This window comes from Pelophylax lessonae (assembly GCF_965119305.1).
Source record: "Pelophylax lessonae genome assembly, chromosome: 1".
NCBI classification, from domain to species: domain Eukaryota; kingdom Metazoa; phylum Chordata; class Amphibia; order Anura; family Ranidae; genus Pelophylax; species Pelophylax lessonae.
Genome location: NC_138768.1, coordinates 847983967 through 848128145, shown reverse-complemented (window position 1 = coordinate 848128145; position 144179 = coordinate 847983967). Strand labels below are relative to the sequence as shown.

At 43.9% G+C, this 144179-nt stretch overlaps 1 protein-coding gene across 1 annotated transcript; it reads left to right on the top strand.

Annotated features, from left to right (window-relative positions):
- Positions 1 to 22286: 22286 nt before the first annotated feature.
- On the top strand, positions 22287 to 25672 carry LOC309549744 (vomeronasal type-2 receptor 26-like; the record flags this gene model as incomplete). Its single annotated transcript, XM_082250244.1, has 3 exons — positions 22287 to 22353; positions 22551 to 23420; positions 25161 to 25672. The coding sequence occupies 3 exons, from the start codon at positions 22287 to 22289 to the stop codon at positions 25670 to 25672; spliced, it is 1449 nt and encodes a 482-aa protein (XP_082106370.1).
- Between the last annotated feature and the right edge of the window lie 118507 nt (positions 25673 to 144179).

Below are 144179 nucleotides of genomic sequence, written 5' to 3'. Positions count from 1 at the left end.
AGCTGGCTGAGTGGAGAGACACACTGACAAGCAGTGGCAGAGAATGAGTGAGGCAGAGAACGAGTGAGGGGGATCGCATAGAGGAGAAAATGACATTCCTAAGGCAGCAAAGATAAGAAAAGCGGTGAGGAATTTACAATCTGAAACAGAACATGTGCTTGTTGGAACTGACATTTGCTTGCTATTAACATAACTGGGAATGCCTGTATGTACACACACTGGTCGGCATGGATGATCAGTCAGCTGCTATGTTCTGTGATGAGCAAGTTGAATTTTCATTGCTTTAGCTGCTAAAGTCACTTATCTTTGCCTCTCTGCTTGCTATGCTCATTGACAGTACCGTTTTGAACATAATCCTGGTTGACTTCATTAACCTCATCATTTTTGCCACATGTTAAATTCTGCTGCAGTGCAAGACAACACTTCTAGTCTGGCAAAGGGACTGCTGTGTGAGTTTGTAGCATAATCCTTCTAGCAATGAATCAGTTAACAGTAATGATGTGCGGTAATCTCCAGCAACCAATCAGAGATCACTAATGATGTGCAGTAACCTCTAGCAACCAGTGAGTGGTAATTATGTGTAGTAACCTCTGGCAACCAATCCGTGAATGGTAATAATGAGCAGTAAGCTCTAGCAACCAGTGAACAGTATTATGTTCTGTAACCTCTGGGAACCAATCAGTGAGCAGTAATGTCTAGCAACAAATATGTGAGCAGTAATTATGTGCAGTAACCTGTAGCATCCAATCAGTGAGTGGTATTCATGTGCAGTAACCTCTAGCAACCAAACAGTGAGCAGGAGCAGTGAGGTTTTGCTATAACCTCTAGCAACCAATGGGTGATCAATAATGATGTGCTGTACCCACTGGCAACCAATCAGGGAGAGGAAATGATGTGCAGTAACCTCTAGCAACCAATAGGTTAGCAGTAATGATGTGAATTAACCTCTAGGAACCAATCAGTGAGCGTTAATTGTGTGCAGTAAGGTTTTGCAGTAAACTCTAGCAAACAATAGCTGAGCAATAATGATGTAACCTCTAGCAACCAATCAGCATGTGGTAAGGATGGGCAGTGACCTCTAGCAACCAATCTGTGAGAGGGAGCGATAAAGATGTGCAGTAACCTCTAGCAACCAATGGGTGTGCAGTAATGATGTGCAGTAGCCTCTAGCAACCAATCAGTAAGCAGTATGGATGTTCATAACTTCTAGCAACCAATGGGTGAGCGTTAATGATGTGCAGTAACCTCTAGCAATCAATAAGTGAGTGGTAAGGATGTGCAGTAACCTTTAGCAACCAGCCAGTGTTGTGCTGTAATCTCTAGCAACTAATCAATGAGCCATGTGTGTGCTGTAACCTCTGAAACCAATCGCAACTGCCGCCTGATCTGAAAACTGATTTTGAGACTAGCTGACATTTACTGTATGCCTCAGACCAGACGGAGAACGAAATTGCATTCTGGGGACTCGGGGGGGGGAGGGGGGTGGTCTCGGGGTGTCGGTTGTCGCTGGGGTGGGGCCCATGAAAATGTTTGCCCAGGTTTCAATCAATATTAAAGACGGCCCTGCTTCCAACACAAGTATTTCTAACGTATTCCATGTTTCCCTCTTAGAATCTTTGGTGTGGAACTGCTATACCACTTTGGCACCATACCCTCACCCAGTTCAGGATGACAACCATGAGTAATATGAGATACAATCTATCATTGAATACATCATTGACTCCTGTAGGTTTCGTGGACGCATACTATACCTTGTTCATTGGAGGGGTTATGGTCCAGAGGAGCGCTCTTGGTTCTCATCCTCAGACATACATGCTCCTGCCCTCCTCTCTGCTTTCCATAGGCATTTTCCCCTCAAGGGGAAGAGTTAATTGAGAAGGGGGTACTGTCAGGGCTGGGCTCCTGCTATTTACTTCTAGCTCTTTCTTTCAGTGCACAGAGGTTGTTCTACTTTTGGTTAATTACCAGCCACTCATTGTTTCCAGCTGCCTCATTAGTCCAGCCTACAGCCAGCCCCTTTTAGCTATTTAAACAGCTTTTCTTATTCCCTCTGAGCCCTTGCATTGTCAACATCTACAGTGTGTTCCTGTGTATGACTTGGGCTGGCTGACTTTCTTCTGATTCCTGCTCCTGTTTTTTGGCTCCTGATAACGCTGACTTCTGGATCCCTGCTCCTGGCTCATCTGATTACCCGCTCTGGCTTCCAATTTCTGGCTTCTGTTTTTGACTACGTTCCTGAACTCTGTTATTTTGCTATCACATCTCAGTCACAGAGAGATTGTTACAATAGTTTCTTTTTTTTTTTTTTTTTTAACATGATTGTCTTCTAGGTTCCAGTGTCTAGGTGCTCTGAAGACTGTCCTCTGGGTTTCAGAAGAGTGATGAACAGGGGGATTCATCGTTGTTGCTTTGAGTGTATTCAGTGTCCAGAAGGGGAAATATCCAATATGACAGGTAAAAAAAAATACTTTTTTCATAGTTATAAAGTGCTCACACCCTAAAAGGCATGGTGATTTGGTTCCAAGGTTCTTTCCCTAATAGGTACAGTAGCAGCCAGGCACACAGATTCAGTCACTCTTCTGGCTCAAAGATTTGTCTAGGATATTCTTTTTGATGCTTTATTGAAATGTTTTACTTGCATAGGTGCAAGGAAACAATAAAAAACGGGACTGAGCTACACAGGGACACCATAAGCAATATCCACTTTTAAAAACAGGTTGACTCTGATGTAAGAGGAATAGCAGAAGCACACAGGCACTGGGATCTCACAAACTGGTCCTTACTCACCAATGTCCTTAAATAGTTGGATGCCTCCTTCCAATAACAATCTAACATTTCCACAGAGCAGATAGTAAAAGAAAATCTTCCAATCAGCTCCAGCAAAGTTCAATAGAATAGGCCCCCTAGCTAGCACAGCTGGGAACTCCATGAGCAAATGATAAAAAGCACAGCTAGTTTGCCCAGAAGGGCAGCAGCCCTTCAGGCTGCAATCTTCTCCTCCTGGACAGGAATTCCCCTGCTTCAGGCCTCAAGCTATTTATGCTTCCACCCAGCCACCTACTGGGCACAGTACCCCAGGAAACTGCATAAATATTTTTTTATAATTATGTATTTATTAAAGATTTTCAAAAGGAGAACATTGATAACAATATCACAGGAAAAGTTTTTAAACGATTCATAGAAACAAATGAAACAAAAGTTCAGTATCAGCATTAAATATTGACAAATCAAGTCAAGCCAAAACATATAGTAATATAAACACTTAATATTGAATCATACCCTGTGAAATAAGAGAGCAGGGACATCAAGGAGTCAGAAGGGAAGGGGTAGGCCCCCTAATCTGCATGCAGGGGTGCCGGACGCATGGAGTACAATGGGATTTTATTTTTTTTTCATCACTTGATTAGAGGCAGAGGCTCTAATAGTGCGATGCAAAGGGTGGACCCGGGGCGCAGAGCAGTGCGTCCCAAGCCCACCCATTGTGTGACAATAGCGAATGAAAACACCGATCCTCCTCCTGGCCAATCAGGAAGCGCGTCCAATACGCGCTTCCTGATTGGCCACAATTGGGAGACCCCATCTAGCCTGCAGGCGTCCCTCCCCCAGCTCTCCTTAGACCCATAGTGTTAGTATCACTGATGTGCAATCCTCCTCCTGCTGCTGCCGCTTTGCCTGTACTGTTCTTTCATTGAGTGGGCAGTCCGGAACTTCACCCCCCAGCCGCCCCCAGGATCCGCAACTCTCACAGCCATGAGGGAGCTGCTAAAAGGGTAAGTGTGAGCGGTGGAGGATGCTGCCTCTCCGGTGCGCACTGTGCAGCCTTCCCGGAAAAGTTAGTGTGTGTGTGTGTGAGGAAAGAGAGAGACAGGTAACATCTTCCCCAGGAGGAGGAGAGCGGAGCCCGGCTTAGCCTTCCCTCCTCCACATCAACAGATGAGAGCCGGGAGATGAGTGGAGGAAGGAAGGCTTGTCACTGATTGTACAGTGCTCTGTGTATGCTGTGTGTATGCTGTGTGTATGCTGTGTGCTGGAGGAGCACTTCCTGCTCTATACACTGAATGTAGGACATTCCCAGCAATCTCCTCCCTCACATCTATGTGTGTTCTCCCATCCCATTCCCTCTTATCACTGTACACCTCTGTCTGCTCTCTACACCTTCATTCACACTTCACTCACAGGTCAACTTTCTACATCACACTGCTATCACTACCTTCTATCTACTGCCATCCATCCATTACTACCTGATTCTTCCAGGGGGTACATCAGTAACGTGGGGCTCAATATACAATACAAAGAGACACTCACATCATACAATGTTCAATCAAATGCTTTCATCATTGCACTTATTATGATTGCACAGATTACACCCCCCGCCATATACATCCCCCTTATGGTATCTATATGACTGTTGTACACAACTGGACTGGAAAGTACCCCTATGGGCAGCAGATATGCCTCCCTTTTACATGCAGGGGGCATGTACGCTGGTATCTGCATTGAAGGGGGCATGTACGCTGGTCACTGCATTGAAGGGGGCATGTACGCTGGTCACTGCTTTGAAGGGGGCATATACGCTGGTCACTGCATTGAAAGGGGGCATGCTGGTCACTGTGCATTGAAGGGGGCATGTACGCTGGTCACTGTGCATTGAAGGGGGCATGTACGCTGGTCACTGCATTGAAAGGGGGCATATACGCTGGTCACTGTGCATTGAAAGGGGGCACGCTGGTCACTGTGCATTGAAAGGGGGCACGCTGGTCACTGTGCATTGAAAGGGGGCACTCTGGTCACTCTGCATTGAAAGGGGGCACTCTGGTCACTCTGCATTGAAAGGGGGCACACTATACCTTAATTACTGAAGGCCCCTTTGACACTTTTGCGACCTCAAAGTCACACAATTTTTTACAGTGTTTTTTTCCGCAAAGCAATGCCTATTACATTTTTCTGTTTGCGCCCCCCCAAAAAAAAAATTTTTGAGCACCAGCTGCCACTGCTGCCAATAGTGCGACAGGACAAATCTAGAGGGTAGGGGAATCACTGGTTGAAGAAGTCCCATGTTCAGATTGGTCCCACAATTCCCAGATTTTGTTAAACTGAGGCAAAGTGTTATTGACAGAGGCAGTGAGGTGCTTCATTCTGCGTATATTTCAGCTACAGTATTCAGGAATAGAGAAGGGGGTGGTGGGTCCACGGACAAGAAAACACCACTGATCCGGCATTATGTTGGGCTTTGTTATGCCATATAAAGGCAAAAAAAAACAATGTTGAAGAGTTTTGAGCTAAAACAGGGGTATAGGGACAGGCAAGGTCTCGAAAAGATAAAGTCATTTTGGTAGAATAGACATTTTTAAGACATTCATCCATCTCCATAATGAAAAAGGGCATGTGTCCCATTGTTTCAACATATACTGGATGTCTTTAAAATGAGGGGGGTAGTTGGCCGTGAATAAGGAAGAGTAAGTTGATGTCAAGTTGAAGTTCACACCTGATTATATTTAAGAGATTGGGAAAACCATTTATAAGGTTATGTTTGTTTCAGGGTAGAAAGAAGATCTGGTGGAAAAAGGATCAGAGAAGGATGGGAAGGGCATCAGTGTTGGATGTATTGACTTTATATCCTGATAGGGAACCAAAAAAGGGACAATAAGTTGTGTAGTGAAGGGAGGAATATGTGAGGATTAGTTATGGTCAGGAGGATATCATCCACAAAAAGTGAGTGTTTGTATTCCCTCTGTCACATCCAAACACCACCAATGTCTGGATGGAAATGGGTGGCTGCAGCCATGGGTTCCAAGCACAAAATAAACAGAAGAGATGATAGAGGGCATTTCTGCTTGGTGTCGTTAAACATTTTGAAGGGGTGAAACAGGAAAGTGGGTAATTGTACTTGGGAGGTAGGGCGGGAATACAAAGCCTTCAGAGCTTCTAGAAAAGACCCCTAAATCCATAATGGCATAGGGCAAACACATAAGGCAAGGACAACCTGAAAAAAACGTTCTGAGCATCAAGGCTTAATATGAGCGCTGGGCGATGGAATTTATTCATCAAGTCAATAAGGTCTATGGTGTGTTTGGTGTTGTCTCCAGCATGTCTGGCAGGGACAAAACCGACCTGATCCTTATCGACCAGCTTAGGAAATAGAGGAGTTAGCCAGTTGGCTAGAATTTTAGTAAAGATTTTATGGTCAAAGTTTAAAAGTGCAAAAGGTCTGTAGTTGTCAGGGATCCTTATATGGTTTGAGTATAACCGTGATAAAGGAGTGCATAAATTGGGAGTTAGGGGTTTGACCCTCAAGAATAAAGGTATATAAGGCTACCATATGCGGGGCTAGGATATGGGAGAAGTGTTTAAAATAGGAAAAGGGTAGTTTATCTGGGCCTGGGGATTTGTGGGATGGTACATGCTTAAGAACCTGTGCTAGTTCTTCTGGGGAGACAGTCATGTTCAGAAGCTGTATAATGGAGGGAGACAGTTTAGGAAGTTTGAGTGTGGTAAAAAAAAGGTTTCAAAGGTTTCCTGATTGAAGGTAAAGTTGTTTGCAGGAGTTAGACAGTGGTAAAGCTTTAAATAGAAGTCTCCAAAGACTTTTGCCATATTTCAGGGGCAGTAAGTAGGGGTACCATTTGATTGGGTGAGAAAGTCAGCAAAAGAGTGGAAGGGACAAGGTTTAGGTTTATTCACTAACATTCTGTGGGGCTTATTAGAATACTCGTAAAATTTTTGTTTGGACCATAAAAAGGATTTAGCTAGGTGGTGCATACTTAAGGCTTTAAGCTAGTTACAGAGAGAGGTTACCTCTCAGAAATTGCACCAGTTGCCTTTCCGAAAGACGTAGTTTGCCCAACAAGGTGACTTTCAAAGCATTATCTTTTTTTTTAGTTGAGAACCTATAGATATACATTGTCCCCTAAAAAAGACCTTATGAGCCTCCCACAAAGTGGTCTCCTCTGAAACGGAACCTTGGTTCAGATGGAAAATTAGGTTAGAGCTTGGGAAAGCTGTTCTCTGGTACTATCTGAGCTAAGGAAAGAGTTATTTAAATGCCAGTGACATTTTTTGGAAGGCGCAGCTGACAGGGCCAAATCCAATAAAAGTAGGTGAGTGATGAGACCATGTGAGCGGGCCAATGTCTGAGGATACAACGTTGGTTAGTAGTGGGGCAGAGATAAAGAAGTAATCCAACCTTCAGAACATTTTGTGGGATGGGGAATAGAATGTGTATTGTTTGCCAGTGGGATGTTTAATGTGCCAGGAATCCAAAAGGCGGTAGGTGTGGAGGAACCTATGAAAAGAAGTAGACAGGGCCTGCACCCAGTGAGATGGATCGGAGTGAAACAGGGTCTGTCTATCTCTCGTAGAATAGCAGGAAACGTTAAAATCTCCACCGACAATCGTAAAGGGTTGAGCAAACTTTTTTTTTTCAAATTCTTTATTTAGATAAGAAGAACAACGTGAACATGTTTCACACTCAATAACAGCAAAGATATGGTACAACATAAACAAATTGCGCAATAGATATGCGAGAAAAGCAAGTTAGAGTACAAGGTGCATACATTCCTGGAAGAGAAACAGGTGCGTGAGGGCAGTCCATACAAAGTCCAAGGTGGGAGGAAGGAAATCGCACATCAGTCATTTAAACTCAATCTTATATCACAGCATTACTATGTGTCGAGAGATAAAAACAGCAGTCATCGTCGTGCAATACGTGCAAGAGGTAAATCGAAAAAATATTTTCTCACCAAAAAATAGAAAAACAGAAAAAAATAGATGACAAAGGCAGTTGTACTATACGTAAGTGTAGTGTAAATATGACATTTTGAGTACTGAGCAAACTTTTTAGTTTCAATAGATTTTTATTGAGTTTTGACAAGTAAACAAGGGTAAACAGCCAATTGAACAAGATAAAGCATTACATATGGGTCACAATGTAACTGGCATGGCAGAAAGATAAGTCACTACACATAACATCATAACATAGCAGATTAGTACAGGTGAGTGAACACGTCCACAAGAATTCCGCCATCGCTCCCCGGGCACCCCAAGGGGAACAAACTGTGCCCCGGGAGGATGACCTAAGACAGATCAATACAGGTTCACAAACCTCAGATGCGTACAATCTCACAACCAATGGATTAACCAACATGCTTAAAATGCACAACCAGGATCATAAAGGTAACCCAAATGCTTAAGTAGAACCCTTGGGTAGAACGAGGCTGGAAAGGCAAACTGGTGGGAAGGATATAAAAAGGGGAACAGGAATGAGGGTGAGGGAGAACAGGGTGGGAGGGAAGGGGAAGGTACAGGACAGGGAAAGGTCCAGCTAAATCCTGATAATAGATGCATAGTATCACATCAGTCCAAAACCGTACACTTGGGGTGAGATAGCCAAACTTCCCACCTCCTTCGGAACGAGGAAGTGGCAAGGTTGACAACCGCAAGTGTTCTTTCCATCAGACACTGGTGGTTAAGTGCCAGGATGACTTCACTACAGGAAGGGGGTACAGGAGATTTCCAGTGTGTGGCTACAGCTGTTTTTGCTGCAAGGAGCAAGTGTATAATAACCGCTCTGTGGCAAGGCTTAAACTCATGAATATTGAGATGCAGGATGGCTAACGCTGGAGATGGGGAGACTCTATTTTGTGTTATATCCGAAATTAATACAAATAGTTTATTCCAGAAGGACCGAAGTGAGACACAAGACCACATGGTGTGGTACAGAGTACCTATTTCTCCGCACTGTCGCCAGCACAGAGAAGAGTGGGATGGGTAAAACTTTGATAGCTTGAATGGAGTAAGGTACCAGGAGTGGAGCACTTTTTGGTACTGTTCCCAATGGGTAACACATTTCGTGGCCGCATAGGTGTAGGCAAAAGCTTTCAGCCACGTGTTGTCTGGTAATGAGGATACCAGGGTGCTTTCCCATTTGGAGACTGACGGGGGTTTAGTGAAAAAATTGTGGTTATTATAGATGGCGTAGAACAGCGTGATACCTTTCCCATGAGGAGCTGTGTTCTGAAGGAAAATGTGTACCAAGGTAGGGATTGCTACGCTAGTAGGAAGTGGGTGTTTGTGGAGGAAGGATTTAATCTGGAGGTAAGAGAAGACTGCTCCCTGCGGTAAATCGAAACGGGTTTGTAAACTATCAAACGAACTCAGGTGGGGTCCGTGGCATAGGTCGCTAAGGAGCAATATTCCCTTGCGCATCCACAATTTTATATCTAGGTGTGGGAGAAAGTAGCACAACACCTCCAATGGGACCTGTATTTTGTACATGGACGATGCAGGTGTTTGTAAATGAGAAAAGTCCCTCCACACAGAGAGGGAGGCTTGAACAAACGGGTTCTCGGAAGTTCCGTGTTGGTCTCCTAGTAAAGCAGCTATAAGGTTCAACTTTAAATCATGTCCAGGTACCTCAAGGGACTCAATGGAAGCCCACGTCTTGTGCGGAGACGGCGTCCACCAAAACTTAAGTTGGTCTAGAATACACGCCTTGTAGTAGGCGGTCAAATTAGGGACACCCATACCTCCATGTCTTCTGTGTAAGACCATGGTTTTAAGGGGGCACCTCGGAGGCCTGGCATTCCATACAAAACGGGTCAACTGTTTTTGGAGAGCAGAAAAGAAAGACACCGGCAAGGGTATGGCTAGAGTTCGAAATAGATAAAGTAGCTTCGGGAGGATAAGCATTTTAAAGGAAGCTATCCGACCCATAGTGGACAATTCTTGCGTACGTAATTGTTGTAAGAGTGAGGGCAGGGAGTCCAAAAAGGGTTTAAAATTGTGGGCATACAGTTGTGACGTATGGGGGGTGAGGTGAGTTCCAAGAAAGGGGATAGAATGTGAGTTCCAGATAAAAGGAAACGTCCCGGCTAGAGAACGCTGTAATGTAAGCGGTGTATTAAGGCTCAGTATTTGTGATTTATTGGCGTTCAGTTTATAGTAAGACACCCCACTGAACTCAGTCAGGAGGGCATACGATTCTGGCAGAGAGGTGGCAGGGTCAGTTAGTATAAGCATAACGTCATCGGCAAAAAGACTTATCTTGTGTTCCAATCCGGCAACTGACACACCTTTGATGCGGGGGTGAGAACGAAACCTTTCAGCCAGGGGCTCCATGAGGAGGGCAAATATGATGGGGGACAAGGGGCAGCCCTGCCTAGTGCCATTTGTGATCTGGATAGGCTTCGATTTCATCCCTGAAGTGAGGACAGTCGCGGACGGGTTGGAGTACAGAGACAGGACCGCAGGACCATCCACCAATCCCGAAGGCATCGAGGACTGCCTGTAGATAGCCCCAGTGGACCCGGTCGAACGCCTTCTCCGCATCCAGAGAGAGAAGCAGAGAAGGCGTCCGAGCGGCCCCCACTCTGGAGATCAAGCCGACAAGCCGTCTCGTCCTGTCCGGAGCCTGGCGGCCCGGGACAAAGCCGACCTGATCCGGGTGAACCAGAATAGGTAGAATTTTTTGGATCCTAAGGGCTAGCAGTTTAGCAAATACTTTCACATCAGTATTTAAAAGCGATATTGGCCTATAGTTGGCCGTAATCACAGGGTCCTTGCCTGGTTTGGGAAGGGTCACTATCACAGCCCTTAACATTTCCGGGGGGAACGTAGATGAGGAGGAAGCAAGTTCAAAAACCGGTTGCAAGTGTGGGGTAATATTATCAACCAAAGCCTTATAATACTCATTGGGGAGACCGTCTTCCCCCGGGGATTTATGGTTGGGGAGTCTGCGGATGGCCGAGCTTATTTCAAGGGAGGTAAAGGGTTGAGAAATAGACTGGAGTTGTTCGGTCGTGAGAGCGGGGAGCTTAACCTTGTTAAGAAAATCCGCAATCAGTTCATGACAGGGCTGAGGAATAGCAGGGTCCGATCGCAGATCATAAAGTGATTGATAATAATCCGCAAATGCGTCGGCTATGTCTTTTGGGTTAGTCATAGAGACTTTAGTAATAGGGTGCATTACGGAAGCAATTTTTCGTCTAGCTTGTAGCGTTTTGATCCGCCTGGCTAGCCACGCCCCGGCTCTGTCCCGGAGACCATAGAATTTGGCCTTGGTGTATTTCAGGTGATTCTCATATTTATAAAGAAGTAGGGATCTCAGTTTTTGCCTTTCGGCTAACAATTCCTGGGTAAGAGTTGGACTTGATTTATTGGTCGCCTCCTTGTTTTCTATAGTAGCCAGAAGTTCTTCAACTTGCTTTCTCCTACGGTTTTTAAGACCTGAAGCCATTTGGATCAAAATACCCCTCATATACACCTTATACGTGAGCCACAGGGTGAATCGTGAAACACCCGCCTTATCATTAAACTCAAAAAAGTCATTGTGAGCCTGCACGATCTTTTGGTATGAAATCTTATCCTCCAACAAGGAGGTATTCATCCTCCAAATAGGGGGGGGGAGATTTGCTAAGCTTATCGTCAAATTCCAATGTGATCGGAGCGTGGTCGGACCAAGATATCGTACCAATTTCAGCGCGCATTACATTTTGCAGAGACCTTTTATCAGTCAGAAAATAGTCTATACGGGAGTAGGATGAGTGAGCAGCTGATAAAAAGGTGAAGTCTCTCTCGTTCCCATGGAAGCACCTCCATACATCGTATAGATCGTGTTTCTGCAGTAGGGAGGAGAGAGAGCAGGACGGCCTCCTAGCCTGGGCAGTAGAGTCCATAGACGGTTGTGCGACAGTGTTAAAGTCCCCTCCAATAATAAGCGTGCCTTGCACATTACCTTCCAATAATTTAAAGAGGTGGGTAAGAAATTTCCTCTGCCTGGTATTGGGGGCATATAGATTCACCAGGGTGAAAAGTGAGCCATTGAGTTCACACACAAGAATAATATACCTTCCCATTGGATCTGCAATGGTGCGTTTATGCAGGAAGGAGACAGAGTCGTTAACCGCGATAAAGACCCCACAGGACTTTTTGGGTGAGTTAGCCATATACAGATGAGGGAATTTAGTGAAGGAAAACTTCGGGCATTTATCCTTGGCATAATAAACAGGCAAAAAATTTGGGGGAGCATACCCATGTATTTCCAAAGCTGCTGCAGCTATGAACCAAAAGACATGTATATTAAAAAAGAATAGCGCGCAAATGCAAAAGAAATTACTACCAAATCTGAAGAGAGTCCATAAATAAAAATGGGGGTTTGGTCCCACCATATGGCCATATCGTGCTCAAGCCCACTACTGCGTCAAAGTACCCCATTATCAGTGGGTCCTACACTATCCATGAAAAAGAGATGAATCCAGCCCTTCAAACCCTTGGAGATAACACTCCTTGCTGGGAAAAATGTGCAAATGCACTACAGGGGACTCCTCCCATATCCACTTGATGGTGGACACTGATTGAGTACAGGTGTATGTGGGGGGTGGGGAGGGCTGCTCAACCTCGATAGTCTGGTCAGACCTAATACATAATAAACAGGCAAAAAATTTGGGGGAGCATACCCATGTATTTCCAAAGCTGCTGCAGCTATGAACCAAAAGACATGTATATTAAAAAAGAATAGCGCGCAAATGCAAAAGAAATTACTACCAAATCTGAAGAGAGTCCATAAATAAAAATGGGGGTTTGGTCCCACCATATGGCCATATCGTGCTCAAGCCCACTACTGCGTCAAAGTACCCCATTATCAGTGGGTCCTACACTATCCATGAAAAAGAGATGAATCCAGCCCTTCTAACCCTTGGAGATAACACTCCTTGCTGGGAAAAATGTGCAAATGCACTACAGGGGACTCCTCCCATATCCACTTGATGGTGGACACTGATTGAGTACAGGTGTATGTGGGGGGTGGGGAGGGCTGCTCAACCTCGATAGTCTGGTCAGACCTAATACATAATAAACAGGCAAAAAATTTGGGGGAGCATACCCATGTATTTCCAAAGCTGCTGCAGCTATGAACCAAAAGACATGTATATTAAAAAAGAATAGCGCGCAAATGCAAAAGAAATTACTACCAAATCTGAAGAGAGTCCATAAATAAAAATGGGGGTTTGGTCCCACCATATGGCCATATCGTGCTCAAGCCCACTACTGCGTCAAAGTACCCCATTATCAGTGGGTCCTACACTATCCATGAAAAAGAGATGAATCCAGCCCTTCTAACCCTTGGAGATAACACTCCTTGCTGGGAAAAATGTGCAAATGCACTACAGGGGACTCCTCCCATATCCACTTGATGGTGGACACTGATTGAGTACAGGTGTATGTGGGGGGTGGGGAGGGCTGCTCAACCTCGATAGTCTGGTCAGACCTAATACATAATAAACAGGCAAAAAATTTGGGGGAGCATACCCATGTATTTCCAAAGCTGCTGCAGCTATGAACCAAAAGACATGTATATTAAAAAAGAATAGCGCGCAAATGCAAAAGAAATTACTACCAAATCTGAAGAGAGTCCATAAATAAAAATGGGGGTTTGGTCCCACCATATGGCAATATCGTGCTCAAGCCCACTACTGCGTCAAAGTACCCCATTATCAGTGGGTCCTACACTATCCATGAAAAAGAGATGAATCCAGCCCTTCTAACCCTTGAGCACGATATGGCCATATGGTGGGACCAAACCCCCATTTTTATTTATGGACTCTCTTCAGATTTGGTAGTAATTTCTTTTGCATTTGCGCGCTATTCTTTTTTAATATACATGTCTTTTGGTTCATAGCTGCAGCAGCTTTGGAAATACATGGGTATGCTCCCCCAAATTTTTTGCCTGTTTATTATGTATTAGGTCTGACCAGACTATCGAGGTTGAGCAGCCCTCCCCACCCCCCACATACACCTGTACTCAATCAGTGTCCACCATCAAGTGGATATGGGAGGAGTCCCCTGTAGTGCATTTGCACATTTTTCCCAGCAAGGAGTGTTATCTCCAAGGGTTAGAAGGGCTAGATTCATCTCTTTTTCATGGATAGTGTAGGACCCACTGATAATGGGGTACTTTGACGCAGTAGTGGGCTTGAGCACGATATGGCCATATGGTGGGACCAAACCCCCATTTTTATTTATGGACTCTCTTCAGATTTGGTAGTAATTTCTTTTGCATTTGCGCGCTATTCTTTTTTAATATATTTATCCTTGGCAAAATGGGACTCCTGCACATATAGAACATCAGCGCGTAGAGACTTTGCTTCCTTTAGTAACGAGGCACGCTTAGCAGGACAATTCAGGCCCTTAGTGTTCAGTGACACGAACTTCAGTGGCATGGCAGCATGAGGGGATTACTGGGCTGAGTGGCAATGAAACAGATCAATAGAAGATGCAAGGCAACAACCGGCCGGTAGAAGAGCCTGTACCAAAACGGATTACATGTCATGGAGTCTAAACATCCAGGAGAACAGCCGTCACGATGGATGCGGAGCAGCAGTGCACGTTGGTAGCAGAGCAGGAAGGTGATGACAATCATAACAAACCACTGTGGGCGCTGGACCAAAAGGAAGATAGCACAGGAGGGGTTAAGCAGGGAAAAAGAAAATAGACCAAAATAAAACAGCAGTACACATAAAAAAAGCCTGAACATGCAGGCACAATGGGCGGCCGTGGCCGCTAAGGCACATCGGGGGAGATGGTAGTGAAGCATCACTAAGATCCAAGCGCCCAGTCAAAACACATGACCGGTGGGCATCCAAAGGTAGAAAAAAAAGGAGCAGAAGAAAAAAAAAAAAAAAAAAGAATGCAGCAGAGGGTTCCCTGACTCATCCATCCTATAATAGCTTTAGTAAACGAAGGAGCGGAGTCTTTCAGGTGTCCATTCCAGGGCCGGCTTGGCTCGGGCGCTCGGGGGTGGACCTCCCGGGAGGCACAGGATCATCTGGCAGCAGGCGCCATTGTTTAAACAGTTGAATGCCCTTGTCCACACTATGAACAGGATACATTTTACCATTCCACGTGACAAGCAATTTGGTGGGGAATCCCCATTTGTAGACCACGCTGTTGTTACGAAGAAAGCGGGGACAACTTCTTTCTGTTGAGAGCCGTTTGTTGGGATATATCGGTATAGAGGGATATACCCGTAAATTCATCCGGCACCACCGGGTCGTGCTTGGCCGCCGCCATAACCCTCTCCTTCACGTGATAGTAGTGAATACGGGCCAAGGTATCCCTAGGTGTGGTATCAGGCAGAAAGTTGGGCTTGGGGATGCGGTGAGCCCTATCCACACATAGCTCTATGTCATTGAGAGCTGGTATAAGGGATTTCATAAGGCGCTGGACAAAGTTAGTCAAGTCCTTGTGTGGTACCGACTCAGGGATGCCCCGAAACTTGATGTTATTGCGCCTAGAGCGGTCCTCCAAGTCCGCAAGCTTGTACTGGAGGCGCTGCATCTCGCTTTCTTGGTCAGCATAGGCGTCAACAAGATCATTATGAGCAGTGTACAGATCCGCCATTTTAGTCTCCAGGTGCTGTATCCTGTCATCATGTATTTGCACGGTATCATGAAGTGGAGAAAACATGGTGGCAAGCTCATTAAACAACGTGCTTTTCATAGATAAGAGCATTTTTTTCATACTGGCCTCTGAAAGAGCCTGGTCAGTGACTGGGTAAGCCTCTATTGACACTCCTGGCTTAGTCTGGAGTAAGGCTTGGTAGGCTGCATTACAAGCTCCAGAAGGGGCCTCCCCCTCATGTCTGCGGTACTTGGTCTTGGTGGGGCTACTAGTAGTAGGTGACAGAGGGGGAGAAGTCTCGTCCAGGGCTCTCCGGGGGGGTCCTAGGTCACTGGTATTCAGGGCATAGTCCGAGGTGATACCTGCAGAGGAGCGTGGTGAGCCGATCCCGGGGCCGGCGCCATCTTGTCTTCCCCTGTGAGGAGCCGCCAGGAAGAAGTCCGTGAGCCGCTGCGGCGGCTTGTTACTCTTCCGCCGCTTGGACATGGTCGGGTGTGATCGGCGGGAGTCCCTGGAGACAGCGGGTAAGTAGTGGAGGTAAGAGCACACTCCGGTCCGTCGCTGAGAGCCGCTATGGGGATGGATGGCAGGGATCTCTCACACTAAGCGGCCATCAGCATCGCCGGCCGGACACGCCCCCTGAGCAAACTTTTTAATACTTCAGAAACTGAGGTGAGCAAAGTAACCTGACTAGAGTTTGGAGCATAAACATTCACGAAGGTAAACAAAGTAGTCATGTAATTAAAGGACCACAAAGCGCCAATGGGGATCCAGTTGAGAGGATTTTACCCGTATAGGACAAGATCATCTAATTAGGATCACTACCCCAGCCTTACCAGTTGAATCAAAGGCAACATAGGAGGTGGGAAAATAGTTTGAGGCAAATTTAAATGACCCCCCTGAACGAAAGTGCGTCTCCTGGACCAGGGTCACATCAGCTCCAGAGTTTCTAAACTCTTACAAAGCCAACCAGCATTTTTTAATGGAGGCATAAATATTCAAACTGTAGATTTCACTCTCTCTGACCACTACTTTCAAAAACGGTCTAGAAGACAGGGGAACCAGTGAAACCGACAGTCAGCATAAATCAGAGCAGACCACAGTAAACATAAGCAGGCCCTTTGTAATCAGTGGCTAAATTTTCTAAGAGCTAAATTTACCAAACCTAGCACCTATCTATGAGGGTGCTACATCTATAATATTACTTTCTTAAATTACTTAAAGCTAATCTCCAGGTTTCATTTAACTTTAAATTGTTTGATTGGACTAAGCTGGTCCAAATGAACTCTTTACTTTACTGACAGTTGCAGTGGTTTTGAGTACTTTATAAATTGTATGGGGCCTTGGCTACATACAGTATACAGCAACAGCACTGTGCTTTGGCATTGAGATGGAACACAATTGAGACAGACTGAGCTCTGCTCAGCCATTCACATGAAGCTTCTTTAATCTAAGAATAAATACAAAGCTTTCTGCGATGGCTGAGCAGCTATCAGCCAGACTCTATTTTGTCAATGGAGCAGGATGGGAAGTGCTCATCCCATTGTGCAAGCATATTAAAAAGAAACTTAACTCTGGAAGCAGTGCCCAAAAAAGGCAGAAAGAGGGTAAATACTGTAACTAGTACCAGTGTTGCCTGTTGTCTCCCTGCAGCTAATATTTACCTATTGCGGAGTTATGGGGGATGATTTGCTAAAGGCAAATAGAACCAAATGAGGAGCAGTTCTGCTGATTTCTGTCATTCATTTATTTTTTTTTTTTTTCAGAAATAAATTTTTATTTAAAATTTTCAGACATACAGAAATAGTCACATATCAACAAACAGCGTTGTGACATGAAAAAAAGCACAGAGCAAATAATACAAACAAACAAGATATTCTCCATAGCAGAAATATCAACGTGAAAATGAAGTAAGCCACAATTGCGGTTGCAACTATGGTGATGGGAGGAGATATGGTGATCCCTCTCCCCCCCAGGCACCCCATCTGGGAACAAACTGTGCCAGGGAGGGCGACGGGCCCCACTATGGGGATTTTTACATTCAAATAACTTTTAGTAAGTTTGGAAAAAAAAAAAATAACATAACTATGAAGGGTACACAGTAAATTAACGACCAGTGAGGTAAATATTTCTCTAACAAGCTCAAGCGGTTTTGTATTGAGGACCCTTCCTATCTTTGTATGCCAATACCTTTTCATACTCGGCAATCACGTTTACAAGTGCAACTACTTCCCTCACCTTGGGGGGATCGACAGATTTCCATTTCACCATAATTAGCGGTCCTTGCAGCAAATAGTACATGCATTGCCACTGTTCTAACTCCTTTAGGGATATCCGTGACCCCAAGACCCAACACCGCCTGTTCTATTTTAGGAGGCAGAGTGCACCCCACAATTTTAAAGATCAGAAGATATATTTCTTTCCAAAATTTCCGAAGTTTAACACATGTCCAGACCATATGTTATATGGTGCCTACTTGACCACACCCGCGCCAACAGGAATTTGACTGATTGGATGAGAATTTTGCCACTAAATAGGGAGTGTAGTGCCACCTAGTTAGTAGTTACATCAATTTGCTGAGATCCACTGTTGGTCGGAAAATTGTTTGTTCAGTTCCAATTCCCATTTATGGCAAGCGGGAAATTTAGAAAAGGAGACTTTAGAGCCGACCAAACCATATATCAGAGAAATTCCCCTCACCTTGGCATCTGAAGAATGCCATAGTTTCCCAGATCCGTGCGTCGATCTGTTTATAATTTGGTGGAATTGAACGGCTAAAGGAGGCCACTTGTAGATAAGTGAATCTATCATTGTCAGTAAGTTTATACTTGCATGCTAGGTCCAAAAAAGGGATCAACTTATTATTGGTAAAAAGGGCTGCAAGGGGCTCAAAACCTTTATGTACCCAACCAGTAAGGGAGATATCAGGAATGACCCAATGAAGGGAGATCAAAGGTATACTAGCTCGGATTGATGGAACATCAGACTGTTGACAGGATAGAAAATAGGACCATGCCTGCACAGTCGCTCGGATAGTGGGATGTGGGATTGACTTTCCCAGAGAGAGCAAATTTGGTTCTAAAAGAAGGGAAAGTGGGGTGTTGAGATAAAGCCATGTTAGTTCCAGTTTACACCAAGGTTTGGTTATATCCGGTGTGAGCCAATCTCTAACCTGAGTTAAGACCACCGCTGTATAATAATCCTTCAATATAGGTAGACCTATGCCGCCTACTAGTTTATGTTTTTGCTGGAGTTGTGCAGAACAATGAGATCATTTACCTGCCCAAATGAATTTGGAGAGCTGTGATTGCATAGTGGCAAAGAAGGACGGGGGAATTGGAATTGGAAGAGTCCGAAATAAGTAAAGGAGTTTTGGTAAAAGTACCATTTTATATGCTGCAAGACGGCCAGACCAAGACAAATAGAACTTTTGGAGTTTGGACATCTCCTGCTTAAAAGGAGGCTAAGTGCAAAGAACACAGTGTAGTGGCGATTTGATAAGAACCTGTGCGATATATTTATTGCTAACACTATATGGGTGGTAGAAAATGGAACCATCTGATGCTCTCCAGGGCCAGAGAGAAAGAATTGAAAAGTTGGTAGCGGGAGTACCGGGATCACACGTCACCCACTTCAGAAGAATCCCTTGAGGGTGTGGAGGAGTGTTGAGGGCCTCCATTTCTTTGTGCATGGGAGTCCAGTATACCCCACATTTTTAGTAAACGGATCCCTTCCATAACAGACGTAACAGCATGGGAATCACCATGTTTGGAGATTAGAAGCTTAGCCGGATACAGCCAGCGATATGCAATTTTATGATTATGCAAGGATTAGTAATGGTAGCCAATTGTCGTTGCTGTTGCATTGTGAATGCAGATAAATCAGCAAATAAGGAGAGATTCTGCAGGGTAGTGGGCGGATCTTCGCATCTCCTAGTAACCGACATGAACTGCTCCTTTACATGGTAAAAATGTATACGGACAATGGTGTCCCTGGGCAGGTGGGAAGGTATATGCTTAGGTCTCGGGAGCCTATGAATACGATCAAGGATTAGATCCTCCAAAGGAGCTTAAGTCAGGGCTTCCTTAAGAATATCTGTAAAAAACCCTTTCAAGTCCTGAGGTTTAACAGACTCAGGAATTCCACCGATCTTCATGTTGTTCCGTCGTGAACGATCCTCTAGATCTGCTAGTCTCCGTTGAATCTGCAAAAGTTCAGTGTCCCTGTCGTTATGCGCATCCACCATATCGTTGAAAGTGGTGGCAAACTCCCCCATTGTATCTTCTATATGGGTGACCCTGGCAGCGACAGCTGACACCTCTGTTTTAAACTGCTGGGCTAGGGACATTATGTCTGCATGGATCGTTGATCTCAGGAAGACAAGCATGTCCTTTAAGACTGTGTCCATGACAGGCTGGTTTGCAGTAGGGAAAGCGGAGATAGAATCATGTAGTTCCCTAGTGTCCTCCAAGGAAGAGTCAAAGAGGCTTACCTCCTGAGGTGTGTCTGAGGAGTCTGCTCGTCTTGCTTTTAGCCGGGCGAGAGGAGGTTGAGGGCGGTGTTGATCCTCCGTGCAGTGCGCGGGCAGCCTGAGAGTCGGGACAGAGAGTAGACAGAGAGCCGACCTGTTTGTCTGTGGAACCGCCGGCGCCATCTTGGACTGCTCGGCGGCGGTGCTGGGAGAAGAAATCCGGCATCTTTTGTGGATTAATCGGGCCTTTTCTCTTTATGGCCGACATCCTGGCGTGTGCAGGTAGATGTGGGGAAGGGATAAGGTGCAATTCCGGTGCTCCTAGTCGGTGGAATCTGCTAAAACGGCCCGTGGAGAGAGAGAGCTGTCTCACAAAGCGGCCATGTGATGCGCCAGCTAGCCACGCCCCTCTCTGTCATTTATTTTTATTTTTATTATTATAATTATTATTTTTATTGCAAAGGGAAATTCACTAAGCTCTGGGGGAAATATCCATGTTAAGTGCAGCTTCACTTGCAAAGTGAGCAATCTATTTGCCTTTAATAAATCCTGCAATATCCTATTGTGTTTCTGTGTCTGTAGCCCAAAGAAGAAAAATAAAAGTTTGGCTGGACTTTAGAGACAAGATAGGATGCATAGTTTATTATTTTTTTATTTATACACAGAAACATAGAAAAAAAGCATGCACAAGCATGCATCAGTAAAAGCATGTGTATTTTACATATAACCACAGCAGCCATAATAAGCCATCAAATTGCCTACAGTGATGTATACACAGTATTAAAACAATGAACCCCTGGGTGTCAATGTGTTTCTCTGTGGACTGTGTCTGTAGCCATCTTGGTAAAGCCAGAACTTTTGCTCCCTCATGTCAGAGCCAGGGATGAGTTGATAGTTCAGTCTAAACCTAGGTTCACTTGGCACTTGAATGAAATGGCACTCGGGCACTTGAGTGAATGCCTGAACTTTTGCCATCTGGCAATATTTCTACCATTTCTATATATAACAACTTTCTGCTATCACTGGTTCCTAAGGAAGCAGTGGGTGCTATTTTGGCATTGTTGAAAGGATTTTCTCTTACTTCTTGCTCTGCTAGCAAATATCACCCAGGACAGGAGTACAGGAGAGATCTCTCCAACCTAGAAAAAAATAAGTGATAACATAATTTTTGGTTTTAAAATATAGATTTCTTCAGCTTCCCTTTTCAGAGTCAATTATGACTGGGAAATAAAAAATGGGAAAATCTTGTAAAAAATATTTACAGTTAGCAATTGCCATCAACAACAGAGGTTCAAAAATGTTCTATTCTATCCAAAATAAAATATAAAAATCCTGGAGACAAATACATTAATAGAGCCTGATACCATAAAAAAGCTGCTTTTTCTTTCATTGTTAGATTGTTATTTCAAATGTTTCCCAGAAAAAGCATATGAACTTCTGCTAGAGTATCATATCTAAATATAGCGTGACTCTATATATATTTTTATTTTCAAAATGCATGTGACTAGATAAACATTAGGTGTTATTAGAACTATTAACTTTATGAAAAAAAAAAATATTCCGTAGATAAAAAAACACGTTGTTGCATTCTGATTACCGTATTTATCGGCGTATAACACGCACCTCAATATTTGGAGAGAAATTTCAGTAAAAAAGCTTAAATTTAAAATAAACAGCTTTGAAATCAGAATTTTTTTATTTTTAAATCAAATGACATCTCACCAATGCCCATGAATGCAGCCTCATCAGCAGTGTCCAGCAATGCATCCTCATCAGCAGTGTCCATATATGCAGCCTCATCAGCAGTGTCCATATAAGCAGCCTCATCAGCAGTGTCCATATATGAAGCCCATCAGCAGTGTCAATATATGCAGCCTCGCAGGCACAGTGTCCAAATATGCAACCTCGCAAGCCCCATTGGAACTGTCCGAATCTGTTTTAAAAAGGGCGGGAAGCAGCGCCGAGAGCAGAAGGGGCGGGCCGGGCCGAGCCGAGGAGAAGGAAGGACAAGCTGTCATAAGAGGAGAAGGGGGCGGGCCGGGCCGAGCCGAGGAGAAGGGAGAACGAGCGAGTGCAGTCATCAGAAGTCCCGCCTCTTCTGCTGAGACGTGTGACGTCTGTCATAGGCAAGACTTCCGATGACCGCGCTCGCTCGTTCTTCCTTCTCCTCAGCCCGGCCCGCCTCCTTCTGCTCTTATGACAGCTTGTCCTTCCTTCTCCTCGGCCCAGCACGCCCCTTCTGCTCTCGGTGATGCTTCCTGGCCTTTTTTTGTTAAGTATCGGCGTATAACACGCACTGCTGCTTTTCCCTCCATTTTAGGAGGAAAAAGTGTGTGTTATATGCCGATAAATATGGTACATCATGAGTATTCACATTCACTAAACCAAACTGACAGTCCCAGATGAAAGGTGTATGGCTACAATGAAGCCCATGTGGCTGAAATGTGCCAGTGGGAAGTCCTTAGATGAGAGAATACTCATGATGTCATGTAATATTTCCTGTGGTCCATTGAAATCAAGGACAGCTCCCTTCTTTTTAGCTAGCATCTGATCCTAGGGAAATGGTGGAAGCAAAAGTTTTGGAGCGAGGGATAGTCATATGTTCTAACTGTTAGTAAACATAATGTTTAAAATAAGGATATTGTAATAGTTTTTCACACTGTAGATATTTTTTTTTTGGATAAAGGTTCTTGTCAGAAGTGTTCAGAAGATGAGTGGCCAAATGATAACAATCAGTGTGTACCAAAACCTGTTGAATTTCTATCTTACGGGAATGACCCAGCTCCTCTCACAGTCTCAGTTATTTCTGTTTTACTGTTTGTTAAAACATCCGCTATTTTTTCTGTCTTTATTGTATTTCGAGAGACTCCAGTGGTCAGAGCTAATAATCAAAACTTGAGCTTCGTTCTCCTAGTTTCCATCATGTTGAGCTTCCTCTGTGTGTTTTTGTTTTTGGGTCGGCCTGGACCTATCAGCTGCATGTTTCGGCAGACATCCTTTGGAATCATCTTTTCAGTGGCTGTATCTTCCATTCTAGCCAAAACTATTATGGTATACATGGCCTTTAAGGCCACCAAGCCTGGAAGTTTCTGGAGAAAATATATTGGAGTAAAAATCCCAAACTGTTTGGTTTTTCTTTGTTCATTTATCCAGGTTTTAATGAGCATCATTTGGTTATTGACTGCCTGTCCATTTCCAGAAAGTAACACTGACCTATATCCTGATAGAATTATCCTCCAATGTAATGAAGGATCTACTCTGGCATTCTCCATACTTCTGGGTTACATGGGACTTCTAGCAGCTGTGAGTTTTTTTGTGGCTTTCCTCGCCAAAAATTTACCAGACAGTTACAATGAGGCCAAATACATCACCTTCAGCATGCTGGTGTTCTGCAGTGTCTGGATCTCTTTTATCCCAGCCTATATGAGTGTTACAGGGACGAACACTGTGCTTGTAGAGATATTTGCTATAATAGCTTCTAACTTAGGAATTTTGGGTTGCATATTTACTCCTAAATGTTATATTATCCTGTTGAGACCAGATTTAAATTCAAAAGGTAAATTGGTAAAACAAACCAAGATATGTGAGCTAATTAGGTAGAAATTGTTCTACAAAAAGTAGCTGTCACAAAGATTAATTGTTGTTTTTTTTATGCAATAAAATGATGTAAACCGTTACTTGGCTTTCTTCATTTCACAGATGATAGAGAAATATGCAATACTAAAAGTTACATTAAACAAACAAATAAGATATAAAAAGCAAATAAAAAAAAAAAAAAAAAGAAGAGTTTACATTTATTATGGACTAGGTTTTTATAGCACCATTTAAGTTTCATAATAAAGTTCTATCTTCTAATTCTTTTACACTGAGGTGTTCTAGCAATTTTTATTACATCACATCATTCTTTTATACATATAACTCTTTATTTATTGGATAAAATCATAATTGAATCCAGTTAAAATGGTTAAATGGTAACTCTATACGCTTCCTTTTGTTGAGACACTTTGTACTTGTCTTTCACTGTAAATTATCTTTTTTTGGGTCCCTAATCCAGCTTTTGCAATATATATACTTATATGCGTGCAGTCTCTGCTGTGCACCCGGGCCCATTTTTTATCACTTATCTGTGTGCAGTGGCAGCCATCCATTGGATATTATATATATTATATATATAAGTGGTAAAAAATGGGCCCGGGTGCACATATAAACCATAAAAGGAAAGAGCGGCACTCATGGGTCTTGAAGGTAAACGCACAATAATGGTTTTATTACAATGTTTCCATGAGGCACAAGCTCGTCTTCCTCACCTTCTTTGCCTTCCTGATTTTTCCCATACACAATACATGTTCACCATGCTCCCCTAGTCCAGCTCTGCTTTAGCATGGAAAGACATAGATAACATGATAATATGTCATGCAGTTTTTTTTTTTCTTTTTTTTTTTCTTTGTTGTTGTCTTCATTGCCTAAGCTTTGTTCTCTCTCTATATACATATATATATATATATATATATATATATATATATATATATATGGAATATACAAATATTAACCGCGCTAATGGAAATGAAAAACAGCAGCAACTTCAAGTGTGACCACACCCTAAACAGAATCTATATAATAAGTCGCGCTAGCTTGAATGATGGAAAATAAAAACCATAGAAGTCCATATGTGTTAGGATCACAGAATTCAGACAGGCTCCCTATGGACATACGCTTACCAGAAATGGTAAATCAAAAGGCAGGTTCTCTAAGATGAATCTCGTCCCCTTGATAGCAGACTGGAACCAATAATCTTGCGTTGATTCAACGGTAATTGGATAAAAAATATAAAACGCAATAGCGTAAAACCCAACACAAATGGTAAAGTGACTTGAACACCAATGTGAGTGATTAAAAACGATATAAGTGTGTAAAACTCCACCAGTGTGAAAACTCAAAGCAATCAAAAGAAAGAAAAGAAAAATTTCCTCTTAGGTGGGACACCTATAGGTACCCCTTAAACATTCAATTGTCCTCAAATTAGAATGTTTCCCAACGGTCCAGGGAGATAATATCTGAAAATATTATATCTCAAAACCCTAACAATCAAAGTTACCCAGGTTGGGGTTTTCCCAGGGCCAGACAGGGAACAAAGCGCCCCGCCGAACCTCAAGAGGAAACAGAGGAGGCAGGCGCATCAAATCTAAAAAAAGTAAAAACCTAGCAGGGGCAGGGGTGTTTAACCTAAGTAAAGTAACGTTGTCAGAATCCGAAAAACTTATCTTAGACAAAGGTCTTAAATATGCTCCCCCTAAAGGCTTGGATAAGTTCCAAACCTATATGGACATCCATAAGTTTGTGAGAAAACTTAATGTCAAGAGATATATATTAAGCAATCCCATCAAAGAGAATCGCATGGTCAGCTCAGAGATTCACCACTTTGGGCTGTCTAATGCTTCTTTATTTAACCCGCCCGGATCTCTGGCTCCATCGCTGAGGGTATTCAGGGATGTGTTACTCAGAGATCTGGATAAGATCAGGCCACACAAAACCTCCTTGTCTGCCGACCTACAAAAGGGCTTAGACTCTTTATGTGACAATAGGGATCTGGTCATTAGGCCGGCAGACAAGGGGGGTGGTATTGTGGTACTTGATCGTTGTGATTACAACAAGGAAATGCAACGCATTTTGGGTGACAATCAAACTTATGTTCCTCTTTCTAAGGACCCAAAATCTTCATATAAAAGAGCTTTGGTGGAGATTGTTGATAGGGGATTTGACCGAAATATAATCAACAAAAAGGAAAGAGCATATCTGGTTAATAAGTGACCTCGCACTCCTGTCATTTACTATCTCCCCAAATTGCATAAGAGTCTGACTTCCCCCCCATTGTCAGTGGTATTGACTCTGTGACTAGGGTTGAGCGAACACGGACTGTATTATTGGTGTTCGTACCGAATAATTGGATTTTTGTTACCCGAACACGGACCCGAAAACTTTACTGTATGTTCGGGTAAAAATCCGTGTTCGGTCATTTTATTTTCGGGTTTTGCATGCTTTGGCGCGCTTTTCATGGCGGGATTTCAACAGCCAATCAACAAGCGTTTAACTGGTGTGCCTTAAGCCATCCCAGCCATGCCTACAAATGTATTAGTAGCTGTGATTGGCCGCCTGAAGCATGTGACCAAGTCTTTATAAGTTTGAGGCAGCGCCGCTGCGGCGTCATTCTGCTGTTTAGTTCAGGAAAAGAGCACACATCAACGTGCTGGCTGCGGATTAGGGACAGACAGGAAAAAAAAACATTTGTGTCCGGATAGAATTGAGGGACAGGTCGGAGTGTGTTAGGCAGGGCAAGTTGTAGGCATTTTAGGGAGAGAGTCTGCTGATTTTTAGGGTCAGTTTCTACGAGGGGAAGGGGTTTTGCTGTTTTGCTGTGGGGAAGGGGTTTGCAGTGACCGATCTACGATCTTATCAATCCTTTTAGGGAGAGAGTCTGCTGATTTTTACGGTCAGTGTGTTCTACAAACTACAATCGATATTGCTGTGTGGGGTGGGGTTTGCAGTGACCGATCTACGATCTTATCAATCCTTTTAGGGAGAGAGTCTGCTGATTTTTAGGGTCAGTGTGTTCTACAAACTACAATCGATATTGCTGTGTGGGGTGGGGTTTGCAGTCACCCGATCTACGATCTTATCAATCCTTTTAGGGAGAGAGTCTGCTGATTTTTAGGGTCAGTGTGTTTTACAAACTACAATCGATATTGCTGTGTGGGGTGGGATAGGAGATAGGCAGGTGTCAGTGGTCCACATCCATTTTGCTGTGTGTGGGTTGCAGTGAACACAATCTTTTTGGGGTGCAGTGAACACAATATTTTTGGGGTGCAGTGAACACAATCTTTTTGGGGTGCAGTGAACACAATCTTTTTGGGGTGCAGTGAACACAATCTTTTTGGGGTTCAGTGAACACAATCTTTTTTGCCCACTGAGGAGGAGGGAGAAAAGTATTTTTCTATCAGGCACTGTGTGCAGCGTTTTTCCTTCAGCTGTGCTGTGCTGACTGATCATACACTGCTGTGTTCAGTTCACATGTGCTATTATTGAGTGGTTTCAAAAATCATACACTTTTTGTTCTATTCCACTATTCAATATACAGCCTTGGGTTAAAAAAAAAACAATTAAATTGTGGCCTGCAGCAGAGCTGAATGATATTTGGGGTTTTTGGGGTTCATCTCATACTTCTGAAGATTTGAGGGTGCTGCCTGTTCCATACTCCTCCTACTCCTCATTCAGCCTTTTAGGGGTACAAACAATAGTAATTGGGGCCTAGTGTGCTTCTGTACGTGTGAGATACATACACTTTTTTTGATCATATTTCCTATTCCGCTATTCAATAAAAACCTTTGGGGATCAATTAAATTGCGGGATAGTTTGTGTTGGTACGTGTGAGATCCACCTTTCCAAGTTTTTGGGGTTCATCTCATACTTCTGAAGATTTGAGAGTGCTGCCTGTTCCAAACTCCTCCTACTCCTCATTCAGCCTTTTAGGGGTACAAACAATAGTAATTGGGGCCTAGTGTGGTTTTGTACGTGTGAGATACATACACTTTTTTTGATCATATTTCCAATTCCGCTATTCAATAAAAACCTTTGGGTATCAATTAAATTGCGGGATAGTCTGTGTTGGTACGTGTGAGATACACCTTTCCAAGTTTTTGGGGTTCATCTCATACTTCTGAAGATTTGAGGGTGCTGCCTGTTCCAAACTCCTCCTACTCCTCATCCTGCCTCTAGGGGTACAAACAATAGTAATTGGGGCCTAGTGTGGTTCTGTACGTGTGAGATACATACACTTTTTTTGATCATATTTTCTATTCCGCTATTCAAGAAAAACCTTTGGGTATCAATTAAATTGCGGGATAGTCTGTGTTGGTACGTGTGAGATCCACCTTTCCAAGTTTTTGGGGTTCATCTCATACTTCTGAAGATTTGAGGGTGCTGCCTGTTCCATACTCCTCCTACTCCTCATTCAGCCTTTTAGGGGTACAAACAATAGTAATTGGGGCCTAGTGTGCTTCTGTACGTGTGAGATACATACACTTTTTTTGATCATATTTCCTATTCCGCTATTCAATAAAAACCTTTGGGGATCAATTAAATTGCGGGATAGCTTGTGTTGGTACGTGTGAGATCCACCTTTCCAAGTTTTTGGGGTTCATCTCATACTTCTGAAGATTTGAGGGTGCTGCCTGTTCCATACTCCTCCTACTCCTCATTCAGCCTTTTAGGGGTACAAACAATAGTAATTGGGGCCTAGTGTGGTTTTGTACGTGTGAGATACATACACTTTTTTTGATCATATTTCCTATTCCGCTATTCAATAAAAACCTTTGGGGATCAATTAAATTGCGGGATAGTTTGTGTTGGTACGTGTGAGATCCACCTTTCCAAGTTTTTGGGGTTCATCTCATACTTCTGAAGATTTGAGGGTGCTGCCTGTTCCAAACTCCTCCTACTCCTCATCCAGCCTTTTAGGGGTACAAACAATAGTAATTGAGGCCTAGTGTGCTTCTGTACGTGTGAGATACATACACTTTTTTTGATCATATTTCCTATTTAGCTATTCAATAAAAACCTTTGGGGATCAATTAAATTGCGGGATAGTTTGTGTTGGTACGTGTGAGATCCACCTTTCCAAGTTTTTGGGGTTCATCTCATACTTCTGAAGATTTGAGGGTGCTGCCTGTTCCAAACTCCTCCTACTCCTCATTCAGCCTTTTAGGGGTACAAACAATAGTAATTGGGGCCTAGTGTGGTTTTGTACGTGTGAGATACATACACTTTTTTGATCATATTTCCTATTCCGCTATTCAAAAAAAACCTTTGGGGATCAATTAAATTGCGGGATAGTTTGTGTTGGTACGTGTGAGATCCACCTTTCCAAGTTTTTGGGGTTCATCTCATACTTCTGAAGATTTGAGGGTGCTGCCTGTTCCAAACTCCTCCTACTCCTCATCCAGCCTTTTAGGGGTACAAACAATAGTAATTGGGGCCTAGTGTGGTTTTGTACGTGTGAGATACATACACTTTTTTTGATCATATTTCCTATTCCGCTATTCAATAAAAACTTTTGGGGATCAATTAAATTGCGGGATAGTTTGTGTTGGTACGTGTGAGATCCACCTTTCTAAGTTTTTGGGGTTCATCTCATACTTCTGAAGATTTGAGGGTGCTGCCTGTTCCATACTCCTCCTACTCCTCATCCAGCCTTTTAGGGGTACAAACAATAGTAATTGGGGCCTAGTGTGGTTTTGTACGTGTGAGATACATACACTTTTTTTGATCATATTTCCTATTCCGCTATTCAATAAAAACCTTTGGGGATCAATTAAATTGCGGGATAGTTTGTGTTGGTACGTGTGAGATCCACATTTCCATGTTTTTGGGGTTCATCTCATACTTCTGAAGATTTGAGGGTGCTGCCTGTTCCAAACTCCTCCTACTCCTCATCCAGCCTTTTTGGGGTACAAACAATAGTAATTGAGGCCTAGTGTGCTTCTGTACGTGTGAGATACATACACTTTTTTTGATCATATTTCCTATTTAGCTATTCAATAAAAACCTTTGGGGATCAATTAAATTGCGGGATAGTTTGTGTTGGTACGTGTGAGATCCACTTTTCCAAGTTTTTGGGGTTCATCTCATACTTCTGAAGATTTGAGGGTGCTGCCTGTTCCAAACTCCTCCTACTCCTCATCCAGCCTTTTAGGGGTACAAACAATAGTAATTGGGGCCTAGTGTGGTTTTGTACGTGTGAGATACATACACTTTTTTTGATCATATTTCCAATTCCGCTATTCAATAAAAACCTTTGGGGATCAATTAAATTGCGAGATAGTTTGTGTTGGTACGTGTGAGATCCACCTTTCCAAGTTTTTGGGGTTCATCTCATACTTCTGAAGATTTGAGGGTGCTGCCTGTTCCATACTCCTCCTACTCCTCATTCAGCCTTTTAGGGGTACAAACAATAGTAATTGGGGCCTAGTGTGGTTTTGTACGTGTGAGATACATACACTTTTTTTGATCATATTTCCAATTCCGCTATTCAATAAAAACCTTTGGGGATCAATTAAATTGCGGGATAGTTTGTGTTGGTACGTGTGAGATCCACCTTTCCAAGTTTTTGGGGTTCATCTCATACTTCTGAAGATTTGAGGGTGCTGCCTGTTCCATACTCCTCCTACTCCTCATTCAGCCTTTTAGGGGTACAAACAATAGTAATTGGGGCCTAGTGTGGTTTTGTACGTGTGAGATACATACACTTTTTTGATCATATTTCCTATTCCGCTATTCAATAAAAACCTTTGGGGATCAATTAAATTGCGGGATAGTTTGTGTTGGTACGTGTGAGATCCACCTTTCCATGTTTTTGGGGTTCATCTCATACTTCTGAAGATTTGAGGGTGCTGCCTGTTCCAAACTCCTCCTACTCCTCATCCAGCCTTTTAGGGGTACAAACAATAGTAATTGGGGCCTAGTGTGGTTTTGTATGTGTGAGATACGTACACTTTTTTTGATCATATTTCCTATTCCGCTATTCAATAAAAACTTTTGGGGATCAATTAAATTGCGGGATAGTTTGTGTTGGTACGTGTGAGATCCACCTTTCTAAGTTTTTGGGGTTCATCTCATACTTCTGAAGATTTGAGGGTGCTGCCTGTTCCATACTCCTCCTACTCCTCATTCAGCCTTTTAGGGGTACAAACAATAGTAATTGGGGCCTAGTGTGGTTTTGTACGTGTGAGATACATACACTTTTTTTGATCATATTTCCTATTCCGCTATTCAATAAAAACCTTTGGGGATCAATTAAATTGCGGGATAGTTTGTGTTGGTACGTGTGAGATCCACTTTTCCAAGTTTTTGGGGTTCATCTCATACTTCTGAAGATTTGAGGGTGCTGCCTGTTCCATACTCCTCCTACTCCTCATTCAGCCTTTTAGGGGTACAAACCATAGTAATTGGGGCCTAGTGTGGTTTTGTTGGTGTGAGATACATACACTTTTTTTGATCATATTTCCTATTCCGCTATTCAATAAAAACCTTTGGGGATCAATTAAATTGCGGGATAGTTTGTGTTGGTACGTGTGAGATCCACATTTCCAAGTTTTTGGGGTTCATCTCATACTTCTGAAGATTTGAGGGTGCTGCCTGTTCCAAACTCCTCCTACTCCTCATCCAGCCTTTTAGGGGTACAAACAATAGTAATTGGGGCCTAGTGTGCTTCTGTACGTGTGAGATACATACACTTTTTTTGATCATATTTCCTATTCCGCTATTCAATAAAAACCTTTAGGGATCAATTAAATTGCGGGATAGTTTGTGTTGGTACGTGTGAGATCCACCTTTCCAAGTTTTTGGGGTTCATCTCATACTTCTGAAGATTTGAGGGTGCTGCCTGTTCCAAACTCCTCCTACTCTTCATCCAGCCTTTTAGGGGTACAAACAATAGTAATTGGGGCCTAGTGTGCTTCTGTACGTGTGAGATACATACACTTTTTTTGATCATATTTCCTATTCCGCTATTCAATAAAAACCTTTGGGGATCAATTAAATTGCGGGATAGTTTGTGTTGGTACGTGTGAGATCCACCTTTCCAAGTTTTTGGGGTTCATCTCATACTTCTGAAGATTTGAGGGTGCTGCCTGTTCCATACTCCTCCTACTCCTCATTCAGCCTTTTAGGGGTACAAACAATAGTAATTGGGGCCTAGTGTGGTTTTGTACGTGTGAGATACATACACTTTTTTTGATCATATTTCCTATTCCGCTATTCAATAAAAACCTTTGGGGATCAATTAAATTGCGGGATAGTTTGTGTTGGTACGTGTGAGATCCACCTTTCCAAGTTTTTTGGGTTCATCTCATACTTCTGAAGATTTGAGGGTGCTGCCTGTTCCCAACTCCTCCTACTCCTCATCCTGCCTTTAGGGTACAAAAAATTGTAATCGGGGCCTAGATTGTGTTAGTACGTGTGAGATACACCGTTTTGTAAAATTTGTCCTATTCTGCTATTCAATATACACCCTGTTTGAATGTAAAAAATTAAATTGCGGGATAGTCTGTACCGGTACATGTGAGATACACCTTTTTAAATTTTTTTGGCGCATCTCCTTCTACCGCCGAGGATTGCAGGGCGCTTCAGTTTGGCTCCTGTTCCCAACTCCTCCTACTCCTCTTCCTCATCCTGCCTTTAGGGTACAAAAAAATTGTAATCGGGGCCTAGTCTGTGTTTGTACGTGTGAAATACACCGTATTATAACATTTTTCCTATTCCGCTATTCAATATACACCCTTTCCGAGTGTAAGAAAATTAAATTACGGCATAGTCTGTATCGGTACGTGTGAGATACACCTTTTAAATTTGTTTGGCGCATCTCCTTCCACCGCCGAGGATTGCAGGGCGCTTCAGTTTGCCTCCTGTTCCAAACTCCTCCTACTCCTCTTCCTCATCCTGCCTTTAGGGTACAAAAAAATTGTAATCGGGGCCTAGTCTGTGTTTGTACGTGTGAGATACACCGTATTATAACATTTTTCCTATTCCGCTATTCAATATACACCCTTATCTGAGTGTAAGAAAATTAAATTACGGCATAGTCTGTATCGGTACGTGTGAGATACACCTTTTAAATTTGTTTGGCGCATCTCCTTCCACCGCCGAGGATTGCAGGGCGCTTCAGTTTGCCTCCTGTTCCAAACTCCTCCTACTCCTCATCCTGCCTTTAGGGTACAAAAAATTGTAATCGGGGCCTAGTCTGTGTTTGTACGTGTGAGATACACTGTATTATAACATTTGTCCTATTCCGCTATTCAATATACACCCTTTTGGGGTAAAAAACATTAAATTGCGGTATAGTTTGCATATTTGACTGTCAGATACACCCGTGCGATACTGTTGTTGTTTTGTTCCGCTATTCAATAAACACCTTTCTAGGGCAAGATCATAAATTACAGAAATATGAGGAGACCGTCAAATAGGGGTTGTGGCCTGGGTCGTGGTGCTGCTGGTAGAGCTCCTGTTGCAAGGAGAGGACGTGGTCGATCTGTGCCAGCTACACGCACAAGTGAAACACCTTCCACAAGTGTGAGTAGGCGACAGAACCTGCATCAGTATTTGGTAGGGCATAATGCGCCTCTAGACGTGATGAGGCCTGAAGTACAGGCGATAGTAGATTGGGTTGCTGACAGTGCCTCCAGTTCCTTCACATTGTCTCCCACCCAGTCTAGTGCAGAAAGGTCAGAGTTGGCACCTGCAGCCAATGTCCAACCGTCTTTCACCTCACCCCCTTGGAAATCAGGCAAGTAGTCTGAGCCCCAATCCATACAGCAGTCTCTTGTTCTTTTTGAGGACTCTGTCAGCAGGGTTTCCCAGGGCCATCCACCTAGCCCTGCCCCAGAAGTTGAAGAGATTGAGTGCAGCGATGCCCAACCACTTATTTCTCAAGATGAGTACATGCAAGGACCATCGCAGCACGTCTCCGATGATGACGAAACGCAGGTGCCAACTGCTGTGGCGTTCAGCATTGTGGAGACCGACAAGGAGGGCAGGGGTGAAGACTGGGTGGAAGATGATGTGGAGGACGATGAGGTCCTCGACCCCACATGGAATGAACGTCATGCAGGTGACCTGAGTAGTTTGGAGGAAGAGGCGGTGGTCGCACAGAGCCACCAGCACAGCAGAAGAGGGAGCAGGGTGCAGAAGCAGAGCGGCCGTGCCCTAAACACTACGCCCGCTACTGCCCAACGCAGCAAGGGAACGAGCGCACCAAAGTCAGCTCAAAGGAGTTCTCTAGCGTGGAAGTTCTTTAGAAAATGTGCTGATGACAGGACACGAGTGGTTTGCACCCTGTGCAATCAGAGCCTGAAGTGAGGCATAAACCTTCTCAACCTGAGCACAACCTGCATGATCAGGCATCTAAGTGCAAAGCACGAGCTGCAGTGGAGTAGACACCTTCAAAACCAAGAAACGTCTCTGGCTCATCCTGCATCCTCTTCTGCTGCAGTCTCGGCCGCTCCAGCCACATCTGTAGTGATACCGGCACCTGCCACCCCACAAACAGAGGATCTGTCAGCAACACCACCACCTGGGTCACCAACCATCTCCACAATGTCCCATGGAAGCGTTCAGCTTTCCATCTCCCAAACACTTGAGAGGAAGAGGAAGTACCCCCCTACCAACCCACGATCCCTGGCCCTGAATGCCAGCATTTCAAAATTCTTGGCCTTTGAAATGCTGTCATTCCGTCTGGTGGAGACGCACAGTTTTAAAAACCTTATGTCGGTGGCTGTCCCACAGTACGTCGTGCCCAGCCGCCACTACTTTTCCAGGCAAGCCATCCCTTCCCTGCACAACCAAGTGGGGGAAAAAAATCAGGTGTGCACTGCGCAACGCCATCTCTGGCAAGGTCCACCTAACTAAAGATACGTGGACCAGTAAGCACGGTCAGGGGCGTTATATCTCCCTAACGGCACACTGGGTAAATGCAGTGGCGGATGGGCCTGAGGCGGATAGCAATTTGGCGCATGTCCTTCCACCACCGAGGATTGCAGGGCACTTCAGTTTGCCTCCTGTTCCTAACTCCTCCTACTCCACTTCCTCATCCTCTACCGCCTCCTCATCCGGACAGCGTAACAACTTCACCACCAACTTCAGCATGGCCAGGGGTAAACGACAGCAGGTAGTTTTAAAACTTGCCTGTTTGAGGGACAAACAACACACCGCACAGGAGTTGTGGAGGAGCATGGAACAGCAGACAAATGAGTGGTTGCTGCCAGCGAGCCTCAAGCCCAGCCTGGTGGTGTGCGATAATGGGCGAAATCTCACAGCAGCTCTGGGCCTAGCCGGTTTGACGCACATCCCTTGCCTGGCGCATGTGCTGAATTTGGTGGTGCAGAGGTTCCTTAAAAACTACCCCGATATGTCAGAGCTGCTGCAGAAAGTGCGGGCCGTCTGTGCGCACTTTCGGCGTTCTAACCCTGCTGCTGCTTGCCTGTCAGCGCTGCAGCGTAACTTCGGCCTTCCCGCTCACCGCCTCATATGTGACGTGCCCACAAGGTGGAACTCCACCTTGCACATGCTGGAAAGACTGTGCGAGCAGCAGCAGGCCATAGTGGAGTTTCAGCTGCAGCACGCACGCGTAAGTCGCTCTGCGGAACAGCACCACTTCACCACCAATAACTGGGCCTCCATGCGAGACCTGTGTGCCTTGTTGTGCTGTTTTGAGTACTCCACCAACATGGCCAGTGCCGATGACGCCATTCTCAGCTCAACTATCCCACTTCTATGCCTCCTTGAAAAAACAATTCGGGCGATGATGGAAGAGGATGTGGCACAGGATGAGGAGGAGGAGGAGGAGGAGGAAGAGGTAACATTTCCAAGGCTTTCAGGGCAGTCATTCGCAAGGGGCTCCGAGGGTGGGTTCCTGCACACACAAACGCCAGGGACACAATTGTCCAGCAGGGGCACAGTTCTGGAGGATGAGGAGGAGGAGCTGGAGGAGGAGATGGAAGCATGTTCACAGCAGGGTGGCACCCAGGCCAGCTCATGGCCATCACTGGTGCGTGGCTGGGGGGATACAGAGGACACGGACGATACACCTCCCACAGAGGACAGCCTTTCGTTGCCTCTGGGCAGCCTGGCACACATGAGCGATTACATGCTGCAGTGTCTCCACAACGTCCGCCGAGTTGCCCACATTCTAACTTGTGCTGATTACTGGGTGGCCACGCTGCTGGATCCCCGTTACAAGGACAACGTACCGTCCTTAATTCACTCACTGGAGCGCGTTAGCAAGATGCGCGAGTACAAGCGCACGCTGGTAGACGCCATGCTGCTGGCATTCCCACCTGACAGCGGGGCCACAGTGGAAGCACAAGGCAGAGGAGGAGGAGGAGGAAGAGGTCGCCAACGCAACCAGGGCACCGCCAGCACCTCAGAAGGCAGGGTTAGCATGGCCGAAATGTGGAAAAGCTTTGTCAGCACGCCACAACAAACAGCAGCACCAGCAGCTCATATGGAACGTCTTAGCAGGAGGCAGCATTTCACCAACATGGTGGAGCAGTATGTGTGCACACGCCTAGACGTACTGAATGAGGGGTCTGCCCCCTTCAACTTCTGGGTCTCCAAGTTGGGCATATGGCCTGAGCTTGCCCTTTACGCCTTGGAGGTGCTGGCGTGCCCTGCAGCCAGTGTATTATCTGAACGGGTATTTAGCACGGCTGGGGGCGTTATCACAGACAAGGGCAGCCGCCTGTCCAGAGACAATGTGGACAAGCTCACGTTCATTAAAATGAACCAGGCATGGATCCCACGGGACTTTTCCGTACCTTGTGCAGAATAGCGATGGATACCGACCTTACCCAGCCATTGTTCCATTTTTGCTCTTTCTCACTCTTTTGGGGTGTACCCTCATTTAAAATTTGTGAAAAGAAGCAGTGTTGGCTACCTCGTCCTCCTCAGGGCCAGATTAACGTAGGGGCTATTGGAGCTGCAGCTCCAGGCCCCTACCTTTATATAGGCCCCAGGTTGGCCATATTCGCTGTTACCGCTCTTCTGTCACTTGTAAACACAGAAGTCTGGCTTCTATGCTCGCTTCCCCAGGCAGCTCCCTCAGAACCTCCCCAAACAGCACGAAGGCCGGACAAGGAGGGACAGTTGCCGATGCATGGATGTGTTTATGGGCTTCAGAGACAACATCCCATGTGGAATTAGGCATGCATGGCTGCACCCTTCCTCCTCTGGGTGCATGCCAAGGCACGGCCCTTAAGGCCCTTCAAAATCCTCAGCACCAAGCCCATGATGCTCTTAATCCGGCCCTGGTCCTCCTCCACCGCCGTTTCCACCTACACCGCCCATAGGTGTGCGCAGCCTATTGCATTAGGGTGTGCACCCCAAAGTTTAAATACACATGCATGTGTTTGCCTACATGTACATGGCCCGATACATTACTCTCCCTGCTGGCAAAGTGAAATAGAGCAGAGCAGGTCTGAGGGAGATCCTTCCCATCTCTTCACTGGCAAACAGAGCGATAATGCTATGTGCCCTAGGTGATTAGGGTGTGCCCAGGCACATCCGGCACACCCTGTGTGCACGCCTATGACACCGCCACATCCACCACCACCTCAACCTCCCTCCTACTCCATATGGGCCTGGTCCTTCAGAGATGAAGAACATTGTTTTATTTTTCAGTTTTTTTTTTTTTGTTGTTTTAAGTTATTTCCCTATCCACATTTGTTTGCAGAACACTTGCCATGCTCTTAACTACGTTTTGCTGCCATTTGCAGCACTCTAGCCCTTTCCATTGGTGTTTTAGAGCCATTTTAGTGCCTGAAAGTTCGGGTCCCCATTGACTTCAATGGGGTTCGGTGTCCGGGAAAAGTTCGGCAAAAGTCCGGGACACGGACCCGGACTTTTTTTTAAAGTTCGGCCGAACCCGCCGAACACGGACATCCAGGTGTCCGCTCAACTCTACCCATGAGTGCTGCTCTCTTTTTGGTTTATATATACTGTTATTAAAAGGAAAAAATTCTATCCAAAAAAATACTGACCTTTGAACCTGACCTTGACCTTTTTTTAAATGTAATTTCAAAGAGTACAATACAAATGAAAGTATACAATCATTGCATAGTAAACAGCATATTGCAAAATACAGATGTACATACTCTGTTAAGCTATCGTATATGTAGATACAAAACAGTATATGTCTGGTCAAACAAGAATAAAAAAGAAACTGAAACCTGAGGAACCAAGATTAACATACAGGTTGAGATAACAAAAGGGAAGGAGATTCAGGGGGGTGAGCCAACCAGGCTCAAGAGATACCTATGCCAAGCAAGGATTGGTATAAAACATTTCAGAACTGATACACAAAGTGTTAATTTAAGTGCAAATCTGCTAGTCCGGAGTTGCCACTGGGAATCAAAGCATTTTCTCGGGTCTTGCCGAGTTGCTATCATACATTCAAACTTAAAACGTGTGTGGACTAACTCCACAACATCCCCAAGGTTCGGAGCTAGAGGTACCTTCAATTTACGAGCTAGCACCAGTCTAGCCACCAGGAGAATGAGGATAACAATTGTTCGACATATAAAAGGGAACTTGTCGATACCTAGGTTCAAGATAGCAAGTACTGAATCTGGAGGGGTGAGCATACCCAATATATCTGATATCAGATGCAATACACTTCTCCAAAAGCTTAGTAAACTTTTGCATGTCCAAAACATGTGTAATAGATGTATGACTTCTCCACACCCCTTCCAACAGAGAGTGGATGAGGTGGGCAGAAATTTGAATATGCAGAGGGGGGTAAGGTACCACCTGAGGGCTATCTTCTGGAACAACTTCCAGTGGTTAATACAGCGGGATGCTTTGTATATGGACCGAAAGGCCATCTGCCACTGGGAAGGGGTGAATGAGAGACCCATGTCTGTTTCCCATTTAGTGTAGGGAGGGGATTTATTGAAGTTTATTTTATCTTGGAAGAAATTGTAAAAAAAGGGAGATGCCATTAGAGGGTGGAGGGCGATATGGTAGAACCTCCAGATCTCTAGCGGGAGAGAGGCTTCGTCTACCCTAACGGATCTCAAGAGATGGGAGATGCACATGTAAGAATAGTGATCAAAATAGGAAAGGCCAAATTCCTGAACCAAGTTTTCAAATGACTCGATGTGGCCATCTATCAAGAGATCTGAGAGTAGATGAGCTTGCGCTTGTTTCCACCGGTCCAGGGGGAGGTCAGGCAGTAAGTAGTCCAGGACTTTTAACCACTTAAGCCCGGGAAGATTTTACCCCCTTCCTGACCAGGGCCTATTTTGCGATTTGGCATTACGTGACTTTAGCGGACAATTGCGCGGTCGTGCAACGCTGTACCTAAACGAATTTGACGTCCTTTTTTTCCCACAAACAGAGCTTTCTTTTGGTGGTATTTGATCACCTGTGCGATTTTTTGATCATGCGCTATAAACAAAAGAAGAGCGACAATTTTGCAAAAATAACAATATTTTTCACATTTTTTATATGAAATTCCCCAAAAAAAATGTAAAAATCAAAATTTTTTAACATTTTTGGCCAATTTGTTTTATGCTACATATGTTTGGTAAAAAAAAATATCACAAAAAGCGTATTTTGATTGGTTTGCGCAAAAGTTATCGCGTTTACGAACAAGGGGAAAGATTTTTGTCATTTTTGTTGTTTTTTATTTTAACGCGTAATGGCGGCAGGTGGGGGATACTGCGCAGTATCCCCCACCTGCTATATATCTGACACTGTTTGGTTATCAGTTCCGGTACTAGCAGCATCTGGGTTCTCCTGTACCCCTTTTAATCGCTCTTTGTAGACAGCGCAGGACTCACCACATCACTCCCTTCGCGTAATGGCGGCGATCTGCGATTTTTTTTGCGGTACTGCGACATTGCAGCGGACAGATCGGACCCTTGACTGATATTTTTGACACTTTTGGGGTTACCAGTGACATTTCTACAGTAATCAGTGCTATACATATGCACTGTTTCTGTAAAATTACACTGGTAGTGAAGGGGTTAACTTTTTTTTGAGAGGGAGGGGTGGTGTGTGTCCCTAGGGGCGTGATTCTAACTGTGATTGGCTGTGGTTACTGGTGTAGGAACAGTGATCAATGGTTTTACATAGTAGAACTGTATGATCACATTGGGTCCGCCGATCACACGCGCGGGGGGGTCCATGACCGCGCGGGAGCACGCCTCCGGCGGCGCACGCTCGCTCCCCAGAGCCTCACAGGCTAGCGACGTAGACCTACGTCGCTCTGCCTGTGAGGGGCTGACTGCCGCAGTAAATATACTGTGAGCAGTCGGCAAGCGGCTAAGGGAACGGAGATGCCCCTCAGGGCCACCGAGGGGAGGGAGTAGTATGCAATCTGCACCATGCTAGAAGTGCTGCTTGGAGGGTGGGCGAAAGTGTGTGAAGAGAGTGTGGTTTCCAAAGATCCGTGAGAAGAAAGAGGCGAAGGTCGGCAGTAGAGCTTAGGGAGGCTTCTATCTGTGTCCATAAGACCTCGGATGAGGGTGCAAACCATTGTCTGAGTTGGGTCAATATGGAAGCATAGTAATAATTAGTGATATCAATGAAACCCATACCCCCCGCTAGTCTGTGTTCTGTGTTTCACAAGTACTTTATGTGAGCATCTAGAACGTTTAGAGTTCCAAAGAAATAGTTTGAGGGAGTTTTGTAAGGTTGTAAGTGTGACGATATTAACCGTCACTATGAATGAAAGACAGATAATTAATGGTTTGGATTGCTTCAATATTTCTTAGCAATATCTTCATATAGAAATATGAACATTTAATACCACCTTACACAGTGTATTCCATGCTTGTCTGTGAGAGAGACACACAGACTGTCATTCGCAGACTTCCCTATTGTTTGTGTATTGGGAGGAAATGTGTATTGTTTTAAAGTTTATCTGTCTCATTGATAAATGTTAATGACCTCACATTGTTCTGTCCAGATGGCCAGATAATTTGTTTAGTTTCTGTATACACTTTCATCTGCATATGCTTCTGTAATCAGGCAGAGGGGAGGGATTGTGTACATTATATGGGAGTGTAAAACTCTGTTTTCATTGGATTGTGAATGTCATGTCCAGTTCTTCACAAGGTCCACCTGGGCTGTAACCTTGTCGGGGAAAACTGTATAAAAGTCTGTTTCTTGTTCAATAAAGGTTCTAGTTCACTCTCAATCTAGAGTCATGTCTCTTATCGGGGGAATATGCTACAAGGGATTGCTTTGGTCTTCCATGCTCCCTTGGATAATCACTAAGCTCTTGTAAGAGCTTGTGTAGCGCTTGTTCCTGCTGCCCTCTCTTGGGAAAGAGAGGTTCACCCACGGGAACCTGGAGCCTTGTCGTAGGTCCAGGGTGGGTAAAAGACAGCAAGACCCTAACCAAGCTGTGGTGGTGTGTGGGGTCTGAAGTGGTTATGGTGTCTTGTGGCGTGCTTGGAGCCCTTGGGAAGCCCTAGGAGCATCCATCAAAAGAGGTACCCGGCCGGGGTGCCGGTTGATCCATTACAGTAAGATAGACCTTTTTCAGGGGTATTGGGAGGGTGTGAAAAAGATACAGAATTTGGGGGAGACATATCTTCTTAAAAGAGGCTAAGCGGCCCCACCAGGAAAGTTCTACCTTAGCCAGAAAGTTGGTTTCTTGAGTAATTTTCTTAATCAGGGGCTCAAAGTTAAAAGCAAAAATATTACGCTAACCATAAAAAAGCTGCTACACCAAACAACTGACAAGAAAAGTGAATAGCAAAATGTGGAAAAAAGTGCAGCGCTAATAAATACTAGCAACATAAACCTGTATATATATATAAACCAAGAAAGGTAAATACAAATAAATTGCAAAAATGAATAAAAGTGAACATCAAATCAACAGTCCCATATGTGAAGAGAAAAAAACAGTCCACAACGGTGATAATTGAAGTGCTCACTGGATCCCAACACCAACAAGATATAGAGATATAATGTGCTCACCAGAACAATATGACTCAAAATGCCATATAGCATACGAGTCAAATCAGCTTGTTGTACAATGGATGGATAATCCGAAGGGATGACTGAGGTCACTGATGTTGAGGTGAAGAGGTAATAGCAGATATGAACCGTCACACCAGAGAGGCTCTCACTCCGTCAAATGGCCAGAAAGAAACTAAAAAACAAGGGAGCATAACATAGTGTAACACTGCTAAAAAATTGTATTAAATAAAAATACACCAAATTGCACTTACAAACATCGCGTGGTAAAGAGTGTATACAGATGCAAAGGTAGGCTGTCAGCAGCGTGGCATTGACGCGTTTCAGCATAAATGCCTTTTTCAAAAGATAGTGCCAGCCAAACACCCACAAAAGCCACTTATTTATTATCTAAGTAGTAATAAGTCACCCAATGAGAAGATGCCTACTGTGCAGACACACCAAGCCCAAAATGGCATCGGCTTGCACTCCAAGCCTCATTTTCAATGTGACTATGGATGTCTATTATGCAGACAAACCGAGCCCAAAATGGAGTCAGCATGTGTTCCAAGCCTCGTTTTCAATGTGGCTATGGAGTGTAACATCACTTCCGGGGTAAACAGGAAGTGCATCATATGCGAAAGTAACCACATTCCAAGCCTCATGTTCAGATAAACCAGAGGCACAGCATCACTTCCGGGTTAAACAGGAAGCAGCATTATATGAGGAAGTGCAGCCGTGCCATACAGAGCAAACAGGATGTGGCAACGCAGAGAAAGCACCAATTCAATCAGGGGACAGAGCCAAAAATACTGTATAAAGGGCAAATGCAAAGCAAATATAAATTAAAACAATACTATATAAAGGGCAATTGCAATGCAAATATAAATTGAACAATATACCAACATTTGAATAGACAGAAATATATTAAATAAATAATATATCATGAATTAATTAAAACGGTATATATAAAAAAGATAAAATGCAAATGGCAAGAATATATAAATGCCATAAAATATAAAACAGTAAAAATATTTTAAAAACAATATAAAAAATATAAAAATGCCAATTAATTATGAGAAAGAGGATAAAATATCTTGTAGAAAAATAGAAAAAAGGAGATGGTGTGTGTAGAACAAGCAAATAGAGGGGACAGTAATAGAATCAATTTAAGATGTATTAATAAAAGCGTAATGTCCCACTCTATGTTAAGTCCGTGAGGATGGTAAGACCGTAATGTGTAGATCTAATAGGTCTCACGTTGCGAAACCCCACGGATCTTAGAGCCACCTCTCCAAGGAGCAGTAAAACGATCAACACCTTGAAAAAGTGTCCCTTTGGGGCTTTTTTGGTGATGTAATAAATAATGTTTAGAGACATTATGTTTGTCCTTCCCTTTAATTATTTTAGTGATATGTTCATTTAATCTAACATAAAAGGGTCTAATGGTTCGGCCCACATATTGTTTATGGCAGGGGCAGGTCAGTAAGTAAACAACATGAGTGGTGGTGCATGTGGCAAAAAATTGAATTTGATATATGCAACTGGTCACTGTAGATTGAAAAGACAGGATTCTTTTGCTCTGATTGCAATTACACATGCACACCCTGCATTTACGACAAGGGTAGTAACCTACAAGGTCCAGAAAAAACTTTGGTCTTGTTGGTTCATCTACCACATTAGGGGCCAACTTATTTCTGAAGGATGGGGCACCTCTGAATGTGACAACTGGCTTATCAGGAAGTACAGGATTCAACACCCGATCATTTTTAAGGATGTCCCAGTGTTTTAGAAAAATCTTTTTAATGGCCTTATGTTGGGTGGAATATTCTGTGAATAAGGACCATTTTGTAAAACCTGGGTCATCTTTTTTAGCAGTGAAACTATTCAATAATTGGGATCTGTCTGTTCGTAATACCTCTTTAATAGTAGATTCTAAAGAGCCCTGTTCATATCCTTTGGTCAGAAATCTCTCTTTGAGGACCTCTGACTGTTGGAGGAATTCATCGTCACGAGTACAATTTCGCCTGAGCCTAATAAATTGGCTTTTGGGTACACCATTCAGCCAAGCCCTATGGTGGCAGCTATCTACCGGTAAGTATGAATTACGGTCGGTGTCTTTGAAGAATGTACTCGTGACAAATTGGTTGTTAACCAATCTAATGTTTAGGTCTAGAAAATGAATGGTATTATTACTAGACTCCTAAGACAGATGGATGCCCCTTTCATTGGTATTTAAAAGGGACATAAAGGAGTCTAAAGATACAGAATCCCCCTGCCATAGGAGGAGGATGTCGTCTATATAACGAATCCACAAAACCAACTTAGGCCTATTTTGTGGATAGACAACATCCTCCTCCCATTTGGCCATAAATAGGTTGGCCAGGCTAGGGGCAAATTTTGCCCCCATAGCAACACCTCTTTGTTGCAGGTAAAACTGTTTGTTAAACCAAAAGTAGTTATGTCCAGTAGCGAACAATAACAACTCTAAAATAAAATCACGTTGTAATGGTGATAGAGATAAATCGTTTTTTTAAGAAGTGTTCCACTGCTTCAAGCCCTAGATTGTGTGGGACACAGGTATACAATGATGTAACATCTGCCGTTACCATAAGATGTTCACCCTCCAACTTGATGTTATTTAAGATGTTAATTACATCACGAGTATCTTTTATATAAGATGAAGTTTTGTATACCAAAGGCTGTAGGTAAAAGTCAATATATTTACCTATGCGGGAAGTGTGGCTATGGGGGCAAAATTTGAAGACACCGACCGTAATTCATACTTACCGGTAGATAGCTGCCACCATAGGGCTTGGCTGAATAGTGTACCCAAAAGCCAATTGGACCACTGGGCGTACCTTGCTCTCACTCCCTCGGTGACATCAGATGCCGAGGGAGTGGAGAGGGTGTATAGATGCCGGCGCAATACGGTCAGTATTACACTAGACCACCGGGGAACGACATATGAACTCTGAGACCATTTGCGATAAATGAAATCTTCTAAACCCTGCTTCTCTCCTTACATCTTTTGTATATTAGATGCTGACTATGTCCTTCCATGCCTCTCTTTTCTTTCTCCTCCCGTGCAGTCTCTTTCATTTTGAGCGTACTATTGGAAAATTTGTTCAATTACAATGGCGGTGAACTTTTGAATACTGCATGATAATCCATGTGCCCAATTTTGCCAATTTTGGGTAAGTATGCATACCCTCAAAACTTGACAGACCCGCATTGTGTTTGTCAGTGTCATTAATAAACTCCATTTTTCTCTTTAAGGGATACCTCCCATTTGGGGATACTAAGGAAACTTTGTTTTCCCTCCCTGCTTTTTACATTGGGGTACCTAGTGAACCAACTGCACATTCATTATAATCAGGTGAATATTTTAGTAATTTTTCAACCTGATATTTAGTCCTATACAACTGGAGATATAGCAATCTTGGGTTGAAGTGTATTTCCATGCTCTGGTCTCATTATTTCTACCCATCATTCCTAGCTTGGCTGTCACCCTCTCTATGGGTCAACTTTAAGAGGTTGGATGTCTTGGTTCCCCTCCCCCTCTGTGCTCGCTTGGGTGGCGTCACCTTTATTGCCTCCACCTTCGGCATAAGAAAGGGTTCAGGTCATCTTAAGGTACTTTTATTGGTATCATTGTCTTTCTAATATGTAAATCAATTGGGCACTCAACTTTAGGACCATTGAGATAAGCCCTATGTATATACACATGCTATGTCTTTTATGTTTTTTCCTTTTGTTACCTAGAAATTTTCACTCTCGAGAAATGTCTATGAAAGCTCCTGAAGAAGCTATTATGAAGATGGCGAAACATGTAGAGTTGATATTTTTGAGTGCATTTTCTTGATTTTATCATTTTATATTGATGTACTGTCTTGTCCTCACCTCCTATGTGTAATAAAATGTACAATTTTTGAGAATTCAGATTTTTCTCCATCATTTTGCACCGTTAAAGTCCCACTTTGCCCCCCTCCATTGTAGCTACTTTAAATAAAGGGATGTGGTGCTTTCAACTTCATCTCTAGCAATATTTCTTTAAAATTTACGATTAGGGATTACATTTCCCATTACCCCCGTATTGCTGGAGAAAAATGTGTATTCATTGTGTTAATTAAGTTTAGCTTGTTCTTGCTATATACATATATATTTTTTGTTTTATTCTATGAGGTATTTTTACTTGTAGACATTCCTTAGCTACGTTTAAGTGGTATTGTGACTTAGAAACCTCTCCCCCAGTGGCCCGGTTCTTGTAACCATGGATGACTACTGTGGGAAAGATTTCGATGGATTAATGGACAAGTTCCATCAGGCTCAAAGTTCATCAGTGGGAGGAATTACCCTTGACCACTTCTTTTCGAGATTGCGCAGATTATTGGAAAAAAAATCCAAGATATTTTGGAATAAAAAATACTTTTTGAAGTATATTGATGAAAAACTGGTCCCTTGGGGACTAAGAATTCAGATTTTCCCTCTAATTAAAACAGTCAATGCTGAATTAAAAAGTGAATGGGAATCAAATCTACATTCCTGTTCTCTAAAAATGATGAATTTATTATGCTCACAATATACCAAAGATTTGGAAATTGTGAACAATGATATCAAACAACTCTATCTAGACAGTGTAGCATTATTAAATGATCCCTCCTTCTCTCAGAGAGATAACAAAATGCAAAAACAATTAGAAATTTTTGTAGGCAATTTGATCAAGACTAAAGAAAAGAAATTTGCCAGAGATAAGCAAGCATATCAACAGGATGAAGCTTATCACTGGACCAGAGAAAGAAATAACAAACGTATGACAAAAAATGCATATAAAAACCCCCATTCAAGCTCTTTTCATTCACAAATAAACACTAATGATGTGAGTGATTCGGACTTATCATCCCAATCATCTACATCATCTTCCCATACTAAGTCCCAACGTCACACAAAAATGAATGGTCCCTACAAGCGCAAAATAGAAAACAAAAAGGAATCTAACACTTCTTCTAAACGCACCCCACTTTTCCCTCCGGAACATCACCAGCAATTTCACCAATCTCCCTCCCAACTATCACAAAATCTTGGTGAGTTAGCCATTGAAAATTCAGTAGCTACCCCAAGTCTTAATGCTACACATTCTCTTAAGATGAGTCACAGCACAGTGGTGAATAATGAAATTCGCACGGCACCTATTTTTCAGCCCTCAAAAAATCAATCTAGTTAGCAACTACCTTCTGAGCTTCAGACCTCAGATTCCGATGCCTTGAAAGTTATTAATTTATCCAGTAAAAAACTTGATGAAACCCAAATATATGTTCTATCTCTTGGTCTAACCTTCTGTCCTACTCAAAAAATCGATATCTTCGAGCTAATTAAGGATGTTCACCTGTTTGCTCGTAGATTGATGTTTAAAGTAAATTATGACAAAGACAATCAATCCATAGCAGATCAACTGACCAAATCTAATTGCTTACCTGCACAAGACCAGGAACTGTCTCTGGCCGAAATGCAGGCACTCAATGATTTGATGGAACTCTGGGAAGAAGGAGACTCATCAGGTTGGCCTTTTTCTGATGAATCAATTGATCAGACGGCCACTCTAGAAAATTGTGAAGCAGAGCCCATTTTTCCTCCTCCATCCTTATATAAATCCAAATCCCAATTTTTTCCTATATTGCAATCTAACCCTAACATTTGGGCCTTTACCAAAAAGTGATTAGGGAAATTCAGAAGACTAAGTGGAAAGATGTGAATTCCTCTAACCTGAATGATAGTCAGATTAGGGCTATTCAATCACTTCAAAACGACTCCTCCCTTACAAAAAAACCCTCAGACAAGGGCGGAAACGTCGTTGTAATGGACACATTAGGGTATGAAGCTATGGTTTTGGACATTTTGAATAACAAAGATTGGTATAGAAAAATTTCTGAAAGTTTCCTAGCAAGAATAATCATCAAATATCGTCAGCTTATCTTTGAAGCCTATTCTAAAGCCTTGATAGACAAGAAAACGTGGGAATTTTTGAATATCAAGGATCCTAAATCCCCCTACTATGTATGCCTTACCTAAGGTTCACAAAAACCTCAAAAAACCCCCAGGGAGACCAATAGTCTCTGGTAATGGCTGTCTAACGGAATGAGCAAGCCAATTAGTGGATGATTACCTGCGTCCCCATGTACTGGCTTTGCCTTCCTACATTAGGGACACGAGTGATCTCATCAAAGCCATTGATGGCATCCAAGTCCCTGAGGAGGCATGGCTAGTGGGCATTCATGTAGAGGCCCTCTACAACTCCATCCCACATCATTGTGGGGTTCGAGTTGTGGAGGGCTTCTTATCAGAAAGAGGAGGTTCTTCAGTGGAATATAATGCCTTTTTCATCTCACTCCTTAGATTTATTTTGTCCAACAATGTCTTCTTGTTCAATGGCTCCCATTACCTCCAGGTGCAGGGTGTGGCTATGGGGACCAAGTGTGCCCCCTCATATGCCAACCTGCACCTGGGGGGATGGGAGCGTGACCTTTTTTCCAGGGATAACCTGGAGTCTCTTTTATCTTGTATACTCCTTTGGAGAAGATTTATTGATGACATTTTTATGATTTGGACAGGTTCTCTAAGCATGCTGTTGAGATTTTTTGAGGTGTTGAAAGTCAATGACTTCAATCACAAATTTACCTACACTTATAGCCAAAGGTCTTTGGACTTTTTGGATATTACCATTTATGTAGATGAAGATGGCATTTTGGGTTCCACCCTCTTCCGTAAAACCACTGCAGGTAACACTATACTGAGGGCAGACAGTTCCCATCCTCAACCTTTGGTATCCAGTATACCATATAGCCAGTATTTAAGATTACGGCGTAATTGTACGAAATCTGAAGATTTCGAGAGAGAAGCCAAAAACTTACAGAGGAGACTTTTATGTAGAGGCTATAGTAGGGCCTGTTTGAAAAAATCCTATCATAGAGCGAAAAAATGGAACAGGACTGACTTGATTTTTGGCAAAAAGACAAAGAATAAAACCAATACTGATGGGGTACGTCTAATTACACGATATTCAGGTCAACATGACCAGGTACGGTCAATTCTTAAAAAATTTTGGTACCTCTTAGAGGCAGATGAAAAGGTATCTAAATTTATTGATGCCCGCCCCCAGATAACTTTTAAAAGGTCTCGCTCTTTAAGGGACCAATTGGTTCATAGTCACTATACTCCTTCAAATAAATGTAAAAAAACACTCACAGGCACATATTCCTGCAGAAAATGCAATTTCTGCAGATATCTGCCTAACTTAAGTGAAATTATTCTTCCCAATGGAAAATTGTATAGACTGAATTTCTATGCAAACTGTCAAACAGTAGGAATTGTCTATATAATGTATTGCAGTTGTAAAGCCTTCTACATAGGCAAAACAAAAAGGCCTTTTTTTAATCAAATTCGTGACCATGTCAAACTTGTCAAGAACAAAAAGTTTGAAAGTCCCATTAGCCGACATATGGGTTTATACCATGGCTTTGATGATAGGATGATGACCTTCTTTGCTTTGGAACACATCCCACTTAATGAAAGAGGTGGAAGTGTAGATAGAAATTTATTGCAACGTGAAACCAAGTGGATATTTAATTTATCGGCTATTCAGTATCCTGGTATAAATGAATCCATTAGTTTCAAACCCTTTCTTGGCTAGGTAATGTCAATTGTATTTATTGCTGATTCAGTACAGGATTTCTGATGCTGGCCAGCATTTTGGATTTTGAACACCTTGTTACAAAGTCCCCTTTTTCTAGGTGCCTATATTGGCACATGACATATATTTTGGTAAAATTGCCTTACAACAATTATATGTTTATTTTTTCAGATGTAGTTTATCTACTTTTCAAAGAACAAGAACATTCTGTGATTTGCCCATTGGTTATTCTTTCCTGACCCCTGCCGTCATGTGGATGCGACTGTGGGTGGCAGACCCTAAGGTGAGCACATTGGGGGACCCATTGGATCCGAGCCTATTTCCAGCCTCTGTCCTTGTTGCCCATATGGGCACCCACGGTGCCCTACACTTATTTTCCAGGAAAATTGGTCCAACCTGGTCAGTAGCAGCACCGCTTTCAAACTCCCAGATGTCCTTCAATGGAGTTTCATAAAACCTCTTCTTTCTAATTTTCATTTCTATCACAATACTGACTGATTTACTAATTGGGTTAATCTTCTTCTTTATGACCTTTTGTGTCTTTAGATTTTCCCCATTATACAGGCATTGTGGATATATCTTTTGAAATCCGGCCTTTAATAATGCTGTCAGTTTCATTTGGATCCATTTCAGATTGTCTCTGGCGATCTGCTACCTCCTCTGCATACATTATGTCCGGACCGGATGTTGCCATCCCCGACCTTCCGGTTCCGGCGGAACAATGCGATGCGGTCACGTCTTGATGACGCACTTCCTCTTCGGTCTCCATTGGACCACTGGGCGTACCTTGCTCTCACTCCCTCGGTGACGTCAGACGCCGAGGGAGTGGAGAGGGTGTATAAATGCCGGCGCAATACGGTCAGTATTACACTAGACCACCGGGGAACGACATATGAGCTCTGAGACCATTTGCGGTAAATGAAATCTTCTAAACCCTGCTTCTCTCCTTACATCTTTTGTATATTAGATGCTGACTATGTCCTTCCATGCCTCTCTTTTCTTTCTCCTCCCGTGCAGTCTCTTTCATTTTGAGCGTACTATTGGAAAATTTGTCCAATTACAATGGCGGTGAACTTTTGAATACTGCATGATAATCCATGTGCCCAATTTTGCCAATTTTGGGTAAGTATGCATACCCTCAAAACTTGACAGACCCGCATTGCGTTTGTCATTGTCATTAATAAACTCAATTTTTCTCTTTGAGGGATACCTCCCATTTGGGGATACTAAGGAAACTTTGTTTTCCCTCCCTGCTTTTTTACATTGGGGTACCTAGTGAATCAACTGCACATTCATTATAATCAGGTGAATATTTTAGTAATTTTTCAACCTGATATTTAGTCCTATACAACTGGAGATATAGCAATCTTGGGTTGAAGTGTATTTCCATGCTCTGGTCTCATTATTTCTACCCATCATTCCTAGCTTGGCTGTCACCCTCTCTATGGGTCAACTTTAAGAGGTTGGATGTCTTGGTTCCCCTCCCCCTCTGTGCTCGCTTGGGTGGCGTCACCTTTATTGCCTCCACCTTCAGCATAAGAAAGGGTTCAGGTCATCTTAAGGTACTTTTATTGGTATCATTGTCTTTCTAATATGTAAATCAATTGGGCACTCAACTTTAGGACCATTGAGATAAGCCCTATGTATATACACATGCTATGTCTTTTATGTTTTTTCCTTTTGTTACCTAGAAATGTTCACTCTCGAGAAATGTCTATGAAAACTCCTGAAGAAGCTATTATGAAGATGGCGAAACATGTAGAGTTGATATTTTTGAGTGCATTTTCTTGATTTTATCATTTTATATTGATGTACTGTCTTGTCCTCACCTCCTATGTGTAATAAAATGTACAATTTTTGAGAATTCAGATTTTTCTCCATCATTTTGCACCGTTAAAGTCCCACTTTGCCCCCCTCCATTGTAGCTACTTTAAATAAAGGGATGTGGTGCTTTCTACTTCATCTCTAGCAATATTTCTTTAAAATTCCCAATTATTGAATAGTTCCACTGCTAAAAAAGATGACCCAGGTTTTACAAAATGGTCCTTATTCACAGAATATTCCTCCCAACATAAGGCCATTAAAAAGATTTTTCTAAAACACTGGGACATCCTTAAAAATGATCGGGTGTTGAATCCTGTACTTCCTGATAAGCCAGCCATCCTTCAGAAATAAGTTGGCCCCTAATGTGGTAGATGAACCAACAAGACCAAAGTTTTTTCTGGACCTTGTTGGTTACTACCCCTGTTGTTCATAACCTTTGGTCAGAAATCTCTCTTTGAGGACCTCTGACTGTTGGAGGAATTCATCGTCACGAGTACAATTTCGCCTGAGCCTAATAAATTGGCTTTTGGGTACACTATTCAGCCAAGCCCTATGGTGGCAGCTATCTACCGGTAAGTATGAATTACGGTCGGTGTCTTCAAATTTTGCCCCCATAGCCACACTTCCCGCATAGGTAAATATATTGACTTTTACCTACAGCCTTTGGTATACAAAACTTCATCTTATATAAAAGATACTCGTGATGTAATTAACATCTTAAATAACATCAAGTTGGAGGGTGAACATCTTATGGTAACGGCAGATGTTACATCATTGTATACCTGTGTCCCACACAATCTAGGGCTTGAAGCAGTGGAACACTTCTTAAAAAACGATTTATCTCTATCACCATTACAACGTGATTTTATTTTAGAGTTGTTATTGTTCGCTACTGGACATAACTACTTTTGGTTTAACAAACAGTTTTACCTGCAACAAAGAGGTGTTGCTATGGGGGCAAAATTTGCCCCTAGCCTGGCCAACCTATTTATGGCCAAATGGGAGGAGGATGTTGTCTATCCACAAAATAGGCCTAAGTTGGTTTTGTGGATTCGTTATATAGACGACATCCTCCTCCTATGGCAGGGGGATTCTGTATCTTTAGACTCCTTTATGTCCCTTTTAAATACCAATGAAAGGGGCATCCATCTGTCTTAGGAGTCTAGTAATAATACCATTCATTTTCTAGACCTAAACATTAGATTGGTTAACAACCAATTTGTCACGAGTACATTCTTCAAAGACACCGACCGTAATTCATACTTACCGGTAGATAGCTGCCACCATAGGGCTTGGCTGAATGGTGTACCCAAAAGCCAATTTATTAGGCTCAGGCGAAATTGTACTCGTGACGATGAATTCCTCCAACAGTCAGAGGTCCTCAAAGAGAGATTTCTGACCAAAGGATATGAACAGGGCTCTTTAGAATCTACTATTAAAGAGGTATTACGAACAGACAGATCCCAATTATTGAATAGTTCCACTGCTAAAAAAGATGACCCAGGTTTTACAAAATGGTCCTTATTCACAGAATATTCCACCCAACATAAGGCCATTAAAAAGATTTTTCTAAAACACTGGGACATCCTTAAAAATGATCGGGTGTTGAATCCTGTACTTCCTGATAAGCCAGTTGTCACATTCAGAGGTGCCCCATCCTTCAGAAATAAGTTGGCCCCTAATGTGGTAGATGAACCAACAAGACCAAAGTTTTTTCTGGACCTTGTAGGTTACTACCCTTGTCGTAAATGCAGGGTGTGCATGTGTAATTGCAATCAGAGCAAAAGAATCCTGTCTTTTCAATCTACAGTGACCAGTTGCATATATTAAATTCAATTTTTTGCCACATGCACCACCACTCATGTTGTTTACTTACTGACCTGCCCCTGCCATAAACAATATGTGGGCCGAACCATTAGACCCTTTTATGTTAGATTAAATGAACATATCACTCAAATAATTAAAGGGAAGGACAAACATAATGTCTCTAAACATTATTTATTACATCACCAAAAAAGCCCCAACGGTGGCTCTAAGATCCGTGGGGTTTCGCAACGTGAGACCTATTAGATCTACACATTACGGTCTTACCATCCTCACGGACTTAACATAGAGTGGGACATTAACGCTTTTATTAATACATCTTAAATTGATTCTATTACTGTCCCCTCTATTTGCTTGTTCTACACACACCATCTCCTTTTTTCTATTTTTCTACAAGATATTTTATCCTCTTTCTCATAATTAATTGGCATTTTTATATTTTTTATATTGCTTTTAAAATATTTTTACTGTTTTATATTTTATGGCATTTATATATTCTTGCCATTTGCATTTTATCTTTTTTATATATACCGTTTTAATTCATTCATGATATATTATTTATTTAATATATTTCTGTCTATTCAAATGTTGGTATATTGTTCAATTTATATTTGCATTGCAATTGCCCTTTATATAGTATTGTTTTAATTTATATTTGCATTGCATTTGCCCTCTATACAGTATTTTTGGCTCTGTCCTCTGATTGAATTGGTGCTTTCTCTGCGTTGTCACGTCCTGTTTGCTCTGTATGGCACGGCTGCACTTCCTCATATGATTCTGCTTCCTGTTTAACCCGGAAGTGATGCTGTGCCTCTGGTTTATCTGAACATGAGGCTTGGAATGTGGTTACTTCCGCATATGATGCACTTCCTGTTTACCCCGGAAGTGATGTTACGCTCCATAGCCACATTGAAAACGAGGCTTGGAACACATGCCGACTCCATTTTGGGCTTGGTTTGTCTGCATAATAGGCATCCATAGCCACATTGAAAACGAGGCTTGGAGTGCAAGCCGACGCCATTTTGGGCCTGGTGTGTCTGCACAGTAGGCATCTTCTCATTGGGTGATTTATTACTACTTAGATTATAAAAAAGTGGCTTTTGTGGGTTTTCGGCTGGCACTATCTTTTGAAGAAGGCATTTATGCTGAAACGCGTCAAAGCCACGCTGCTGACAGCCTACCTTTGCATCTGTATACGCTCTTTACCACGCAATGTTTGTAAGTGCAATTTGGTGTATTTTTATTTGATAAAAAATTTTAGCAGTGTTACACTATGTTGTGCTCCCTTGTTTTTTGGTTCCTTTCTGGCCATTTGACGGAGTGAGAGCCTCTCTGGTGTGACGGTTCATATCTGCTATTTCCTCTTCACCTCAACATCAGTGACCTCAGTCATCCCTTCGGATTATTCATCCATTGTACAACAAGCTGATTTGACTCATATGCTATATGGCATATTGAGTCATATCGTTCTGGTGAGCACATTATATCTCTATATCTTGTTGGTGTTGGGATCCAGAGGGGCTCAAAGTTGGCTGATGCAAGATTCGATGGGTCAGGTGTTAATTGGATCCCTAAATATGGTAGAGTGGAGTCTGTCCACAAGTACAGGAATTGAGACGGAAGGGAGAGTTTAAGAGATGGGGAAATGTTTAAGCCCATAACAATCGATTTACTAAAGTTAGGCTTGTAATAGGACACAGTGCTAAAGGTGGACAGAAGTGTATGGGCCTTGACAAGCAAGAGGGCAGGGTTAGTGAGGCACATGATGACATTATCTGCAAAGAGACTTATTTTGTGGGAGCTATCATTATTTTTTTTTTTTAATATTATATATTTTCATTACATTTTTAAAAACACATACAAAGAAATGGGGAAAGAACCCAAAACATTCTTCTTTCTTTAATTTCTAACATTTTCAATTAAAAAAACATTGCCTCTTCCTCCCCCCCCCCCCCCCCCAACCTCATATGTTCTCCATATTAGCTATCAGTGAATTTCATTAACAATCTTTGGAGAAAATATTCTCCCTCCCTCCTCCATCATATTATCGTGAATTATACCTCTAAGTGATTAATTCATATTGTGGGAGCTACCATTAAATAGGAAGCAATGAATTTGCGGGTTAGCCCGAACCTGAGCTGTAAGGGGTTCAATGAGAAGATTGAAAATAGTGGGGGACAGGGGGCAACCTTGTCTGATCTCATTCAAAATAGGCAAGGGGCGGGATAGGGTGTTGGAAATGTAAACTTGTGCAGATGGGGAGGAGTATAAGGCCAATATGGCCTAAAGGATAGGGCCTGAAAAGCCAAATTTCCTCAAAGTATGGGACATGTAACCCCAATGGACACAATCAAATGCCTTCTCCGCATCTAAGGATAAGAGCAAGGAAGGCATTTTATCCCTCCTCGCCTTGTAGATCATGTTAATGATTCTATGCATGGCATCAGATGCTTGTCTGCCGGTGGTAAATCCCGTTTGGTAGGGGTGTATGAGATGTGAAATAATTGGGAGGAGACGTAGGGCAAGAAGTTTAGAATACATTTTAACATCTGTATTGAGCAACGAAATGGGCCTAAAGTTGGCTGAAGTTGTGGGATCTTTCCCTGGTTTAGGAATAGTTACGATATGGACTTTGAGCTTTTCAGGAGGAAATGAGGCGGTAGATATAGCAGAACAGTATACATTAGCTAGGGTCGGCCAAAGGTGGGTGTGGAACACTCTGTATTAATCATTGGTCAGACAGTCAGAGCCAGGCGCTTTCCCATTTGGTAGGGACCTAAAGACCTTTGCAATCTCAGATGCTGTAATAGGGGCATTTAAAGATTCTAATTGGGAAGACGACAAGGTAGGAAGGTCAAGTGTGGACAGAAAATGTTGGATGGCGCTGTCTGTGGGCTGAATCGTGTGCAAATCTTCTGATAAGTTATACAGAGTGTGGCAATATGCGGCAAAATAATCGTCTATCTCTGAGGGGTTCATCATTTTGTGCTTAGTTAGTGGGTGGATGAGATGGCTAATTTTAGTCTTGGATTGGTAGTATCAAACCCTATGAATTAGGAACTTGCCTGCTCTATTACCGGATGTAATGATTGAGTTTAAGATATTGTAGGTGGCTTTGATATTGGTCTAACAATAAGGGTCTCAGGTCCAGTCTCAGGGCAGAGAGCCTATGCAATATTTTGGTGTCAGCATGGGCCTTATCTATACCTTCCAGTTGGCGTATTTCTAAGAGCAAGGCGTCTAGTCTCTGATTTCTTTGTTTTTTGACCCGAGAGCCAATTTGGATCAGAACACCATGTATAAAGGCCTTATGGGCACACCAAAGAGTGGAGGGTTCAGAGACAGAAACCGTGTTGGTCTTGAAAAAGTCAGCCAAGTGTTTGATTATGGTTGCAGCATGAGCCAAATCGTGGAGGAGACTAGAATTTGCCCGCCACGTATAAGATGGAGGCTCAAAGTCTTCTCGTATAACCACCGAAACCGGGGCATGATCTGACTATAGGATTGAATGTATAGAGGAGGAAGAGACCTGCTGTAAAAGAGATTTGTCAACAATTATAGTATCAGTACGGGAATATACTGTACATGGTGTCTGGCGGAGTAGAATGAGTAATCACGCTCACCAGCGTGTTGACTAGGGATGATCGAACGGTTCGGGTCGACCATCGGTTCGACCCGAACAATGACTGTTCGAAATTCGGCCGAATTTCGAACTTTTTGCTGAAAAAGTTCAGAATTCGGCAACTAGAACCGAAATGCAATGGGATAGGAACTGGGCTTTAAAAGCCCGTGATTGGACCAGAATCATCAGTAAAATGTGATTGGAGTGACTAGGGGGTCCAGAGGCCAATCAGTAGTGAATACGCCCCCCAGTATATAAGATATCCCCACCAAATCTCTAGCAATGTAATACAGGGGCTGTGGAAGAGAGTGGAAGCAGTTCTGTTACTCCTGCTTCAAAGTGTCATTTAGCAATTATTAGTGTGAGGAAAGGGATATCTAGTGTAGTTAGGGTACTATTTTCCACTATAGTTAGATTTAATAATCTAGTTTCTGTAGGGAAAGTGTTAAGTGTTAGGAGACTGTAGTGTAGTGTAGGGTTAACTGACTCTGACTGCTATGGCAGGGTGACCAAACCCTTCCATTTCAGGGTGACCGCCATAGAAAAAAAATTGTTTCTATTAGAATTGCAGTAGAGCAGCAGGATAGTGGCTTCGCTCCTGTCACACCTGGCCGTTTTGTTGCAGGCATTTTATTGGGCTTTTTTTGTGGACGTGTTTGGAGGCAGGCATGACATCTGAACTTCTGTGTAGGGGTATATATACACACACACATGTATGTATATATACACATACACATATATAGGTGTAAAAGTAGCAGAACCCTATGGCTGCGCTAATGAATTTATTAACAGCCATAGGACTTCGCTCCTTTCACACCTATATGTGTGTAATGTGTATAAATACATATAAAGTGTGTGTGTATATATACCCCTATACACAAGTTCAGATGTTATGCCTGCCTCCAAAGACGCCCAAAAAATGCCCCAAAAAAACGCCTGCAACAACACACCTGGGCGTTGTAGCAGGCGTTTTTTTGGGCATTTTTTGGGCGTCTTTGGAGGCAGGCATAACATCTGAACTTGTGTATAGGGGTATATATACACACACACTTATATGTATTTATACACATACACACATATAGGTGTGAAAGGAGCGAAGTCCTATGGCTGTTAATAAATTCATTAGCGCAGCCATAGGGTTCTGCTACTTTCACATCTATATATGTGTATGTGTATATATACATACATGTGTGTGTGTATATATACCCCTACACAGAAGTTCAGATGTTATGCCTGCCTCCAAAGACGCCCAAAAAATGCCCAAAAAAACGCCTGCTACAAAAACGCCCAGGTGTGTTTTTGCAGGAGTTTTTTTGGGCATTTTGTGGGTGATTAATAGTCCCTGGGGCATGACCCAGAACCCTAGGCCCTTTTTAGGGGCATTTTGTTGGGTTTTAGGGCTTCAAAATGGTGTTTTTTGATTACCGAAGTTCGGGTCCCATTGATTTCAATGGGGTTCTGAAATCCGGGCCGAACTTTCGGGAAGTTCGGGTGTTCTGGTCGAAACCGAACTTTTTAAAAGTTCGATCATCCCTAGTGTTGACACCTCCAGACATCATATAAATCACTACCATTCCATACAGACTGTAGGACAGGGACAGAATGTTTAGCTTTGGATGTAGTATCTAGCTCAGGGTCTGCAATGGTGTTAAAGTCCCCACACATAAGCAAAGAGCCTCTGCGGAGGGACTTTAACTTGTGCAGCAGTTTCCTAATGAAGCGTATCTGACCCGTGATAGGAGCATATAGATTAACAATAGTAAACAATTTGTTATTTAATTCACAGACAATAATCAAGTATTGTCCATCTGGATCTTCATACTTTTCCTGTAAAGTAAAGGTCACAGAATTTGATCACTACTCCCACACCTCTTTGTTTGGTAGAAGCAGAGACCAGAAACACATAGGGGAACATTTTATGAGAGAACCTAGGAGTAGTCGAGGACTGGAAGTGTGATTCTTGGAAACAGAGAACATCCGCTTCAAGCTTAAGAGTGTCTTTCCAGAAAATGCTGAACGTTTAGCTGGATGATTCAGACCGTTAACATTGTAAGAAGCAAACCTAAGCACCATGGTTTTGGAGGAAAGAAAGGAGTAAACAGTACCTCATCACGCTGGACCTCCAAAATGGCCAGGGAGAGTGGGGTATAATCAGGGGTCAAGTCCTGGGAAAAAAAGTGTGGGAACTCACCCAAGATTCAACCCACTCACCCCCCGCCCCCCCCCCCCCCCCCACAGAGAGGAGGGGGTACAGAAGAGCACAGAGTGGAGGGGGGGCAGAAGAGCACAGAGTGGAGGGGGGGCAGAAGAGCACAGAGTGGAGGGGGGCAGAAGAGCACCGAGTGGAGGGGGGCAGAAGAGCACCGAGTGGAGGGAGGGGAAGAAGAGCACTGAGTGGAGGGAGGGGCAGAAGAGCACAGAGTGGAGGGGGGGACTGAAGAGCACAGATGGAGGGGGGGGACTAAAGAGCACAGAGTGGTGGGGGGACTGAAGAGCACTGGGGGGGGCTGGAGAGGGGGGGCTGAAGAGCACAGGGGGGCTGGAGAGGGGGGGCTGAAGAGCACTGGGGGGGCTGAAGAGCACTGGGGGGGCTGAAGAGCACTGGGGGGGCTGGAGAGCACTGAGGGGGTCTGGAGAGCACTAGGGGGGCTAGAGAGCACGGGGGGGGCTGAAGAGCACTGGGGGGGCTGAAAAGCACTGGGTGGGGGGGATGGAGTGCACTGGGGGGCTGGAGAGGGGAGGCTGAAGAGCACTGGGGGGCCATCAAAAAAAAAAAGTTGGATAGGAGGGGCAGCTGCATATATAGGAATTGATCTTTCCATATTCCTCTGGCAACCACTGAATGCCTGCAGGAGGGAGAGGAGGAGAATCAGGCATTCAGCAGCTGCAGGAGGAATATGGAAAGATCAATTCCTCTATATGCAGCTGTCCCATCCCACCACCATCTAGCACACAGGGAGGCTGCTCAAATCTTGGGCACTCACCTTCTCCCCGCCCCCCGCAAGCAGCGCAGCACAGACCAAAGGAGCAAGCTGCCCTCACATGAGGAGATGAGTGGTCAGCGGCACCACTACCGGCTTTACACCCCCCGGATTTGAATGTCCCGCGCGCTCGTCCTCGGTCCTCCTCCTCCGGCAGCAGCCGCTATAACTAAGTCCCGCCTCCTCTAATACACGTCACACTGATTCAATCCGGCATTGGATCAGTGTTCCGCCTATCACTGGAGCTGGTCTAGGAGGCTGGACTTTGTTACAGCGGCCACTGGAGGAGGAGGAGAAGAACTGAGGGAGGGGAGGACAAAGGACAGTCCTGCAGGATTCGGCAGCTAATGGGAATGGCGTTCCTGCTGTGGGAATAGTACAGGAACGTAATTACCATGCGTTTCTGCAGGACTCGAGCCCTGGGTATATTCAATGATGGAGTCCCCTTACGACAACAGGACCGACAGGAGTAGTAGTTCATTCTAGTACAGTAAGCATCTGCAAAAGAGATTCTTGAGAAAAGACATCTGAGGACAAAAAAACAGTCAGCAAAAGGTATCAAGAGGAGATAAGGGGGTGAGACAGAAGAAGAAGGAATAAAAAAAATGGATCCACATGTGGATCCGTAAGCAGGTGATCTGCGCATTTGCATGGGGGATAGAGCGTGGAGGGGAGTTCCTGGGTGCCTCAGACGGAGGGTAAAGATGAGATGTAGTTGCTGGAGGTGAGCCTGCAAAGCTACATTCAAGTTTGTTTTTTCTTTTTCCAGTGGGAAACCAGCTGCAATTCCTCTGAAGCTTAAGTTGTAGGAGGGGAGGTCTTTCCTGGACCTTCCTGCGAAGGGACAATATCCCCGGTGCGTAACCAATGTAGGCCCTCTTCCAGGGAGGAGATTACCGTGGATATGCCTTTTTTTTTAATATATTTTAAGCATAACAAAGTATAAAACATGTATAAGCAGATACATCGAACCAGCAGAGATACAATAGAAATACGGTGGGAGGAAAAGGGGTAAAGGGCACACCCAGGGGTGGGCATGGGTGAGAGGGTAGGGATGGAGGAGCGGTCAGAACTCGATGACCTAGTTGTGGGCGGGGGCAGGGGTCGTAGAGGTCGCATGGATAATGGGATCTCAAACTCGAAATGCGAAATTGTCCGGGGGCCAGTCCAAGTCCTTTGACATGAAATTGAGGAAAGTGTTCCATTTGACATGGAAGGCCTGGGCTGCCGACGGGGCAGTAAAATCCGTGTTGAGGCTGTCAATAGATAGGAGTGTGGTTAGCTCTGATTTTATCCTACAAAGAAGGGGTGGTGTGGAAGAGATCCAATGTTTCAAAATCACTCGTCTGGCAACCAGTAGGGTGGTGACGATCCAAAGACGATGAGGGTCGGCCGGGGTGCTCAACCATTTTTGAAGACGCTTGTCCCAGTAGCTGAACAAGAGTAGAAGGGGGTCTTTTGGAACAGATAAATTGGTGACATCTTTGATGAAGGCTAGGGCTTGATCCCAAAAGAGATGGGGTCGCAGTCCCAAAACTTGTGATAGAGGGAGGGCCTTTCGGCAGAGCATAGAGGACAGTTATGGGCGTCTGGGATTGTCTTGTCCGAGAGGAAAGGGATGTGAGCTCTGTGGAAAATCTTGAGCTGGGTTTCCTTCCAGGTGGAATTAGGGGTTAGTCTGAGAGTGGTCCGGAGACCGCTGATCATATTAGGCAAAGTGTCTTCTCCAGGGAAATCTTTCAGCCAGTTTGAAGCAGAAGATGTGGAGGAAGCGGGTGGACACGACTTCAATAGGGCTTTATAAATGTCCGAGATGGTGAATTTGCCAGAGTCCAGAAGATTGTCGATGAGAGAGAGACGGAATCTGTTCTCAGATTTGCCCAAGATAGTGGAATTAAAAAGTAGACATTGGTTCAGGTAAAAAGAGTCTGACACCCTCAGGTTGTATTTGGCCACAAGTTCAGATTTAGGAAGCAGTGCCCCAGATTGGGGGTTGCATAGTTAAGTGAAGGTCTGCAATCCTTTCATGTCCCATACCTTGTATACTGCACGATCTATACCCAGGGGGAAGGCAGGGTTGCTCCTGATCGGGAGATATTTGGAAAAATAGAGAGGCAATTTCAAAAGTTTACATACTTCCCTCCATGCTATAACCGTGTCCCAAAGGAGCGGAGGTTATGGTGGAGATCGGATTGCATTTGGGTCCATCTGACATGTAGGAGAGCCGATAAGGAGTATGGACTGGACATCTGAGACTCCAACTCGTGGTTAGAAAATTGCGACGTCTGAGATATCCAGTCCAGGGCAACCCTCAAAAGACACGATAAGTTATGTAAGTGCAAATCAGGAAAGTTAATGCCAGCGTCATGCCTGGGGAGGCACAATTTTTTAGAAGATATTCCTGCCCCTCTATAGAAAATAGGAGAAGGCTCGAGAGCGCTCCTGGATGTCTTTATGTTTGATCAATAATGGTAGAGTTTGAAGATAATACAGGAGGCGGGCGAAGCTGACCATTTTTAGCAGGTGGCATCTCCCCAAGAGAGACAGCGGCAGTTCCATCCAGTTTTCTAGTTCCCCCTTAATTTTAGAAAACAACGGGGGATAATTGAGAGTGTAGATAGAGGAGGGGGTCCTCCCAATTTTGATACCTAGGTAAGTGATGTACGTAGTCGCGATTTTGAACGGGGAATGTTTTTCCCAGGGGCGGAATGTAGCTACCCCCAGGGGGAGACTCTCGCTCTTGGAATAGTTAATTTTGAGGCCCGAGCATTTCCGAAATGCATCAAAAGTAGAGACGATCGTAGGTACGTCGGCGGAGGGGTGAGAAGTAAACAGGAGAGCATCATCCACGAACAGGGAAATCCGCAGGTCCTGAGAGCCCACCCGTATCCCATGCAGGGGGGCTTTTCTGGAGAGGTAGCGTGACAGGGGCTCTATCGCCAAATTGAATAAAAGTGGAGAAAGGGGACAGCCCTTATACAGTCGGAAGTCTTCGGTCATAGAGCCACCCACGCATAGTCTGGAGGTCGGGGAGGTGTACATAGAAGTTATGAGATTAACAAAGGGGCCATGGAACCCCATGGTCGACAGGACCTTGCTGTCATGGTCTTACCTTCTTGCTGTTCTCCTTCGTTTGACATGTGCTGGCGGCCATCTTGGTTTCTGGGTTTCTTGTAGCCTCCCACCCTGCGGCTCCTCCTTCCCACTGGGAGGAGCTGGATACCTAGCTCATATATATAGGAGGTCTGTGGCTTCAGTTCCCTGCTTGGTCCTCCTGTGTTCACATGCTACTAAGACTGCTGCTACTTCTGGTTCCTGTTCCTGGCTTCGTCTGACTACCCTGCTGGTTCCTGATCCTGGCTTCGTCTGACTACCCTGCTGGTTCCTGATCCTGGCTTCGTCTGACTACCCTGCTGGTTCCTGTCCCCTGGCTTCACAAAGACTCTGCATCGGTTTCGCCATCCGTTTGGACTTTTGCTTTATAGCTTGTTTTTCAATAAAGCTTTCTTATTTTCACTTATCTGTTGTTGTACGTCTGGTTCATGGTTCCGTGACATTAGGACCAAGCCATGAATTCTGACGGTACAGGGCCATCCTCGCTACCCACGCTGGTTGCCAGACTTGATCAGCAGGATCACCTGTTGGGTCGGTTCGCCGTGGCGTTGCAAACCCTGCTTGAACGCACGGTACCACAGGCCACGAATTCTGACGGTGCAGGGCCATCCTCACTACCCACGCTGGTTGCCAGACTTGATCAGCAGGATCACCTGTTGGGTCAGTTCGCCGTGGCATTGCAAACCCTGCTTGAACGCACGGTTCATTTCGCTCCCGTTGCCGATGGGTCGGTTGTCGCTCCTGGGTCCGCTCCTACTGCCGCTCCGGTTGTTGCGCCAGAGTCTACCCCGACACCTGTTGTTGCGCCTGCGGTGTTTCGGGGTATGTCCGGTTCTGCCCCCCTTCCACAGCGCTTTGGGGGAGAGCCAACTCAGTGCCGAGGTTTCCTTAACCAGGTGGGCATTTATTTCGAGTTGCTGCCACATGCCTTTCCTACTGAGAGATCAAAGGTGGGCTTCTTAATCTCGCTGCTCTCGGACAAGGCCTTGGCCTGGGCCAGCCCTTTATGGGAGAACAACAATCCGGTGGTTGCCGAGTTTTCCGGTTTTGTTGCTTCTCTTCGGAGGGTATTCGATGTGCCGGCTCGTGCTGCCTCTGCTGCGAAGCTCCTTATGTCCATCAGACAGGGTTCACGATCCGTAGCTGAATACGCCATTGAGTTTCGTACCCTGGCAGCAGAGGTGGGCTGGAATAATGAGGCTCTGGTCGCTGCTTTCTCTCATGGTCTCTCGGATGCCTTGAAGGATGAGGTTGCAGCTAAGGACCTACCAGTGGAGCTCGAGTCTCTTATTTCTTTCCTGATTTTGATTGACACCAGACTCAGGGAGAGACCTTCCTTTAAGGAGAGTCTGCGGAGGCCTCCTAACAGATTGGCGCCTACCTTTGTTGTCCCACCCGTGCCTCCCTCTCCTCCCACGCCTCCTGGGGATGACTTGTCTGGGGGTGAACCCATGCAGCTGGGGTTTGCTCGCCTGTCCGAGGGGGAGAGGGTACTCCGGAGACGCGAGGGCCGATGCATGTACTGTGGTCTCGGTGGGCATTTTCGGTTGGCATGTCTGAACCGTCCAGGGAAACGCTCGCACCTGAGATCCTGTCGGGGGCAGATCTTGGGTGGAGTCTCCTCGTCCCCGGTTTCCCGTGTTGACAAACCACTGATCACTGTTGTCCTTTCCTGGGTCGGGGGCTCGGTGACGACCCAGGCGTTGGTGGACTCTGGTGCTGGTGGTTTGTTCATTGATAGTGCGTTCGCTGCCGCCAATTCCATTCCTCTGCAGGCTCGAGGTTCTCCTCTGGCTCTTGAGGCGATAGACGGCAGACCCCTTCTGCCGCCACACGTGACTCATGAGACCCTTCCAGTGGGGTTAGCCATTGGTGCCGTCCACAGAGAGTCGGTCTGCTTCCAGGTTATTTCGTCTCCACACTACTCGGTGGTCTTGGGGTACCCCTGGCTCCAGGAGCATAATCCGATTTTCGATTGGAGATCGGCCGAGATCCTCTCGTGGTCACCGCAGTGTGGGGCTAGTTGCATCCATGGGCCTGTCAAGTTGCTGTGTACTTCCTCGGACTCTCTGTTGCCCCCTGTATACGAGGAGTACCGGGATGTATTCGATAAGGTGCGCGCGGTTGCCCTACCTCCGCACCGCCCATACGATTGTGCCATCGAGTTACAATCTGGTGCCGTTCCTCCTCGTGGCAAAGTCTATCCACTGTCGGTAGCGGAGAATGAGGCCATGGAGGAGTACGTGAGGGAGGCGCTTTCACGTGGACACATTCGCAAATCCTCGTCCCCGGCAGGGGCTGGATTTTTCTTTGTGAAAAAGAAGGGCGGTGAGTTGAGGCCTTGCATCGATTACAGGGGTCTCAATCGCATCACGATCAAGAACGCTTACCCGATACCCTTGATTTCCGAGCTGTTCGATCGCCTTAAAGGGGCCACGGTCTTTACCAAACTCGACCTGAGGGCGGCATATAACCTCGTAAGGATCAAGGCGGGCGATGAGTGGAAGACCGCGTTTAACACCAGGACCGGTCATTATGAATCCTTGGTTATGCCCTTTGGGCTGTGCAATGCGCCCGCAGTCTTTCAGGAATTCATCAACGATGTTTTCCGTGACCTGTTGCAGCAGTGTGTGGTGGTCTACCTGGATGACATCTTGGTATATTCTGAGTCCATGGAGACCCACATTCTGGATGTCAAACGAGTGTTGCAACGGTTACGAGAGAACAAGCTGTTCGGTAAGCTTGAGAAATGCGAATTTCACCGATCCCAGGTAACCTTCTTAGGTTACATCATTTCCGCTGAGGGGTTCTCCATGGATCCTGAGAAGGTTTCGGCTGTCTTACAGTGGCCCCAGCCCAGTGGTCTTCGCTCCCTGCAGCGCTTTTTGGGCTTCGCCAATTATTATCGGAAGTTCATCAGGGACTTTTCCATGCTAGCCAAGCCTCTCACGGATCTGACCAGGAAGGGCAGTAATTCCCAGGTCTGGCCGCCCGAGGCCATCTGAGCTTTTGAGGCTCTAAAGTCCGCCTTTGTGTCGGCTCCGATTCTGTCGCATCCCAACCCTGGGTTGCCCTTTGTCCTCGAGGTGGACGCATCTGAGACGGGAGTAGGCGCCCTTCTGTCTCAGCGTAGAACACCAGAGGGTCCTCTGCTTCCTTGTGGGTTTTACTCCCGGAAACTGTCTTCCGCGGAGTGCAACTACCAGATTGGTGACAGGGAGTTATTGGCCATCGTGCAGGCTCTCAAAGAATGGAGGCACTTGCTCGAGGGTTCGGTGGTTCCGGTCCTCATCCTGACGGACCACAAGAATCTGACCTACCTCTCTGAGGCCAAGAGATTGACACCACGTCAGGCCAGATGGGCTCTGTTCTTGTCACGTTTTAATTACGTGGTCTCCTACCTACCCGGTTCCAAGAACATCAGGGCTGATGCCTTATCACGGCAGTACTCCGACCTGTCCAGGGAGGAGTCGATTCCGACTTCGGTCATACCTCCGAATCAGATCCTGGCTGCCATTCGCACCAGCCTGACCTCTCCCCTGGGTGAGCAGATTTTGGCGGCTCAATCTGGTGCTCCCTCTGGGAGACCCAACGGCAGATGTTTTGTGCCTGAGGAGTTGCGCACTCGGTTGTTGCGAACCTACCATAACTCCAAGACCGCGGGGCATCCTGGAAAAAATCAGCTGTCCTGGGCTGTTTCACGTCTGTTCTGGTGGCCTTCCCTACGTTCCGACATCGCCGCATATGTAGCGGCATGCTCCGTTTGTGCCCAGAGTAAGTCCCCTCGGCACCTTCCGTTGGGCCTTCTGCAACCCTTAGCCACCGGGGAGCGCCCATGGTCACACCTGGGGATGGATTTCATTGTGGACCTCCCTGCATCCCGAGGCCATACGGTCATTCTCATGATTGTGGATCGGTTTTCCAAAATGTGTCACTGTGTTCCTCTCAAGAAGTTACCCTCTGCACAGGAGTTGGCCACGATTTTTGCCAGGGAGGTCTTCCGGTTGCACGGTTTGCCCAAGGAGATTGTGTCGGATCGGGGGAGTCAGTTTGTGTCCAGGTTCTGGCGCGCCTTTTGCTCCCAGTTGGGGATTCATCTCTCCTTCTCCTCGGCCTACCACCCTCAGTCCAATGGGGCCGCAGAACGTTCCAATCAGGCCTTGGAGCAATTCCTTCGTTGCTATGTCTCCGATCACCAAGACAATTGGGTTGACCTCCTGCCTTGGGCTGAGTTTGCCAGGAACACGGCGGTGAACTCTTCCTCTGGGACGTCTCCCTTCATGGCCAACTATGGGTTCCAACCTGCCGTGTTACCGGAGGTATTCTCTCCCCAGGATATTCCGGCTGTGGAGGATCACCTTTCCGTCCTATGTGCTTCTTGGGTACAGATCCAGAAGTCCCTTGAGGTCTCTGCGCAGCGCCAGAGACTCCAGGCTGATCGCAGACGAGCGCCTGCTCCTTCCTACCAGGCCGGAGACCATGTATGGTTGTCCACCCGCAACCTCAACCTTCGAGTGCCCACTCCCAAGCTGGCGCCTCGCTTTGTTGGTCCCTTCCGAGTGCTTCGCAGGGTAAACCCGGTAGCCTATGCCCTTGCGCTTCCTCCTGGCATGCGGATCTCCAACGTGTTTCATGTCTCCCTGTTGAAGCCTCTGGTGTGTAATCGTTTCACTTCCTCGGTTCCTCGGCCTCGTCCGGTCCGAGTGGGCAATCGTGAGGAGTATGAGGTGAGCAATATCCTGGACTCAGGCCTGGTCCGCGGTCGGGTGCAGTTTTTGGTTCATTGGCGTGGTTATGGTCCAGAGGAGCGTTCCTGGGTTCCCTCCGCAGATGTCCATGCTCCTGCCTTGCTCCGAGCATTCCACGCACGCTTCCCTCAGAAACCGTTCTTTACTCCACGGAGGAGGGGCCCTTGAGGGGGAGGTACTGTCATGGTCTTACCTTCTTGCTGTTCTCCTTCGTTTGACATGTGCTGGCGGCCATCTTGGTTTCTGGGTTTCTTGTAGCCTCCCACCCTGCGGCTCCTCCTTCCCACTGGGAGGAGCTGGATACCTAGCTCATATATATAGGAGGTCTGTGGCTTCAGTTCCCTGCTTGGTCCTCCTGTGTTCACATGCTACTAAGACTGCTGCTACTTCTGGTTCCTGTTCCTGGCTTCGTCTGACTACCCTGCTGGTTCCTGATCCTGGCTTCGTCTGACTACCCTGCTGGTTCCTGTCCCCTGGCTTCACAAAGACTCTGCATCGGTTTCGCCATCCGTTTGGACTTTTGCTTTATAGCTTGTTTTTCAATAAAGCTTTCTTATTTTCACTTATCTGTTGTTGTACGTCTGGTTCATGGTTCCGTGACACTTGCGCAACCAGTCAAAATTGACATTGTCAAATGCCTTTTCGGCATCCAGGGTAACTATGGCTAGGTCATGTTCAGGATGTATCCGTGCTTGGTCGAGAACCAGCAGCACCTTTCTAATATTAGCAGTGGCTGACCGGCCTTTGGTAAAGCCTGACTGGGCCGGTTGTATCAGGTGAGGCATGATGAGCGCTAAGCGAGATGCAACGATTTTGGACAGGATTTTTAAGTCGAGGTTAAGTAATGAAATAGGGCGATACGATCCCGGTTCTAGAGGGTCCTTGCCTTTCTTCGCAAGGAGTTTGATTATTGCTTGATTACCGGTTGGCAAGTAGGGGCCACCCTCCCAAATGTATGAATAAACCGTGACGAGCGTGGGGACTATGCTAGGTGGGATGGACTTGTAGAACTCACCAGAGAGACCATCAGGGCCTGGAGATTTGTTTGATGTGAGGTGTTTAATCGTTCGCGTGACTTCTTCTGCCGAAATAGGGGCATTCAACATAGCTAAGTGATCAGCGCTAATGACGGGGAGTCCCGTGCCCGACAAAAATACATCGCCAGCCGAACTGTCCACCTCGTCAGGGCCATAAAGAGATTAATAAAAGTCCCGCATGATACGCTGGACGCCGTGTGGTGTGGTACCCGAGGGGTCTCGCAGAGAACCAATATGAGTAGGAGATGACTGGCCCTTACACATTTTTGCTAGAAGTTTCCCAGCCTTATTGCCGAATTTGTGTAAAGTCGCAGATAGGTGTGCCTTGTGGATGAGTTCCACCTTGTCGGCCCAATTGTCAAAATTTTTCTTGGCTAACAGCCAGTCTTCCCTAGCCGCAGGGGTATCGGTCAGTACCATGTTGCGCTGGGCTAGTCGCAAACGTTCGCTAGCCGATTTATACCCGCTGTTGGGGTGTCGTTTGAAAGCCGCCGCATATGAGATGATACGACCTCTCAAGAAGGCCTTGCCCGCTTCCCAAAACAGGTGGGGAGAGGTGGAGTGAGTCACATTAGAATTTGCATATTCCGTCCACGCACGCTCCAGGAAAGTCTGAAAGTCAGCATTGTTGGCCAGGTAGGAGGGGAACCGCCAAATAAGTGGGGCAGCCGGGACACCAGCAAATTCTAGGAAGATGGAAAGTGGAGAGTGGTCTGAGATTGCCATGTCGTGGATGGTAGCGTCTTGCGTCAATGGGAGAAGGGATTCTGAACAAAAAAAGTAGTCTATTCTCGTAAAAGTCTTGTGGGGGTGGGAGTAGAAAGTATATTCGCGATCAGCCGGATGGAAATGGCGCCATATGTCAGACAGTGATAAAGAGTCAACGAGCGAAGCCAGGTGGGTGGAGTTCCCGATCATATGGGGCAACGCTGCCAGGGGAGATGAGGATTTGTCCAAAACTACGTCCATAAAAGCGTTAAAATCACCCCCTACCAGGCGTCGGACATTTGGTAACGTCGGTATACGGGCAGATAGCAGTGTAAAATGCCTGATCATGGACATTAGGTGCATATACATTGGAAACGACAAATTCCTTTCAGTGAAGTCGGACATGAGCTGAGACATAGCGGCCGTCTGAATCCATATCCACCGAAAGGATTTCCACTGGGAGGCGTTTGTGAAACAAGATAAGTACCCCAGCTTTACGTCCTAATGCTGCCGAACCCACTACCTTTCCTACCCAGAGTTTTTCCATTCGCGCCATATCATCGGCCAGAAGATGAGATTCCTGGATAGGAGCGATGTCCGCCCGGAGGTGTTTAAGATGCCATAAAACTTTCATCCTCTTAGCCGGGGATCTTAGATCCTTAACATTCTAGGTCACTATTGTCATAGTAAGGGGAAAGAGGATATGTGTGTGCAGAAACGAAAGTAAAGCTTACCCATACCCAAGAGAAGAGCGCGATATGTATGGGGAGTTCAGGTCCGCCGAGTGATCATATGAACATGTCGAGAGGGAAGCATTGCCGCCGTGTGATTGACCTCTGAGGGAAGGAAACCGGGAAGGGGGTATGCAGGAAAACTGGATGGAGAAAACAAAAACAAAATGAGTAAAACAATAAAGTCTCAGGAACTTCGCTTTTTTCCGCATGCGTATGCTACAGAGCACAACTCCCTATGTGTGACTCCGGGGACGAAAGGGACGAGGAAAGCCCACTCAGAATTCGTCACCACAGTTACCTGGGTCGCAGCCCGCGAAAGACCATGAGGCAGCTAGAGCATATCTGTCAAGCATGGGAAAAGGAGCATGTACATAACAATAGATCAACAGGTCATTAACATACAATAAACATATGAATTAACTCTACATGTGGAGGAGGAGCTTAAGAATAACTCCATGCCAGACGGCAGGGACCTCCCGGGCACTAGGCCCGGAGGAAACCAATCCAAGGTCCCTCAAGGTAAGACAGAACAGATCCAGGGTCAGAGATGCTTCAACGAGGTGGTCCAGAGCGACCAGAGCTAACCACATCAGAGTACCTTTGCCATTTAGGGGATTCCTTCCTAGGGTTCCGCTGATCTAAAGATCTGGAAAAAGAAAGGGATTTAGCAGATGATGGGTGACCGGTATCACCGTGGTGAAGAGAGTGGACAAAATTCTCTGCCTCTTCCGGATATTGGAAAGATAGTTGATTGCCGTTCGGGGCGCGAAGGCGTAGTGTCGCCGAATAGGCCAAGGTGAATTTCAAACGATCCTGATGAAGTTTAGAGCAAACGGTCTGGAAAGCTTTGCATCTTTTTGCGACATCAACCGAGTAGTCAGCAAATATAAGAACTTTCATACCTTCGATCTGGAAATTCGGTGTTTGGCGGAATGTCTGTAAAATGGCAGATTTGTCCGCATAATTTAAGTATTTTGCGATAATGGGGCGAGGGGTCTTGCGTTCTTCAGAGTATAAACCCATTCTGTGACCCCGTTACACAACGCAGGTGCCCTGGAGGCCCAAGGCGGCAGTGATCTTCCTCGCACACAGTTCAGGAATGGCTGAGGGCGCAATATTTTCAGGGATTGCTCAGGTTGCTCCGCTGTGACCTATTCTCCAAATCTTCTAATTTATCCATAATGACCCGGTTTAATTTGTCCTGAGATTGCTCCATGCCCTGGATTTGATAAAGTTCATCCTCAACATTAGAGATGCGACTTTCCACCTCTGTGAGACGATGGGAGTGGGAATCCAGCTCCTTTTTGATGCTGGCCATGCCAGCAGCGACCGCCCGCTCCACAGAGGCCGCAATGGTGGGGGAAAGCAAGGCAACTACAGCCTGAGCTATTTTCTCCGTGGAGGGGTCTGGTGCAGAAGGAGAGGCAGTGCAAGGGTCCTGGGGGGCGTCTGCTGGCATGAATGAAGTGTCCATAGCTGCAGCGTCTGAGGGGGTGCCGATGCAGGCCGAGACCGCGGCCTTGATTTGCGCTGAGCCCGGCGGCGGCCGCGGCGCCGCTTTTTCCAAGAACAGCTCCATCGGGGCAGAAGATGAGGGTCACCGCCGAGTCCGGGGGGTTCCACAAGCCAGTATGGGTGAGTAGAGGCAGGCTGGAGGCTTCGGGCAGGTTTTTAAAGCAGGTTTTGAGGAGTCACACCGCGGGAGCTGCTAGAAGCTCAGCTACTCCATGCGGCGCCGGAACCGGAAGTTGTGGATATGCCTTTATGCGTGACAGTCAATTTGGTAGGGAAACCCCAAGGGTAAATGATATTATGGTTGCGCAGGGCTTTCGTGATAGGAAGGAGATTTCTGTGCTTCATCATGGTATATTGTGACAAGTTCGCAAAAGCTGGGATAGCGACATAGGTAGCGGAGTTGCTAGAGTTTTTGCTGAACTCCCCCATAAACTGATCTTTTATGTGGTAAAAGTGAACCCTCATCAAAACATCCCTGGGGACACTATCTTCCAAGAAAGATGGTCGAGGGAGCCGATGGATTCTATCAATAATGATTTCTTTTTTTTTTTTATAACATTTTATTGAAGTTCAAGAAAACTCATTTACAAACAATTTCAAAAATTGAACCACAGAAATGATGTGATAACATAGAAGGAATTGCGACCGGAATATTGTTCACAATTAATGTAATAGAATCACGAGGAACTTCAGAGCATAGAATGGACTGCAAAGAAACTGTGGGATGGTGTGAAATTTTCAGTGGTATAAAAAGGGGGAGGGGTGGGGCAGGGGGGGGAATAAGAAGGAGGGAGCAGGCGGGTAAGGAAGAGTTGTAGAGAGGGGGGGGGGAGGGGGGGGAAGGGGAGGGGAGGGGGGAAAGGGAGGATAGGGTGGGAGGGGGGGTGAATGGGAAAATGCGAAAAGGTATGAGGGAGAAATGGATTCGGGTACGGAGGAGAGAGGTAGAGGTTAATGATAATAAGGTTGTGGCATATATTAGAAGTCCTTTGCCATATACTGTTTAAAAGAAGTGTGAAGATTGGTGGTGGCGCTACCTATGAAATAAAAGCAACCGTATATAATGCCCCTTGTGACGTGAAAGGGGAAATATATTGGTAAAAATAACCCACAAATGGTGCAATATCTAAAAAATAATAATGAATCGTGGATAAAAAGTGAGAACAAAGATATATTCAAATCAAACAATAAATGCAGGAAAAAAAATAAACTGATGGCGTGACAAAAGACCCACAACCGGAAATATGTGAGTGGTTTCCAAATAAACTATAAATGTGCCACGTACATATGTATCAACGTAAGTGATAAAAATTATTTATGGTGAAAAAAAGTGGATAGGTGAAATTCCACGAGTGGCCACTAGGTGGCACAAAATGCTTAGTACAACCTGTATGCTGATGTATGGGGATGTTCCTCTTCGTGAAAAGCGAGCAGTCAGAAAGGTCAGCGGCGGGTGCCCTGAGTGCTCACATAAAAGGAAAAATACCCCATGGTGAATAGTAGTAACACACAGTTATACAAAAGCGGCGTAGTAGACTCACTCGTACAGTAGATCAGGATCAGAATAGTCGTATTCGCCGGGAGGCTTCCGCGTTCCACGGCCGACAACCGGAAGTGACGTTTGACGTCGGAGACTCCGCCCTACGCGTTTCGTCACAATGACGTCAACTGGAGCGGCGTCAACATAGCGTACTCCCGGAATATTTATAGCCGCCCGTATCCAGGTAACGGAGGGGACGGAACAACACCGCCATCTTGCTACTCCCTCTCCGGAAGCCATATTACTCAGCCACTAGCTTCATTATGGATGTGCAGGGGAACAGCCATACTTCATCATATCTGATCTATTTAATTAGTCCGAGTGTGCTACGAGCCTTTAGCATTCTAAAACATAACTTTATTGTGATCATATAAAAAACATGCTAAAAAAGCCCGGATTATGAAAAAATAGAAAAAGTTAAAAAATAGGTTAAAAAATAAGTTAAAAAATAAATAAAAACAAGAGGGCCATATCTGTGTATATATCATCATAAAACCTATATCATAAAGCATAAAAAATATAAAGGAGAAGAAAAAATAAAAACTGAAAAATATATATGAGATATATATATATAAATATATATAAAAAAATTCATCGAACCATACAGGATAGGTCTTATGCAGTCTATGTAAACAAGCAGGAGGCATAATCAAAAATAGATGTCATAATAGTGTAGCATCATAAGTGAGGATGGTTCAATCCGGATATGAACTATATCATTTAATAATAACTGTACAGAGGATTCGGGACATGGAAAGGTATGTACATATACGTGTGTCAATGTTACTAGGTGGGGAGGAAAAAACACACGGAGAAAAAAGCTACCAGAAAAGATGGTATATACTAATGTGTCAGCGATCAGTGATGTTGGATGAGAAGGTCAGATGCCATGAGAAGAGGGAAAAAACGAAAAGTCTGGATATATATCCATAGGTGGGTACTAATGTGAAAGGAAAGTGTAATAAATACATTGAAAAAAATTGAAAAGAATACGTGCAGTGCGGAGCATAATGCATAAAACCTAAAAGAGTAACAAAGTAAAAAGTGAAATAAAGGGTGAAAAAGTATAAACCTTTTTTGGGTTAAAACTGATTAGCTAAAAGACCAAGAGAATATATATATTGTATAGTTTACAACGAAAAAAATAAATAAAAAAAAATATAAATAAAAAGATGAATCCATATAAATATATCGAGGAGGGCATAGATGTGATATTAGGAGGAAGTCAAAGATGTGTTCAAAAAATGAGGATGAAGCACTAAAATATGTACTTTTAGATTGCAAAAAAAGGGGGATTCCGTTGATGTTGGATGAGAAGGGTAGTCAAAACATACTTGTGTGTAAAAAATATAAGAAACAGTATGTTTTACGATTAAAAGACATTGATTAAAATCAATAAACAACTGATAGAAAGCCACAAACCATTGGTAAAAACGTCTAGTTGTAAAAAAGACTGGTTTTAAAAAAGACTTTCTATAAAGGACTTTATAAAAGGACTGGTTTTAAAAAAGGTTTAAAAAATGTTTAAAAAATGAGTAGGGAGGATAAAAGATAAAAAATTGTATGTTTATGTATCTGTAATAAAGCAGTTCAGGTCTATGTCAGTATTTAATCCTTCGGGCCGGAGAGATCTCATCAAATAAATCCACTTGGTTTCATTGCGTGAAACCATTCTGCGTTTATTACTACCTCTCCAGTCATCTTTGATCTTGTCTATCCCATAGAATATAAGGCCCGAGGGATCCTGAGCATGTGCCTCTTTAAAGTGCCTGGAAAGAGTGTATTTCTCAAACCCCTTTCTAATGTTTTTGACATGTTCACGTATCCTAACGTACAACTGTCGGGTAGTTCTTCCGATGTACTGTAGGTGACATGGGCACTCAATGACATATGTCACATAGGAGCTGGTACACGTGATAGTATCTTTTATCCTAAACACCTCTCCTGTAGTGTTGGAAGTAAAGTTGGTGATCTTTCTCGGCTGCTTTTTGTTCGTTCTACACGGTAGACATTTCTTACATCTGAAAAAGCCATTAAGGCTAGTCGGAAGGGTGATCCGTTTTGGAGGGTTAATCACATTTTTCACCAATCTGTCTCTTAGAGTTGGGGCTCTTCTATATATGAAGGTAGGTTTCCTTGGTAGAATTTTCTTTAGTGTTTTGTCTGCTGCAAGAATGGGCCAGTGTTTTTTGATTATTCTCTCGACCTCTTTGTGCTGTCTATTAAAGCCGGTGATAAAGGCAAGTTCATAGTCGTTCTTCTTTTCTTTTTTATCTTTATCCCTTATGAGTTCCTCCCTGTTCATATCTCTCACTATTTCCTTAAGGTTTCTCATTTCCTTCTTGTTGTATCCCTTCTCAATATATCTCTCTATAAGGAGATCAGCTTGTATATCATAATCCCGGGCATTACTACAGTTCCTACGTATACGTAGCAACTGTCCCTTGGGGATATTCCCCATCCATTGAGGATGGTGGCAGCTCCTCTTTGGTATGTAGCCGTTCTTATCGGTCTTTTTAAAAAATGTCTTGCTGTAAATATTTCCATCCTGTTTGAACAGCTCTAGGTCCAGATAGGATATTTTTTGTTTGTCCCAGTTCCCTGTGAACGATAATCCATATCTGTTTCCACTAATTTCGTCAAAGAAAGTCTGTAAACTTTCAGCATCCCCTCGCCAAATCAGGATAATGTCATCTATATATCTCTTATAGTATTGCAAGTTGGGTCTTTCTACACTAAAAATCTGTTCTTCCTCCCATTTCTGCATAAAGATGTTTGCAACACTAGGTGCATATTTGGCTCCCATCGCGACGCCCTTGGTTTGTTCGTAATACTTCCCCTTATACCAAAAATAGTTGGAATTCATGGCCATTTGCAGGCCCTCAAGAATAAAGTGCATCTGTGCTTGTCTGAGGTCAGTGTATTTGTGCAGCGCCCATTCAACACTATCTAACCCATAACTCTGTATGATGTTAGTATATAGGGAATTTACATCAATAGTTACCAGAAGATCTTCTTCTGTAACGGTTAAATTTTTAATTTCATTTAGTAGTTGTTTACTGTCCCTAAGATACGATCTCCCCTTGGGTACCAGGGGCTGCAAGAATTTATCCAAATACTCCCCTAGACGTGAGTGCACCAAATTGATGCCACTCACTATAGGGCGTCCTGGGGGGCTTTTTTTCATCTTTATGAATCTTGGGTAAAAAATAAATAATAGGAGTTCTTGCTTCTTCCAACTGGAGATATTCCGCTTCCTTACTGTTTAAAATGCCCATCCTCTTTCCTTTTGCAATAAAATCCTTTAAAACTTTTTGTAGTCTCATCTTAGGGTTTCCACGAAGTTTCTTGTACGTGTCTTCTGCGCTTAATAGCCTTTCCAACTCCTCCTCATATTCTTTTTGGTTTAAAATGACTAAACCACCCCCTTTGTCTGCGGGTCTGATGACAATCCCCTTCTTTTTTTCAAGTTTTCTTATTGTGTCCCAAATATTCTTCTCTTTCCTCCTCTCAATTTTCAAGTTCCTAATCTCATCCTCTACCATTCGTTTGAACACTTCCAGGTTTTCGTTTTGTGGATTTTTAGGATTGAAGGTCGATTTATTTTTTAAGGCAGTGTGTTTAAATTTGGTGGGTGCTGGAGGGGTGGTTTTGTTTTTCTTAATCTCAAAGAATTTCTTTATGTTAATCTTTCTGATATATTTTTGAAGATCAATATAGGCTTCAAACTTATCCAAATTCTTATCAGGGGCATATTTTAGGCCTAAATCCAAGATTTTTAGTTCCTCCTCATCAAACATTATTCCACTGAGATTGAATATTCCTTTTCCTAGTAAACCCTTCTTCTTTTTCTTTGTCCCTCCCCGTTTTCCCCTTGGTTTTCGTTTCTTCCGTATTCGAAGTACCTCGGTGGTTCTTCCCTCCTGTTGGAATTGAACCCTTCTGGTCTCCATGTTTCTCCTCGGTACCCTTGGGGTCTTGGACCTCTCTGTTCCCCCCTCCATGGAGTGTGTCGGCCATTGGGTGGCCCCTGGTATCCTCTTTGTGCTCCCCATTGTCCTTCTCGTCTCCATGGTTGTTGCCACCCATGGTTTCTCCCACGGTCCTGTTGCCATCCATTTTGTCTTCCTTGTTCCTGTTGCCATCCGTGGTTCCTCCAGTCATTGTAATGTCTTGGAGGGGCCCCTCCTCTCGGGGGTCTTCCCCGATTGCCCCTTGGAAAAAAACTTCCATCTCTGGGAGGGCCTTGATCCTCATATCGGACTTCTGGAAGGTAACTTAACGGGGCAAATCTGTTGGATGTGCTAACACGGGCTTGGTTTGTTCCCGGAGTTCTATTTGCTCTGGTGTTGGTGTGTGTGTTGGACCTAGAGTTGGACGTTGATGGTTCTGGTTCCCAGTCTGTATCCATATTATCTTCAATTTCGGTTCATGGAGTTCTGGGTGTTCTGGGGGTGCCTATTTCCAACCAGGGATCATTCTCATCATCTCCCATTTCAGAGGGGTCCCTGGATGTTAAGTCAATGGGATCCACACTGCTGCCTTGTCCATTATAAAGTTCATCCAATTGCCATTTATAAATGTTTTGGTTTCTATAATCCAAAATATCTCTTTTATACTTCTTTTGCTTCTTGGCCTGTATCGTTTTATCGTATTTTAATATAGATTCTTGTAAACTCTTCTCCTTATTTTTATATTCAGTTGTTTCTGCGTGGGGGGCTAGTTGTTCCTTCAATTGGACAATGGTGGCTTCTATTTTCTTTAGTTTGTATTGTCTCCTCTTAATAATGATACCCAACAGTTCCTTCTCACATTTGTTGAAGAAGTGATACCATTCCTCCAACAAAGCGGTGTCTGTGATGTGATCATTGGGAGATATATCCCACCTTAATCTCCTAGGTGTTATGCCCTCTCGGCTGTATTTTTCTAGGGTGGCGATATCCCACCAGACCCTTAATTGCTTCTCCACATTTTGTTTTAATTGTTTGAAGGAGCCCTCCATATCTTGTCTTTGAATTATCGTGACTTGGTCAAAAATCTCTTCCACATTAACATTTCTCCCAGTCATATATTTAAATATATCCATTGCTGCTAGGTCTGGTTGTATACCCCCCAAAGGTGGTAGACACAGATAGTAATAAAGAAATATGACCAGCGCTACGGACTAAATGTTTAGGAGGAAGATAATAAAGATAGAGGTGTAAGCTGCCCCAATCAAACCTTAGGTGTAAGGTGCAAGTGTTTAAAAGAAGTGTGAAGATTGGTGGTGGCGCTACCTATGAAATAAAAGCAACCGTATATAATGCCCCTTGTGACGTGAAAGGGGAAATATATTGGTAAAAATAACCCACAAATGGTGCAATATCTAAAAAATAATAATGAATCGTGGATAAAAAGTGAAAACAAAGATATATTCAAATCAAACAATAAATGCAGGAAAAAAAATAAACTGATGGCGTGACAAAAGACCCACAACCGGAAATATGTGAGTGGTTTCCAAATAAACTATAAATGTGCCACGTACATATGTATCAACGTAAGTGATAAAAATTATTTATGGTGAAAAAAAGTGGATAGGTGAAATTCCACGAGTGGCCACTAGGTGGCACAAAATGCTTAGTACAACCTGTATGCTGATGTATGGGGATGTTCCTCTTCGTGAAAAGCGAGCAGTCAGAAAGGTCAGCGGCGGGTGCCCTGAGTGCTCACATAAAAGGAAAAATACCCCATGGTGAATAGTAGTAACACACAGTTATACAAAAGCGGCGTAGTAGACTCACTCGTACAGTAGATCAGGATCAGAATAGTCGTATTCGCCGGGAGGCTTCCGCGTTCCACGGCCGACAGCCGGAAGTAACGTTTGACGTTGGAGACTCCGCCCTACGCGTTTCGTCACAATGACGTCAACTGGAGCGGCGTCAACATAGCGTACTCCCGGAATATTTATAGCCGCCCGTATCCAGGTAACGGAGGGGACGGAACAACACCGCCATCTTGCTACTCCCTCTCCGGAAGCCATATTACTCAGCCACTAGCTTCATTATGGATGTGCAGGGGAACGGCCATACTTCATCATATCTGATCTATTTAATTAGTCCGAGTGTGCTACGAGCCTTTAGCATTCTAAAACATAACTTTATTGTGATCATATAAAAAACATGCTAAAAAAGCCCGGATTATGAAAATACTGTTTCTTATAATTTTTTACACACAAGTATGTTTTGACTACCCTTCTCATCCAACATCAACGGAATCCCCCTTTTTTTGCAATCTAAAAGTACATATTTTAGTGCTTCATCCTCATTTTTTGAACACATCTTTGACTTCCTCCTAATATCACATCTATGCCCTCCTCGATATATTTATATGGATTCATCTTTTTATTTATATTTTTTTTATTTATTTTTTTCGTTGTAAACTATACAATATATATATTCTCTTGGTCTTTTAGCTAATCAGTTTTAACCCAAAAAAGGTTTATACTTTTTCACCTTTTATTTCACTTTTTACTTTGTTACTCTTTTAGGTTTTATGCATTATGCTCCGCACTGCACGTATTCTTTTCAATTTTTTTCAATGCATTTATTACACTTTCCTTTCACATTAGTACCCACCTTTGGATATATATCCAGATTTTTCGTTTTTTCCCTCTTCTCATGGCATCTGACCTTCTCATCCAACATCACTGATCGCTGACACATTAGTATATACCATCTTTTCTTGTAGCTTTTTTCTCCGTGTGTTTTTTCCTCCCCACCTAGTAACATTGACACACGTATATGTACATACCTTTCCATGTCCCGAATCCTCTGTACAGTTATTATTAAATGATATAGTTCATATCCGGATTGAACCATCCTCACTTATGATGCTACACTATTATGACATCTATTTTTGATTATGCCTCCTGCTTGTTTACATAGACTGCATAAGACCTGTCCTGTATGGTTCGATGAATTTTTTTATATATATTTATATATATATATCTCATATATATTTTTCAGTTTTTATTTTTTCTTCTCCTTTATATTTTTTATGCTTTATGATATAGGTTTTATGATGATATATACACAGATATGGCCCTCTTGTTTTTATTTATTTTTTAACTTATTTTTTAACCTATTTTTTAACTTTTTCTATTTTTTCATAATCCGGGCTTTTTTAGCATGTTTTTTATATGATCACAATAAAGTTGTGTTTTAGAATGCTAAAGGCTCGTAGCACACTCGGACTAATTAAATAGATCAGATATGATGAAGTATGGCCGTTCCCCTGCACATCCATAATGAAGCTAGTGGCTGAGTAATATGGCTTCCGGAGAGGGAGTAGCAAGATGGCGGTGTTGTTCCGTCCCCTCCGTTACCTGGATACGGGCGGCTATAAATATTCCGGGAGTACGCTATGTTGACGCCGCTCCAGTTGACGTCATTGTGACGAAACGCGTAGGGCGGAGTCTCCAACGTCAAACGTCACTTCCGGTTGTCGGCCGTGGAACGCGGAAGCCTCCCGGCGAATACGACTATTCTGATCCTGATCTACTGTACGAGTGAGTCTACTACGCCGCTTTTGTATAACTGTGTGTTACTACTATTCACCATGGGGTATTTTTCCTTTTATGTGAGCACTCAGGGCACCCGCTGCTGACCTTTCTGACTGCTCGCTTTTCACGAAGAGGAACATCCCCATACATCAGCATACAGGTTGTACTAAGCATTTTGTGCCACCTAGTGGCCACTCGTGGAATTTCACCTATCCACTTTTTTTCACCATAAATAATTTTTATCACTTACGTTGATACATATGTACGTGGCACATTTATAGTTTATTTGGAAACCACTCACATATTTCCGGTTGTGGGTCTTTTGTCACGCCATCAGTTTATTTTTTTTCCTGCATTTATTGTTTGATTTGAATATATCTTTGTTCTCACTTTCTATCCACGATTCATTATTATTTTTTAGATATTGCACCATTTGTGGGTTATTTTTACCAATATATTTCCCCTTTCACGTCACAAGGGGCATTATATACGGTTGCTTTTATTTCATAGGTAGCGCCACCACCAATCTTCACACTTCTTTTAAACACTTGCACCTTACACCTAAGGTTTGATTGGGGCAGCTTACACCTCTATCTTTATTATCTTCCTCCCAAACATTTAGTCCGTAGCGCTGGTCATATTTCTTTATTACTTTGCCATATACTACATATGTAACCTGGATATGGGGGAAAACTGTGCGTCACATGGGCAAACATGAAAAAGTCAAGCATAAAAGACACCTTCAGAGGTATTATTGATAGCACTGGGTTTCGGGTGAGTACACCGCTAGTTAGGAAACCAAGTGGTTCAATCACTTTCAATCACCTCAATCACATTCACTTGCAGGTAGTAGTGTAGTGGGTCTTAGGTCGATGCTATGGAAGGAGCCACCCTCCTGGGAGGGAAGCTAGACCATTTCTTAGTGAAACGGGTGGCAGAGTTCGTGGGGTGAAGGAGCAAGCCCGTGGCTTCTATGTCACGGAGAATATGTAGGCTATTCGTTAACTCTGTAAGAGTTGGGGGGGACGCATCCATCCAATGTTTTAATATCAGCCTTCTCGCTATCATTAGACAAGTCATCAGCCAATGCGTGTGGCCAGTTAGGGGTTTCCAACTGCTCTTCGGGATAGACAAAGCCTTATGATTGGTATATCCAAACAGTAGGAGGTAAATATCCTTAGGGAGTTGGATTCCAGTATAACGTTGTACATAGCACAGAGTTTTGTCCCAAAAGGCGGAGATAGGCTGGCAGGTCCAAAACTTGTGAAGTAGAGAAGGGTGGAGTTCGTTACAATGCGTACAATGATAGTGAAAAGTGTCCGGGGACCATCGGAGATGAGGAATATACGCTCTGTGGATTATTTTAAATTGTTGTTCCCTCCAGAACTCATTAGTGATGTATTTGCGGGTGGTAAGGTAGCCTGATAGGATTTTTTGGTGCGCTTCATCCGAGTGGAGGACTTTATTCCAAGATTTAGCTACGGTAGTTGCAAGTCCTTGGGAAAGTTCTATATGTAGAGGCTTGTATAAGTGAGAGATTTTGTGTTTATTGTGTTGCAGCCAGGAGTCCACAAGGGAGGGTTTAAAACGTCCTTGTGATGGCAGGTAAATGGAGTTCACAAAGCTGATGCACTGTCTATAATATAGATAATGACTTGAAGGAATGCTATACTTAGTGGAAAAGGCTGTAAAGGACAGAGGTTGTCCGGTGGAAGTATCAAATAACTGCGCAAACCGTTTTACCCCCCACCTTGTCCAATCCCCATATGCAGTATATTGCTGGGCTTGTGGAAACATGGGGTGTCCATGTATAGGCAAATATTGGGATAGGCGTTGAGGGGTGCCTAGTCGCCGTCTCACCTCCCTCCAAGCCACCACGGTATCTCTCAGTAAGAGATTATGCCTCAAGTGTATTGGGAAATCCCCTGTTCCACAATGCAGCAAGGCTGCTAAGTCGTACGGAGCGGCCATGTGGGTTTCTAAAGTAAAGTTGGTGTATCTCGACTCACGGCTCAGCCAATCTAGACAACCTTGCATAAGACACACAATGTTGTACATTCTTGTATTGGGGATATCTAGTGCCCCTTCCTTCTTGGCCAAGTGAAGCTTTGCTAGTGCAATTCTGGGTCTCTTGCCCCTCCAAATAAAGGAAGAGACTGCCTTGTGTAGACGTTGGATATCTGAATGCTTGAGTAGAAGTGGGATAGTTTGAAGAGGGTAGAGGAGTTTTGGAAAGGTGGCCATTTTGTATAGATAGCATCTGCCAGAAACTGACAAAGGAAGGTTCGCCCAGTTTTTAAGTTCCGCAATCATTTTATCAATGGTTGGGGTGACGTTTAAGTGGTGAAGGGAGGATGGGAATCTCCCTATTTTGACCCCCAAGTAGGTGATATGGCTGGAGGTGACTCTAAGAGGAGAGGCGGATGCCCAGGAAGGGGTGCGTGTGGAGTTCAAAGGAAGTATTTCGCTTTTGGAAAAGTTGATGCGGAGGCCAGAGCAGCGTCGGTATGTATCAAAAATGCCCTGTATTATGGGTAGATCGTGTTCGGGGTCGGAAGTGAATATCAGTACGTCGTCTGCAAACATTGCTGTACGCAATTCATCTGGGCCCACTTTTATCCCCCGAAGCTCAGGATACGACAGCATTAATCTCGAGAGTGGCTCTACTGCAAGATTGAAGAGCAGAGGGGACAATGGACAGCCTTGGCGCGTCCCTTTGAACAACCGGAAAGAAGGAGAAATATGACCAGCTATCACAACCTGTGCCTCGGGGGAGGCGTACATAGTCCGTATCAAATGGAGAAAAGGGCCAGAAATGCCCAGATGCACTAATACTCTGTCTAGCCATTGGATGTTGACATTATCGAATGCTTTTTCAGCATCGAGTGTTATTATGGCCGCTTGGTTGTGGGCGTAAATTGGAGGTGGCCGACCTTCCCTTAACAAAGCCAGATTGGGTCGGGTGTATAAGAGAAGGTAGTATGGAGGCCAATCTATCAGCCATGATCTTGGATAATAGCTTGGAGTCCACATTAAGAAGTGAGATTGGTCTGTAGGAGCCTGGGTCCACAGAATCTTTACCCTTCTTGTAGATTAATTTAATATGTGCCTGGTATCCCGTTGGTAAATAGGCATTGCCTTGAATGATGTGGTTGAACACACAGCAGAGGGGGGGCAATCGTATCTACTGCTAATTTATAAAATTCTGGGGTGTACCCGTTCGGACCGGGAGACTTGCCTAAGGACAATTGTGTGATGGATTTCGTGATCTATGCCAGTGAGATGGGGGCGTTAAGGAGATTTAATTGATCCAGTGGGACTTGGGTAAGGGTGACTGAGGAGAGCCATTGCGAGGCTGCGTCCTCGTCGTACGGTTCGTAGCTGTACAATTTTTTGTAAAAGGCCTCGAAGGTCTGATTGATTGCCTCTGGAGATTCCACAATCTGACCATCCGCGTTTTTTAGCTGGGTGACATGTGTAGGTGTGAATGTTCCTCTGCAGAGGGAGGCTAGCAGTTTTCCTGGCTTGTTGCCAAATGAATGATACTTCCAGTCTTGATGAGACTTATATAAAAGTTCCCTGGTCTCAGCCCACCCGTCAAAGACCACCTTAGCCTCTCGCCACTTTTCTCTATGAAGCATAGAGTTAGATTTATTTAGCTTGGCCTGTGCCTCACGTAAGGTGTCACTGGCTTCTCTAAATGCCTTAGCTATATTCTTTTTGTATGCTGAGGCATAAGAAATAATCCGACCCCGGAGTACTGCTTTACCAGCCTCCCACAGGAGTATTGGCGATGTGGACGGAGAGGCATTATTGGCCAAGAAATCCCGCCATGTGTCCCTGACGAGTGAGGCAATCCCAGGGTCCTTGGCTAAATAAGAGGGGAACCTCCACAGTCTAAGAGACGGTTTGTCAGCAACTAGGGTGAGGTCGACTGAAACTGGGGCATGATCAGATATCGCAATATCATGAATTTTCGGGGAGACCACACAGGGGAGCAAAAGGTGATTTACGAAAATGTAATCTATTCTCGTGAGCGTGTGATGAGGGTTGGAGTAAAAGGAGAATTCTCTACTATCTGGGTTGTTTAGGCGCCAAATGTCCGTGAGTCGCAGACTGTCCGTAAAATTCAATAAGAGGTAGGAGTGGTGAGGATGTTTTGGCGGAGGAGCACCGGCTGCATATGATTTATCTTCAGTGTGCTGCATAAGCTGATTGAAATCACCTGCCACTAGTAAAGGGAGATGCAAGTGCGGGGCCAGGTTTCGTGTCAGTGTTTGGAAAAAGGAAGGGGAGGGAACATTGGGGGCATAGACCCCTGCCAAGACCCAGTCTTGTTGGTCAGCAGTGAATTGGACAACAGCTACCCTACCTTTTTTATCTTGATAAATGGGCTGGGCCGTGGCTGCAAAATTTTTGTGTACTAAGATTAGTACCCCGGATTTGCCCTTCCCCGCGGGGGATCCAAAAACGTGTCCCACCCAGAGTTTTTGTATACGGTGAAAATCCTTTGCTTCTAAATGTGATTCCTGCAGGACAGCAATGTCGGCTCCCAGGCGTTTAAGATGCTTGAGAACCGCCATTCTTTTGTTTGGAGACCTAAGCCCTTTCACGTTCCATGAAACTATCGTCATGGGGGATCATAGTCAAGTGGTTGATCCGTGAGTCGAGTAGCAATAAAAAAAGGTACCTGAAAACACAGTGTGACGCACAGTTGGGGATAGCAGAACCTCTGTGTATGTTGCATATCAAACATATCAAAGAGTAACACTAATCTAAAATAGTCAAAGGGTGAAAGCCCAACAAGGGCCTGGGAAGTTAAGGGAAGTGTGAAAACCATAAGGAGTGCAAACTTCACTTTTTTCCTCATCAAGAAAGCAATCGGACAGACAGCGTTACCGGCTTGAAAGGGTTGTTGTCCATGACGAGATGTAATAAGCCAGCGATAGCCGATATTTCAGCGGTGGGGCATCAGCAGCCCGGAGGCTCAGCATAGACAACAAAACCTCAAGACGGCTAGCCCCCTGCACCAGTAAAAAAAAACACATATAGACCTATACATATAGGTTAAAGCATGCAATATCACATAGGTTACTAGATAATAAGACATCTTAGCAATATTAAACATCATAGAACCTGAGGGAGACATCACGGCCGCATCTGGAGTAAGAGCAGAGACACCAGGGGAAAAATCGCCTGAGACGAATAATGAAAAAAAGGCAAATTGGGTGTCAGCTGCTGGACCTTAGCGGGAAACGTGTGCAAATGAGAGAGAGTCAAGACACAAATCAGCGATTCCAGGAGCGGGAAGAAGAGGGACCATTGGTGCGCTGTTTTTTGGCTGATCCTTTCCTGGGGCTCCGTTGTTCCCTGGCACCTTGGGGGCGCTGAAGTGGAGGAGTGGATGGAGGATCCAGTGGTATATTGAAGTGTCGTTGCATAAAATGTGTAGCTTCCTCTGGGTGTGTGAACGATTTTTGCTCCCCCGATAGATCCGACAGGCGTAGCGTGGCAGGATATGCCAGGGTAAATTTTATGGCCTTTTGATACAAGGCCTGACATATCGGCTGAAAGGCTTTGCGGCGGCGGGAAACTTCCTGCGAATAGTCCGTGAAAATCAGCAGTTTTTGGCCATCAAGTTGTAGAGCTTTTGAATTGCGAAATGATTTAAGAATGTTCTGCCTGTCCACATAGTTTAGGTACCTCACTATGACGGGGCGCGGAGTACGTCTTTCGTTAGAAGGGGCACCCAGACGGTGGGCTCTTTCCACTGTACACGGGGACGTGATTCCCAGGGCCAGAGGCAAGCGAGTCATAGCATTGTCCATGAGAGATTCTTCCCCTTGGGACTCGGAAGACCAATGATCCGGAGGTTATTTCTCCTAGATCTGTTCTCCAAATCATCTATCTTTTCCAGGAGATATTTCTGTGTTTGCTTGGCTTGGTGATCCAAAGCAAATGAGCCCTACAGCTCATCCTCGATGTCAGAGACTCTATGCTCCAGGTCAGAGATCCTTTGGGAGTGCTCTCCCATGTCCTTCCTGAGCTGTGCCATCCCTAGTGCTATGGCCTTATCCACCGCTTCGGTGATGGTGGGAGAGAGCAGGGATGCCACAGCCTGAGCCAGAGAGGCTATCTGTGCGTCTGGCAGCGGTGATTGACCTGGTGCTGCAGGTGCGGGCGGGAGAGATGCGTCCGCCATGTCCGCCTCCGTGCAGGCCTGAAGTGGAGCCGCGGCCTTGATTTGCGGAGCGGCGGATGGTCCGCCGTGGTGCAGGAATCGATCCATTCCACTGCATCTCCGGACAGAGAGGAGGTGGATCGCCGGGTCAGAGTGCTGCTGGCAACGGTGGAAAAGGCTTTGTAAGCGGTTATTCCCGGAGCCGCTGTCCCACGCTGCCTCTTACATGGGCGCCGGAACCGGAAGTAATGATTTCTGAGAGGACAGATGATGACAGGAATTCTGTGATAAGATCAATAGCATATTGACGCAAGTGGTCGGGGCCTACAAATTCAGGAATCCCCCGCAGCTTTCCATTATTCCTGCGTGAGCGGTCCTCTAGGTCAGCAACTTTGCTTTAAGCCAGTCCACTTCATCAATTTGGTCATTATGGGAGTCTACAAGAGCGTTATATGAGTTAGCAAATTCCCCCAACTTGTGCTCTGCGTGGTCCACTCTGTCCCCCAACTCCCCCAGTTCTTTCCTAAAGCTCTGTACACATGTCAGCATGTAATGGTGTAGAGAGGTGCAGAGGGAAACCAGCATCTCTTTCATAGTAGTGTCCAGGATGGGTTGATTGGTAGTGGGGAAGGAGTTAATGGAGGCAGTGAGTTCACTGGTGTCATCCAGAGTTATATGACCTGTCAGTTTCTAGGCCTGGAGAATCCTGATCCATGCTGGGCCTAGATTTAGCAGGGCTACCAGACAGTGAGGTGAAAGCTTAAGGAGAGGTTTTTGGGGGTCCCTGCTGGGATTTTTTTGGCGTGCTGCAGCCTTTGGAGGAGGATGGTGACTCTGCAGACATGGCAGGAGAGCCACCATCTTGGGCCTTCTCCCACCCGGCTAGCGGGAAGAAGTGCTGCAGCTTGCGGGGGTTTGAGAGGTCTTTCCGCTTGTGGGGCATGGCGGGGAGCTGAGCGCGGTCTACTGAGCAGGTAGTTACTGTACATAGTTACATAGTAGTTGAGGTTGAATAAAGACAATAGTCCATCCAGTTCAACCTGTGTAGGTGTGTGTGGCCGTAATAATATTTCATACCCCTTGATGTTCTGATACTTGAGATGTATGTCCAAGAGTCTTTTGAAAGTAGCCATACTTCCCGCAGAAACTACCTCTTGTGGTAGAGAATTCCACAATCTTGTAGCCCTAACAGTAAAGAACCCCCTGCGTTGCCTGAGGTTAAAACGCTTCTCCTCTAATCGCATTGTATGTCCTTGCATCCTCATGCAATCTTTGCGACTGAATAGTTTTTTTTCTATGCTGAGATCACCATTGAGGTATTTGTAAATTGCTATCATGTCCCCACTCAGGTGTCTCTTCTCCAGGGAGAATAAATAAAGCGATTGTAAACGCTCTTCATAATTATGGTCCTCCAAATTATCCCCTAATTAGTTTAGTTGCCCTTCTCTAGACTCTCTCCAGCTCCAACACATCCCTCCTGAGAACTGGCGACCAGAACTGGACAGAATACTCCAGATGCAGTCGGACCAGAGTTTTATAAAGTGGTAGGATTATAGTTTTATCTCTGGAATACATTCCCTTCTTTATGCATGCTAATATTCTGCTGGCTTTGGCAGCTGCAGCTTGACATTGCATGCTATTGCCTAGTCTATCCTCTACTAAGACTCCCAGATTTTTCTCCATTTTTGATTCCTCCTAAGGTTCCCCCCCTAAAGTGTATTGTGCTTTTATGTTTTTCTTCTCCACATTAAATCTCATTTGCCATGTAGTTGTCCACTCTGTTATTTTGTTCAGGTCATTCTGTAAAATATCTGCCTCATGTTGTGAAGTTATTGCCCTGCCCAATTTTGTGTCATCTGCAAAAACTGATATTGAGCAAATGATCCTGTCTTCAATGCTGTTTATGAATAAATTGAACAAGGTTGGTCCCAGGACTGAGCCGTGGGGGACCCCACTTACCACCCCAGACAAGTATGCACTATTTATTACCACCCTTTGGACACGCCCTTTTAACCAGTTCCGTATCAAAGAGCAAACCTTGTGGTCGATGCCTGCAGACCTTATTTTATAAATTAAGCGCTTGTGGGGAATTATATCAAAAGCTTTAGCAAAATCCAGGTACACCACATCCACTAGTCTCCCCCTATCTAGCTCATAGCTCACCTCCTCGTAGAATGTTAACAGATTGGTTTGACAAGAACGCCCATTTGTCAACCCGTGCTAACTCTTGGATATAGTCCCTTATCATCCCCTCCAGAAGTTTACATACTATTGAGTCAGGCTGACCTATAATTTCCTATAGTTGGCCTATAATTTCCTGGGACATGCCTCTGCCATTTTTTGAATATCGGTATCACGTTAGCTTTCCTCCAATCGCCTGGTACATTTCCTGTCTTAATACTGTCAGCAGAGATCAGGAACAGTGGTCTACATATAGTTTTACTAAGTTCTTTGAGTACTCTCAGATGTACGCCATCCAGGCCTGGTGATTTATTTGTGTTAATTTTATCCAGCCTTTCCCTGATTTCCCCCTCTGTTGGCCATAGTGGCAAGTCCTGCGAAGTTCTGCTAACCATACAGTCATGGTCAGTGTACCCCTCCTTTTCTTGTGTAAAGGAGAAAAAAGCATTAATCACGGTTGCCTTTTCAGTGTCCTCTGTGACCATCCTCCCCTCATTGTTAATTATGTGCGCAACATGCTCTGCCCTAGTTTTTTTGCTGTTGATATAGTTAAAGAATTTCTTAGGGTTCTTTTTACTATCCTCAGCTATTTGTCTCTCAAAGTTGATTTTAGCCATTTTGATTTCGTATTTACCTTTCTTATTTGCTTTCTTGTATTTCTGGAAAGCCGATACTGTGCCCTCTGATTTATATTTCTTGAAGGCCATTTTTTTCCCCTAATATGTTTTTTAACATTGCGGTTAAGCCAGCCAGGTTTAGCTTTGTCTCTTCTAAAGTTATTTCCCATTTGAATGCATTGCAAGATACATTTGTTTAATATGTTCCTAAAGCATTCCCATTTTTCCTTTGTGGTCAGTGTTCCTAGGGTTTGGTCCCAGTTTACCTTCCAGCACAATTTGGGAAAAGTTTGCCCTTCTGAAGTTTAGGGTTCTTATGTTCCCCTCTTGCCTTGTTATATTGTTATTTACGCTAAATGTGATCATCCTGTGATTGCTAGAGCCCAGGTTGTCCTGGACTCCTACCTCGGAGATTAGGTCTGGGTCATTAGTGATTAATAGATCCAGCACTGCATTTTCCCTAGTAGGAGAATCCACCAACTGAGACATGTAGTTGTCCTGTAAGGTTTCCATGAAGAGACTGGCCTTCTGTGAGTGTGTAGTCCCCTCTTCCCAGTCAATGTCAGGATAATTGAAGTCCCCTAATATGATGACTGATCCCAGCTTTGCCACGTTACCCAACAGTGATATAAAAAGCTCTACCTCCTCCCTTTGGTTGGGTGGCCTATAACAATCCCCCACAATTACTTTTCCCTTTACTTCTTCCCTATGGAGTTCTACCCACACTGATTCTTACTCCGTACTCATCTCTTCCATAATATCACTCCTCTCTAATAGGGATGATCGAACTTTTGAAAAGTTTGGTTCGACCAGAACACCCGAATTTCCCAAAAGTTCAGTTCGGATTCCAGAACCCCATTGAAATCAATGGGACCCGAACTCCTGGAATCAAAAAACACAATTTTGAAGCCCTAAAACCCAATAAATGCCCCTAAAAAGTGCCTAGGGTTCTGGGTTATGCCCCAGGGACTACGAATCACGCAAAAAAAGTTCTTAAAAATTGTCGTTTTTGATAGAGAGCCAATTATTGAAAACATTTTTGAAAAAAAAAAAAAGTGATTTTTTTTTGGATTTAATGTCTGGGAGGTCTAAAAAGTGTACCTGTGAAGTTTCAGCTCTGTAGCATGTCCAGAAACAGAAAAAAAAACCAGATTATTTTTCTTAGAATTTTAGTAGCGCAGGGATGGTGTCACCCTCCTTTCACACCTGGGCGTTTTTGTTTCAGGCGTTTTTTGGGTGTTTTTTTTTAACTTCTGTATAGGGATATATATATATATATATATATATATATATATATATATATATATATATATATATATATGTATGTGTGTGTGTGTATTGTGATAGGAAGTCAGGTTAATCTGTGAGTGTTGTCACAGATGGGAGATACACTTCTTTGTTTAGACAACTCACCAATTACTATAGGGTGTCGGCTGCAGAGCCAGGAAGGTGTAAGGACTAGGGATGATCAAAAGGTTCGGGTCGACCATCGGTTCGGCCCGAACAATGGGTGTTTGAAATTCGGCCGAATTCCAAACTTTTTGCGGTAAAAGTTCGGAATTCGCCCACCAGAACCGACCAAAATGCAATGGGACAGGAAGTGGGCTTTAAAAGCCCGTGATTGGCCCAGAAACATCAGCAAAAGCCAATGAGGGGGCAGGAGTCTGCTAGGAACGTGATTGGAGTGACTACGGGGACCAGAGGCCAATCAGGAGTGAATACGCCCCACAGTATATAAGATAGCCCCGCCTAACCCCTAGCACAGTGATATAGAGTCTGTTGAAGAGAGTTGAAGCATTTCTCTTACTCCTGCTTTGTCACACTACATTTTCTGCAAAGACGAGTGCTTCTAAAGCTCCATATACCAGAATTGCATTCAGCTTACAGCCAGTCATTGTAGTTAGAAATACAGCGATTGTGCTGTTTTTTTGAGTTAGAAAAAAAATTAAATAAAAAATTAAAGGGACAGTGTCAGTCTTCTGCTGTATGGAGCTGTTCTTTTAGTGTGAGGAAAGGGATATCTAGTGTAGTTAGGGAACTTTTTTACCACAGTAGTTAGATTTAACAATTCAGTTTCTGTAGGGAAAGTGAAAGTGTCAGGGTTCTGTGTAGTGAGCACATTGCACTGCTGATATATCTACAGCAGGTATACGTGCTTGCTAGTCAGCAAAATACATTGCCTCAGTGAAAACTTAACGCCTGTTCTTGAAAGCGTTAGGTCCACTGTGCAAAAGGCTTTGCAACTGTGTGTGACACGCATCTGCTGTGCTGTATTCAGCGACAACTGTGGGTCGCATAGCATTGTGCGTTTTTCACCACACAGAGTTGCCAACGCCTCAGTGACAACTTAACGCCTGTTCTTGAAAGCGTTAGGTCCACTGTGCAAAAGGCTTTGCAACTGTGCGTGACACGCATCTGCTGTGCTGTATTCAGCGACAACTGTGGGTCGCATAGCAGTGTGCGTTTTTCACCGCACAGAGTTTCCAACGCCTCAGTGACAAATATGCCAGGTAGACCATGAAAAGGCATACTTGGCCCTGCTGTGGAAAGGGGCACAGCTTCGTACAGGAGGTGGTGGACTATATTACCAAACCCTCATCATCGGCATCATCTGCAACTACAGTGACCCAGGCAGAGAAAAGTGGTCAGTCTTCTGCAGTTGGAAGAACAAATAGAGATGAGTCCATGTCCACCTCACATCCTCCCTTAGACCCAACTTCAGACATGGCAGAGGAGTCAGCTGAGCTGCTTGACCACAGTGTCGGCCATCTACTCCAGCCTGATGCTCAGTCCTTTATGGAGTCAGATGTTGGGTCTGAGGTTGAGGAGGAGGCAGAGCAAGCAAGAGGGGAGAGCAGACGGCCCGCTCCATCTAAGGCCGCACCTGTTGTCTCCCGGGCCACTATACACACCTCTTCTTGCTGGGCCTTTTTTGAGACATCCCATGCAGACCGAACATTGCGATCTGCAAGATTTGTCAGAAGGGTATAAAACGTGGCAAAAATGTCAAACACCTGGGTACAAGCTGCCTAAACAGGCATTTGACAACCCACCACTTGGCCCGTTGGCAGGAGCATTTGAAGAAGCCACAAAAGGGCCAAAGATCGGTCAGTCGGCCTCCTAGTCCTCCTCGTGCTCCTCCTCGTGCTCCACCTGCACATCAGTCTGTCCCTGCTATAGTCACTCGTCACCTGTTGGCAGCCTCCACTGACAGGGATGATGATGTAGCAGGCAGTGTCGCATCTACCTCCAGCACACCACCAGCTGTAACATCTAGACGCCAAATTTCGATTCCACACATGCTTGAACGAAAAAAAATTTATACTCCCCGCCACCCACATGCCCAGCGTCTAAACAGTAGTTTGGCAAAACTACTGGCTCTGCAACTGTTTCCATTTAACCTGGTAGAATCTGCTCCCTTCCGCGACTTTGCAAAATGTGCAGTTCCACAGTGGCAGGTGCCAAGTCGGCATTACTTTGCCCGTAAGGCCCTGCCATACCTATACCAACATGTGGAAGGCAATGTAGTGTCGTCCCTGGCCAAGTCAGTCAGCCGTAAGATACACCTGACGGCTGACATTTGGTCAAGCAAACATAGGCAGGGACGGTACATTTCTGTCACTGCTCATTGGGTGACACTGCTTGCCAGCGGAAGGGATTGTAGCCATAGCTCGGTGCTGCAGCCAGTATTGCCCCCACGTCTGCAAACAGCTGGTGGTGTCGCTGATCCGGGTAGATCGATCACTTCTACCCCCTCCTGCTCCTCCTCCTCATCCTCCTCCATGCCCTCCTCTGCAGCATGGTCCTTTGAATATGATGAGGTACCATGTAAGCGTTCAAAGGGCTATTCTTTGTCTCAGGCCAAAAGGTGTCATGCAGTGCTGCAGCTTGTGTGTCTAGGGGACAAGCAGCACACTGCCCCTGAGATTCTTGGGGCTCTGCAGGCACAGGCCCAGAGGTGGTTGACACCCCGCCAGCTGCAGCAAGGAATGGCGGTTACCCATAATGGGTCAAACCTCCTGGCCGCCCTTCGGCAGGGAAAGTTGACCCATGTGCAATGCCTGGCGCATGCCCTGAATCTCGTGGTACAGCGGTTTTTGAACTCGTACCCGGGAATGCAGGATGTGCTAAGGATGGCAAGAAGGATGTGCAGTCACTTCAGGCGGTCGTACAGTGCCACTGCACGTTTGGCCGAAGTGCAGCGCGAGTTTCACCTGCCTGTACACCGCCTCGTCTGTGACATGCCCACCTGCTGGAACTCCACCTTGGCTATGCTGCAGCGCCTGTACACGCAGCAGAGGGCCCTCAAAGAATATCTCTGCGAGTACGGCACCAGCACTGGCTCAGCGCGCCTGGGCTTCTTTTCGCCATGGCAGTGGCTTTTGGTTAAGGATGCATGGGTGGTAAGCCGGGACAGCGCATGCATCAGTGACACCCTACTGGTACTTTTTTTGTTGGAGCACACCCTACGTGGCATTATGGACAGGGCACTGGAGGCAGAGCAGCAGGAGGAAGAGGAGGACTTCCTTGCCTCTCAAGGCCCCCTTTATCCTGAGAATCCTGACCCCATTATGCCTAGCTCCCAGAGGTCCGAGCAGGATCCAGGGGTGGAAGAGGAGGAGGAGGACGATCCTCTGGGAACTTTTGCAGGCTTTGAGGAGGAGGAGGAGGAGGAGGAAGACAGTTTGACTCCCTCAGGACACTTTGGAGTAGTACGTGGCTGGGAGGAGGAGGAGCACGTTCATGTCGTTTTGAGTGACCCCGAGGAGTCAGCTTCTGAGGCCTTTGCTAATTTGCGACGCATGGCAAACATCATGCTTCAGAGCCTGCGAAAGGACCCCAGAATCAAGGCCATTAAAGAGACTAACCACAGGTGCACACCTTCATAATTTTTACGCCTTCTTCAACAGCAGCTCTTTGGGCTTACGGTGGGGAGGCTCCGCCAACACCAAAAATACCATGTTTGCGCACCTGCTCCACAGGTGCACACCTTCATAATTTTTATGCCTTCTTCAACAGCAGCTCTTTGGGCTTACAGTGGTATGGCTCCGCCAACACCCAAACAACAAATTTTGCGCACCTGTTTCACAGATGCATATCATTGCAATTTTTTTCCTTAAAAAGGCAATTATTGCCTTCACGACCAGCACTTTCATAGGGCTATGGTGTCAAGGACACGCTACAGAGCTGAAACTTCACAGGTACACTTTTTAGACCCCCCAGACACTAAATCCAAAGAAGTCTCATTTTTTTTTCAATAATTTTTTCATTAATTGGCTCTCTATCAAAAACGACAGTTTTAAGAACTTTTTTTGTGGGATTAATAGTCCTTGGGGTATGACCCAGAACCCTAGGGGCATTTCTTGGGTTTTAGGGCTTCAAAATGGTGTTTTTTGATTCCAGAAGTTCAGATCCCATTGATTTCATTGGGGCTCTGGAATCCGAACCGAACTTTCGGGAAATTCGGGTGTTCTGGTCGAACCGAACTTTTCAAAAGTTCGATCATCCCTAGTAAGGACGTTGAAAAAGCTTCAGCTATTCAGAATGAGGCAATTAAGGTCTCTATAAGTTATCCAGAGGATGACTACTGATTGCTGCCTCCTAAAGCTGTGTGAGTAGAGGAGAGCAGTGAGCTGAATGCCTCCTAAAGCGGTGTGCATAGAGGAGAGCAGTCAGCTGAAAGACTTCTAAAGGTGAGGTGATGGACTTTTTCTGTGTGAAAAGAAAACAAATGGACTATTGATTGTCTGCTGTATGATCAGCAGTGTCTGCCCAGCAGTAGGTTGGGACAGACTCCATAGATAGGTTCCTGTGTGTGTGAAGGTAGACGCCCACAGCGGCCAGGATTTAATTTGTTTATTTTTGATTTATGCTGTTTTTGATGCATGCACTTGTTTGAAGAAAATTGGAAGAATAAACCATAGACTGTTGTTTTCAACCACTCCTCGGCTATCTCCCTGTGTAACGAACCCCCCCCAAGGGGTCATCCACACCCGCTACCGAGCTAATCCCTCACATATGGTGGAGTGCAGCGGGCAGTTAAAGTAAACCCAAAATGGAGGAGATGCTGAAACAACTGATTATATCGAATGCAAAACAGCAGGCAAATGCAGATTTTCAGCGGAGCTTTGCAGCTCAACAACAGGCTCGCCAAGATAGCATTGCAGCTCAACAACAGGCTCACCAAGAGAGCATGGCAGCTTACCGAGAGGACATGGTAGGCTTGGAACAGAGACACCAGCAGCAAATGGAGGCCATCCTTTTGGGGGAAACCGAGTCTTTGTGCATGGCTGAGTTGGATGTCTTGAAAAGACAACTGGAAGAAAAGGAAGTCCTGCATGTTGCAGAGATTGAGGTTCTGGAGACAAATTTACAAAATCTACAACAATCCTCTAGGCAGAAGGAACAAGCCCTGGAGTTGCTTAGGATGGAGCATAGAAACTTGCAGGAAAAGAGTGAACTACTCAGGTCTCAGGTGTTACAGTGGGAAGAATCCACTGCTCTTCTTTTTTGTCAAGTTGCAAAAACGTCAGGAGACTATAAGGGAGAAAGATACCATCCTCATGGAAAAGGAAATTGAAGTTCAGACTTTGCAGGAGCAAAGTATGGGTGATATGTTTGAGTTGCGTAATCAGCTGGCACAAAGTCTTCAGTCTTTAGAAGCCACCAAAATAGACCTGAAAAATGTACAAGAACAGAATGTCTCTTTGCAAACTACCTTGTCTCTCAGCTCCAAGGAGAAAAAACACAAAGCAGAATTAAAAGAGCTCAAGCAGCATCTTAAAGAGTGGAAGGACAAGTCTCAAAAGCTTGTAGAAGAGGTGCAGACACAAATTGATATTCAGAATATGACCTCACTGGAGGCTGGATCAAACCTGGCTACTTTGAATAAGCAGGTGAAAGCCGCAGAACGCCTAGCAAGTGAGAGAGAGGTTAAATTACTGAGTACTGCGTATGAGCTCACCACTTTGAGCAATGTGGTAGATGAATTACGTACACACTGTGAAAGTTGGAAAGCTGAAGCCCAACGTGTCCAGCAGCAGCTAAAGAAGAAAGAAGCCTGTGTGGCAGGATTACATTCTCATTCCCAGAAACTAGCCGATGAGGTGAAGGCTCTTGTGCAGGGAAAAGGAGACTCTGAACACAAGAGAAAAAGTAGAGGCACAGCTTCAGGAATTGCAAGTCAAAGTATCAGAAGGTGACCGATTTTGTGCTAAGCTGTCAGAGAAGGCAAACCGACTGCAGGTTGGGTTGGACAATGTCACAAGTGTGCTTTCTCAAGCAGACTGCAAATCTAGCAAATTTGCCAAAGATCTTTCTATCTTGGAATCGCAGCTGCAAGACACTTGGGAACTCTTACAGGAAGAGAGATGTCAGAGGCTGAGCTTTAGCACAAAACTCAAACAAATGGAAGATGAGAAAAATGGCTTCCTGGAACAATTAGAAGAGGAGGAGGAAGCAAAGAAAAACCTATCAAAGCAAGTCACAACATCGAAGCTCAGATAGTGGATATGAAAAAGCGAATGGAAGAAAGCGTTGGTTCATTAGAAAATGTTGAAGAGGTGAAAAAGAAACTGCAGAAAGACCTTTAAGCTGCTAATCAACACTATGAGGAAAAGGCAGCTGCTTATGACAAGCTTGAGAAGACCTAGACAAGACTTCAGCAGAAATTGGATGAACTTATTGTGGATCTTGATCACCAGAGTCAGATTGTGTCCAACCTGGAGAAGAAGCAAAAGAAGTTTGATCAGATGCTTGGTGAGGAGAAGACTGTGTCTGCAAAATATGCAGAAGAACGTGATCGTGCAGAAGCAGAGGCTCGTGAGAAAGAGAGCAAAGCCCTGTTCTTGGCTCGCTCCTTGGAGGAAGCTCTAGAGTTTAAGGCTGAACTACAAAGAGTTAACAAACAGCTGCGTACAGAGATGGAAGATTTGGTCAGCTCCAAGGATGATGTTGGGAAAAGCGTTCATGAGCTAGAAAAGTCTAAGCGAGCCTTAGAACAGCAAGTAGAAGCGATGAAGACTCAGTTGGAAGAACTTGAAGAGGAATTACAGGCGGCAGAGGATCTTTCCCAAAGATGGGATAGTGTGCCTGATGCAGTTTATAAAAGGATCAGTGTTTTGGGGTCTGTCCTGAGTGAGCATCAGACATTTGATTACATGTTGCTTGAATCATCCCTCTGGATTAAACAGTTCCTTCAAAAACTTCAAGCACTGGAAAATGTATCATTAGAACTTCAGCAAGCAAAGGAGCTGTGTAAGAAAAGTGATGATTTCTCAGTTCAGGCTGAAAGTCTGGTGAAGAAGGCAAGTGATATAAAGCTTGGAGAAAAAAGCAAACACCACCTAGTGGAGAAAACTTGAAGCAGAGGTTCTAAAAGTTTTGTGGATTATTGATTGCAGAGAAAGGCGGCTCAAGACTGTTGAAGACATTAAAGTTAAGACTAGCACAACTGAGTTGCCTATTGATCACTATCCTCCATGGCAGATAGGACAGATGGTTATGCAGGACAAACTTGAGAAGGAGCGAAATGATGCCAAAAATGCAGATGAAGAATATGTACTGTATGAGAGGAGGGACAAGCTGTGTGGCATTTATGAGAAATTTGTCAATGAAGATGACAGAAACCGTTTCATCCTGAAGCTTGAAGATACAGAGAATTGGTTATATGAAGATGGAGAGGATCAGCCAAAACAAGTGTATATAGACAAGCTAACAGATCTTAAAGAAAGAGCCAACCCTACAAGCATTTCAACAAAGGTTAACATTTGTGAATGAACTGGAGAGAGAAATTCACTCATATCAGCATGAAAGACAGTGGCTGATGGAAAAAGCAAAGCAGATTGCTCAGAAGGATTTATCTCTGGCAGCTGAAGCAGACAAAGAATTGAATGGACTGAACATTAATTGGGAAGAGACTAGGAGGCTTATCAGTGAGAGTCAAGAGCAGTGCCTGACACATGCGTGCCTGGAAACCTGTGTCCCAACCCTAGGGTTGAAACAAGAGGGGGGTGTGTGACAGGAAGTCAGATAAATCTGTGAGTGTTGTCACAGATGGGAGATACACTTCTGCTTTGTTTAGACAATTCACCAATTACTATAGGGTGTCGGCTGCAGAGCCAGGAAGGTGTAAGGACGTTGAAAAAGCTTCAGCTTCTCAGAATGAGGCAATTAAGGCCTCTATAAGTTATCCAGAGGATGACTACTGATTGTTGCCTCCTGAAGCTGTGTGAGTAGAGGAGAGCAGTGAGCTGAATGCCTCCTAAAGCGGTGTGCATAGAGGAGAGAAGTCAGCAGGAAAAACTTCTAAAGGTGAGGAGATGGACTTTTTGTGTGTGAAAAGAAAACAAATGGACTATTTATTGTATGCTGTATGATCGGCAGTGTCTGCCCAGCAGTAGGTTGGGACAGACTCTATAGATAGGTTCCTGTGTGTGTGAAGGTAGATGCCCACAGCGGCCAGGATTTAATTTGTTTATTTTTGATTTATGCTGTTTTTGATGCATGCACTTGTTTGAAGAAAATTGGAAGAATAAACCATAGACTGTTGTTTTCAACCACTCCTCGGCTATCTCCCTGTGTAACGAACCCCCCCAAGGGGTCATCCACACCCGCTACCGAGCTAATCCCTCACAGTATATATATATATATATATATATATATATATATATATATGTGTGTGTGTGTGTGTATATACATATACTTATACAGTGTCTTGCAAAAGTATTCGGCCCCTTTTGCCACATTTCAGGCTTCAAACATAAAGATATAAAACTGTAATTTTTTGTGAAGAATCAACAACAAGTGGGACACAGTCATGAAGTGGAACGAAATTTATTGGATATTTCAAACTTTTTTAACAAATAAAAAACTGAAAAATTGGGCATGCTAAATTATTCATCCCCCTTAAGTTAATACTTTGTAGTGCCACCTTTTGCTGCGATTACAGCTGTAAGTCACTTGGGGTATGTCTCTATCAGTTTTGCACATCGAGAGACTGAAATTTTTGCCCATTCCTCCTTGCAAAACAGCTTGAGCTCAATGAGGTTGGATGGAGAGCGTTTGTGAACAGCAGTTTTCAGTTCTTTCCACAGATTCTCGATTGGATTCAGGTCTGGACTTTGACTTGGCCATTCTAACACCTGGATATGTTTATTTGTGAACCATTCCATTGTAGATTTTGCTTTATGTTTTGGATCATTGTCTTGTTGGAAGACAAATCTCTGTCCCAGTTTCAGGTCTTTTGCAGACTCCATCAGGTTTTCTTCCAGAATGGTCCTGTATTTGGCTCCATCCATCTTCCCATCAATTTTAACCATCTTCCCTGTCCCTGCTGAAGAAAAGCAGGCCAAAACCATGATGCTGCCACCACCATGTTTGACAGTGTGGATGGTGTGTTCAGAGTGATGAGCTGTGTTGCTTTTACGCCAAACATAATGTTTTGCATTGTTGCCAAAAAGTTCAATTTTGGTTTCATCTGACCAGAGCACTTTCTTCCACATGTTTGGTGTGTCTCCCAGGTGGCTTGTGGCAAACATTAAATGACACTTTTTATGGATATCTTTAAGAAATGGCTTTCTTCTTGCCACTCTTCCATAAAGGCCAGATTTGTGCAGTATACAACTGATTGCTGTCCTATGGACAGAGTCTCCCACCTGAGCTGTAGATCTCTGCAGTTCATCCAGAGTGATCATGGGCCTCTTGGCTGCATCTCTGATCAGTCTTCTCCTTATATGAGCTGAAAGTTTAGAGGGATGGTCAGGTCTTCGTAGATTTGCAGTGGTCTGATACTTTTTCCATTTCAATATTATCGCTTGCACAGTGCTCCTTGGGATGTTTAAAACTTGGGAAATCTCTTTGTATCCAAATCCGGCTTTAAACTTCTCCACAACAGTATCTTGGACCTGCCTGGTGTGTTCCTTGTTCTTCATGATGCTCTCTGCGCTTTAAACTGACCTCTGAGACTATCACAGTGCAGTTGCATTTATACGGAGACTTGATTACACACAGGTGGATTCCATTTATCATCATTAGTTAGGGCCTCCGTGAGGAAGTCGGAAGTACGAAACGCGTCGGGGCGTGGCCAGGCGGCGTAACCAAGTCAGAGTGTACGAGGAGAGTGAGCACCCGGAAGGGGCGATCCGCGGCGTGGAGTCAGGATACGGGTCCCGATGGGTACACACCTCCGGACATGCGATTATCCAACTAATGTCATGTGAGTGTGAGATATTGTGTATTTTGAGATAAAGCCAGTATTATACGTTATCACACTAGTGGAGCTCTATTCCTTCCTTCCCTTGTATGTCCATTGTATTTGATTGAGCCCATTATCGGTCCTATCCCGGAACCCCAAGTGGATGCAGCAGAGCCTGTCATTGGTCTGATTGGTCCCAATCCGGAGTCCCGAGCGGAAATGGCTGTATTGTGGCTTGTTTGCTCAGTGGTGAGAATCACTGGGCCAGTGAAGTCGGTGAGTGTGCATTACCTTCCCCCCTTCAGAGCACAGTGGTGGTGGTCAAGGTGATCCTTTATTTCTGCACCGATTAGGATTTCTCAAGGGATACATCAGTGTGAATATCGTTATTTGTCATACGTTTTTCAACGCTGCTTTGGTGGACTGATTCATGTTGGGACTATTTTTATATATATTTATTATATATTTTTTATATTTATTCCGACAGTCTTTACTGGATTTATCAAGTTTTCAGTGATTGTGATTGGGGAGTGAGTTTATCATCCTTGTTTGCGCTACTAGAATTTTTTGTATCTACATATTGTTTGTATTTACACATATTCTCCTATTTCATATAGTGGTATATAGTACCCTAACTACACTGCATATCCCTTTCCTCACACTAATAATTGAAAAATGACACTGGAGCTTTACAAGCAGCAGGAGAAACACAAATGCTTCCACTCTCTTCCACAGCCTCTGTATTACAGTGCTAAAGTTTTGGCGGGGCTATGTTATATACTGGGGGGCGTATGGGGGGCGTATTCACTCCTGATTGGCCTCTAGACACCGTAGTCACTCCAATCACATTCCTAGTAAGGATGATCGAACTTTTGAAAAGTTCGGTTCAGCCAGAACATCCGAACTTCCCGAAAGTTTGGCCCGGATTTCAGAACCCCATTGAAATCAATGGGACCCGAACTTCGGTAATCAAAAAACACAATTTTTAAGCCCTAAAACCCAATAAATGCCCCTAAAAAGTCCCTAGGGTTCTGGGTCATGCCCCATTAACTATTAATCACACAAAAAAAAGTTCTTAAAAATTGTCATTTTTGATAAAAAAGCCAATTATTGAAAAAATTAAAAAAAAAAAAAAGAGAGATTTTTTGATTTTGGATTTCGTATCTGGGGGGTCTAAAAGGTGTACATGTGAAGTTTCAGCTCTGTAGCATGTCCAGAACCAGAAAAAAAAAGATTGTTTGTATTAGAAAACTTTCAACACAGGAGTATGGCTTCGCTGCTGTAACACCTTGCCGGTTTAATAGCAGGCATTTTTTTGGGTTCTTTGCAGTCAGGAAAAACATCTGAACTTGTGTATAGTGGTACTGTGTAGTGTTGAGCGAACACGGACTGTATTATTCGTGTTCGTACCGAATAATTGGATTTTTTTTACCCGAACACGGACACGGACACTTTACTGTATGTTCGGGTAAAAATCCGTGTTCGGTCGTTTTATTTCCGGGTTTTGCATGCTTTGGCGCTCTTTTCATGGCGGGCTTTCAACAGCCAATCAACAATCGTTTAACTGGTGTGCCTTAAGCCATCCCAGCCATGCCTGCAAATGTCTTAGTAGCTGTGATTGGCCGTCTGAAGCATGTGACCAAGTCTTTATAAGTTCGAGGCAGCCGCCGCAGCAGCTTCATTCTGCTGCTTAGCTAAGGGACAGAGCACACATCAATGTGCTGGCTGCTGATTAGGGAAAGATAGGCAGGAAAAAAACATTTGTGTCCGGATAGAATTGAGGGACAGGTCGGAGTGTTTAGGCAGGGCGAGTTGTAGGCATTTTAGGGATAGAGTCTGCTGAATTATAGGGTCAGTGTCTTCTACAAACTACAATCGATATTGCTGTGTGGGGGGTGGGGTGAATCTGCACTCAATCCTGATCTACGATCTCTTCTCAATCCTGTTAGGGACAGAGTCTGCTGAATTTTAGGGAAACTGTGTTCTACAAACTACAATCGATATTGCTGTGTGGTGTGGGATTGGAGATAGGCAGGTGTCAGTGATCCACATCCATTTTTCTGTGTGTGAGCTGCAGTGAACACAATCTTTTTGGGCTGCAGTGAACACAATCTTTTTGGGCTGCAGTGAACACAATCTTTTTGGGCTGCAGTGAACACAATCTTTTTGGGCTGCAGTGAACACAATCTTTTTGGGGTGCAGTGAACAAAATCTTTTTGGGGTGCAGTGAACACAATCCTTTTTGGTGTGCAGTGAACACAATCTTTGTGGGGTGCAGTGAACAAAATCCTTTGTGGGGTGCAGTGAACACAATCTTTTTGGGGTGCAGTGAACAAAATCCTTTTTGGGGTGCAGTGAACAACATCCTTTTTGGGGTGCAGTGAACACAATCTTTTTGGGGTGCAGTGAACAAAATCCTTTGTGGGGTGCAGTGAACACAATCTTTTTGGGGTGCAGTGAACACAATCTTTTTGGGGTGGAGTGAACAACATCCTTTTTGGGGTGCAGTGAACAAAATCCTTTTTGGGGTGCAGTGAACAAAATCATTTTTGGGGTGCAGTGAACACAATCTTTTTGGGGTGCAGTGAACACAATCTTTGTGGGGTGCAGTGAACACAATCTTTTTGGGGTGGAGTGAACAACATCCTTTTTGGGGTGCAGTGAACACAATCTTTTTGGGGTGCAGTGAACACAATCTTTGTGGGGTACAGTGAACAGAATCTTTGTGGGGTGCAGTGAACACAATCTTTGGGGGGTACAGTGAACACAATCTTTTTGGGGTGCAGTGAACACAATCTTTGTGGGGTGCAGTGAACACAATCTTTTTGGGGTGGAGTGAACAAAATCATTTTTGGGGTGCAGTGAACAACATCCTTTTTGGGGTGCAGTGATCAAAATCCTTTTTGGGGTGCAGTGAACACAATCTTTTTGGGGTGCAGTGAACAAAATCCTTTGTGGGGTGCAGTGAACAGAATCTTTGTGGGGTGCAGTGAACACAATCTTTGGGGGGGTACAGTGAACACAATCTTTTTGGGGTGCAGTGAACACAATCTTTGTGGGGTACAGTGAACACAATCTTTGTGGGGTGCAGTGAACACAATCTTTGGGGGGTACAGTGAACACAATCTTTTTGGGGTGCAGTGAACACAATCTTTGGGGGGTACAGTGAACACAATCTTTTTGGGGTGCAGTGAACACAATCTTTGTGGGGTGCAGTGAACACAATCTTTGGGGGGGTACAGTGAACACAATCTTTTTGGGGTGCAGTGAACAACATCCTTTTAGGGTGCAGTGAACACAATCTTTGTGGGGTGCAGTGAACAACATCCTTTTAGGGTGCAGTGAACACAATCTTTGTGGGGTACAGTGAACAGAATCTTTGTGGGGTGCAGTGAACACAATCTTTGGGGGGTACAGTGAACACAATCTTTGTGAGGTGCAGTGAACACAATCTTTGTGGGGTGCAGTGAACACAATCATTGTGGGGTGCAGTGAACTCAATCTTTGTGGGGTACAGTGAACACAATCTCATACTTCTGAAGATTTGAGGGTGCTGCCTGTTCCATACTCCCCCTACTCCTCATCTAGCCTTTTAGGGGTACAAACAATAGTAATTGGGGCCTAGTGTGGTTGTGTACGTGTGATATACATACACTTTTTTTGGATCATATTTTCTATTCCGCTATTTAATCAAAAACCTTTGGGGATCAGTTAAATTGGGGGATAGTCTGTGTTGGTACGTGTGAGAGAGATCCACCTTTCCAAGTTGTTGGGGTTCATCTCATACTTCTGAAGGTTTGAGGGTGCTGCCTGTTCCATACTCCCCCCTACTCCTAGCCTTTTAGGGGTACAAACAATAGTAATTGGGGCCCAGTGTGGTTGTGTACGTGTGATATACATACACTTTTTTTGGATCATATTTTCTATTCCGCTATTTAATCAAAAACCTTTGGGGATCAGTTAAATTGGGGGATAGTCTGTGTTGGTACGTGTGAGAGAGATCCACCTTTCCAAGTTGTTGGGGTTCATCTCATACTTCTGAAGGTTTGAGGGTGCTGCCTGTTCCATACCCCCCTACTCCTCATCTAGCCTTTTAGGGGTACAAACAATAGTAATTGGGGCCTAGTGTGGTTGTGTACGTGTGATATACATACACTTTTTTTGGATCATATTTTCTATTCCGCTATTTAATCAAAAACCTTTGGGGATCAGTTAAATTGGGGGATAGTCTGTGTTGGTACGTGTGAGAGAGATCCACCTTTCCAAGTTGTTGGGGTTCATCTCATACTTCTGAAGGTTTGAGGGTGCTGCCTGTTCCATACTCCCCCTACTCCTCATCTAGCCTTTTAGGGGTACAAACAATAGTAATTGGGGCCCAGTGTGGTTGTGTACGTGTGATATACATACACTTTTTTTGGATCATATTTTCTATTCCGCTATTTAATCAAAAACCTTTGGGGATCAGTTAAATTGGGGGATAGTCTGTGTTGGTACGTGTGAGAGAGATCCACCTTTCCAAGTTGTTGGGGTTCATCTCATACTTCTGAAGGTTTGAGGGTGCTGCCTGTTCCATACTCCCCCTACTCCTAGCCTTTTAGGGGTACAAACAATAGTAATTGGGGCCTAGTGTGGTTGTGTACGTGTGATATACATACACTTTTTTTGGATCATATTTTCTATTCCGCTATTTAATCAAAAACCTTTGGGGATCAGTTAAATTGGGGGATAGTCTGTGTTGGTACGTGTGAGAGAGATCCACCTTTCCAAGTTGTTGGGGTTCATCTCATACTTCTGAAGGTTTGAGGGTGCTGCCTGTTCCATACTCCCCCTACTCCTCATCTAGCCTTTTAGGGGTACAAACAATAGTAATTGGGGCCTAGTGTGGTTGTGTACGTGTGATATACATACACTTTTTTTGGATCATATTTTCTATTCCGCTATTTAATCAAAAACCTTTGGGGATCAGTTAAATTGGGGGATAGTCTGTGTTGGTACGTGTGAGAGAGATCCACCTTTCCAAGTTGTTGGGGTTCATCTCATACTTCTGAAGGTTTGAGGGTGCTGCCTGTTCCATACTCCCCCTACTCCTCATCTAGCCTTTTAGGGGTACAAACAATAGTAATTGGGGCCTAGTGTGGTTGTGTACGTGTGATATACATACACTTTTTTTGGATCATATTTTCTATTCCGCTATTTAATCAAAAACCTTTGGGGATCAGTTAAATTGGGGGATAGTCTGTGTTGGTACGTGTGAGAGAGATCCACCTTTCCAAGTTGTTGAGGTTCATCTCATACTTCTGAAGGTTTGAGGGTGCTGCCTGTTCCATACTCCCCCTACTCCTAGCCTTTTAGGGGTACAAACAATAGTAATTGGGGCCCAGTGTGGTTGTGTACGTGTGATATACATACACTTTTTTTGGATCATATTTTCTATTCCGCTATTTAATCAAAAACCTTTGGGGATCAGTTAAATTGGGGGATAGTCTGTGTTGGTACGTGTGAGAGAGATCCACCTTTCCAAGTTGTTGGGGTTCATCTCATACTTCTGAAGGTTTGAGGGTGCTGCCTGTTCCATACCCCCCCTACTCCTCATCTAGCCTTTTAGGGGTACAAACAATAGTAATTGGGGCCTAGTGTGGTTGTGTACGTGTGATATACATACACTTTTTTTGGATCATATTTTCTATTCCGCTATTTAATCAAAAACCTTTGGGGATCAGTTAAATTGGGGGATAGTCTGTGTTGGTACGTGTGAGAGAGATCTACCTTTCCAAGTTGTTGGGGTTCATCTCATACTTCTGAAGGTTTGAGGGTGCTGCCTGTTCCATACCCCCCCTACTCCTCATCTAGCCTTTTAGGGGTACAAACAATAGTAATTGGGGCCTAGTGTGGTTGTGTACGTGTGATATACATACACTTTTTTTGGATCATATTTTCTATTCCGCTATTTAATCAAAAACCTTTGGGGATCAGTTAAATTGGGGGATAGTCTGTGTTGGTACGTGTGAGAGAGATCCACCTTTCCAAGTTGTTGGGGTTCATCTCATACTTCTGAAGGTTTGAGGGTGCTGCCTGTTCCATACTCCCCCTACTCCTCATCTAGCCTTTTAGGGGTACAAACAATAGTAATTGGGGCCTAGTGTGGTTGTGTACGTGTGATATACATACACTTTTTTTGGATCATATTTTCTATTCCGCTATTTAATCAAAAACCTTTGGGGATCAGTTAAATTGGGGGATAGTCTGTGTTGGAACGTGTGAGAGAGATCCACCTTTCCAAGTTGTTGGGGTTCATCTCATACTTCTGAAGGTTTGAGGGTGCTGCCTGTTCCATACTCCCCCTACTCCTCATCTAGCCTTTTAGGGGTACAAACAATAGTAATTGGGGCCTAGTGTGGTTGTGTACGTGTGATATACATACACTTTTTTTGGATCATATTTTCTATTCCGCTATTTAATCAAAAACCTTTGGGGATCAGTTAAATTGGGGGATAGTCTGTGTTGGTACGTGTGAGAGAGATCCACCTTTCCAAGTTGTTGGGGTTCATCTCATACTTCTGAAGGTTTGAGGGTGCTGCCTGTTCCATACCCCCCCTACTCCTCATCTAGCCTTTTAGGGGTACAAACAATAGTAATTGGGGCCTAGTGTGGTTGTGTACGTGTGATATACATACACTTTTTTTGGATCATATTTTCTATTCCGCTATTTAATCAAAAACCTTTGGGGATCAGTTAAATTGGGGGATAGTCTGTGTTGGTACGTGTGAGAGAGATCCACCTTTCCAAGTTTTTGGGGTTCATCTCATACTTCTGAAGATTTGAGGGTGCTGCCTGTTCCATACTCCTCCTCCTACTGCTCAACCATCCTTTTAGGGGTACAAACAATAGTAGTTGGGGCCTAGTGTGGTGGTGTACGTGCCAGATACATACACTTTCTTTTTGATCATATTTTCTATTCCGCTATTCAATTAAAACCTTTGGGGATCAATTCAATTGCGAGATAGTCTGTGTCGGTACGTGTGAGATCCACCTTTCCAAGTTGTTGGGGTTCATCTCATACTTCTGAAGATTTGAGGGTGCTGCCTGTTCCATACTCCTGCTCCTACTGCTCAACCATCCTTTTAGGGGTACAAACAATAGTAATTGGGGCCTAGTGTGGTTGTGTACGTGCGAGATACATACACTTTTTTTGATCATATTTCCTATTCCGCTATTCAATAAAAACCTTTGAGGATCAATTGAATTGCGGGATAGTCTGTGTCGGTACGTGTGAGATCCACCTTTCCAAGTTTTTGGGGTTCATCTCATACTTCTGAAGATTTGAGGGTGCTGCCTGTTCCATACTCCTCCTCCTACTCCTCATCCATCCTTTTAGGGGTACAAACAATAGTAATTGGGGCCTAGTGTGGTTGTGTACGTGCGAGATACATACACTTTTTTTGATCATATTTCCTATTCCGCTATTCAATAAAAACCTTTGAGGATCAATTGAATTGCGGGATAGTCTGTGTCGGTACGTGTGAGATCCACCTTTCCAAGTTTTTGGGGTTCATCTCATACTTCTGAAGATTTGAGGGTGCTGTCTGTTCCATACTCCTCCTACTCCTCATCCATCCTTTTAGGGGTAGAAACAATAGTAATTGGGGCCTAGTGTGGTTTTGTACGTGCGAGATACATACACTTTTTTGGATCATATTTCCTATTCCGCTATTCAATAAAAACCTTTCTAGGGCAAGATCTTAAATTACAGAAATATGAGGAGACCGTCAAATAAGGGCCGTGGCCTGGGTCGTGGTGCTGCTGGTAGAGCTCCTGTTGCAAGGAGAGGACGTGGTCGATCTGTGCCAGCTACACGCACAAGTGAAACACCTTCCTCAAGTGTGAGTAGGCGACAGAACCTGCATCAGTATTTGGTAGGGCATCAAACGCCCCTAGAAGTGATGAGGCCAGAACAAGTTGAGGCGATAGTAGATTGGTTTGCTGCTGACAGTGCCTCCAGTTCCTTCACATTGTCTCCCACCCAGTCTACTGCAGAAAGGTCAGAGTTGGCACCTGCAGCCAATGTCCAACCGTCTTTCACCTCACCCCTTGCAAATCAGGCCAGCAGTCTGAGCCCCAAGCCATACAGCAGTCTCTTATTCTTTTTGAGGACTCTGTCAGCAGGGTTTCCCAGGGCCATCCACCTAGCCCTGCCCCAGAAGTGGAAGAGATTGAGTGCAGCGATGCCCAACCACTTATTTCTCAAGATGAGTACATGCAAGGATCATCGCAGCACGTCTCCGATGATGACGAAACGCAGGTGCCAACTGCTGCGGCGTTCAGCATTGTGGAGACCGACAAGGAGGGCAGGGGTGAAGACTGGGTGGAAGATGATGTGGAGGACGATGAGGTCCTCGACCCCACATGGAATGAACGTCATGCAGGTGACCTGAGTAGTTTGGAGGAAGAGGCGGTGGTCGCACAGAGCCACCAGCACAGCAGAAGAGGGAGCAGGGTGCAGAAGCGGAGCGGCCATGCCCTAGACACTACGCCCGCTACTGCCCAACGCAGCAAGGGAACGAGCGCACCAAAGTCAGCTCAAAGGAGTTCTCTAGCGTGGAAGTTCTTTAGAAAATGTGCTGATGACAGGACACGAGTGGTTTGCACCCTGTGCAATCAGAGCTTGAAGCGAGGCATAAACCTTCTCAACCTGAGCACAACCTGCATGATCAGGCATCTAAGTGCAAAGCACGAGCTGCAGTGGAGTACACACCTTCAAAACCAAGAAACGTCTCTGGCTCATCCTGCTTCCTCTTCTGCTGCAGTCTCGGCCGCTCCAGCCACATCTGTAGTGATACCGGCACCTGCCACCCCGCAAACAGACGATCTGTCAGCAACACCACCACCTGGGTCACCAACAACCATCTCCACAATGTCCCGTGGAAGCGTTCAGCTTTCCATCTCCCAAACACTTGAGAGGAAGAGGAAGTACCCCCCTACCCACCCGCGATCCCTGGCCCTGAATGCCAGCATTTCAAAATTATTGGCCTTTGAAATGCTGTCATTCCGTCTGGTGGAGACGCACAGTTTTAAAAACCTTATGTCGGTGGCTGTCCCACAGTACGTCGTGCCCAGCCGCCACTACTTTTCCAGGCAAGCCATCCCTTCCCTGCACAACCAAGTGGGGGAAAATATCAGGTGTGCACTGCGCAACGCCATCTGTGCCAAGGTCCACCTAACTACGGATACGTGGACCAGTAAGCACGGTCAGGGGCGTTATATCTCCCTAACGGCACACTGGGTAAATGCAGTGGCGGATGGGCCTGAGGCGGATTGCAATTTGGCGCATGTCCTTCCACCACCGAGGATTGCAGGGCGCTTCAGTTTGCCTCCTGTTCCTAACTCCTCCTACTCCGCTTCCTCATCCTCTACCGCCTCCTCATCCGGACAGCGTAACACCTTCACCACCAACTTCAGCACGGCCAGGGGTAAACGACAGCAGGCAGTTTTACAACTTGCCTGTTTGGGGGACAAACCACACACCGCGCAGGAGTTGTGGAGGAGCATGGAACAGCAGACAAATGAGTGGTTGCTGCCAGCGAGCCTCAAGCCCGGCCTGGTGGTGTGCGATAACGGGCGAAATCTCATAGCAGCTCTGGGCCTAGCCGGTTTGACGCACATCCCTTGCCTGGCGCATGTGCTGAATTTGGTGGTGCAGAGGTTCCTTAAAAACTACCCCGATATGTCAGAGCTGCTGCAGAAAGTGCGGGCCGTTTGTGCGCACTTTCGGCGTTCTCACCCTGCTGCTGCTCGCCTGGCAGCGCTGCAGCGTAACTTCGGCCTTCCCGCTCACCGCCTCATATGTGACGTGCCCACAAGGTGGAACTCCACCTTGCACATGCTGGAAAGACTGTGCGAGCAGCAGCAGGCCATAGTGGAGTTTCAGCTGCAGCACGCACGCGTGAGTCGCTCTGCGGAACAGCACCACTTCACCACCAATAACTGGGCCTCCATGCGAGACCTGTGTGCCTTGCTGCGCTGTTTTGAGTACTCCACCAACATGGCCAGTGGCAATGACGCCGTTCTCAGCTTAACTATCCCACTTCTATGCCTCCTTGAAAAAACAATTCGGGCGATGATGGAAGAGGATGTGGCACAGGATGAGGAGGAGGAGGAGGATGAAGAGGTAACATTTCCAAGGCTTTCAGGGCAGTCATTCGCAAGGGGCTCCGAGGGTGGGTTCCTGCACACGCAAACGCCAGGGACGCAATTGTCCAGCAGGGGCACAGTTCTGGAGGATGAGGAGGATGAGGAGGAGGAGGAGCTGGAGGAGGAGATGGAACCATGTTCACAGCAGGGTGGCACCCAGGCCAGCTCATGGCCATCACTGGTGCGTGGCTGGGGGGATACAGAGGACACGGACGATACACCTCCCACAGAGGACAGCCTTTCGTTGCCTCTGGGCAGCCTGGCACACATGAGCGATTACATGCTGCAGTGTCTCCACAACGACCGCCGAGTTGCCCACATTCTAACTTGTGCTGATTACTGGGTGGCCACGCTGCTGGATCCCCGTTACAAGGACAACGTACCGTCCTTAATTCACTCACTGGAGCGCGATCGCAAGATGCGCGAGTACAAGCGCACGCTGGTAGACGCCATGCTGCTGGCATTCCCATCTGACAGCGGGGCCACAGTGGAAGCACAAGGCAGAGGAGGAGGAGGAAGAGGTCGCCAACGCAATTAGGGCACTGCCAGCACCTCAGAAGGCAGGGTTAGCATGGCCGAAATGTGGAAAAGCTTTGTCAGCACGCCACAACAAACAGCAGCAGCAGCACCAGCAGCTCATATGGAACGTCTTAGCAGGAGGCAGCATTTCACCAACATGGTGGAGCAGTATGTGTGCACACGCCTAGACGTACTGAATGAGGGGTCTGCCCCTTCAACTTCTGGGTCTCCAAGTTGGGCACATGGCCTGAGCTTGCCCTTTACGCCTTGGAGGTGCTGGCGTGCCCTGCAGCCAGTGTATTATTTGAACGGGTATCTAGCACGGCTGGGGGCGTTATCACAGACAAGCGCAGCCGCCTGTCCAGAGACAATGTGGAAAAGCTCACGTTCATTAAAATGAACCAGGCATGGATCCCACGGGACTTTTCCGTAACTTGTGCAGAATAGCGATGGATACCGACCTTACCCACCCATTGTTCCATTTTTGCTCTTTCTCACTCTTTTGGGGTGTACCCTCATTTAAAATTTGTGAAAAGAAGCAGTGTTGGCTACCTCGTCCTCCTCAGGGCCAGATTAACGTAGGGGCTATTGGAGCTGCAGCTCCAGGCCCCTACCTTTATATAGGCCCCGGGTTGGCCATATTCACTGTTACCGCTCTTCTGTCACTTGTAAACACAGAAGTCTGGCTTCTATGCTCGCTTCCCCAGGCAGCTCCCTCAGAACCTCCCCACACAGCACGAAGGCCGGACAAGGAGGGACAGTTGCCAATGCATGGATGTGTTTATGGGCTTCAGAGACAGCATCCCATGTTGAATTACCCTTCCTCCTCTGGGTGCATGCCAAGGCACGGCCCTTAAGGCCCTTCAAAATCCTCAGCACCAAGCCCATGATGCTCTTAATCTGGCCCTGGTCCTCCTCCACCGCCGCTTCCACCTACACCGCCCATAGGTGTGCGCAGCCTATTGCATTAGGGTGTGCACCCCAAAGTTTAAATACACATGCATGTGTTTGCCTACATGTACATGGCCCCGATACATTACTCTCCCTGCTGGCAAAGTGAAATAGAGCAGAGCAGGTCCGAGGGAGATCTTTCCCATCTCCTCACTGGCAAACAGAGCGATAATGCTAATGTGCCCTAGGTGATTAGGGTGTGCCCAGGTACAACCGGCACACCCTGTGTGCAGGCCTATGACACAGCCACATCCACCACCACCTCAACCTCCCTCCTACTCCATATGGGCCTCGTCCTTCAGAGATGAAGAACATTGTTTTATTTTTCTGTTTTTTTTTGTTGTTTTAAGTTATTTCCCTATCCACATTTGTTTGCATAGCACTTGCCATGCTCTTAACAACGTTTTGCTGCCATTTGCAGCACTCTAGCCCTTTCCATTGGTGTTTTAGAGCCATTTTAGTGCCTGAAAGTTCGGGTCCCCATTGACTTCAATGGGGTTCGGTGTCCGGGAAAAGTTCGGCAAAAGTCCGGGACACGGACCCGGACTTTTTTTTCAAGTTCGGCCGAACCCGCCGAACACGGACATCCAGGTGTCCGCTCAACTCTACTCTTGACAAGGCACAAAATTATCATTATTCTTTAACCAATAAATGTGGTCAGCATCTGGCGAGGATTCTACACCCTAGGCCTCCTCGTTACCCTATTCCATTTATTGCCCAACCTAATAAGGAAAAGGTTTTTAATACCCAAGGTATTTCCTCTTCCTTCAAGCAATATTACTCTCAGCTTTACAACTTGTCCCCCTCAGTGACATTGTACTTTACCAACCCCCTTAGATGATATGCAGGCTTATATCAATGAAACAGCCCTCCCTTAAATTGACCCTCAAGATGCATTGGATTTAGACAAGCCCTTAGTTGCACCTGAATTTTTGGGTGCAATCAAGGATTTGAAAACTGGTAAATGTCCTGGCCCGGATGGGTTTACCCCTAGATTCTATAAAACATTTGCAACTTTTTTGAGACCAATACTTACTCGAGCATTCAACTCCGTAGATGACTCTGTCCGCCCCTTTAAAGGGCTCTATCCTTCTGAAACCTGGCAAAGATCTCTCGTAATGCAGTAGCTATCGTCCAATGTCTTTATTGAACATAGATATCAAACTCTTTGTGAAGATACTGGCCAATCATCTATCCCCTCTCTTACCTACGGCCATTCACAGAGACCAGGTCAGTTTTGTCCAGGGCTGTTAGGCAAGAGACAATATGACCAATATGATTCATCTAATCTCCTACAATCAACGCCACAACCTGACAGCTTGCCTTTTATCATTTGGCACCGAAAAGACGTTCGATAGAGTTAACTGGCAATTATTGTATCTCTTATTGGAACAATTGGGTTAGGTATCTCCTTTGTTACTAAGGTAATGTCACTTTATTCTCAACCCTCTGCTTCGGTTTGGTGAATGGTACATCTTCGGAACCATTTGACATCTCGAGCTGCACACGCCAGGGTTGTCCCCTTTCTCTCCTTTTTTTGGTATTGTCATAGAACACCTGGCCTGTGCCATTCGTCAAAATTCAAACATCCTCCTCTCATCATAAACTATCTCTTTATACAGACGATCTATCAAGCTATGTTCAACGCCCCCACACCTCCTTGCCTCCCACTCTTTTCGGAATTCCAAGGGTCTAATTAGGGCTCTAATTTGTCTGAATTACAGTATATATACCCTGAACTATACTCTTCTCTCACGTAACAGGAAGGACATGGATTCCTGGGGGGGGTGGGGGTTCTTTGTTTACCCTGGTTTGGCCGCATTAATATCCTAAAGATAGATTCCCTACCCAAATTACTATATCTATTTCAAACTATACCTATCTTGGTCCCTCAAATCGTTTTTTATTTTTTTGCGATCTCTATCTATCCATTTCATCTGGAACCGTGGCCTCTCCAGGGTCAAATATAAATATCTTACTCTTCCAAAACTCTGGGGGAGGGGTTTACCAGATTTTTAACTTTATAATAAAGCTGCCATCATGGCACATACTCTCAACTGTACCCTCTTCCTCCCTGTTGACATTAGCTTAGATTGTGGTACGAGAGAGGCTTATGCTCGGCTTTGTCTTCAGATCCTTCACCCCTCACTCCACTTTTTGACAATCCTGCCTTCCCCCAAGGCATGGGAGTCACTGCCCTGGGCCCCTTCCTACTCTCTACAGGGCCAAGGGTGACTATGTTCATTCATTCTCAAGGGGGAACCTGCGTTGTCCCTACGGGACCACGTGATTGGCTCACCACACTCCACTTGTTGTCCTTCGTGCAACATCTTTCCCTTTCCTCCCAAATAAATCGCCCTTATACTGAATTTGAACGGCTCTGATCCCCCCTATGATAGCCACACAATTTTTCACAAATGAAGAGCTTACATCACTAACAAATCTTTTTTTTAAACAGTTCATTAACAAATCTTAATGGTGGGGGGGAGTCCTGCGCTTCAAGGGTGCTAGATGCGTTTTGTGATATCTAACAAAACTCTTAAATATTCAATAAATATACACTAATAAATATGTGCACTAATGAATCCTTAATATATAAAAAAAATCAATAAATAATCAATAATTAAATGTCCTTTTTTCCCACAAACAGAGCTTTCTTTTGGTGGTATTTCATCACCTCTGTGCTTTTTATTTTTTGCGATATTAATAAAAAAGAGGGAAAGTTTGAGAAAAAATTTCATTTACAACTTTGTCTTTTAAAAAATATCCAATATACTCAATATATGTCATATATTTTGGCCAAAATTGAATTTAGCTACATATCTTAGACAAAAAAAATCTCAATGAGCGAATTTTTATTGGTTTGCGCAAAAGTTATAGCGTCTACAAACTATGGTGTAAATACTGGAATTTATGCAACTTTTACTTTCTGACTGCCTATCTCATTTCATGAAATGCTAAAATATCAGGGCAGTACAAACACCCCCCCCAAATTACCACTTTTTGGAAAGTAGACATTGTTAGTGATTTGGTCAATCCCATCCCCACTATAGTTAAGTCTAATCTGTTCTATGTAAGAGCGGAGCCTCAGGAAGAGTCCTTTGCCACTGGAATAAAATCAAGTAGTCTGCGTGTGGTACAAAGGACTTCTCGTCTGTTTAATACATATCCAGAGATCTTTATACAAAGAATACAGGATGCATGCAAAAGGAGGGGTGTCTAGGGTACATTTCTTATAAGGGGGTATAAACTAATCAATTTTCGAGCTATAGGAAACACGCTCCATTTACAGGCATTCACAAAGAGGAACTAAACTATAAGGCGACAGTATTCTACAGGAAACATGATAGTATAATTAGAACATGCTATAATGTCAATTGTGAGATACGTGCAGAATGGAGTTTAAACACATAGATATACAAAATGGATACTAAATGGATACTAAAGAGGGAGGAGCATGTCCCACGCTCCTACAATCCCCTCTAAAAAATCATAATTTAATTTACATGATTTTTCTTCCTATCATTTATACAGTGTCATCAGAGGACACAAGGTCTCTCTGGAAAGGGACAGCAGGTTAGGCGACAATGTCCTTGGCTTCCTTAGTATAATCAAATGAGGACCTAATCCTGCCCACCTAAATGGTAGACTTAGCTTTCTTGGCTTTATAGAACTTTACATATTCCTTATAATCAAAAAGGGTTTGGGTTTGTTGGATCAGCACACCTTGTCTAGCTGTTAGAAATGTGTCAACATTTTCAGCTTCTCTGTTAAAGTACAAATTTACATAAGATCCCCCTCTGCTAGCTGAGTCTGGGTTCTTTGTGGTTTTAGCGATTAGGCACATAATAAGCTTAAAACATGCATATAAAAATAATAGAAAAAGTAAAATCATCACAATCATCATAGCGATGTCTTTTAACCAGGAAAACACTCCTCCATAACCAAAACCCCCCATACTTGCAAAGGGATCCCAGTTGTTAGCAATGTTGCGGGCCTCTTCATGCAACTTATTGACCTCCTTTCTGTGTTGGGCAATTATGTCATAGTAATTTGGCACTTCCAAAGTGGTATTGTATATCCAAGTGCAGCACTCATAGTCCTCAGTATGCTCACAGAGGCCAGTCAGTGCAGCACTCATACTCTCTATAGCTTGATCATGTAATTCTAACTTCTTCCTAATGGCCCTTTGTTCAAGATTTAGCAACTTAATATCATCTGAATTCTTTTCCATGATCTCATCAATGATTCCAGAATAATTATTTAATTTTTTCATCATATCAATTGACTACCCTGTCCAGGGATAACATTCCTTCCCAAAACATACATATATACTCTTTCCCAGTGAAAAGGGTCTTTAGGAAATATATTCTTGTAGGCGTCTATTCTGTACTGCGGTCACAAGATGGTCCAGTACTCTTTGTATGTCTCTAGAGGTAATTGTAGCCGTATTAGTGCTGCTAACATTTTGTGAATCAGTACTGCTTGGATCTTGATGAAGGGGACATACCCCGAAAGCTTGTCCTGAAAAATTGTATGTTAGTGCAAATAAAAAAAGTATCACGGACAGTACTCAATGGTCTATGTCTCTAGAGAAATTCTGGTAATTACTCATTATGGTCTTATTTAAACTAGGCCTTGATATATCAAACAGAGAACATGATTTTCCTAATGGGACTTGGCAGGAAGTAATATTAAAAATTGACTCTTTAAAAATGGAAGGGTTAACACGTGTGTTATTTCCTAGGCTGAAACACCAGCCTGGGAAATGGCTCCTACCATCTACTGGGAAGGTTATATTATTGTTACTTGACACATTAGTTAGAGTAGCAGAGGTCTCTTTAAGAAACTGGGTAATATTCAAAGGGACAACAATAAGAGGGATGCGGGCTGTTTCTGGATGGAGTTTGCTACATATCCAACATTTCTCAAAACCTGACTTCTTTGCATTAGCATATTTAAATTTTGTTAATAGCATTTCACTATGAAAAGTGGGTGGATTCTCATCTACACCATTCTCAATACTCAATTCTCTCTTTGTTCTATTATGTATCTCATATGAAGGGTATGGTCCGCATATACTTCTCATGACACCCAAGTCTTCAGGGTGATAGATACAGTTAGTAACAGTCCATACAAGGGAAAACACTAAAAATGGAATCAGGATTATCAGCAGCCATAGTTTGCCCGAGTCCGGTGAAACTGGAAAAGTCATTTTCTACAGGGTCTGGGCGGTCTGCCCCTGTCAGTACCCCCTTTTCTTGACTCTCCTGTTCAAGGTCAGGGCGGTCTGCCCCCGTTAGTACCTCCTTTCTTGCTTCTGGATCCTCTGGCTCAGGTCCTGTCCGCACCAACTTCACTCTAGTGGCATGAATCCAAGTAGGGCTGTGTTCGGTCAAAACAGCGGTCCTGGTAACTGCTACTAGGGTGGTCTCTGGGCCGTAGGCGAAATCCTTTTGTTTCTTTCCTTTGGGCAGCAGCTTCATCACCACTACGTCTCCTTCTCTGAAAGGATGGATATTTTCCTGTAAAAAGAAAAGAAAGGTGCGAGCAACTTTTCGTTCCATTCCCCTTGATTCAAAGTTTCAATTACTCTTTTCTCAATTTGTCTTTATTTGTGCTATTCATTCTTTCCATTATACCTGAACTCTGCGGATAATCATCTATTTTCAAGATTTTAACTAGTTCCTGGCATATTTTTGATATGAAAGCTGGAGCATTATTAGAACTAATTCAAAGCAGGCACCCCCATCCAGGAATAATCTCCTGATTGAGAATGCGTGCCACCGTGTGGGCATCTCCCTTTTTGTGGTCCTAAATGCTTCCACTTATCTGCTGAACACGTCCACTATTTGACTAAAAAGAACTCTTATTTCTTCCCTGCTCTGGGCCTATATGTGAAATCTATTTGTAGATGTGTGAATAGGTTTGATGGGTATTGGAGATGCTCATGTTTGGCCTTATATGTTTGGATTGCTTGTTCCTAATACAGGTGATGCATCTAGCAACATATGCTTGCACTAAACTGTCAGTAATACTTCATATGTTCTTTTCCACCCCCTGTGTCCTATTCCATAATACTAGGCAATAAACAGTGGGGTGCTTGCTGCGGGGATACACACAAGAGCTCCCCTCTTTTAAAAAAAGGCTATTCTCAACTTTTTCTAAAACATCACCCAAGTCCTTAAAACCTGTTCTGTAGTATGTGTTTGTAGCTCTAATAATGTGTGATCTTTTGGCTTGGCGCAGGATATTAACTACAAAAACATCCTCTGCTCCCTCTATGGCTGCCTATATATCATGTTGTGGTGTAACACACCCTTTAATACCAGTAGCCCATTTAAAACTGGGGCCTACCTAGGGCAAATTATGTGGCCATCCCTATTACCATCTCACAAGATGCTATGTACTATGTTCGGAGTCACTTCAGGCATGCCTTAAGACCTGGACTGCGACCATCTTTGGACAAAAACTATAGGGCAAAGTTTACCACCATACTCCTGGGCAAGTACACCTGTCATGGTCTTACAATTGTCCCTTGCATAAACACAAAACATTTTTCCATGATTTGGGAGGCCCAGTGCAGGCGCTACAACCATAGCAATTTTCAGATATATAAACGCAGTTAACATTTCTTGTGACATTTCTGGACCTGTGGTTTGTCTCAAAATGTTATTATAGATAGGAGCAGTCTGGATCCATAACAAGCAATGATCCTGTGGGCAGGCAAGACCCACTGTGGGCTGGCAAGACCCACTTCTTATATGACTGACTCTACTATCACCCTCTGTGAGAACAAAACCAAGGTAAACAACACTTTCCTGACACCATTGTCATTATTCCTGTGACACCTTGTGTCCACATACATGTACATTTCTTCAATAAACTCACTCGCTCTGACTGGCCTCCACAGAGTGACTACATATGTTATCCACATATTGTAGCGGGACTGACCCATGAGCAGGTGTTCATCCCCTCTTGCATGGTCTGGAGAACTATAGAGCGGACAATTGAATTGTCTACTTGACCCTAAGGCATTTCTACACCAGGTCAGTTACCTGGACTGAAAAACAAGGAACAAAGATGGCTGTGTCTCCTCGTCCAATAGGAAGCTTTAAAAAAAACACATTACTTAAACCAATCACTGTAAAGTGGGTAGCATCGGATGGTATGGCTGTCAGTAGAGATGGCACATCAGATACCACTTGCATGCTGTGATCAAACACAAATCTAAAAACTTTTTGGCTTAGTGCCAATTTTCCATTTTTTTTTTTTTAACCGTTCTTAACAAAAATCTGGCCAGAGGTTCCCCTCTTTCAATAGAGGATACCACTAAAATATCATTCAAGAACTATAATCAGATAAAAAGTTAATCTGATTTGAAACTTTTGGCTCTGTGCCAACAGGGTCCAATGGTCACACTAATTGCGGTAACTCTTTCTGTCCAAAAATAAATTCCATAACTATAACAGGAAAAAATATGACATTTGAACGCTTTCTTGGCAAGTAACCAATTTTCAAAATTTTGCAGGAAGGCTCCCCTTCACATAGGGGAACATTTGCAAAATATAATTTTTTCATTATCTATAATTCTATAAAAAATAACTTTAAAATATCCTGCCGACAATGGCAATTTATATTTTTTCCTAGTAAAATAGTGTTTTTATTCATTATTACTATGCTCATACAAGATGGGCACAAATGTATAAATGGCAAAACTTCAAGAACATTCTATAAAAATAATTGCATATGTATGGGGATTCTACAACTGTTCTGAATTAGGGAACTAATGTAGAAGTGCATTTACAGAAGTGACCCCCCCCCTCTTTTCCCCTCGCGTAAGGAAATGTAGTAGACACATAAACATTTTCTGCTTGTCTGACATTACGAAGAAAACTACAATTGCCTTGGAGAATGAAACCCTGGGGTGCAGGTGTGGTCAGGGGTAGGGATGATCGAACGGTTCGGGTCCACCATCGGTTCGGCCCGAACATTGGGTGTTCGAGGTTGGGCTGAATTTAGAACTTTTTGCCCAAAAAGTTCGGAATTCGGCAACCAGAACCGACCAAAATGCAATGCTTCAGGAAATAGGCTTTAAAAGCCTGTGATTGGACCATAACCATTAGCAAAAGCCAATTGAGGGGACAGGAGAATGCTAGGAATGTGATTGGAGTGACTAGGGGGTCCCTAGACCAATCATTAGTGAATACGCCCCCCAGTATATAAGATCGCCCCCGCCAAATTCCTAGCATTCTTGTACGGGACATGGAAGAGAGTGGAATGCTGTTCTGTTCTAATGTGTTACAAAGTGTCATTTAGCTATTTTTAGTGTGAGGAAAGGGATATCTAGTGTAGTTAGAGTGCTCCTTTACACTTAAGTTAGCTTCAAAAATTTAGTTTCTGTAGGGAAAGTGTTAAGTGTAAAGGGACCATAGTGTAGTGTAGGGTTAACTGACAGTGACTGCTATGGAAGGGTGACAAAACCCTTCCATAGCAGGGTGACCGCTACAGAGAAATGATCATTTCTCTGAGTTGCTTCGGGACAGGAATATGGCTTCTCACCAGCCAAGCATTTTTCATGCTGCAGGGGCTGCCACTGCCAGTGCTTTTTGAGGACATGTTTGATGTCAGACATGACATCTGCACATGTGTATAGGGGGTATATATACACATATATGTCTGTATATATACCCCTAGACATATATAGGTGTGATAGTAGCAGAAATATATGCTTGCGCTAATGAAATCATTTACAGTAATATATTTCTGCTACTATCACACCTATATATGGCTAGGTGTCTATGTACATATAATTATGTGTGTATATATACCACTATACACAAGTTCAGATGTTTTGCCTGCCTCAAAAGAACCCAAAAAAATGCCAAAAAAACGCTAGCGTCAAAAAAAAAAATGCCCAGGTGTGTTTTTGCTGGCATTTTTTGGGGGGTTTTGGAGGCAGGCAAAACATCTGAACTTGTGTATAGTGGTGTATATACACACATACATATATTTATATACACACCTAGACATATATAGGTGTGATAGTAGCAGAAATATATGCTTGTGCTAATGAAATCATTTATAGTAATATATTTCTGCTACTATCACACCTATATATGGCTAGGTGTCTATATACATATAATTATGTGTGTATATATACCACTATACACAAGTTCAGATGTTTTGCCTGCCTCAAAAGAACCCCAAAAAATGCCAAAAAAAACGCTAGCGTCAAAAAAGAAATGACCAGGTGTGTTTTTGCTGGCATTTTTGGGGGGTTTTTTGAGGCAGGCAAAACATCTGAACTTGTGCACAGTACCACTATACACAAGTTCAGATGTTTTTCCTGACTGCAAAGAACCCAAAAAAATGCCTGCTTTGAAACCGGCAAGGTGTGAAAACCGAGAAGAGAAGCCAACCCCCTGAGCTGAAAGTGTTCTAATACAAACAATCTTTTTTTATGGTTCTGGACACGCTACAGAGCTGAAACTTCACATGTACACTTTTTAGACCCCCCAGATCTGAAATCCAAAGTAAAAATCTCTTTTTTTATTTTTTTTATTTTTCAATAATTGGCTTTTTTTTATCAAAAATGACAATTTTTAAGAACTTTTTTTTGTGTGATTTCGTATCTGGGGGGTCTAAAAGGTGTACCTGTGAAGTTTCAGCTCTGTAGCATGTCCAGAACCATAAAAAAAGGATTGTTTGTATTAGAACACTTTCAGCTCAGGGGGTTGGCTTCTCTTCTCGGTTTTCACACCTTGCCGGTTTCAAAGCAGGCATTTTTTTGGGTTCTTTGCAGTCAGGAAAAACATCTGAACTTGTGTATAGTGGTACTGTGCACAAGTTCTGATGTTTTGCCTGCCTCCAAAAACTCCCAAAAAATGCCAGCAAAAACACACCTGGGCATTTTTTTTTTTTGACGCTAACGTTTTTTTTTGGCATTTTTTGGGGTTCTTTTGGCAAAACATCAGAACTTGTGCACAGTACCACTATACACAAGTTCAGATGTTTTTCATGACTGCAAAGAACCCCAAAAAATGCCTGCTATTAAACCGGCAAGGTGTGAAAACTCCTGTGCTGAAAGTGTTCTAATACAAACAATCTTTTTTTTATGGTTCTGGACATGCTACAGAGCTGAAACTTCACATGTACACTTTTTAGTCCCCCCAGATACGAAATCCAAAGTAAAAATCAAAAAATCTTTTTTTTTTTTTAAATTTTTCAATAATTGTCTTTTTTATCAAAAATGAAAATTTTTAAGAACTTTTTTGTGTGATTTTGTGTCTGGGGGGGGGGTCTAAAAGGTGTACCTGTGACGTTTCAGCTCTGTAGCATGTCCAGAACCATAAAAAAAAGATCATATAGGTGTAAAAGGAGGGTCCCACATCCCTGTTCTACTGAAAAATTATCTTTTTTTTTTATGGTTCTGGACATGCTACAGAGCTGAAACTTCACATGTAAACTTTTTAGACCCCAGATACCAAATCCAAAGTCAAAATCAAAAAATCTCTCTTTTTTTTTTCAATAATTGGCTTTTTTATCAAAAATGACAATTTTTAAGAACTTTTTTTTGTGTGATTAATAGTTAATGGGGCATGACCCAGAACCCTAGGGACTTTTTAGGGGCATTTATTGGGTTTTAGGGCTTAAAAATTGTGTTTTTTGATTACCGAAGTTCGGGTCCCATTGATTTCAATGGGGTTCTGAAATCCGGGCCGAACTTTCGGGAAGTTCGGATGTTCTGGCCGAACCGAACTTTTCAAAAGTTAGATCATCCCTAGTCAGGGGTATTTGTAAGGTAATATTATTATTGTAGGGGGGCAAGTGTTGAAAATCTCCTACTCTTTGATTTGCCTCTTCTGATAAGGCTCTTGGAAATGCGTGCTGACAGGCTGTTTTTCTTTAGACAGATCAAAAAAGCCAACCGCATCGCTCTCTGTTATGACTTTTTTTAACCTTCCAAGGTTTTAGTAGCCCAATCAGAAACTTGCTGTTTTACAATTAACATGCACTGTGACTTTAAATTAACGACAAACGTTTGAATTATAAGACTGTGCTTTGCTACTCAGTGACACTTAACTGCCCAAAACTCCCAAACAGTCTCACCCGTCTTCTGTCTATAGGCAATCGCTGTGGTCTATATCTACGTATTTAAAGACTTTCACTTTCACTTCTAATAGCTCTACGTAGCTTTTTTTTTTTTTAATTGTACTAATACGGGGCATAAATAAACCAATTCTCCCCACTTTTTCCATGTACTTTATATTACAACTAAACATTTTCTAAAAGAGTTACTTGTATCCTAATATCTCTAAGGCTGGCCACACATGTCCGGACAACTCTTTATCGTACAATTTTCTGTTAGATCCACCACAAACCACATAATAAGAGGTCAAAATTAAACATATTCATTTGTATCCAATTAGGCAGACGTTTGTACTACATAGCTGAAGGTAAATTTCAAGAAAAACTGTACTGAAAGTTGTAAGAAAATTGTATCATGTATGGCCAGCATCAGACCTAAACCTTCAGTATAATTTCACAAAACCATAAACAAAACATGTCTCTAAGATTTACACATTCACAAAATCATTTAAATGTATCTGGGTCCTTAGACCCTCTTTATGGTTAAAAACCCTCCTGAAAAGCCACTTGGTATATGTATATTAAACCTTATAGTTTTTAGACTCTGAATGACCCCTCTTGGAACAACCCCAAAAAAAAACCCTTTCAGAGTCTTGACTGATACTCCCAGGTATAATGGCTATCAATAAGGTTTTCCTACCATTATAGACAAACAAACAATACACATAATAAACATTAATCTTGAATTGTCTGCTAAACTACGATCGGTCAGTCAATTTTTACAGTAATAATGTGACAGTCGCTATCAGGAACAGTGTGTTATATTAACAGTCAGCAGGCGCAATTTTTTACAAGTCATATATAATTATAGATACAGTTTCCATATGTCAAACCAGCAATCGTGACAAATAATTTCCTCTTATTAGACATAAAAGTAAATGAACTTAAATCTCTACACATAAGTGACAAACCAATTCATTTAACTTACCAAACTGAACCTCCATGCCACACAAACAGATTATCTTGTACTTTAAATCTTACAGTTCTATGCGATAGAGAGATGTAAGCAAGAAAAGGGGTAGTTTTTGGTTTTCCAAAAATAAACCAATTCTCCCCACTTTTTCCATGTACTTTATATTACAACTAAACATTTTCTAAAAGAGTTACTTGTATCCTAATATCTCTAAGGCTGGCCACACATGTCCGGACAACTCTTTATCGTACAATTTTCTGTTAGATCCACCACAAACCACATAATAAGAGGTCAAAATTAAACATATTCATTTGTATCCAATTAGGCAGACGTTTGTACTACATAGCTGAAGGTAAATTTCAAGAAAAACTGTACTGAAAGTTGTAAGAAAATTGTATCATGTATGGCCAGCATCAGACCTAAACCTTCAGTATAATTTCACAAAACCATAAACAAAACATGTCTCTAAGATTTACACATTCACAAAATCATTTAAATGTATCTGGGTCCTTAGACCCTCTTTATGGTTAAAAACCCTCCTGAAAAGCCACTTGGTATATGTATATTAAACCTTATAGTTTTTAGACTCTGAATGACCCCTCTTGGAACAACCCCAAAAAAAAACCCTTTCAGAGTCTTGACTGATACTCCCAGGTATAATGGCTATCAATAAGGTTTTCCTACCATTATAGACAAACAAACAATACACATAATAAACATTAATCTTGAATTGTCTGCTAAACTACGATCGGTCAGTCAATTTTTACAGTAATAATGTGACAGTCGCTATCAGGAACAGTGTGTTATATTAACAGTCAGCAGGCGCAATTTTTTACAAGTCATATATAATTATAGATACAGTTTCCATATGTCAAACCAGCAATCGTGACAAATAATTTCCTCTTATTAGACATAAAAGTAAATGAACTTAAATCTCTACACATAAGTGACAAACCAATTCATTTAACTTACCAAACTGAACCTCCATGCCACACAAACAGATTATCTTGTACTTTAAATCTTACAGTTCTATGCGATAGAGAGATGTAAGCAAGAAAAGGGGTAGTTTTTGGTTTTCTTACACAGAACAGATTGACATCTATTTATTATTCACTAAAGGAACGGGGTTTTCCTAAAACCCCCTGGGCTTCCCTGAAACCCAAAGAAAAAACTATCTTTGTTGAAGACAGCTTCAACGCCTCCCAGAGACATTTTATTTGTCCCTCCCAGAGGAACGGGCTTTTCCTGAGAAAAAATCCCCTGGGCTTCCCAGAAGCCCCGGATATTGTATTTCCCAAAGAAAATTCCTGTGTCTCCCAGAGACACTGTCCCGATACGTTCCCAGAACGTATTCAGGTTCAACAGACTAACATATAATATCTTTCCCTGAAAAATATTATTCCGGCTTCTCTGAAGCCTCCCTCTCTCTCTCTCTCTCTCTCTCTCTCTCTCTATCTCTCTCTCTCTCTCTCTATATATATATATATATATATATATATATATATATATATATAAATCCAGAGCGTCTACCCAGAGCCGCTCTATATCCAACACGCTCCCTGAGCATTTGGTGTATGGTTCAGAGAACGGAACCAGGGCCAAAAGTCCAAGTCCCCCGGAAAGGCAAACAGATAAAATAAAATATCTCCTTACCCAGTACCGGTGATCCTCGGACCTGTGATGACCTCTCTTCCGCCCCGGTACGAGCCCCCAACTGTTAGTGATTTGGTCAATCCCATCCCCACTATAGTTAAGTCTAATCTGTTCTATGTAAGAGCGGAGCCTCCGGAAGAGTCCTTTGCCACTGGAATAAAATCAAGTAGTCTGCGTGTGGTACAAAGGACTTCTCGTCTGTTTAATACATATCCAGAGATCTTTATACAAAGAATACAGGATGCATGCAAAAGGAGGGGTGTCTAGGGTACATTCCTTATAAGGGGGTATAAACTAATCAATTTTGAGCTATAGGAAACACGCTCCATTTACAGGCATTCATTTATTTAGTAAATTCTATTGGTTAATAATGAAAGCTTAGACATTTTTGATCTCATCCTCATAAAGAGGAACTAAACTATAAGGCGACAGTATTCTACAGGAAACATGATAGTATAATTAGAACATGCTATAATGTCAATTGCGAGATACGTGCAGAATGGAGTTTAAACACATAGATATACAAAATGGATACTAAATGGATACTAAAGATGGAGGAGCATGTCCCACGCTCCTACAGACATCATAAGGAATGTTCTAAGAGGCATGTTGAGCTCATTGAATATTTCATTTTTTTTTTACACAAAGTTGTCATTGAAATGATATATTGCTCACACATGCCATGGGTATATGTGTAATTACACCCCGAAATATATTCTGCTGCTTCTCCTGAGTACAGGGATACCACATATATGAAACTTTTTGGGAGCCTAGCTGTGTACGGGACCCCAGAATCCAATCACCACCATCAGAATTTCAATAGGCATCCCTTTTTAATTGCATTTTCTCACTAGGAAGTCTTGCAATGGGCCCATGGACAAAGGATTTCTGGGCACCCGGGAAGTAAACAAACCCTTTTACGCCTGAAAACCTTAGATTGGTGGCCCTCCCTGAACAAGGATGTTCTTCACTTTGTCAAAGCTTGCACTGTTTGTGAAACTATCAAGACTCCTCAACAAGCTCCCCAAGGTCTACTACTACTGTTGCCTGTTCCTCCTGCTCCCTGGACCCATACCAGTATGGACTTTATAGTAGATTTGCCTAACTCCAAAGGAAATACTGTCATCTAGGTAGTAGTAGACAGATTTTCTAAACTGGCACATTTCATCCCATTTCCAGCCTTACCTTCATCCCCTAGCATGGCCTTATCATTTATAGGCAACATCATTAGCTTACACAGAGTTCCTGTCAATATTGTTAGTGACCGTGACCCCCAATTTATTTAGTCATTTTGGAAAGCCGTTTACATGCATCTGGGAATCAAAAAGTCCCTCTCTTCTGGATACCACCCCCAATCGAATGGTCAAACTGAGAGGGTTAATCAAGATTTAGAAACCTATTGGAGGGCCTATGTTAACGTAGAACAGGATAACTGGAGTGAAATGCTTTTTCTAGCAGAATTAGTGCACAATAGGTTTTCTCTTCCCTCTAGACACCCCCCTCCAGTCTCGGTTGATGGCCATCAGGAGTACGAGATCAGTAAAATTCTGGATTCCAGGCGCAGGGGTAGGCAATTACAATATCTTGTGGACTGGAAGGGCTACTCTATAGCTGAAAGGACTTGAGTTCCTGCTTGCGATGTCCATGCGCCGCAGTTGGTCAAGTTGTTTCATGACAAACATCCCTCCAAGCCCAAGTAAGCCCTGTGGGCTTCTTTGTGTGGGGGTTTCTGTCATGCCTTGGCTGGGATTTGATCTTGTGTTCTAGATCATTTCCCTGCTGGGTGAGCCACTGGGTGATTCCTATTCCGGGCTTGATTCTCACTATCTCCTACCTTTTGGTATGAGACTCTTTCTCCACTCAGTGGCCAGCTGTAGTCAGTTACCTCATCCCCTGACCTATATATACCCTCTTCTACATCCTGCTAGTGCCTGAATATATATTTTGCTTATTGTTTGGCTGCTTTGTATGTACTGCTCTCGTTACTGACCTTGGCCGTCCCGTCTCTGGCTATTGATTTCTGCTTGCTCTTGACCCCTATTTGGATTTCCCCTTTTGGACTGTACCGGCTCTGGCTAAAGAACTTGGCTTGCTCCTGACTACTCTTCTGGACTTCGCTCCCTTGGGGTCTGGCTCCCGACCTACTCCAAATCGTGAGTCTTTTTCTTATTAGTTGTTCCCTAAGTTTGCTGGTTGCACTTCCATTTTTCATTTGTGGTCCCGATATTTTGGCTGCAGGACCCTATCGGCTCCTCCACCTTATACCGGAATAACAAGACTACTGGTCAGGAAACCAGAGGAACGGTTAGGGTCTCTGGCAGGCCTAACAGGTGGGGTGACAGAAGGAGTAGCTGTGAAGGAGCCTGTGGAACGGGCCGCTTTGGCAGCTGCGATGGAAGGCAAACTAGTATGAGTGTGGGTGCCAGAGGACGAGGAAGATGAGGACGGCTTATTTATCCACTCCACCAACTCTTCTACTTTTTGTGGCTGAATAACACAGCCAGCACGGGGAAAAAAGGGATGGTCATGTGCCACCTGCAGAGGATGCACCATGTCTGTGACCACCACTTTCCACAGTGGACACAGAGGCTGCTTGCCCTCTATTTATGGTCTGTGAGCATCTGCCTCTCCTTGTCTGCCTTTTTTGGACATTATGTGGATTTGGGGGGGGGGGGGGTTTAATTACAGGTTGATCAATATATAATCTATATATTATGTACCGCTGCTATGTAGTGAAGTGACCGATAGGTACTGAATGGCCTGAAATATACTCACATGGCCTACATGTCTATATAGATATCAATTTATGATCTATACTGAAACAACCAAATATATACTGAACGGCCTGATATACTGTATGCTCAAGTGGCCTATATATATGTAGATATCAATACATGCTCTATACAGAACTGACCGATAGATAATTAATAACCTAATATATAATCAATTGTCCTATATATAGAGAGAGAGATCAATGCATGCTCTATACTGAACTGACTGATAGATATTCAATGGCCTAATATATAATCAATTGTTTTATTTATATATATATACACACACACACACAAACCCAATTCCAAAAATGTTGGGACACTGTACAAATTGTGAGTAAAAAAGGAATGGACTAATTTACAAATCTCATAAACTTATATTTTATTCACAATATAATATAGATAATATATCAAATGTTGAAAGTGAGACATTTTAAAATGTCATGCCAAATACTGGCACATTTTGGATTTCATGAGAGCTACACATTCCAAAAAAGTTGGGACGGATAGCAATAAGAGGCTGGAAAAGTTAACAGTACATACTGTATATGAAACATCTGGAGGACCAATTTGCAACTTATTAGGTCAATTGGCAACATGATCGGGTATAAAAAGAGCCTCTCAGAGTGGCAGTGTCTCTCAGAAGTCAAGGTGGGCAGAGGATCACCAATTCCCCCAATGCTATGGCGAAAAATAATGGAGCAATATCAGAAAGGAGTTTCTCAGAGAAAAATTGCAAAGTTTGAAGTTCTCCTCATCTACAGTGCATAATATCATCCAAAGATTCAGAGAATCTGGAACAATCTCTGTGCGTAAGGGTCAAGGCCGGAAAACCATACTGGATGCCCATGATCTTCGGGCCCTTAGACGGCACTGCACCACATACAGGAATGATACTGTAATGGAAATCATAACATGGGCTCAGGAATACTTCCAGAAAATAATGAACATAAACATAAACATGATCCAGAAGCGCAGGCATTTTTTTCTGGGCCAAGGCTCATTTAAAATGGACTGTGGCAAAGTGGGAAACTGTTCTGTGGTCAGAATCAAAATTTGAAGTTCTTTTTGGAAAACTGGGACGCCACGTCATCTGGACTAAGGAGGACAAAGACAACCCAAGTTATCAGCGCTCAGTTCAGAAGCCTGCATCTCTGATGGTATGGGGTTGCATGAGTGCATGTGGCATGGGCAGCTTACACATCTGGAAAGGCACCATCAATGCTGAAAGGTATATCCAAGTTCTAGAACAACATATACTCCCATCCAGACGTCGTCTCTTTCAGGGAAGACCTTGCATTTTCCAAAATGACAATGCCAGACCACATACTGCATCAATTACAACATCATGGCTGCGTAGAAGTAGGATCCGAGTACTGAAATGGCCAGCCTGCAGTCCAGATCTTTCACCCATACCAATTTACACATTTGGCGCATCATAAAGAAGAAGAGGCGACAAAGAAGACCTAAGGGCTCTTTCACACGGGCTTTGTGTGTGAAAGGTCCGCTGCGGGACTTTTTTTTTTTTTTTCACGGAGCGGATGACATTTCTGTCATCCGCTCCGTAGGTACGCATATCATCCCATCTGTTTGCGGATGATATGCGGACCTAATGTAAGTCTATGGGGATTGTGGATGTCAGCGGATGACACCGCTGACATCCGATTTTCCTTCCTTTCCGTTTTTTGAAAGGAACAAAAATAGGATTTTGTTCAGTTCCAAAAAACGGAACAGAACTGACAGGAGGAAAATCGGATGTCAGCGGATGGTATTCCGCTGACATCCGCAATGCCATAGACTTACATTATGTCCGCAAATCATCCGCAGAAAAATAGGATGATTTGCGGACATACGGAGCGCCCGTGTGAAAGGGCCCTAAGACAGTTGAGCAACTAGAAGCCTGTATTAGACAAGAATGGGACAACATTCCTATTCCTAAACTTGTCTCCTCAGTCCTCAGATGTTTGCAGACTGTTATAAAAAGAAGAGGGGATGACACACAGTGGTAAACATGGCCTTGTCCCAACTTTTTTGAGATGTGTTGATGCCATGAAATTTAAAATCAACGTATTTTTTGCTTAAAATGATACATTTTCTCAGTTTAAACATTTGATATGTCATCTATGATTTATTCTGAATAAAATATTGAAATTTGAAACTACCACATCATTGCATTCTGTTTTTATTTACAATTTTTACAGTGTCCCAACTTTTTTGGAATCGGGTTTGTGTATATATATATATATATATATATATATATTTATACACACAGTATATAGAGAGAGAGAGATCAATGTATGCTCTATACTGAACTGACCAAAACATACTCAATGGCCTAATATATAATCAATTGATAAACTGCAAATCACTTTCCTCTCCCTGCCTCAATCACGATCCTATCCCTGCCTAACTCACTGCTAGCAATGTCTCCAATTAGACTACACTGCACTGTCTGATAAACTGCAAATCACTCTCCTCTCCCTGCCTCAATCACGTTCCTCTCCCTGTCTCAACCACTTTCTATCTCACCTGCACAGTCACACTACACGTGGCTGCTATGTGAACAGCCTTTATATAGTGTGGGGTGTGTACTTAGCCCCTGAGCCATGATTGACTAAAGGCAGCCTGCCTTTGTCCAATCATGGCAGAGATGAATTGATTGGCCAAAGGATGGAGGTCAGGGTGCATGCTTTGGCCAATCACATAATGCACTGCACGTGCAAAAACAGTGCATTATGTATGTGGGCGCTCAAATTTCCCGTGAAGAAGCCCATTTGTTCGTCATTCGACGAACGGGCGAACAGCCAATGTTCAAGTCAAACTTGCGTTAGACTTGAACTCGAAGCTCATCCCTACATATAACCAATGGAACACATCAGGTCTACCCCCTGTCCCGCCTAATCTTTACCCTCATCATGGAACCACTGGCCCACTCTATCTGCACCAACCCTTTTATCTCTGGTATCAAAGTTGGTGTCCTCCATCACAGGATCAGCCTCTATGCAGATAATGTGATCATCTCTATAACCAACCCTACACAATTATTCCCTCACCTCCATCACACTCTGGACCTTTTTAGCAAAGCCTCCCTGTACTCTCTTCCAAGTCCTCTATAATTGGAGCAAATATTGACCCAAATACTTAAACGTAGCATTGCTCAACACACTTCTTTTTTGTGGGCTCCTGACTCTACCCTTTCCTGTCTAGGTATACACCTGCTTTCTCCAGCCTCTCATCTACTCCTACCTAACTTCATGCATTTGATATCTAAACTTCAAAAAACAGCTTGAGACTTTAAAAATATCCAAACCTCATGGGCTGGTGGCATTTCATTAACCACGATGTACCTACTGCCACATGTACTATGTATATGTGTTTTATGACTTGGATAAGCCCCACCAATAAGGGGATCTCCTATATTTACAAGCTCAACGCTGATCCTGCAGTCGAATCTAAAACTTCTGCAATGCTGCATTGGGAAAGCCTTATAAACCAACTAAACACCACAACAATGGTGTCAAGCCCTTCAAAGACCACTAAAGGTTTTCAGATGCATACTACACTGGGAAACTGTACAAAAGGTCCCTAATAACTGATACCTGACACTAACCAAATTGACAAGGATCTACCCCTCTACATTACCTAACTGTCAGAGAATGTAAACATCCTAGAACTCCCCTACATTCTGTGGACTTGCCCTCAATTAACGCCCTTCTGGTCTACCCTAACTAGATATATCTCCTCTATCCTTTCAACTTCTATCTACTTGTCTCCACAAATGGTCATCTTAGGTCCACCACTGTCCCACACCATTCCATCCCATATCTTTATTGCTACACATATAGCTATTTCTATTTAATGGAAATCCCTAAACCCTCCATTTATCATGGAAGTGATATGCCAGGGCCCACATGCAAATTCCTGCATTTCTAAAAAGTGGAACCCCGGGCTTGCTTATCATAAATCCCTACTCTTGCCTTGATTCACTCTCTACTTCAATGACAAATCTCAATGCTGAACAGGACCACCTGCTCCTCTACCCTTACTAAGTGTACAGTCCTACACTCTGTAGGCAGTACACTTTTCTGCATGTGCTTTATAACTTTTTTTGTTAAATAGCACACGTTACCACAACATGCCTTGCTGTACTTGCTTGTTTTGTGCACCTGCTTTCTAACTACCTGTTTCTGTGAAAAAAGGTATTGACTCTGTATCACTAATAAACTAATAAACATCAAACTTAAAAAAAAAAAGTATTCATGGTGATCTCCAATCCAGAAATAAGCACATTTGTGCAAATAATTATATATAGAGTCTAGAAATGATAATACAGAATTTTGTATATAGAAAAGTATCCACGAAGCATAATCATCAATAAGCCAAGAATATTTTTAGACTCTGTACCAAAGATGGTTAGGTGTTGCAAAATCATAAAATAATTTAATAAAGTTATTTCTTCACACATATTGAAGAATATAAAGGCTGGCTACAAAGCAATAAATCACACTTACAAGCAACAGACTGTAATGGAAGATATGACAAGTGACAAGAGAAAATAAAATAACAGATTGCCTTGGAATGTTTGGTAAATCTGTTTTTGTTTCTATTGTATATTATATTTTTATTCTTCTAGTACAATGTCAAGAAGTAGGCTGTGGTCCTCCATGTTTTATCACTAAAAGAAATCTTTTACAAAGGTTCAACAGTACTCAGGAAGGAGATTATACTATTGGTGGAATATTCTCAGTAAGCAAATTATTTTATGATCAGTGCACACATTTTAACTCAACTTTATTGGCTTATTGCTGCCTGTAAGTATTGTACTTTTTTATGATAATTTGTAGAACGCAGTAAGAGTGCCACAGTAAGTAATGGTCTTTCAAGTTTTATAACATTATAAAAAGAGAAGAGTGTAAACCCCCAAAATGTATTGGCTAGTATTCCCTAATAATTAAAGCACTCTGGATTCTTTAGCACCCTTCTTTGCTTCATGTACTTCTTTTTCTGATGAGGTGATCTGTGTTTTTGTATTAAAAGCAGTCAACACAAATATGCAAATTAGTATGTGAAAGCAAATGTATACATGAATGTGCAGAAACCTAAATAAACTATTTATAAAATAATATTATTGGTCTTGCTGCTCTAATTATGACTGCCAATACCTCAAAAACCCCATTTCTAGAAATTGGATCTATGAAGTCACACTTTGATTGAATTGCCCAATATACTGAATAATATGGGTCTTAGAGAAATGTTGGCTTTCAATCTCACTGTTTTTTACAAGTGGTTTGTAATTTTAATTTTGCCCTCAATTGTTTATACATTGTTCCTAGAAATTTAAACTATTAATTATTTTTTAAATTGTTCTGCCTTTGACTTACTATGACTGCTGTCTTGTGAATTTTTCTCTTAGATACCCTAATTGTTTAGTGTTTCCCAGCTGTGGAAAAGTAGGGATTCTGGAAAGCTTTTTTATATAATTAACAAAAAAAAATTCGAATTAAGAAAAAACATTGCTCTGCTCTGCATTCAGAGGTGGAATGACCCCACAACATGGTTCAACCTTTCAATAAGCCTCCAAGCTGGATGAATGATTTTTCTCTTTAATGGCACACTTTTTCTTCCTTTATTGATACAGTAATGTTTTTATTAGATTCATACTCAATATGCACAAACATATAGCTGCAGTGCTTGGAAACATATAGCTAGCAAGAGTGGCAAGCATTCGACCTGTGCACTGCAGTTGGGGATATTAACATGGATGCTGCACTGTTAAATGTTAAAGTTAATTATTTTACATCCCCATATTTTTTATAAACAACACAAATCCATCAATCACTAAATTATAAAGAACACCCCTTCTCTTTAATTTTGCATAGTTTGGGGAAGGTTTTATATTTCTTTCTCTTTCGCCGATAAGAAGATTCACTCCCCCCATATGTCAAGGTGACCTCAGTCACTGAGACAGAAAGTAATGCAAAATCCAACATTTTTATTTTTCACCAGAACAAGAAGGGTAAAACATTTCCTAGGGAAAAATGTCTAGAGGGGAAGTTCCCTCACATTGCACAGTATTTCTTTCATTTCCTGTTACATTTCAAGGAGAGAAAGTGAAGCGAAATCTTTTTACTGGCATTGGAACAGGAAACAACTGAAGGTAGGGGTTCTAAACCTTCCTTTCTTCCTTATCATATTCAAAACAAAAAAAGGTTTGGCTTTAGATATACAGTCAGGTCTATAAATATTGGGACATCGACACAATTCTAATCTTTTTGGCTCTATACACCACCACAATGGATTTGAAATTAAACAAACAAGATGTGCGTTAACTGCAGACTTTCAGCTTTAATTTGAGGGTATTTACATCCAAATCAGGTGAAAGGTGTAGGAATTACAACAGTTTGTATATGTGCCTCCCACTTTTTAAGGGACCAAAAGTAATGGGACAATTGGCTTCCCAGCTGTTCCATGGCCAGGTGTGTGTTATTCCCTCATTATCCCATTTACAAGGAGCAGATAAAAGGTCCAAAAAGTTAATTTCAAGTGTGCTATTTGCATTTGGAATCTGTTGCTGTCAACTCTCAATATGAGATCCAAAGAGCTGTCACTATCAGTGAAGCAAGCCATCATTAGGCTGAAAAAAAAACAAAACAAACCCATCAGAGAGATAGCAAAAACATAAGGTGTGGCCAAATCAACTGTTTGGAACATCCTTAAAAAGAAGGAATGCACCGGTGATCTCAGCAACACCAAAAGACCCAGAAGACCACGGAAAACAACTGTGGTGGATGACCGAAGAATTCTTTCCCTGGTGAAGAAAACACCCTTCACAACAGTTGGCCAGATCAAGAACACTCTCCAGGAGGTAGGTGTATGTGTGTCAAAGTCAGCAATCAAGAGAAGACTTCACCGAAGTGAATACAGAGGGTTCACCACAAGATGTAAACCATTGGTGAGCCTCAAAAACAGGAAGGTCAGATTAGAGTTTGCCAAACAACATCTAAAAAAGCCTTCACAGTTCTGGAACAACATCCTATGGACAGATGAGACCAAGATCAACTTGTACCAGAGTAATGGGAAGAGAAGAGTGTGGAGAAGGAAAGGAACTGCTCATGATCCAAAGCATACCACCTCATCAGTGAAGCATGGTAATGGTAGTGTCATGGCGTGGGCATGTATGGCTGCCAATGGAACTGTTTCTCTTATATTTATTGATGATGTGACTGCTGACAAAAGCAGCAGGATGAATTCTGATGTGTTTCGGGCAATATTATCTGCTCACATTCAGCCAAATGCTTCAGAACTCATTGGACGGCGCTTCACAGAGCAGATAGACAATGACCCGAAGCATACTGCGAAAGCAACCAAAGAGTTTTTTTAAGGGAAAGAAGTGGAATGTTATGCATTGGCCAAGTCAATCACCTGACCTGAATCCGATTGAGCATGCATTTCACTTGCTGAAGACAAAACTGAAGGGAAAATGCCCCAAGAACAAGCAGGAACAGAAGACAGTTGCAGTAGAGGCCTGGCAGAGCATCACCAGGGATGAAACCCAGCGTCCGGGGAGGTCTATGCGCTCCAGACTTCAGGTTGTAATTGACTGCAAAGGATTTGCAACCAAGTATTAAAAAGTGAAAGTTTGATTTATGATTGTTAATCTGTCCCATTACTTTTGGTCCCTTAAAAAGTGGGAGGCACATATACAAACTGTTGTAATTCCTACACCGTTCACCTGATTTGGATGTAAATACCCTCAAATTAAAGCTGAAAGTCTGCAGTTAAATCACATCATGTTTGTTTCATTTCAAATCCATTGTGGTGGTTTATAGAGCCAAAAAGATTAGAATTGCGTCGATGTCCCAATATTTATGGACCTGACTGTATATTTTAACCTTCTGCTGCCCATATATCTCATATGTGTGAAGGCAAATAGGGAGGGCTCTAATGCTGCACATGTGCATCCATGAGATGCCAAGGTTTATATGCTGAGAGTACATTCCCTGCATGCTATCAGCATAGTGACTGAGCTGTCATAGACAACTCCCCATCTCTAGTATTGAGCAGCAGCTGGTGGGACTGGCTTCCAATTACAGCATTTGACAACTGTTACAGCTAGTTGTTGCGGTCATGTGATTGGACAGTCCTTCATGCTCCTGGGTACAATAATTCTGTTAAAAGGATGCCAGGGCAAGGTCGGAAGGAGTTAACATGAGAAAATGCTGATATTACAGAAATAAGGTAAGAAAAAGTTTCCCCTTTCTTCATTGCAACTGTATCAGGTTTTCAAGAATGGTAATAGTCGGGGGGCTTGGCCAGGGGCCGAGGAGTATGACCGCAGAGTGAAAGCGTCTCTTCCTTATGGGTATACCAGAGCAAATTATTATTAGTATTATTATTATTATACAGGATTTATATAGTGCCTACAGATTATGCAGTGCTTTACAACTTGAGGGTAGACAGTACAATACAATACACTTTAATACAGTAGAAATCAGAGGGTCCTGCTCATTAGTAGGGATGGCCTTGCGGTTCGCCCAGCGGTCGGTTCGCGGCAAATATTGCTTGCTCGCTACCCGCCAATTTTGTGAACACATGGCGTTGTTCACGGTGGCCATATTAGTTTACATTGGGGAGAACTTTGACCCATGACACAGCCGTCAGGTGGAACGGGACAGCCAATTGAAACATTTCAGCACATGGACATGCCCCCTACCTTATCAATAGACCAGAGCTGGTAGCCATTTCACATTCTGCTTTTTGTCAGCATAGGGAGAGGTTGGCTGTGTGCATCAGGGACAGATTGCCAAACTCTGTTAATGTCCACAAAAGTCATGTTAAGGGCTGCTTTATATTTGGTATAGGTGTGCAGTTTTTCAGTTTAGGGACAGGTATCCAGTGTGCTCCAGGGACAGAGATCAGCAGTGACACAAATCGCTGTTAATGTCCTCAAAAGTAATTTCAAGGGCTGCTATTTATTTGGTATAGGTGTGCACTGCACTATATAGGGGTGTAATCCACGGTATAATATACTTTTTAATATAGAAAGCATATTACAGTGGATTTGTATTGTGTACTGTGCAGCATTGTCACTGGTGTGGTGATTGAGCGTTGCTGCAGCAATACTACAAACAGTGACAAATGCACTTTTAATGTATTAAAACTGGTGTGATAGACCGGTGGCCCCCAATACCACATATTGAAGTGGGGTGTTATTTAACAGTATACATTTCTAAGAGTGTATTTTAGTCCTGCAAAAATGTGGCCTCTTTTGCTGCATTAACTCTGATACACACAGTGCCAAACTCCCTGGTCAATTTTTTGAACAACTGGTGTGATAGACCAGTGGCCCCCCAATACCACATATTGAAGTGGGGTGTTATCTGAGTATACTTTTACAAGTGTATTTGTGTCCTGCAACAATATTGCCTCTTTTGCTGTGTTAACTCTGCTACACACAGTGCCAAACTCACTGGCCAATTTTTTGAACAACTAGTGTGATAGACAAGTGGCTCCCTCAATACCACATATTGAAATGGGGTGTTATTTAACAGTATACTTTTCTAAGAGTGTATTTTAGTCCTGCCAATATGTGGCCTCTTTTGCTGTGTTAACTCTGCTACACACAGTGACAACAGTTACTGGCCAATTATTTGTAGAACTGGTGTAATAAACCTGTGGCCCCCCAATACCACAGATTGAAGTGGGGTGTTATCTGAGTATACTTTCCTAAGTGTATTTGTGTCCTGCAACAATATTGCCTATTTTGCTGCGTTAACTCTGATACACACAGTGCCAAACTCCCTGGCCAATTTTTTGAACAACTGGTGTGATAGACCAGTGGCCCCCCAATACCACATATTGAAGTGGGGTGTTATCTGAGTATACTTCCATAAGTGTATTTGTGTCCTGCAACAATATTGCCTATTTTGTATTTTGCTGCATTAAGTCTGATACACACAGTGCCATACTCACTGGCCAATTTTTTGAACAACTGGTGTGATAAACCAGTGGCCCCCCAATACCACATATTGAAGTGGGGTGTTATTTAACATTATACTTTTCTAAGAGTGTATTTTAGTCCTAAAAAAATGTGGCCTCTTTTGCTGTGTTAACTTTGCTAAACACAGTGACAACAGTTACTGGCCAATTATTTGTATAACTGGTGTGATAAACCTGTGGCCCCCCAATACCACAGATTGAAGCGGGGTGTTATATAAATTTTTCCAGATATACTGCGATTCTCTAGAGAATTTTGTCACAGGGTAATTTAAAAACATGACAGGCAGAGGAAGAGGCAGACACTTATGCAGGGGTAGTAGGGGTAGGGCAGGGGCAGGGGCAGTAGGCCGGAGCCAAAGTGTGAAGTTTCAGAAGGTGCGTTCGATTACATTGTAGGACGCACCAGACTTGGTTGAGTGGCTCACTCAGCCTTCCTCTTCTGCACCCTCCTCATCCTCTCTATCTGCACCCTCTTCACTCTTTGCTGTGTGCACCCAAAAAGACACCACCACAGACACCACCAACACCACCACCACATACCCTCCGCTTGAGTCACTGGAATTATTTTCCGATCCATCACAAGACATTTGCGATGCACAGCCATTCTTGGCATCGAATCAGGAAAAGGAGGTAGCAACAGCCGCCACTCAGCAGTCTGACGACAATACCCAGATCAGCCCAAGGAGTTTGGTCCCCGCTGTTATTGCCTACTCTGAGATCTTGAATGTTAGTGGTGGGGAAGGTGACGTGGATGATGACGTGTCTATGGATTTCACGTGGGTGGCCACAAGAGAGGAAGAGGATGGGAGTTCAGAGGAAGAGACGGACCGGCAGATAGGGAGGTGAGTAAGGCAGAACTTGCATTGCACAAGAGGTACAAAGCAGACTGCAAATGTATCAGGAGCGAAGCATCAACCATGTACAGTCACGTCTGGCGCTCCCAGGACGCCGGCACATGGCTCCGCTGTGTGGGCTTTTTCAATGTGTCTGTTGTTGACAACAGTATTGCCATCTGCAGCCTTTGCAGTCAACGCATAAGCATGGTAAGCCCAACACTCACATAGGGACAACCGCCTTAAGAAGGCACCTGAACTCCCATCACCGAGCCCAGTGGGAGCAACACCATCAGAACCCACAAAGCCACACTCCAGGCTCTCACCGTCCAGCCTCTTCTCCTTCTCCTTTCTCCTAACAATTGTCCTCCACTCCACCTTCCATCATGCCATTGTCATGTTGTTCTGGAAAAAGGCAGGCTTCCGTGGACCAAATGTTGGAGCGGAAAAAAATTATGACGCCAGATAACCCTCTTGCCCAACATTTGACTGCTGGCTTGTCGGAGCTGATAGCCCTCCAACTACTGCCATATCAGGGCTTGATAAAACGGTGTAAAAATTATAAAGATTATATGCAATATTCTTACAAATATAAGTGCAAATGTGCACAATATTGTGCCAATTAATTTATCAAAAATCAATTCATAAATATGTCAATAAAAGTCCATGTCAAAAGTGCAAAATCATAAAGATCATGAAACCAATGTTCAGTGTTTGTTCCTTTTCCTGGGAACTGTGCAAGTGCTCACAAAATTCAATGAGTGACTAATAAAGTGCAGGTGCTGGGTGCCTTCTTCCCGTGCAGCAATTTATAAATTGGGTGACTTACCGAATATAGTGGGCCTCATATACCTTACAGTATTGAGACCTATCTCACTTGTTGGTAAGTCCCCTTTAAGGTCCTCCTGTGCCGATGGTGGTTTTCTTCGTTACCATTCCATAGGGCAGCTCATGAGGTTGGATTTGGAAAAAAGATAAAAGGCTCCAGATAGTATAATATAGTTTATAAAGCGGTTTATTCCAATAAAAATTATACCAGCTACCAATATAGTCAGATCCCGCAAGAATCCCACTATGGTAGTGTCCGTGACAATCAAAAGATACCATGCAGAGTGGCGAGCGGAGGTAATTCCGGCTTGCGTTCCAAATGGGTGTCACGTATCACGTTGTGCGGTCCACGGCTGACGCTTTTCGTCACATCCGGTGACGTTCTCAAAGGGTATATGGTGGGGCCATTGGTTTTGACAGGGGAAGTGGCACATGGGGGAGAAAATATCATGAACTTGGTTTTGGATAGGTTGAGTTTGAGGAAGTGATGTGACATCCAGGCAGATATGTCTGTTAGTAAGTTGGTGATGCATAAGGAGACAGATTGAGTGAGTTGGGGGATGGAGAGGTAGATTTGGGTGTCGTCAGCATAGAGATAATATTGAAAGCCATGGGAAGCAATCAACTGACCTAGGGAGGAGCTGTCGATTGAGAAAAGGAGTGGTCCAAAAACAGAACCTTGAGGGACCCCGACAGAGAAAGAAAGAGAAGAGGAGGAAGTAGAGTTGTAAGTGACACTGAAGGAGATGTGGGATAGGTAGGATGAGAAGCAGTGAGGAGTACAGTCATGGAGACAAAAGGAGTGGAATTTTTTGATGAGGGGTAGTCCACTGTTTCAAAGACAGCAGAGAGGTTCAGGAGAAGTAGAACAGAATAGTGTCCATTGGTTTTTGCCATTTGCAGGTTGTTTGGGAGTTTAAATTGGAGTTCCGGCCTCAGGGGTGAAATTTAGATAAAAATACCCCCGGGACAGTCAGGGCTAGTACATTCCACAATGGATAGCCTCTGAACTGTCCCGGGTCACACTTACCTTTTGGAAGGAATACTTACCTTGAAAATTTCTTCTCCAGCGCTGCCATCTCAGTTGTGGGCAGCTGAAGCCAGCGCGTCCTCTTCTGCATCCTCTTTCGTGTCCTCTTCTCCCAGAATGCGCCTGCCATCGCCACGTTCATCACTTCCGGCACGGGCACGTCATCTCTCCACAGTTTCTGCGCCCGCACCGGAACTGACGAGCGGGGCCGGTGCAGGCGCATTGATTCCTGGGAGCGGTGACGATGGCGTGGGAGGGAGGAAGTAGAAGAAAGGTGAGTATATTTTTTTCAATATCAAGGTAAGTAAACAAAAAAAATCGTAAATATCCATTTATTTTTCAGGTGACCCAGAGCAAGCGGATGGCCCAAAATCGATTTTGTTGATTTTGAGGCCGGAACTCCGCTTTAAGGAGAGCAGTTTCTGTGGAGTGTTGAGGGCAAAATCTGGACTAAAGTGGATCAAGAAGTTTGTTCATAGTCATATGGTCGCTCAGCCAGTTGTAGACAAGTCTTTTAATAGGTTTGAAGGAGAAGGAGAGTAAGGAGTTGGGGCGTAGGTTGCTGAGATTTGTGGGGTCCGGTGAGGGCTTTTTAAATTAGGCATTCACAGGATAAAGAAGTAAGTGTCGCCCATTCCAGGCCCCAAAAATTAGCCCACATGCGTTTACCTGACAGCTAAGGATGTTGTATTCTGTGGCTGAAGGTATATTAGGCATTCACAGGATACAGAAGTAAGCGTCACCCATTACAGGCCCCAAAAATGAGCCCACATGCATTTTCCTGACAGCTAAGAATGCTGTATTCTGTGGTTGAAGGTACAGTAGGTATTCACAGGATACAGAAGTAAGTGTTGCCCATTACAGGCCCCATAAATTAGCCCACATACGTTTTCCTGAAAGCTAAGAACGTTGAATTCTGTGGCTGAAGGTACATTAGCTATTCACAGGATATATGTGTAAGTGTCGGCCATTCCAGGCCCCAAAAATTAGCTCACATGCATTTACCTGACAGCAAAAAACATTGTATTCTGTGGCTGAAGGTACATTGGGCATTCACAGGATATGGAAGTAAGTGTCGCCCATTACAGGCCCTAAAAATTAGCCCACATGCGTTTTCCTGACAGCTAAGAAAATTGTATTCTGTGGCTGAAGGTACATTAGGCATTCACAGGATAAATGAGTAAGTGTCGGCCATTCCAGGCCCCAACAATTAGCCCACATGCGTTTACATGACAGCAAAGAATGTTGTATTCTGTGGCTGAAGGTAAATTTGGCATTCACAGGATAAGTAAGTGTGGGCCATTCCAGGCCCCAACAATAAGCCCACATGCGGTTACCTGACAGCTAAGAACGCTGTATTGTGTGGCTGAAGTTAAATTAGGCATTGATAGGAAAAAAAATTGTCTGCCATGAAAGGCCCAAAAAATTAGGCATTCAATGGACATGAAATGCCTTTTATGCCGCTGTATTTACCGAAGACAAGGACCATGAATTGTTGTGGGTGGATGGCGGTCTGGCGGATATTTGTGGCCTGTCATGAGGAATTTTAATCAAACATGGTCTACTGGTCACATGTGTTGAATTCCTCTGAGATCCATGCCTCATTCATTTTTATAAATGTGAGGTAATCAACACTGTCATGAGCTAGGTGAGTGCACTTATCGGTCACGATCCCCCCTGCTGCGCTAAACGTCCTTTCGACAGGACACTGGACGGGGGGCAAGCCAGCAGTTCCATTGCAAATTGTGCAAGCTCTGGCCAGAGGTCAATCCTGCCCACACAGTAGTCCAGGGGTTCATCACTCCTCAGAGCGTCCACATCAGTCGTTAACCCAATGTAGTCGGACACCTGTCGGTCTAGGCGTTCCCTGATGCTGGAACCGGAGTACAGCTGTCGATGGGTCGGCTGAAAGAATGATCTCATATCTGAAGTGACCAAAACATCTTCAAAACGCCCTCTTCTTGCAGGGGCTGTTGGATTGCTACCCGCAACTGTTTCTCTGTAAGTGGAAATTCCTCTGCCAGCGCACACAAAAGCAGAATGCAGCATTTCTCAAAGTAAGGCCTGGAAGTGCTGCATTCTGACCGCCCTCTGTGATGGTGGTAACATTTCCGCCATTTTTTGTTTGTACCGGGGGTCTAGGTATGTTGCCACCCAGTACTGGTCCTTGCCCTTTATGCTTTTTTTATGGGGGTCCCCCTTAAAACACTGGAGCATGAAGGCCCCCATTCACACTAAACTAGAAGAGGTGTAGTGGCCTGGCTCCAGCTCATCATCCAGGATAATGTCGTCCTCGTTCTCCTCCCACATACACGGACAAAACCAGGGATCCCAGAAAGGTTTAAAGCATGCTCTTCTTGCTCCTCCTCATCCACCCCGGCACCATCCTCCTCTGACTCCTCTTCAGACTCTTGTTGTTGACTTGTCTCAGATGGAGTAGCACCCCCTGGAAATTCATCCAACATTGCGACTTCCTCATCTTCCTGCTCCTCGACGGCTTGATCAATGACACGACGCAATGCACGCTCCAGAAAGAAGGCGTAAGGTACGATGTCACTGATGGCACCCTGGCCGCGACTGACCAGTTTGGTGATCTCATCAAATGGGCGCAGAAGTCTGCATGCGTCGCGCATGAGCAGTCACTGGCGCGGTGAAAAAAACCAAGCCCCCAGAACCTGTCCTGCGGCAGAGTTCGTACAGGTAGTCGTTAACTGCATGTTTCTGCTGGAGCAGCCTATCAAGCATATACAAGGTTGAATTCCATCGCGTTGGGCAGTCCCAAATAAGACGCCTGATGGGCCGGTTGTGTCGCCGCTGAATGTCAGCAAGGCGAGCCATGCATGGCACGTGTGTAATTTTGCCCTGCTTCAGCGCGCTCAGCAGATTGGCACTGTTGATGCACACCACTTTACCAACTGT